Here is a 144,179-nt window from a genome sequence, read left to right as displayed (position 1 = left end):
GGTGTTGTGCTCACTTGCTCTTCAGAAATTGTGAAATATCAGAGCATATGTCAACCTGCAAGAGCCCAGACAATTTTGTCACATGGATTTCTATAAAAGTCAGGAGACCTGTGTTACGGTCCTCACCAGTGCTGCCAGCTGGCTGGGTGACCTGAGCGTTAGCTCCCTCATCTGTAAAGTAAGAGCACTTGCATGTGTTGAGAAAAGACCCAGCAAACCTGGCGTAGGGGTTATGTCATCAACCAGAGTCTACTGGGCAGTAAATCTACTCAGTAGGGGTGTCTGCAAAAGGGTTTCACTATCAGATCAGTTTGCTAAGCCTGTGTATGCCAGTTGCTCTCTGGTGTGACTTCTCAGTGTCTCTAACATTCTAATGTGCTTGGTGGTGGGAGTATTGAAAGGGAGTAACTGTGAGGAGAGTTATGTGTATTGTTCCCCAAACTTATTATAAATATATGTTATGTACAATATAAATGTAAAAATGTAGAGAACGCCTTTTTTATTGCAGATACTTATTCATATCACCTGGAGGCAGGCTTCCATGGAATACAGGTTAGGAAATTCTCATCAAGTACTCCACAAACATAATAAACAACTGTTAAAGTTGGTAACTTTAACATCTGGGTTTATAGATGAAATGTTTACAGAAAATAGGTTTACATTACAAAGAGCCAAAGATGAAATTACATGTGTGTATTGATGATAGCTATGAAAAATCGCATCTAATTATATCAAAGAGGAGAGAAAAATAAGAGGTGGATAGTGTTTGAGAACTGCATGATTGTTTTTCTATTTATTGAAGTAACCAGTTTGATCGATTAAGTTTTCAAATGAAGTGTTGGACTGGATCGGTTTTCAGACAGTGCTCCTGATGACTACGAACAAGGCCTTGGTTAAGGAGAGAGTGACCAGGGTTCTGGGGATCTACCCTCTGCTTTAACAAAGCAATTCGACTTTTATCTGAAAGTAGAGACACAGGTTCAGGGGTTAGGAAGCCTGAGTTCAAGTCCCGTCTCCCACAGCCACTGGCAATATGACCTTGGGCCATCTCTCCGACCTCCTGTATCTTCCTCTGTAAAATGGAAGAAATAAGAAAAGCTCTCTTTTAAGATTGTGGTCCAGATGAAAAGAGATAATCCAGGTAAAGTACAAAGCACGATACCAGCCACATAGTCATGTACTTAATAGATGTGAACTATTAACATTCTTCTAGGCTGGACATGGTGGCTCACACCTGTAATCCCAGCACTTTGAGAGGGTAAGATGGGAGGGATCCCTTGAAGCTAGGAGTTCAAGACCTGCCTAGGCAATAAATCAAGACCCTGTTTCCACAAAAATTTGTTTAAAAAATTATCTGAGTGTGGTGGCACACACCTACCTGCAGAGGCTGAGGTGCAAGGGATCTCTGGAGCCCAGGAGTTTGAGGCTGCAGTGAGTTATGATAGCACCCTGGCCTGGGTGGGTGACAGAGAGAGAGAGAGAGAGAGAGAGAGAGAGACACCCTGTCTCTTAAAAAAAAAAAAGTGCCTGTAAGTGTGTGAGCAAGGCGTTTCACAGCTGAAAGGGCTTGAGAAACACAGGACTTGAGCATGTGTATGTGTGTGTTTCTTTAAAGGTCTTTTTCATCTCCAAGAGTCTGAGTTCCTGCCATATGACAGGCACATCCTGTGACAGGCAATTGCCCCATCCCCACTGCCTCACTGTCACTTCTGCTTTGTTCTCCAAATGCAAAACACACAAACAAACAAAATCCCGTTATGCGATTACTTGCCTGCTCCTTTTTACTAATTTTGGTTCTTCCTTTAAATATGGGAACCAGCAGAAAAGTCATAGAGGTTTGCAGTATATCTTCATGGAGAGACACACTTAACTCTTGATTAACAGAGCAGGGAAACAGGCTAACTGGCTTGTGCTTTCAATGTAAACACTGAAATGTACAACAATTACTGTAAAGCATCTTCACACTAGTAAGTGCTTAGAAATGGAGGCCACTTTTTTTTTTTTTTAATGAGAATGTGCTTTTTCCTTTGCAAGACAGTTGGGTTCATAAATACAGTAAACCAGATTTTTAGTGCTGGACAGATGTGGTGGCTCATGTCTGTAATCCTAGCACTTTGGAAAGCTGAGGTGGGAGGATTGCTTGAGCCCAGGAGCTCAAGACAGCCTGGGCAATGACTGCTATTTTGGTTGTGAGTCTTCATTTCTACAAAAATAAAAATAAAATACTTAGCCAGGTATGGTGGCACACGCCTGTTGCCCCAGTTATTTGGGAGGCTGAGGTGGGAGGATTGCTTGAGCCTGGGAAGTTGAGACTGCAGTGAGCCACGATGGTACCACTGCACTCCAACCTGGGTGACAGAGTGAGACCCTGTCTCAAAAAACTTTTTTTTCCTTAGTGCAGAACAAATTGTATGTGACTCAACTGATGTGAACAAAAAATGCTTGTTTCTTGCCATGTGGGCAATTCTCCACCCCTCTCCACAACCCCAACTCTTCTCTCAGCAAGCCCTGTGTAAATCCTGCTCTGCACCCTGGGAGGCCGACGTCTAGGGACCACATTACTGGATTCTGGTTGGCCAATGGTAAGCACCAGCAGGAGGTTGAGGCTTGGAAAGAGATGGGTCTGGATATTTCTTCCTCCTGCGTCTGCCATGACTTGGAGTCATGACTGCATTGGGCAGTGGCTGCAACTCTCTGTGACTTCAGCCTCCATGAGATGGACCATCTTCATAGAGCTAACTCTTAACCAGATTCCAGTTACATCTTCTGGCCTGGGGGCCTGGGGGTAGTGATGGCTTCTCCACTTACTAGTCCCTGGATGCCTGGACAGCCCTGGCTGCTTCCTTTAGACCTGCCCACCCTTTGTTTGTTGTTGTTGTTGTTGTTGTTGTTGTTGTTGTTGTTGTTGTTGTTGTTTTGAGACAGAGTCTTGTTCTGTCACTAGGCTGGAGTGCAGTGGCACGATCTTGGCTCACAGCAACCTCTACCTCCTGGGTTCAAGCGATTCTCCTGACTCAGCCCCCCGAGTAGCTGAGATTACAGGTGCTTCTCACCACCCACAGCTGATTTTTTGTATTTTTAGTAGAGATGAGGACCATGTTAGCCAGGATGGTCTCAATCTCCTGACCTTGTGATCTACCCACCTCGGCCTCCCAAAGTGCTGGGATTACAGACATGAGCCACACTTCTGTAAAAAGTTACTTATTAAAGTCTCTTTAAAAAACCTAGCTGATGGCCAGGAGAGGTAGCTCATACCTATAATCCCAGCACTTTGGGAGGCTAAGGCAGACCGATCATTTGAGGTCAGGAGTTAGTAGACCAGCCCGTCTCTACTAAAAATACAAAAATTAGCCAGGTGAGGTGGCATATGCCTGTAATCCCAGCTACTCAGGAGGCTGAGACAGGAGAATTGCTTGAACCTGGGAGGCAGAGATTGCAGTGAGCTGGGATCACGCCACTGCACTCCAGCCTGGGTGACAGAGCGAGACTCCATCTCAAAGAAAACAACAACAAAATTGTCCTAGCCGATGATGCCAATTGCCTGGTATTCTAGAAAAGGCAAAATGATGAAAATGGTAAAATGATCAGTGATTGCCAGGGGGTTGAGGGAAGGGAGGAATGAATGGGTGGAGCACAGGGGATTTTTAGGGCAGTGAGATGATTCTGTATGATATTACATTGGTGGATACATGGCATGATATATTTGTCAAAACCCATAGAATGCATAACACAAAGAGTTTCCCCTAATATAAACTATGGACTTTGATTGAAAATGATGTATTAATATTGGTTCATTGACTGTAGCAAAAGTACTACTCTGTTTGATGGTGGTGGAGGCTATGTGTAGTGGGGCAGGGGATATATGGGAACTCTCTGTACTTTCCACTCAGTTTTGCTGTGCACCTCAAAATGCTCTAAAAAACAGTCCTTTTTAAAGTTAGTTTTTAAAAAAATCCCAGCTAAGTGTGCTTTTCCATAATTGAGGTATACCTGTTGGACACATGCTAAGCAACAATGACATCATAGCGATAAAGGAGAAGACCGGCATGTAGCTAGCAAAAGCAAGAATGGATACGGAGAAAATGGGTCTAGCTAGCAAAGACAAGACAGCAGTTTACTGTGTCAGATAGTTTTAGATTTGGGTGTGAGATACAGAGACCCAAATTAAGGTAGCTTAAACTGGAGTGGCATGTTTCATGCTCACATAAAATCCTCTATACTTGCTGGATGTGGTGGCTCACGCCTGTAATCCCAGCACTTTGGGAGGCTGAGGTGGGTTGAATACCTGAGGTCTGGAGTTTGAGAGCAGCCTGGCTAACATGGTGAAACCCTGTCTCTACTAAAAACACACAAAAAATTAGCTGGGTGTAGTGGCGCATGCCTGTAATCCCAGATACTTGGGAATCTGAGGCAGGAGAATCACTTGAGCCTGGCAGGCAGAGATTGCAGTGAGCATAGATCACACCATTGCATTCCCTTCTGGGCAACAGAGCGAGAGTCCATCTCAAAAAAAAAAAAAAAATCCTCTATACTCTCATCTATAAAGTGGAAATGATTATTGTACTGCCTTATTTGGTCATTGTGAGGATTAAATGAGCTAATATATGAAAACTTCTTAGTATGGTGCCTAGCATATTATACATTTAACTTTTATTGCCATTATCATTATCATCCTTTCTCCTTACCTCCCACATTCACCTTGTACCACTCGCTTTTTTGATTCTGTTATGCAGAAAATGAGTGTTTAGCGTTATGCTAATCCAGCTTTTGATCTATTAAAATGTTTATACATCACTCTTTTGGTAGCTGGTTTTGGAGGATAGAATCACTGGGAAACCAGCGAGAGATTATAGCAAGAAGCAGGTGGTAAAGCAGCAATTTAGGATTCAGATCACTGAAGTGTCTCCCATGGGTGAACACTAAGAGAGTTGTTTTGCAGGATCTAGTATTTCCTTAAAATTGTTTTACAATGTCGATTGTTTTAAATGAAGAGAGCATTTAGCTTCTCTCAAGCTTAAACATGCCTACATCTTTCAGCATGGTGATAACGCAACCAATATATAGATGGCTGGAGCCTGGGGCGACTCATTGCTCTCGGTAAGTGCCAACCTGAAGGGATAACATTGCCAAGATCCTTTTAGGACAGGATTCTATGGAATGAGTGACACCATGTCAGTTTTAGCAAGGACCAGTCACTCTCCCAGTGCCATGGAACAACCGAAACCACCTCTGGGGAGCAGAAACAATGAAGCAACTGAACTTAAGCCTGAAATGACTAAGAAAATCTAGAACAAAATTTTATTTTCTGTGGGGTTGCAGTGCCTCACTGGAAGGCCATGGCGGGTAGATCAGTTGAGGTTAGGAGTTCACGACCAGCCTGGTCAACAAGGTGAAACGCATCTCTACTAAAAATACAAAAATTAGCTGGACATGGTGGTGGGCGCCTATAAACCCAGCTACTTGGGAGACTGAGGCAGAAGAATTGCTTGAACCAGGGAGCTGGAGGTTACAGTGAGCTGAGATCGTGCCATTGTACTCCAGCTTGGGCAACAGAGAGATTCCGTCTTAAAAAGGAAAAGAAATATTTTCTGCCACACAGCAGAACCAGGGCTCAATCAGAGACTAAGTTGATGTATGGAAAAAATAAAGAAAGGCTCGCCATGGCCAGGGTGCCATGGCTTATGCCTGTAATGCCAGCACTTTGGGCAGCTGAGGGGGAGGATCCCTTGAGCCCAGGAGTTCAAGACCAGCATGGGCAGCAGAGCAAGGCCCTGTCTCAAAAATAATAAATAAATAAATAAATAAATAAATAAGGCTCACTTGAGGCTTGTGGACTACTGTGGCTGTGAGAATATATACTTACCATGGTGTTAGGGATTTTAGGAATAATCATAATACAAGCTGAAACTTGCTCAACTCTGCTGTGTGCCAAGCACTACGCTAAGTGCTTTCCATAAGGGATTCCATCTAATCCTTACTACAATCCTGGCAGGCAAGCACCATGACTCACTATCGAGCAGGGAAATGAGGCTCACAGAAACAAAGTGATGGCCCAAGTGCAAGCAGGTGGCGGATAAGGAGCTGGTTTCACTTTAGCCATACTTTCCCCTAAGTCCATCACTTTGAACATATTTTGCCTTCTATTGTAGTTAATTTTAACATGCTGTACTTTTAGTGCCTTTAGAATATTGACAAGAGCAGAAGGATGTCTAACTCATCTTTTAAAAATGTTTATTGAGGGCCAGGCACAGTGTCTCATGCCTGTAATTCCAGCACTTTGGGAGGCCATGGTGGGCGGATCTTTGTTGGAGACCAGCCTGGCCAATGTGGTGAAACCCCGACTCTATTAAAAATACAAAAAATAGTCAGGGCCAGGCACAGTGTCCCCAGAGATGTCCCTAGAACCGCACAGCCTAGAAAGAGTACATCTCTAGCACTTAACCTTAACCCGGGGGTCCAGGTGCACCTTGTGTGCTTTTGCTGCTCATTGGCCAGCTTTGCATAGTGCTCCTCTGATTCTGGGAGATGCCTGCCAGTTCCCATCCACTGTGTGCTCTGTCTGTGGCAGGTGTTTCAGTTTCCCGTTGCACAGCAGCTCTTGGAAGAATTTCACGAGGCTTCTTGCTTCTTCCCTAGAATTTCATCATCTTGGAAGAATCTGTAGCAGCTGGAGGTGCCCACATCTCACTCAGTTCTCTCTCATCGCTTTTGGTCTTTGGCTGCCTTCTCAATTCACATCAAGTTCTCCTCCATGTGATTCCAGGTCCCTTCCATGGCTTTCGAGGCCTTCACCCATCGTTCTTGAAGCAGGCCAGGTAGTTGCTGATGATGCTCTGTTGCCAGATCTCCTGTGCTCTCTTGGGTGACTCGGGTGGCTGGCTGAGTTCCTGGCACTTGCTGAGTCCAGGCTTGCTCTCAGGACTTGTACTTGACTTTCTCAGACCAGTCACTCCACCTGCCACCAGCATGCAGGCCAGCTCACTCTCCAAGAACCCGGGCTGCTCCTCCAGCAGCTGCCTCCACTTCTTCTACAGGCAGATGAAAGTGGCTCACCTGGGCGCGTGGGCTTCTCAGAGGCTTCCTTTCCCTCTTCCTGTGCTGGCTTGTTAGAGGCCTGGCGGTGGCTTACTTCTTATGGATGTTCAGCACCCTCTCCTCCCACAGGATCTGCTGCTGCTCCTCCTGGGGCAGGTTCCTGAGAAAATAAAGCAGCTCCACCTCATAATCTTTCGTTTTCTGGTCGCACAGCTAGTGACAGACCTTCTTCTTCCTGGAGAGCAGCTTCCACTGCTGGCGGCACAGCATCGTGCGCTCCTGCTGGGCGTCCTTCATATTGGCCATGAGCTCTGCGTAGCACAGTGAGTAGCTGTTTGGAGGTGGGTTGGTGGGTCGCCCATCACATTTGTCCATGAGCTGGTGTTCGGCCTTGACGAGGCTGGACTTGGTGGGGCCCTCCTCAGTGATGATCAGCTCAGGGCGCTCCTGGATATAGGTCTGCATGATCTCCTTGTACTACTTCCTCTGCTCCGGGAGCCCCGTGAATCCATTTCAGCCTTTTTTTTTTTTTTCTCTGAGAGCTGAGACCACGACTTCCCCAGAAAATCCTTCACCTCCTTTGTGGATTTTTAACATATTGGTGGCATTGAGGGCCACACTTTAAGATACACCTTCTTGGCCAGGCACAGTGGCTCATGCATGTAAGCTCAGCACTTTGGGAGGCCGAAGTGGGTGGATCGCTTGGGCCCAGGATTCGAGACCAGCCTGAGCAACATGGTGAAATCCTGTTTCTACACAAAATGTTTACAAATAAGCTAGGCGTGGTGGTGTGTGCCTGTAGTCCCAGCTACTTGGGAGGCTGAGGTGGGAGGACTGCTTGAGCCTGGGAGGTTGAGGCTGGAGTGAGCTGTGATTCCACAATTATACTCCAGCCTGGATGACAGAATGAGACCCTGTCTAAAAACAAAACCCCCAAAACACACATACACGAAACTCCTTCTTCTAATGGGTGTTCCACAGCTCCTGGGGGGGGAGCTGGGCTTCTTGGGGATGTCTGGGTTCTCGGCATTCTCAGTTAAGTTGGGATTATCCTTCCTAAGTTGGGCCAGGTTTCACTCAAACTCTGTTTTTCCATCGGAAAGTCCTGAATATATTTCATTTTTGTCTTCTCAAGAAGCTCCTTGTATTTCTTGTTCAGAGTCTTGGTGAAGTCCAGGTTACTTATCTCAGGATGGAGTTTTGAGCCCTTGGCCTGCTTCTCCACGAAGAAGTGGAAAGAAGGGATCAGGGATTTTTGGAGGAAGTCAGAGTGTTTTTTGAGGTTTTTTTTGTTTTGTTTTGTTTTTGTTTTTTAAACTTTTTAAAGCATTTTTAACATGTTCCTGGCGTTGTGGATCAATTCTGTCAAAGTGCACAGCTTCCTCACCTTGTTAGAAATTTTCGCCCATTTAGGCCAGGCACAGTGGCTTATGCCTGTAATCTCAGTACTTTGGAAGGCTAAGGTGGGAGGATTGCTTAAGGCTGGGAGTTTGAGACCAGCGTGGCCAGCATCCATTTCTGACCCCATCTCTACAAAAAATTTTTTTAAAAATTACCCAGGCGTGGTGACCCACACCTGTGGGCCCAGCTAAAGAATCTGAGGCAGGAAGATTGCAGGAGCCCAGGAATTTGAGGCTACAGTCAGCTATGATCATATCAGTGCACTCCAGCCTGGATCACAGAATGAGATCCTATCTAGAAAACAGAACAAAGGGCCAGCCGAAGTGGCCCATACCTGTAATCCCAGCACTTTGGAAGGCCAAGGCGGGTAGATCACCTGAGGTCAGGAGTTCGAGACTAGCCTGACCAACATAAACCCCAACTCTACTAAAATTACAAAATTAGCCGAGTGTGGTGGCACATGCCTCTAATCCCAGCTACTCAGGAGCTGAGGCAGGAGAATTGCTTGAACCCGGGGTGGAGGTTGCAGTGAGCTGAGATTGCACCATTGGACTCCAACCTGGGGAACAAGAGCAAAACTCTGTCTCAAAAACAAAAAAGAAAGAAAACAAAACAAAGCCAAAAGAAGAAGAAGAAGAAGAAGAAAAGGAACTCTTTACCCATTGAACTTGTCATGTCTGCAGAAATCTTTAAAAGCTACTTTGCCCCAGTTCATATGTGATTAGGTGGTTTTGTATTTGTAAGTGTTATTGGTTGGAAGGTTATTCTTCATGCATTCCAGGAAAGTCAGCATGTCTTCCAAAGGCAGGCATTTCCAGGTCAGTGGGGCATGGGCTTCTCTGTTTATCCTCCAGCTGTTCAGCCACCTCCTTGGTTGTGCTGGCAGGCAACCCAGGGTCAAAGTCACTTCACCCTTTAGAAGACATACCAGTCCCCACTCAGCAGGCTGAGAGATGAGGGGCTTTCTATCCCTCACCACCTCCCAAAGAGGAGGGAGGGATGCAAGTCCAAACTCTCAGAAAGACCCCTGCTCCCAGCTCCTGGGTTATAATACTCAGTGAATGTTTGTAGAATGAATAAATCACTTAATGTTTTTATGTACTTATTGTAATTTTTTTTTTTTTTTTGGAGATGGAGCCTCCCTCTGTCACCCAGGCTGAAGTACAATGGCAAGATCTCAGCTTACTGCAACCTCCACCTTCCAGGTTCAAGCGATTCTCCTGCCTCAGCCTCTTGGGTAGCTGCGACTACAGGTACCTACCACCTATGACTGGCTGATTTTTTTTTTTTTTTTGGTGTTTTTAGTAGAGATGGGGTTTCGCTATGTTGGCCAGGCTGGTCTCAAACTTCTGACCGCAAATGACCCATCCGCCTTGTAGTGCTGGGATTACAGGTGTGAACCACAATGCCCAGCCTGTTGTCTATCTTTACATATTTTATGAAATGTTACTTTTGCCTTTTAAAATTGGATTAGTTGTCTTTTTATTATTGAATTGTTTATATGTCCTAGATGTAAGTCCTTAGTCACGGGTATGTTTTGCAAATATTTTCTCTGAGTGTAGCTTGCCTACACTCAGTGAATTTTCTTTTTTCTTTTCTTTTCTTTGCATACCCAGACTATAAACTTTTTAGGGCTGATCAAGTGGAGTGGTGGGAATGGAGAAGGAACAAAGAAATCTGTAGATGGTTGTGATCCATTAGTTGTAAACACCACTGCATTTGGATCAGCCTTGAATTTATTTAGACCCATGGTCTCCAAACCCTCAGTAAAAAATGTTGAGTGCTTGCTCCTCATACATGCATGCTCATTTGTTTAGAAATCATATATGGACTACTCCACTCATTATAAACTTTAAAAATATGTGGACTTTATTTTCTTTGCTGTTTGTTTGTTTTTTAAGACAGGATCTCTGTTGCCCAGGCTGGAGTGCAGTGGCATGATCACAGCTCGCTGCAGCCTTGAACTCCTGGGCTCAGGTGATTCCCCCACCTCAGCCTCCCAAGTAGCTGGGGCTATAGGCATGAGCTGTCATGCCTGGCTAATTTTTGTATTTTTCACATAGACAGGACTTCACCACATTGCCCAGGCTGGTCTCGAACTCCTGGGCTCAAGTGATCCTCCCACCTCAGCCTCCCAAAGCACTGGGATTACAGGCTTGAGCCCACACACCTGACCTGGAATTTATTTTTTTAAATGAAATCTTAAAAGAATAAAATAAAGGTAAAAATATTTAAAACTTATGCAAATCAAAATCACATTGAGATACCATCTCATGGCAGTTAGAATGGCGATCATTAAAATATCTGGAGACAACAGATGCTAGAGAGGATGTGGAGAAATAGGAACACTTTTATACTGTTAGTGGGAGTGTAAATTAGTTAAAGCATTGTGGAAGACAGTGTGGTGATTCCTCAAGGATCTAGAAATAGGAATTCCGTTTGACCTGGCAATCCCATTACTGGGTGTATATCCAAGGATTATAAATCATTCTAGTATAAAGACACATACACACATATGTTCACTGCTGCACTGTTTACAATGGCAAAGACCAGGAAACAACCCAAATGCCCATCAATGATAGACTGGACAAAGAAAATGTGGCACATATACACCATGAAATATTATGCAGCCATAAAAAGGATGAGTTCATATCCTTTGCATGGATGAATCTGGAAACCATCATTCTCAGCAAACTGACATAAGAACAGAAAACCAAACACCAAATGTTCTCCCTCATAGGCGGTTGTTGAACAATGAGAATACACAGGCACAGGGAGGGGAACATCACACACCGGGGTCTGTTGGGGGGTACAGGGCTAGGAGAGGGACAGCGAGGGTGGGGGGGTTGGGGAGGGATAACATTGGGAGAAATGCTTGATGTAGGTGACAGGAGGATGGATGCAGCAAACTACCATGGCATGTGTGTACCTGTGCAACAATCCTGCAAGATCGGCACATGTACCCCAGAACTTAAAGTACAATTAAGAAAACACTTATTTATTTTAATTTATTGTTAAGGCTGCAAAAGTTATTTCTTCTCTGTAGCTTGTGTGGAATTCATCCTTTGCGTGAGAGAAGAATCAGCTTTGTGATTTTCTAGTGATCTTGTGCTTACATTCCTGATTCATCTTCAGTCAGCAGATTTGCTGCAGGAATCTTCAGAGGTTCATTTCTCTTTATATGCAAGTTAGTTTATTGAAATTGCAGGATATAATCTGTAAATCCACACACATGGGAACACAGTAAAGTATGACAAAAGCATATATCTTAGCTGGGTTGCCCCCAAAGTGCAGCCAGATGTAAAGTCTCTTTTGCAGGTAGTTCATTTGGGAAGATGGTAGCAAGGAATAAAAATGCAGGTTGAGGGGATGAAACAGAGAAAGGGAAGAACAGTACAACAATCTGTTCTGAAGTTGCCCCTCCATGACCCCAGCTAAGGGGGATTAGTGCTCCATCTCGCTGGGATATTTTGGGGAGCCTTACAGAGTTTATTTCAGAAATATGTGTCTGTAGGACAAAAAAAAAAAAAAGCATTTAGCCATCAACTCCTGCATCCCATTGGTCAAGAATGGTATCACAGGCATAAATAATCCTGCTCTTCTGGTTTACTCAAAGGGGATTCCCAAGTCCCAGAGCAGGAAGAGGGAGATGTACAGTGAGAGCCATGTTAATGCCAGCAGGATGCTAGTCCCACAGCAGTGGCTGGAGCTGACTCCCTGCACTTAGTGGGCCAAGAAAATTTTGGAGAGGTGCTCCAGAAGTGTCCGACACAGCAGATGAACAACAGCAGCAACAAAAACAACAAAAAAGGTGCATTTTCAATTCCTTAAGCATTGTGGAACTCTCTCCAAGTGCCTCCTAGACCACACATGCTATATGGTAATTTGGATACAGAGCAAGGGGAAAGCTTTGTTTATGTATTATTTTCCATTTTTAACTTCTTTTTACTAATATAAATAAAAGTTATAATGACTTATTGCCTTATTCCAGTGGAAATTCTTCCATACTCACTGGGGATTTAGATGACCAAGAAAAATGTAATAGTGGAAGTAAATTGCTGCTGTTGAAAAAAAATCTAAGCAGTGCAATCCAAAGTCAAAACATTAAGATTTTTCAGTGTTTGTTAATGATGTTTTAAAGCCTAATATTTGGAATGATTTATGTCTTTGCATTACCTTATTAGCGTGGATGACAGGGTATTGGCGGGATAGAATCTAAACATTTATCGTATACAGGAAATAATAGCTGCGATTCAAAAACGGTTGAAAAGGGCAAAACAATCTAGATCTTGTAAGTCTGGGCATGAAGCCAGACCATCAGAGGGCAATTTTCTTGGATTGTTTTGGTCCCTGAAGAAGCCCTTTTATTAAGTTATGCTTTGGCATGATGTTCATGGATTGCATTGCAGGAACCGATAAGAAACAGACAAACAGCTGAAGCGAATTCACTGTTAAATTTTCTTTAGGGATGTTTTTGGAGTTATATACATTACATTGGCCAATACCCCTTGTCTTTCTCCTAAGGATGGTACACTGGTATGTAATTAGTTAAAATACATTTTAATCTTTTTTTGGAGACAGAGTCTTGTTCTATTCCCCAGGCCGGAGTACAGTGGCACAATATCAGCTCACTGCAATTTCCACCTCCCGGGTTCAAGCGATTCTCATGCTTCAACCTCCCAAGTAGCTGGGATTACAGGTGCCTGCCACCACACCTGGCTCATTTTTGTATTTTTAGCAGAGACAGGATTTCACCATGTTGGCCAGGCTGGTCTTGAACTCCTGACCTCAGGTGATCCACCCACCTTGGCCTCCCAAAGTGCTGGGATTACCGGCGTGAGCCACCTTGCCTGGCCTTAATCTTATATTGAATGGGCAAAGTTACTCTTGAAAATAATTGTGTTTTCCATTGTGCTTTGCCCACCAGGAAGTTTGCTGTTTAGCTTGCTGCCTATTTTTAATAAATGTGGAAGACTGAAGAGCGTGCCTTTCAGTGTACTGACACTTCATTGGCTTTATCTTATTATTGGATCCTTATTTTCCCTACCCCATTATATTTTTAAGTGAAAAAGAACATCTGATGAAATCGTATGCATTCTTTCAAAGCAGCTTCAAGTCTGTTTTGTAGCTAAACTAGCCGTAATTTAAAAAATAAAAATACCATTTTGATGTCCTGAAATCCATATGAATAACATAAATCTAATTGGTTATGACATATTTAAAAAATTTAAAGTCACTGGAAAATCTAGAGCCTACTAACATTTACATACAGTGATATTTTCTCTTTCCTCTCAAATGCTTTTTTAACATGTTGGAGCCAATTAAATAGCATTCCTTGATTCCTTTCCCAGTTCAAAACAATTGGTAAATAAGATATGAGAGGCAAACAAATGGAGATGAAAATGTCATCTCTGTTTCTGATAAAAAGGACTGGAAACATGACTTCAGAACTGGGATCCAAAGGGCTTGGTAACACTCCACTGCCATCAATAGATCTTCCCACCAGGGGCCGGTATAGATGGATTTCAGGTCTTCCCAACAGGGCAGAGCCTACCTGGGCAGCTGACCACCCCGCAAAGGGCAGGCCTCAGTTCATCCTGCCTTTGGATTGCCAGATTCCAAAGAACACATCCCATAGGGGCTGAGCTGTGCTGCTCATTCCTTCTCCCATAGACAGCAATTAGAGAAGTTCCTCATTTCCTGGGGTTGGGAGGAAAGAGGATCTGAGGCAGGAATGATAAAGAATGATTGCCGTTAGTATGGTGGGCAGGATAGGTGTTGGCTGGACTGTTGTGTGCATTGTAAACTCTTTAGCGCCCCTGAATGGCAGGCCTGTCACTTAACAACCAAAATCACCTCCGCATATTTCCAAATGTACCTCAGTGCCCCCATAGGGTTGAGAACCTTGCTTTAGAGGAAGTTTCCACGTGGGAAGAGAAGATCTATGTCATATATATTTAAGCACTTGGATATAAAAGTCTGATCCCACTCCCGGTTTCTAGGTAATGGCATAGACTCCACCCCTTCTAAGAATGGCTGTTCTAAAGTCCTTCATGCACAGGATGTGCCTACGTCCTATACACACACAGTACACCCTTTGAAGAAAGTAACCTGTATTACAGTGGCTCTAAAAAAATGAGGGGGAAGGCAGTGACAGAGATGAAAGTTCCTTGCTAGCACTAATGTCTTTATTGTTCATTTACTGTGAGCTTTGCATTTTTAAACAAATTCCTTAGAACAAGAGTGATACATCTGGGCATAGTGGCTCACGTCTATAATCCCTGCTCTTTGGAGGCCAAGGTGGGAGGATCACTTGAGGCCAGGAAGTCAAGACCAGCCTGGCCAACATAGGGAAACCCCATCTCTCCAAAAATAAAAAAATAAAAAAATAAAAAAATAAAATAATTAGCCAGACATGGTGGTGCATGCCTGTAGTCCCAGCTACTTAGGAGGCCAAGGCATGAGAATTGCTTGAACCCAGGAGACAGAGGTTGCCATGAGCCAAGAGCCTGCCATTGCACTCTAGCCTGGGTAACGAACTGCCATTGCACTCTAGCCTGGGTAACGAAGCAGACTCTGTCTCCAAAAAAAAAAAAAAAAAAAAAAAGAGTCATGCAAGGTGGCATTCTGGTCCTGCCTTGCATCCCCAACTAGAAAGGTCAGGGTGTCATGTAAAGAAGACAGCCTCCAGATTCACTTCAGTGGCTTCTAGCCCTTATGATACGTACTCCTTAACTGTGATCTCAGGGACTATCACATGGGAGCTGCAGTAGTCTGAATCTTGACAAAGTTCACAACAGCTAAAGCAGAGGAAAAGGGCAGGTGTAGAAAATGTCAAGGGGATACTTGGACGGCAGGGGGTGAGGGACCCTCTAGACCAGGCATCCCCAAACTTTTTACACAGGGGGCCAGCTCACTGTCCCTCAGACCGTTGGAGGGCCGCCACATACTGTGCTCCTCTCACTGACCACCAGTGAAAGAGGTGCCCCTTCCTGAAGTGCAGTGGGGGGCCAGATAAATGGCTTCAGGGGGCCGCATGCAGCCCATGGGCCATAGTTTGGGGACGCCTGCTCTAGACAGACAAAAAATAAAGACAATAGCTGCCCCGTTGAGTTCACAATTTAAGTCACAGAGGGACTAAAAGGTTAACCTTTCCAACCCTCATTTTCACTCTAAATCCATCACTCCTAGAGATCAAAGAATCACTGGAAGGCAATGGGACTGCTTGGCTGGGGAAATGTACCATGCCACCTCCAATTCCCTTATGTCCTTGAGATAACCTTGAGGTATTTCCAATCTTAAAAGTAATCTCTGGCCATGTTTGCTGTGGATGAGTTAAGGAAAACAGATTCATTGAGTGAAATATAACAACCAAAGTTACTGTTTATAATCGCCTTAGGGCTTTGGAGAGGGTAACATTTCTGTTATCACGTTGCAAATACAAAGTGACTTACAAATGTAGCTGAAATCCCTGCTCATCACCTGCTGTTTGTTTCCCACTGACCATCTGCATTAGATCCACCTGTTGGAGGGAGCTCTTGTTTAAAACCTGTGTCCCACCGGATACCTAACTAACTAGAATCTCTAGGAGTGAATCCCTGAAACTTTTCATTCTCATAGTTCCCTCAGGTGACCTGTGTGCAAGTTGAAGATTGAGAGCCACTGTGATACAGTTAACTTTCTTCAAAGGGTGTACTGTGTGTGGATGGGACATAGGCATACCCTCTGCATGAAGGATTTGAGAACAGCCATTATTGGAAGGGGTGGAGTCTATGCTATGACCTAGAAAGTGGGGGTGGGATCAGGCTTTTATATCCAAGAGCTCAAAGGACATGCTGGCAAGTGCTGTCATTTCCACCAGGGGACAGATTCCTAAGCCCACACAGGAGCAATCCCTTTAAGGAGGGATTGGCCTCATGGGAGATGTCTGCAGAGATGTCTGTGAAGACTGGGCTCAAAGATTATAGAGTGAGCTGGGTGCAGTGGCTCACGCCTATAATCCCAGCACTTTGGGAAACTGAGGCAGGAGAATCACTTGGGCTAGGAGTTCAAGACCAGCCTGGGCAACATAGGAAAATTTTGTCTCTAAAAAATTTAAAAATTAGGCCAGGTGCATGCCTGTAATCCCAGCACTTTGGGAGGTCGAGGCGGGTGGATCACGAGGTCAGGAGATCAAGACCATCCTGGCCAAAGTGGCAAAGCCACTTTGTCTCTACTAAAAAAAACAAAAATTAGCTGGCCATGGTGGCACATGCCTGTAATCCTAGCTACTCAGCGGGCTGAGGCAGGAGAATCCCCGGAGGTGGAGTTTGCAGTGAGCTGAGATCACACCACTGCACCCTAGCCTGGTGACAGAGCAAGCTCCATCTCAAAAAAAAAAAAAAAAAAAAATTAGCCACATGTAGCAGTGCCTGTCTGTAGTCCTAGCTACTCAAGAACTGAGATAGGGGAGGATTGCTTAAGCCCAGAAATTTGAGGCTGTAGGGAGGTATGATTATGCCCCTGCACTCCAGCCTGGGTGACAGAGTGAGACCCTGTCTCTAAAAAAAGATTGTGGAGTATAATGAAGAGCTCTTTGGGTCAAGACTGCCATGAAAGGAAAGGAACAGTTATGATCCCCCTTTCTTCGAAGGGCCTGCTGTCTAGAGCAGGGAATTGGGCAAGCAAGCACCCACTCGCACAGCCAGCAGTCCTGCCTCACAGGCAAGCACAGGGCTAGTATTTACGTAAGTAATTACAGAGGTGTGGCTATGTGGGTAGTCAACATAGTTAAATACTTTTGTAGTGGTTAAAAACTTTTGCAATACTTTTGTAATGCTTGGTCAATAACCATTGCCTCAATCCTTCCTTTCTTAAGTGACTCCTCTACCCTGGCTACTCACATGTCTCCCTCCTCTCCATATCCCACGATTCAGTGACGAAGGGTTAATGCCAGGCACAACGGAGGTTCCGGGACCCCATGCCAGCACTTTGCCTGGCTTACCTTCTGATTGCTTGGTGCCTGCACTATACTGATAGTGAAATATTTTGGATCACACCTGTAGTGGGTGACTAATTTCTGTCAATGACACTGAGTAGTAGTTTAGAACATTAGAGCCCTGGTAAACCCTGGACTGGGGGATCAGGACCCTTCCTGGGGGAAGCCTAGCAGACATCCTTCCTGGATTCTGAGGTCCTCTCAGGATTCCTGACATATCTAGTTATGGAGAACGCCCTGAGAGACAAATAACAGACTTGCTTCTAATCCTAATATGTGTGTCTGTGAGCTTGTTCTAATTCAATTTCAAAAATAAAGACATAAAATTTCTACTCACCCAGGGATCATGAGGCCATTCATACTGGTTAAATAAGCTTAAGAAATTATTATTTTTATTAAATTACTGTGTATGCCGCACAAAGGTTTTGTTGCTGAAAACAGGTCATCAGGAACTGTTGTTTTCCTGGCCATTTGAAGTCCGGACCACTAGGGCAGAAATTCTTTTATTTTTATTTTTTTCTGTTTTGTTCTCTGATACTACAAGCATCTAGAATGCTACTTGGTGCATAGTAGGTGTTCCATAAATGTTAGTTAACCAAAGTACAATTTCAAAGGATTCCAGGTTTGTTGTTTAATTTTAGCAGAGGCAAGAAGAAATTAGCAAGTGATATCAAATTTGGCCAAGTGTGGTGGCTCAGACCTATAATCCCAACACTTTGGGAAGCTGAGGTGGGTGAATTATTTGAGCTCAGGAGTTCGAGACCAGCCTGGGGAACATGGCAAAACCCCTTCTCTACAAACAAACAAAAAACAACAACAAAAAATTGACTGGACCTGGTGGCACATGCCTATAGTCCCAGCCACTTGCGAGGCTGAGGCAGGAGGATTGCTTGAGCCCGGGAAGTGAGATAGCACCACCGCACTCCAGCATGGGCAACAGTCTCAAAAAAAAAAAAAAAAAAAAAAAAAATTATTTTCTACTTAGAAGCATCCAGAATCCCTGCCTCTTATAATGATGGAAACCTCTTTTGGAACTTAAAAATTTGTGGTTTCAATTTACAACCTCTGCTATTGGAACAAAGTGCAATTTACTAATTTATTAGGCAGTAGTACTCTAGAGATTTAACAAAAAATTACCGCGTCCATATTATTCCAGGTTGGCAACTGAGCTCTGTGAGAGTGTCTTGTTAAAGACTCACTAAGATGATAGGCTCTGAGCACACCTCATCTAGAGCCAGGGAATGATCTCAAGGGATATAGGTAGGGCAAAGGCCTTTAGACTTGATCTCCTGTTGTCAGATTTCTTCCTGGGATTTAACTTGTTTTTGCATTTTGTGTTTGCTTTTCTGAGCCTCATTAGACTGCTCCTTAAACATTCTCTTCCAGCTGTCTATTTTTTCTCTTTTCTCTTTGAGCCCACCCTAACCAAACCCTCAAAGTAAAACACAGAGAGCTGTCAGGCAGTTTGAATCCAGTAGACTTCAGTTGAATTAATCCACATTAATTCAAAACAAACAAAAAGCATCTCTTTCAGTGGTGATTGACCTTCACTTTAGTAAATGCTAATTGTAATATTAATAGTTGTAATTTCTTGAGCACCTACTATGTGCCAGCCAGGTGCTTTACATACATAAACTTCCATGTTGATAACAACAGGGAAACTGCAGGGAGACTGAAGTTTATAGAGATCATCTTGCTCAGTGGAATGAAACACAATCAGAAATTGTTACATAAAGGGGCCTCCATTATATTCAGTGCAAAATAACAAGTTTCACAGCAGTACATTATAGTTAACTTCATTTTAGAAAATCTCATTAATTGGAAGTGTATATATAACACATATAGATGTACTCACATAATATATTTGTGTAAATGTATGAGAAACATGTCTGAAAGGCAATATCACCTCAGGAAGTTACCCACTTTCTCTGAGCCTTGTTTTTTTTTTTTCACACTCTCCCTCCCCACCCTCCACCTCCCCTCCTTGGGTTTTACATCTGTAGCGCAGGAGTATTAAAAGTATCCACCACAAAGAAAAGATAAAAGCACAGTGCCTGACACAGAAATGAGTACTTGATTTATTTTTTGCTATTATTATCATTATTATTATGAAGAGAAATTCATTAATCAGTCAACAGTGATTACCTCTAGGGAGTGATGCTGGAGGGTGGGGGGGTGACCGTTTATATAGTCTACATTATAGACATCTCGGCTCTTCCATGCATTTACAACCAACAGACACTACTTCTATTACATGTTATAAAAGGTGTTTTATTTAAAAATACCTCTTGAGGCCGGGCGCGGTGGCTCAAGCCTGTAATCCCAGCACTTTGGGAGGCCGAGATGGGTGGATCACAAGGTCGAGAGATCGAGACCAACCTGGTCAACATGGTGAAACCCCGTCTCTGCTAAAAATACAAAAAATTAGCTGGGCATGGTGGCGCGTGCCTATAATCCCAGCTATTCAGGAGGCTGAGGCAGGAGAATTGCCTGAACCCAGGAGGCGGAGGTTGCGGTGAGCCAAGATCGCGCCATTGCACTCCAGCCTGGGTAACAAGAGCGAAACTCCGTCTCAAAAACAAACAAACAAACAAACAAACAAAAAACCTCTTGAGGCCAGGGTGGTGAGTCACACCTGTAATCCCAGCACAGTGGGAGGCTGAGGTGAGAGAATCACTTGAGCCCAGGAGTTCAAGACCAGCCTGGGGAATACAGCAAGATCCTGGGTCTATTTAAAAATAAAAATAAAAATACCTTTTGAGGCTGGGCATGGTGGCTCATGCCTGTAGTTCCAGTACTTTGGGAGACTGAGACAGGAGGATTGAGTGAGCTCAGGAGTTTGCTACTAGACTGGACAACATAGCAAGACCCCGTCTCTACTAAAAATTTAAAAAGTGAAAATAAAAACCCTCTCATGGGAGGCCAAGGTGGGTGGATCACCAGAGGTCAGGAGTTCGAGACTAGCCTGACCAACATAGTGAAACCCCATCTCTATTAGCCAAGTGTGGTGGCACATGACTGTAATCCCAGCTACCTGGGAGGCTGAGGCAGGAAAATCGCTTGAACCTGGGAGGCAGAGGTTGCAGTGAGCCAAGATGGCACCAATGCACTCCAGCCTGGGCGACAGAGCAAGAGGGAAAAAGAAAGTCCATCTCAACAAAACAAAACACCTTTTTGTATCAAAATTTATTTCCCCAAATGCCTTTATTTTCTCCTGCAAGCAACCATTAAAGTAATAACGAACTCCTAAAAAATCTGAAACATCTATTCCAGTGCTTGTATTCCATAGCTTATTTTTGGCCGCAGAGCAAGCAGCGTGAAGAACCCGGTGTTATTAACAGCGTTTTATTTGGACGCTCTGACTCCATTTCCCTCAGCACATCGGCAGAGCAGACCTCCTGCCTGGGCCTTGTCAACGCCAAGGGTATTTTGGACGGTTGTGTCTATCCTGAAAGCTTCCAGCCTGGCTTTGAACTTGACTTGGCAGCGGATGAAAACCTCCGCGAGCATCCCCAGACAACCCCGCCGCGCGCCAGAGCGCTGCTCCCGCATCCTCCTGCCAGCAGAAGCCCCTGCGGTGCGCCCCGCAGCCACCAGCTGGAGCCAAAAGACAGCGCGCAGGTGCGGAGCCCGCGGGGAGCCGGGGCTGGGGCGTGCGTTCGCTCGGCCTGATCCGCCGCCTTCCCTAGGCAGCGGCGGGAGGGGGAAGTCACAGACAGGCGTCCCTTCCGAAGCTGGGCGGGAGTTACAGCCCGCTTTTCTAGGCCTGTCTCTTTATTCCATTATCAAAGATTGCTTTAGGGGTTTGATTAAAACAAACTGAAGCTTTGTCAAAGGAGAGGAGTCCAAATGTTGAGAAGACTGGAAACCAGCCATTCCTCCATTCATTGGGAGATATTTACAGACCCCCTGTCAGGGGTCAGTCCGGGGATGCCACTTTGAGTAAGAGAAACCCTACCTTGAGAGGGCCTCATTCTAGTCAATAATGATACAGTAAGGGAGGGTTGGAATGGAACCATTTTGTTCTGCTTTTGGCTGAAGCACAGAGACAGATGTCACATGTCAGTGCGATGTGTCAGATCCTCATTCAAGGCTTGCAAAAGGGTTGGCTTTGGCATGCTGAGCCCTTCACCCCCAGTGAGGGTATGAAAGGGGCAGAGAGAGGAACATTACAGGAAATGACAGTATTTGGAAGGAGTTGATGATGAGTTGATCCTCTCCCCACCTTCCCCCCAACAGTGAGAAGGGGGTCAGGGGACGAAGGGGGGGTGCCTGCCTGTCATGTTAAATCTAGCAAAAGGGGCTATAAAGGAATCACTCACAGGTGCTGGAGACACAGTGGACTCCTGGCTGAATAATCTAAAAGTTGCAGGCCGAACACAGTGGCTGCAACCCCAGCACTTTGAGAGACTGAGGCTGGAGAATTGCTTGAGGCCAGGAGTTGGAGACCAGCCTGAGCAACACTGTGAAGCAACACAGTGAACAAATAAATACATATACATTTTTTTTTGAGACAGAGTTTTGCTCTTGCTGCCTAGGTTGGAGTGCAATGGTGTGATCTCAGCTCACTGGAACCTCTACCTCTCAGGTTCAAGCAATTCTCCTGCCTCAGCCTCCTCAGTAGCTGGGATGACAGGTGCATGCCACCACACCCAGCTAATTTTTGTATTTTTAGTAGAGACCAGGTTTTATCATATTGGTCAAGCTAGTCTCAAACTCCTGACCTCAAGTGATCCACCCACCTCAGCCTCCCAAAGTGCTGGGGTTACAGGCATGAGCCACCACATCCAGCAAAAAAATTAAAATTAGTCAGGCATGGTGGTAACATGCCTGTAGTCCTAGCTACTCTGGAGGCTGAGGCAGGAGGATTGCTTAACCCCAAGAGCTTAATCCCTGTGGTTGTACAGTGAGCTAAATCCTGCCACTGACAGAGTTAAACTTTCTCTAAAGAAATAAAATATGTGTACCAGGGCTGGCTAAGTTTTCCCACTAAGGAACAAAGAGACACTGCCATATTGGGGTCATCCTGTCCCCATGGTTTGTGGGGACAGGTGTTCCCAGGAGACCAGATGTGGATGACCTGCCAAAGAGAACTGAGGTGGAGCTGTTAGGTCTTGTCCATGGAGATCTTCTAGCGGGGTGAGGAGAAGTCAACAGAAAGAAGATGAAATAGATACTCTGGGTTCTAAAGGAAATTTTTAAGCCACGAGGTGGAATAGAGACATTTGCCTGAATTCAGTGAATTACAGGTGAGATCTTTCCAATGCCCCGTGAAAGAAACAGCCAGCCTGAAACATCAGCCATGTCCAACAAGTGCCAGCATCTACCATGGCAATGTGGGTCAACTCAACACTTTCCTGGCTCCGCTAAATACTCCCTAGTCTACACCCCACTTTGCCTCCACTAGATCTGATCCTTCATGGGCAGGGTGACCACAGGCCCCAGTTTGCCTGAGATACTTTTTTTTTTTTTTTTTTTTTGAGACAGAGTCTCTCTCTGTCGCCTACACTGGAGTGCAGTGGCGTGATCTTGGCTCACTGCAACCTCTGCCTCCTGGGTGCAAGGGATTCTCCTGACTCAGCCTCTCAAGTAGCTGGGACTACAGGTGTGTGCCACCATGCCTGGCTAATTTTTTTTTTTATTTGTATTTTTGTAGAGATGGGATTTCACCATGTTGGCCAGAGTGGTCTTGAACCCCTGGCCTCAAGTGATCCACCTGCCTCAGTCTCCCAAAGTGCTGGGATTATAGGTCTGAGCCACCTGAGGTAATTATTAATAGCACTCCCTTTTAGTCTCAAGAGAGTCCCATTCTGGATGATAAATTACATGTTCATCCTCCACATAGAAGGCTAGAAGTAGCTAGTTAGCTAGGTGTAATGGGTTGAAATGTATTCTCCCAAAATGATATGTTGAAATCCTAATGTATATACTTCAGAATGCAACCTTATTTGAAATAAGGTCTTTATAGGGTCTTTATAGAGACTAAGCAATTGAAAAGAAGTCTTTAGGGTGCACCCTAACCCAATATCACGTCAAGAAGGAGAAATTTGGACACAGAGACATGCACACAGGGAAGATACCAGGTGTAGATGAAGACAGAGTTTTGGGTAATGCATGCACAAACCAAGGAACACCAAAGATTGCCAGCACACTCCATAAGTTAAGGAAAAGGCAGGGAACAGAAGCTTCCTCACAGCCCTCAGAAGAACACAAGCCTGCTGCCCCCTTGATCTTGGACTTCAAACCTCTAGAATGGTGAGACAATACATTTCTGTTGCTGAAGCCACCCAGATTGTGGTGCTTTGTGACAGCAGCCCTAGCAAATGAATACACCAGGAAACAAGCAGCTGGCCTTGCCCTTTGTCCCTTCCCAAATGTCCCATCTGCAGCTGGCTCCAACTGGGGGCTGAGGGAAATATTTTACCTGTAAATGTCTTTTTAAAAATGATTTGAACTTTCATTTTAGATTCAAGGGGGTACATGTGCAGGTTTGTTACATGGGTACATTGCATGATGCTGAGACTTGGGTTACAACTGATTCCATCACCCGAGGGGTGAGCATAGCACTCAGTAGTTAGTTTTTCAGCTCTTGCCTTCCTCCCTCCCCCTCTAACAGTCCCCAGTATCTGTTGTTCCTGTCTTTATGTCCGTAAATGCCCAGTTTAGCGGCCACTTATAAGTGAGAACATGTGTTGTTTGGTGTTCTGTTCCTGCGTTAATTCGCTTAGGATAATGGCCTCGAGCTGCATCCATGTTGCGGCAAAGGATATGATTTTATCCTTTTTTATAGCTGCATTTTAATTTCTTTTGTTTTCTTTCCTTTTTTTTTTTTTCTTTAAGAAATTGTTTTGCTCTTATCACCCAGGCTGGAGTGCAGTGGCACAATCTTGGCTCACTGCAACCTCCAACTCCTGGGTTCAAGTGACTCTTTTGCGTCAGCCTCCTGAGTAGCTGGGACTGCAGGCACCTGCCACCACACCCAGCTTTTGTATTTTTAGTAGAGACTGGTTTTCACCATGTTGACCAGACTGGTCTCAAACTCCCGACCTCAGGTCATCTACTCACCTCGATCTTACAAAGTTTTGGGATTACAGGTGTGAGCCACTATGCCCAGCCTGCATTTTAATTTCAGAAAACTAAACTATTTGTTACTGAACCTCAAATGTATGTAGTGATTTAAAGTGACAGCAGGATTCTTTTTTTTCCTTTTTCTTTTCTGAGTCAGAGTCTTGCTCTGTTGCCAGGCTGCAATGCAGTGGTGCAATCGCAGCTCACCGCAACCTCCTCCTCCTGGGTTCAAGTGATTCTCCTGCCTCAGCCTCCCGAGTAACTGGGACTACAGGCTCACGCCATCGCACCTGGCTAATTTTTGTATTTTTAGTACAGACCGGGTGTCACCATATTGGCCAAGCTGGTCTCGAACTCCTGACCTCATGATCCGCCCGCCTCGGCCTTCCAAAGTGCTGGGATTACAAACGTGAGCCACTGCGCCCAGCCGATGTTTTGTTTTCTAAGAGTGATCAGGGGACATCTGTCAGGAGTCAGTGGTTCTCCACACATCCAGCATCCAGTGAGACAAGCCACGACCCTGAAGGAGGGGACGTCGGCAGAGAAATGGTGGGCAGGCTCAGGCTGGGGCTGCTGCTTCTGGCACTGCTCCTATGCATGAAGATTCATTCAAATCATACAACTGTTTTAACGTTTTCAAATAACTCCTTTCAGAATACTTCAGTGGCCACAAAGCCAGCTAATGCCACCACCAAGGTGGTTTGCAGTGCCTTAGAGTCCGCAGGCAGTCTTCTCCCGGTCCTGCTCTCCCTTGCCCATCTCTAATGTTAAGAGACCCAGGCCAAGAAACATCTGTATGTCCCCATCTTCTAAACCCATTTCAAATGGCATCTAGAAGTGACAAAGAGAAAACAAGTCTACATCAAATCTACTAATCCCGCACCTTCTTTTATTGACGTAAAAACTGTTGAGAGGCCAGAAGTGGTGGCTCATGCCTGTAATCCTAACATTTTGGGAGGCCAAGGTAGGCAGATCACCTGAGGTCAGGAGTTCGAGACCAGCCTGGCCAACATGGTGAAACCCTGTCTCTACTAAAAATACAAAAATTTAGCCGGGCATGGTGGTGCATGCCACCAAGGCAGGAGAATCACTTGAACCCAGGAGGCAGAGGTTCAGTGACCCAAGATTGTGCCACTGCACTCCAACCTGGGTGACAGAGTGAGACCCCATCTCAAAAATAAAAAAAAAAAAACACACCAACACAACAACAATGAAACCCTAAATTTGATCAGCTTGAAGAATGTGTGAAGGGTTTGACAAGACGATGAATGCCAATAGTATATCTGCTGGAGTTTCATGTACCAGATGAAGTCAGGCAGCATTCAAAATTAGTTAAGACATGATTTCCATGTTGGCTGGTCACAGTGGCTCACACCTGTAATTCCAGCACTTTGGGAGGCCGAGGTAGGTGGATCACCTGAGGTCAGGAGTTCGAGACCAGCCTGACTAACATGGTGAAACCTTGTCTCTACTAAAAATACAAAAATTAGCTGATGTGTTGGCATGCGCCTGTAATCCCAGCTACTCGAGAGGCTTAGGAAGGAGAATCTCTTGAACCCAAGAGGCAGAGGTTGCCATGTACAGAGATCGTACCATTGCACTCCAGCCTCGGCAATAAGAGCAAAACTGCGTCTCAAAAAAAAAAAAAAGACATGATTTCCTTGGACATGGCTTAACAAATATGGACACTAAAACTGCCTTAAAAATAAGAATTGAGGGCTGGGTTTGGTGGCTCACGCCTGTAATCCACGCACTTTGCAGGCCAAGGCAGGCAGATTACCTGAGGTCGGGAGTTCAAGATCAGCCTGACTGACATGGTGAAACCCCGTCTTTTTTTAAAAAAAATTACAAATTAAAAAAAAATAAGAATTGAGGTCAGGCGTGGTGGCTCACACCTGTAATCCCAGCACTTTGGGAGGCTGGGGCAGGTGGATTACTCGAGGTCAGGAGTTCAAGAGCAGCCTGACCAACTTGGTAAAACCCCATCCCTACTAAAAAATATGAAATTAGCTGGGCATGGTGGTGTTCACCTGTAATCTCAGCTACTTGGGAGGCAGAGGTAGGAGAATCACTTGAACCCAGGAGACAGAGGTTGCAAAGGTTGTGGGGAGCTGGGATAGTGCCCTTGCACTCCCGCCTGTGCAACAAGAGAGAAACTCTGCCTCAAAAAGAAGAAGAAGAAAAAAAAAAAAGAATTGAGGCCAGGCATGGTGCCTCATGCCTGTAATCCCAAGTCTGAACCCTATTGTAAACTATAAACTTTAGTTAATAATAAGGTAGCAATATTGGTTCCTCAGTTAAAACAAATGTAATTGGAGAAGCAATGGGGTTGGGAGGAAGAGTACAAGAGAACCATCTGTATTATCTTCTCAGTTTTCTGTAAACCTGAAACTTCTCTAAAAAATATAAAGTCTGTTTATTCATTTATTTTTTTTGAGACAGAGTCTCACTTTTTTGCCCAGGCTGGAGTGCAGTGGCACGATCTCAGCTCCCTGCAACCTTTGCACCCCCCTCCAGGGTTCAAGTGATTAGCCAGGTGTGGTGGCATGCACCTGTAGTACCAGCTACTCGGGAGGCTGAGGCAGGAGAATTGCTTGAGCCCAGGAGGCGGAGGTTTGCCGTGAGCCAAGATCACGTCACTGCACTCCAGCCTGGGTGACAAAGCAAGACTCTGTCTCAAAAAAAAAAAAAAATTTGGCTTTGAAAACAAAATGGCTGTGTGACTTTCAGCAAGTCACTTCATCTCTCTGGACTTCAGTTTATTTATGAAGTGAAAGGTTTGGATAAGACAAAATTTAAGAAACTCTTATCTCTAAAGCTTCCTGATTTCATGGCAACCTGACTGAAACGAGATAAGAGGAAGGGATTCCCTCATGGAAGAGATGAGAACTCTCTGTTGATAATAGCCTTTATAGTCTTGGCCCAGTGGCTCCTGGTAGCTGTAGTCCCAGCTACTCAGGAGGCTGAGGCAGGAGAATTGCTTGAATCCGGAGGCGGAGGTTGCAGTGAGTCAAGATTGCGTCACTGCACTTCAGCCTGGCACCTGGTGACAGAGTGAGACTCTGTCTCAAAAAAAAAAAAAAAAGAAGAAGAAGAAGAAGAGTGAGATGCCGTCTCAAAAAAAAAAAAAAAAAAAAAAATTAGCCAGGCATGGAGGTGAATGCCTGTAGTCCCAGCTACTGAGAAGGCTGAGGTAGGAGAATCACTTGAGTAGCTGGAATTACAGTTGCCTGCCACCATGCCTGGCCAAGTTTTGTAGTTTTAGTAGAGATGGGTTTTCACCATGTTGGCCAGGCTGGTCTCGAACTCCTGACCTCAGGTGATCCAGCCACCTCAGCCTCTGAAGGTGCTAGGATTACAGGCACTACACTTAGCCTAATAACTCTTTAATTCAAGGTATGGCTTTCCTTCTGGCAGCATGGTCTTTTAATTTCCTGTATAGGACTCTTCGCAGCACCCTAAATTGGACTGAGTATCTGTTTTCCACCTGTGGAATACTTATATGATTAGTTGTTCTTAAAATGGGGTTGACTAACTCAATTTTTAAATAATGAAGAGGAGGGGCCTGTAATCCCAGCATGAGGTGGAAGGATCACTTGAACCCAGGAGTGTGAGGCTGCAATAAGCTATGATTGCACCATTGCACTCAAGCCTGGGCAACAGAGTAAGACCCTAACTCTAAAAAGCGAAATAAAATAAATAAAAATGCCTGTAGTCCCAGCACTTTGAGAGGCCAAGGAGGGCAGATCATTTGAGGCCAGGACCAGCCTGACCAACATGGTGAAACCCCGTCTCTACTAAAAGTACAAAAATTATCTGAGCCAGGTGGTGTCCATCTGTAATCCCAGCTACTTGGGAGGCCGAGGCACAAAAATCACTTGAACCCAGAAGGTACAGCTTTCGGTGAGCTGAGATCTTGCCACTACACTCCAGCCTGGGTGATTGAGTGAGACTCCGTCTTAAAGAAAGGGAAGAAAGAATGATGAATGTTCCCTCTAAAGAGAATGTCCTAATTGAGTCTTGCTTCCCTTTTCCTGAATGCTGAAACTCTTCCTTTAAAAGATGGAACTGACATTCTGCCCCTTGCAGATTTTGGGGAGCACCTGTAGTGACTTCCATTGCTAATGAAAAAACTCTGGCTCTTTAATTGACTTGGCCCGATGCAGAAATGGTCTGTGGATAAGGCCCAGATGCTGTCACTTTTAGATGCCACTAGGTTGGTAATTAGGCCAGTGGGAACCTATGCAATGGGTCACACTCATTTCATTCTTTGGAGTCAGAACAATGATCACCTTAGACAAATGCAAAGGTAATAAAACAAAGGCCTGAGAGATGAGATTTCAGGGTCCCCATGCTGAATGACTCATTCAAAATGATTTCAGTGATTTAAGTAGAAACGGTCATCATCCTTAAGAAGATTATGACTTAAACTCACATCTCGAACTGTAATATATCCCTTCTCTGTGCCTCAGTTTTTTGGGTTTTTTTTTGAGACGGAGTTTCACTCTTGTTACCCAGGCTGGAGTGCCTCCTGGGTTCAAGCAATTCTCCTGCCTCAGCCTCCCGAGTAGCTGGGATTACATGCGCGCGCCCCCACGCCCAGCTAATTTTTTTATTTTTAGTAGAGTTGGGGGTTTCACCTTGTTGACCAGGATGGTCTTGATCTCTTGACCTCATGATCCACCCGCCTCGGCCTCCCAAAGTGCCGGGATTATAGGCATGAGCCACCGCTCCCGGCCTCCTCAGTTATTTAATAAGTAAAATGAGAATGGTCTTCAGGGACTCATTCAGCTGTGATGCCATAACATTCTAACTTTCTTAGGCAATAGCCACATAGCAAATAGATGAGTCAGTCTCATCACTTGCCCTTGTTTTTCTCCATCCACATCCCCAGGGCTCTGGGATTCCTGACCTTCCTACAGGATGAGTGGATGGGTCCATGTGTCTCAGCACGTGATCCCAAGTTTCCATTCCCATAACTTCAATCTAGGCAAAGTTCCAAAGGAGGAGCGCACTCACAGGACTTTGCACACTACTCCAGTGACTTCAGCAGAAAATAATTCCTCAGCTAAAACATCAGATAAGGGGTGGTAACCTTACCCGTATTTTACAGATGAGAAACTAAGCCCCTGAATTGTTGATCAAATGTCCTAAGTCACTATGTTCCAGAAATAATGACTAGTCTTTAGAGAATTTTAACGCAGTGCTAGGCTGTGTTATCTTTTGTTTTTGTTATTGTTTTTATGATGGAGTCTCTGCTGGGTGCTGTGACTCACAGTTGTAATCCTAGCACTTTGGGAGGCTGAGGCAGGTGGATTACTTGAGGTCAGGAGTTCGAGACCAGCCTGGCCAACATGGGGGAACCCCGTCTCTACTAAAAACATGAAAATTAGCTGGGCTTGGTGGCGGGCACCTGTAATCCTAGCTACACAGGAGGCTGAGGCAGGAGAATTGCTTAAACCTGGAAGGTGGAGGTTGCAGTGAGCCGAGATCGAGCCACTGCACTCCAGCCTGGGCAATAGAGTAAGACTTAGCCTCAAAAAAAAAAAAAAAAAAAAAAAGATGGAGTCTCATTCTATCACCCAGGTTAGAGTGCAGTGGTGTGGTGTGATGTTGGCTCACTGCAACCTCAGCCTCCCAGGTTCGAGCGATCTCCTGAGGTGGCTAGGACTATAGGCATGTCCCACCATGCCTGGCTACTAATTTTTGTGTTTTTAGTAGAGACGAGGTTTCACCATGTTGGACAGGCTGGTCTCAAACTCTTGACCTCAAGTGACCCACCCACCTGGGCCTCCCAAAGTGCTGGGATTACAGGCGTGAGCCAACGAGCCTAGTCTATGCTAGGCTGTCATAAGAGCTTGATGTGAACACATTCTTTTACTCCTCACAATAATCCTATGAGGCAGATAACAATATTTTCTCCCTTTATAGTAAATGGAGGCACAGAGAAGGTAAGCACCTTGCACAGTTCAAGCTGCTGTGTAGAAAAGCTGGTATAAGGCTGGGCACGGAGGCTCTGACTGTCATCCCAGCACTCTGGGAGGCCAAGGCAGGTGGATTACTTGAGGCCAGGAGATCAAGACAAGCCTGGCCAACATAGCAAAATCCGGTCTCTACTGAAAATTAGCCAGACATGGTGGTGCGTGCCTGTAGTCCCAGTTACTCCGGAGGCTGGGGTTGAGAATTGCCTGAATTAGAGAGGCAGAGGTTGCAGCCAGCTGAGACAGCGTCACTGAACTCCTGCCAAGAGACAAGAGCAGGACTGTGCCTCAAAAAAAAAAAAAAAAAAAAAAAAAAAAGAAAAAGAAAAGAAAAGAAAAAAGAAAGAAAGAAAGAAAGAAAAGCTGGTATAAAAATCAGTCATGTTAACTATGTAGACCATATTTGGGATAACTATCAACCTTTTTATTGCTTTACTTAATCTAATTTTTAAAAAATGCTGGCATGGCTGGAATTATAATTTTATTTACTCCTCATTCTACAGGATGTTAGGTGTTATCAGTGGTGGGGTGATAAATGTCTAACAGTCAACTCTCTAGGGGACACGAAATACTGATTTGTAGTGTTTGCCAATTTCTGTGGTGTAACTATTTCCACTGTGGCCAATTTTAAGCCAGCGACATGACGTCAGTGAACATAGAGTTGAGTAGCTCTCTATTATGTGACATTTCCATTCTACAGATACACTACCCATAAATAGCTTCAGGAACATACCACAGCAAAATAACTAGGAAATGATGAGTTTTTGGTATTTATTGCCTGTATTTATTTATTTATTTTAGAGACAGATCTCCCTATGTTGCCCATGCTGGTCTTGAACTCCTGGCTCAAGCAATCCTCCCAACCTTGGCCTTCCAAAGTGCTGAGATTACAGGCGTGAGCCACTGCTCCTGGCTGCATTTATTTTTATTATTTATTATTTTATTTTATTATTAGTATTTTTTTGAGACGGAGTCTTGCTTCTTCACCCAGGCTGGAGTGCAGCGATGTGATCTCAGCTCACTGCAACCTCTGCCTCACAGGGTCAAGCAATTTTCTTGCCTCAGCCTCCTGAGTAGCTAGAATTACAGGTATGTGCCACACATTTGGCTAATTTGTGTATTTTTAGTAGAGATGGGGTTTCATCATGTCAGCCAGGCTGGTCTCGAACGCCTGACCTCAGGTGATTCGCCTGCCTCAGCCTCCCAAAGTTCTGGGATTACAGGTGTGAGCCACCGTGCTGGCCTATTTATTGATTTATTATTTTTTTGAGATGGAATTTCACTCTTGTTGCCCAGGCTAGAGTGCAGTGGCATGATTTCAACTCACTGCAACCTCTGCCTCCCAAATTCAAGCAGTTCTCCTGTCTCAGCCTCCCAAGTAGCTGGAATTACATGTGCTGGCCCCCATGCCCAGCTAATTTTGTACTTTTAGTAGAGATGGGGTTTCGCTATGTTGGCCAGGCTAATCTTGAATTCCTGACCTCAGGTGATCTGCCCTCCTTGGCCTCCCAAAGTGCTGGGCATGAGTCATTGTACCCAGCCTATTTTAATTTTTTTGGAGACAGAGTCTTGCTCTGTTGTCTCTTCCTTCCCCTTCTCCTTCCTCTTCCCCTCCCCTCCCCATCCCTTCCCTTCGCTTTTGTTTCTATTTTTTAATTAAAGACAGGGTCTCACTATGTTGCTCTGGCTGGTCTTGAACTCTTGAGTGGAAGCAATCTTCCCATCTCAGTCTCCCAAATCCTGCTAGGCTTATAGTTGTGAGCCACCACATCTGGCCTTCTCTATGTAAGTTTTTAGGAGGGAGGGGACGCAATTCAACCCCTAACACTCCCATAAAGTCAGTTCACCACAGCCATAGTGAGCCGGTGCTGCTGCTTTTTGTCTTTTAAAATAATCAATAGACACAGAAAAATGAGCTAAAAATATCAGTTGGATCACTCTCCTGGCTTCCCACCACACTGAGAGTAAAATCCAAGCTAGGACCACCATGCCAATTTCCAATCTGCTCCCTTCCTCCTTCTTCATCCACATCTGTTCCAAGTCCCCGCTTTACTAATCTGTGCCAGCCACACCGACTGTCTTTCCCTGCTCAGAGAATTACGAGCTCCTTCTTCCACACTGGGTCTCTGCTGTTTCTTCGGCATGGAATGTGCTGCCACCAGATGTCCGCCTCGATCTCTTTCTCATTTCCACGAAGTCTTCCCACTCAGGGCCACCTCACCCCAAGTAGAAGAGTCCTCTTCTGTTCCTTCTCTTGTTCCGCTTTCTTTATAACGTTCAGTACTACATGTGATTATGCCTCTGATTTATTTGTTTATTTTTTTGAGACAGGGCCTCACTTTGTTACCCAGGCTGGAGTGCAGTGGCACAATCATGGCTCACTGAAGCCTCTGACCTGTGGCCTTAGGTGATCCTCCTGCCTCAGCCTCCTAAGAAGCTGGGACTACAGGCATGAGCACCACACCTGGCTAATTATTGTTTTTTTTTGGAGATAGAGTCTTGCTCTGTCACCAGGCTGGAGTGCAGTGGCACGATCTTGGCTCACTGCAACCTCCACCTTCCGGGTTCAAGCGATTCTCCTGCCTCAGCCTCCTGAGTAGCTGGGATTACAGGTTTGCGCCACCATGCCCAGCTAATTTTTGTATTTGTAGTAGAGATGAGGTTTCACATGTTGGCCAGGCTGGTTTTGAACTCCTGACCTCATGATCCGCCAGCCTTGGCCTCCCAAAGTGCTGGGATTACAGGTGTGAGCCACCTGGCCAATGTTTCTTAATTTGCTTATTAGAGTGTATGTCTCCCCCACCAGACTGTAGGCCCCATGCAGGAAGGATTTTTTTTTTTTTTTTTTATTCTAAAGACTTAAAGGTATTTGTATTTACCTTTTCAGTTAATTATATTGTGGCCAGGCACAGTGGCTCACGCCTGGTGGCTCCCATGTTGGGAGGCTGAGGCAGGCAGATCACTTGAGGCCAGGAGTTCCAGACCAGCCTGGCCAACATGGTGAAACCCCATCCCTACTAAAAATACAAAAATTAACCAGCTGTGGTGGCACATATCTATAACCCCAGCTACTCAGTGGGCTGAGACAGGAGAATCCCTTAAACCTGGGAGGCAGAGGTTACAGTGAGCTGAGATCACGCCACTGCACTCCAGCCTGGGTGACAGAGTGAGACTCTGTTTAAAAAAAAAAAAAAAAAAAAAGTAAATTATATTTTGAACAGACAACCCATTAACATGTTTGAAAAGTCAGTTTGTCCCTAGGGGTACATTATAGAATAACTAAAATAGGCCAGGCTCAGTGGCTCACGCCTGTAATCCCAGAACTTTGGGAGGACCAGGTGGGTGGGTCACTTGAGGTCAGCAGTTCGAGACCAGTCTGGCCAACATGGTGAATCCTCATTTTTACTGAAAATACAAAAAAAAAAAAAAAATTAGCCAGACGTGGTGGTGCATGCCTGTAATCTCAGCTACTTGGGAGGCTGAGGCAGGAAAATTGCTTGGACCGGGAGGTGGAGGTTGCAGTAAGCTGAGGTCATGCCAGTGCACTCCAGCCTGGGCGACAGAATGAGACTCAGTCTCCAAAAAAATACAACTAAATACGTAGATAAAAGAAAAACAGAAAACTCAAAGTGTTATAAAAGTTATCTGGAGAAGCCTCATTTCCATTTGTACCACCAGACAGCCAGTTTTTCCTACCCCCAGAGGAAAAGTTTCCCAGTATTTCTTTATGCAAATACTACACACATATGCTTATATATGTATAAGCATATGTGTTATTATTATTTTGTCATCTTACATTCCAAATATTATTATGTACACAGTCTGAAATCTGATTTTTTTTTTTTTAAACAGAGTCTTAATCTGTCACCCAGGCAGTGGTGCAATCTCAGCTCATTGCAACCTCCGCCTCCTGGGTTTCAGGGATTCTCCTGCCTCAGCTTCACGAGTAGCTGGCAGGCACCACCGCGTCTGGCTAATTTTTGTAATTTTAGTAGAGACAGGGTTTTGCCATGTTAGCCAGGCCGATCTTGAACTCCTGGCCTCACGTGATCTGCCTACCCAAAGTGCTGAGACTACAGGTGTGAGCAATGGTGCCCAGCCATGAACCTTGATTTTTTGTTTCTTGAAAATATTTCCTGATCATCGTTCCTTATCAGTTTACAGATAACTTTCTTCTTCTTCTTTTTTTTTTTTTTTTGGTATTCCTTTTTGGGGATGCATCCTAGTTAATCAGTTTCCCATTGACAGACACTTCTTGCTTCCCACTGTAAACTAAAAATAAAATCCTGGGCGGGTGTGCTGGTTCACGCCTATAATCCCAGCACTATGGGAGGCTGAGGCAGGTGGATCACAAGGTCAAGAGATTGAGACCATCCTGGCCAACATGGTGAAACGCTAACTCTACTAAAAATACACAAATCAGCTGGGTGTGGTGGTGACTGCCTGTAGTCCCAGCTTCTCGGGAGGCTGAGGCCGGGGAATCACTTGAATCTGAGAGGTGGAGGTTGCAGTGAGCCGAGACTGCGTCACTGCACTCCAGCCTGGTGACAGAGTAAGACTGTCTCCAAAGGAAAAAGAAAATATCCTAGCCTGGGCATGGTGGCTGACACCTCCCAACACTTTGAGAGACTAAAGTAGGCGGATCGCTTGAACCCAGGAATTCAAGGCTGAAATGAGCTGTGATCCTGCCATTGCACTGCAGCCTGGGCAGTTGTGCTCGACTCTGTCTCAAAATCAAATACACAAAAAAAGCTAAGCCCCAACCCCAACTGACTAAACAGATCCTTCCTGGACAAAGAGACCCTAGGAAAATCTCAAAAACTGAGTTCCTGCCCTGGACCAGATGGCAAGTCAGTCATGCCTGGTTATACCTCCTCCCTTATGTGGTTTAGAAACAACAAATGACCAACATTAATGTTAAAGTAGAGATCTTAAGACTAACAGAACAGACTCTTTGTGAGAGCAAATAAGATAGCAAAGTAGAAACAGGACCTAAGGTCATACCAGGCAAGGGTTAAATAACTAACTGCAAGGTTTTCCTTTCTCTGTCAGCTAAACCAGCACAGACCTGGACATAAACACAATTACAGCAATTATAACTCTCTGCCAGATACAGGCTAACTGACCTCTTGTTCCACAAGCCTAACTCTAGTTTTGATTAGACAAGAGACTAATTTCTGTGACTTTCTCCTGTTAAGAGACAACCATGCGTTGGTTCTGGCTGGTTTTACAGAGGCCAAGAACTTGAATATCTTTCTCGTCCCTGCTTCACCTTTTGATGTGGAGGGCCTAATTATAATGCTTATTTTATTTATTTATTTATTTTTGAGACAGGGTCTCACTCTCTATCACCCAGATCGAAGTGCAGTGGTGCCAGCTTGGCTCACTGCAACCTTACCTCCTGGGTTCATATGATTCTCCTACCTCAGCTTTCCAAGTAGCTGGGATACAGGTGCGTGCCACCATGCTCTAATTTTGTATTTTTAATAGAGCTATGGCTTCACCATGTTGGCCAGGCTGGTCTCGAACTCCTGACCTCAGGTGATCCGCCTGCCTCGACCTCCCAAAGTGCTGGAATTACAGGCACTTTGGGAGGCCGAGGCAGGCGGATCACCTGAGGTCAGGAGTTGCACCCTGCCTGATTATAATACATTTAAATGTTAAGTCACCACCCCTAAATCAGCACAGGTCATATGTAACATACAGATTTGTTCACTATGTGTGTGTTATGACCATCTTCATACATATTCATAGCTCCATCCATAAGTTAAATATGTTTACTTGGCCAACCTTTCAACATAAATTCTTGTTGCATACTTCCCTCTCTCAAAGTGCTTACTTTTTTTTTTTTTTTTTTTTTTTGCCTGAAGCTGCGCTTTCCGCCTTCAGGTTATATTCTCCTTCTTAAGAATAAAGCTCTCCTTTCTAAATTTATAAATCGTATGATTTTTAAGTTAACACCGTCTTTTGCTATTACCAAAAATGTAGGACAGGAATTTTTATTTCACGCTGACTCTTCCAGAGTCTTGAAGTATTCCTACAGAGTAGATTGTTAATAAACTATTACACAAAAAAGTGAATGAACGAATGAATAGGTGGATGAATGGCGAATGGACCAGCAATGAATGAACGGAGAGAAACTGCAAGGCAGCTCGCGGGTACGCGGTGCTGCGGAGTGTGACCACGAGGTGGCGCCGCCAGCGGCGGGCGGGCCTGGACAGACAGGCCGCGCCGCTCTTGCCGTGGGCGCCGACGGCAGCGCCGGGACGGGCGTGGGGGGTAGGGCGAGTCATATGACCCGCTCGGCTTCCTGGCTCTGGCAGCTGCCGCCCGCCGGTGTCCGCCCGTGTCGTGCCGGGGCCCCGAGGAGCCGTTGGGGGGGTCCGGGCGGAGGCCCGCTCGTGTGGAAGTCGTCGACGCCGCCGCCGCTCGTCCGTCCTCCCGTCCGTCCTCACTCCCGGCCGCCATCATGCTGGCGCTCATCTCCCGCCTGCTGGACTGGTTCCGTTCGCTCTTCTGGAAGGAGGAGATGGAGCTGACGCTCGTGGGTCTGCAGTACTCCGGCAAGACCACCTTCGTCAATGTCATCGCGGTGAGCGCCTGCCCACTCACTCGCCCCGGGCTCCGCAGCCGGGAGTCCGGCCCGGCGCCTCCCGGAGGCCTGAGTTGGGGCTCCCTTCGGCGCGGTGGGACTGATGGCGGGGGGCGTGCGAAGCCGGGCCTGTCACCTCCCGAGAGTCAGGATTTGGAATTTCCCGCGTGTTGGCTGCGCGGGGTGTAGCACTGAGATCGGCAGCGGAAGGGTTAAGTCTATGTAGACATTTTCCCAGGGCTGTGTCCTCAACGCCGCGGGGACTCGGAAAGGGTTAAATTGGGCTCGTCACTTTTTTTTTTTTTTTAAAGCTGTTGGGGTTTTCCTCGGGTTTGCTCAGTAGGGGCAGCCAAAGAGTTAACTCCAGTCTGTCACTTGCCCAAAGGGTGGGATTTGGCAAGTCCGTCAGCCCTATGAGAAAGCCTAAGAATTAAGAGCCTCTTTTAAGTTGCCACTTTGGACCAATAGACCCATTGTGAAAGCGGGAGACCAGTGTGGGCGCCTTCCTGAATTCTGTGGGCAGCTCGCCCCATCTAATTATTTGTTTTCACTCGTCTCCCGGGCACCGAGACCGAGCTGATTGCTGAGCTCCAGCTAGCCCGCAATACATAGTATTGATTAAGCTAAGAGTTAATTGTCTTAAGCAAGTAGTTAAAATGGATCTTGCTATCCAAATGTCACATATTGTGCTATACGGGGAAAAAAAAAAAATGGATCTGCAGTGAGCATAAAGTTAACTACCCTGCGAAAGGAGGGGTTGGTCTTTCGATTGTGGTGTTCTCTTGAAGAGAAAGGAAGGTACTGGGTAGAAACATAGTTTAGCAGGCGCAGGGAATGGGTGTCTGGAAGGAAAATTGCACTGAGGACTTATATAGAATGTGGTGTTTATTCAGCAGTGATTGAGTAGAAAAATAATTATTCTTGTTTGGTTGATTGAGAAAGAAATAGGAGTGAAAGATTTCTCCTTGATCTTTAGAGCCCAGAGTTGCTGTGACTCAGTTTTAGCTGATAGGCGCTCATACACGCCAGGGGAGTTTTATAACTTTTGTAAAGAGAGGTGGCAGCAGTTCGTACACCTTTTTGATGACTGTTGAAATCCTTAACAGACTAGCTGTCCGACTGGTTAGGTTATACAAGAATGACTCAAGCACAGCTTTCATGTTTAAGAAAATAGGTAACTTGTGATTCTTAGTCTTTGCAGTAATAAAGCAACAGGAGTAAGTCTTGGAGAAAAAGAGATTAGCAGAAAACCCCCAATGTCCTTTGAAGAGTGATTTGTATAAGGAATATTTACCTGCTTGTTGTCTGACTCCTTTTGTATTATTATTATTATTATTATTATTTTTCCCTGGTAGAGATGAGATCTTCCTATGTTGCCCAGGCCAGCCTTGAACTCCTGGGCTCAAGCAGTCCTCCTGCCTCCACCTCCCAAAGTGCTGGGATTACAGGCATGAGCCACTGTGCGTGGCCTAATACCTCTAAGATTAATGAGGAAAAATGAACTTTGGGTTACATATTTATATTATAATTTTTTTCTTTTCTTTTTTTGAAGACAGGGTCTTGTGCTTTCGCTCAGATGGGAGTGCAGTGGTGTAGTCATAGTTCACTGCAGCCTCCAACTCCTGGGTTCATGTGTGGTCCTCCCTGCCTCAGCCTCCCAAGTAGCTGAAACTACAGGCACGTGCCACCACCATGACTGGCTATTTATTTATTTTTATTATTATTTTTTAAAAATAGAGATGGGGTGTCACCATGTTGGACAGGCTGGTCTCGAACTCCTGACCTCAGGTGATCCACTCTTCTCAGACTCCCAAAGTGCTGGGATTACAGGCATGAGCCACCGTGCCCAGCCTATTTATTTTTAATTTTTTTTTAATAGAGATGGGTTCTTGTTATGTTGCCAGGGCTGGTTTTGAGCTACTGTCCTCAAGCAGTCTTCTTGCCTTGGCCTCCCAGCCTTCTGGGATTATAAGCTTGAGCCATCACAACTGTCTAAAACTTTTTTATAATATGGAAAAGATGAGACATAAGCTTGAGTGAAGTTGTGCTCAGTTAACTGTAAATTTTCTCATCCCCTTGAGATGAGAATCGGAGTCATCTTGTAAATCCTGTTACTTTGACAACATTGTTATTGAGGTTTAGTTATGTGTGGGAAATCTAAAAAGTTGAGCAAATCTTTGAGAAACTTCTTGCTGATTTTCTTTTTTCTGTTTTCAGTAGACAGTGTAGCTTAATGAACATGACCTTTGAAGTCAGACAACCCTGGATTTGGAATCTGGCTCTGCTACTTAGCAGCCTTATATTCTCTTTGAGTCCTTACTTTCCCATCTATTAAAGGGAAGTAATGATATGTTTCTAACAGAGTTGCTCTCGGGATTAAATGACATGAAAGATGTTAAGTGACTAGCACTCATACCTGCCCAAAGAAGGGGACAGGTAAATGGTAACTGTTGTTATTATTTGTAATTGGGTGTACCCATTTAATGCAGGAACAGTGGCTTGAAAAATATTGAGAAGGGACTCAGCTGGAATCATTTTTCACTTTGAATCACTGTATCTATCCAAATGTGGGCTGCAGTAGTGGATTTATGGATTGTGGAAAGTAATCACATCAGGTGTTTCCGCCTGCCCCCCCATTAGATCATTATACTTAACAACAACAAAACTTTTGCAAAGCTGTTGAACTCAAAAGTGAACCAGTAGCTCCACTATTATCTTTTTTTTTTTCTTTTTTGAGACAGAGTCCCAATTTGTTGCCGAGGCTGGAGTGCAGTGGTGTGATCTTGGCTCTCTGTGACCTCTGCCTCCTGGGTTCAAGCTATTCTGGTGCCTCAGCCTCCCGAGTATTCGGGACTACAGGTGCCTGCCACCATGCCCAGTTAATTTTTGTGTTTTTAGTAGAGACGGAGTTTCACTGTTTTGTCCAGGTTGGTCCCGAACTCCTGGTTTCAAGTGGTCCGCCCATCTTGGTCTCCCAAAGTGTTGGGATTACTGGTGGGAGCTACTGCTCCAGGCCCTCTATTATCTTATCATTAGACTATTCTTTTTAAAATTTTAGTGGTGTGAGTAGCTTCTGTTAAGAAAAATAAGTCACCAAAAAATGATGTAATGGACGTGTTAATTAGCTTGATTTAGTCATTCGACACTGTAAACATGTATCAGAACATCTCATTGTACTCCATAAATATATACAGTTATGATGCCGGGCATGGTGGCTCGTGCCCGTAACCTCAGCACTTTGGGAGACCGAGGCGGGTGGATCACCTGAGGTCAGGAGTTTTAGATCAGCCTGGCCAACATGGAGAAATCCCATCTCTATAAATTAAATACAAAATTAGCTGGGTGTGGTGGCATATGCCTTTAATCCCAGCTACTTGGGAGGCTGAGGCAGGAGAATCACTTGAACTCGGGACATGGAGGTTACTGTGAGCTGAGATCATGCCATTGCACTCCAGCATGGGCAACAAGAGCAAAACTCTGTCTCAAAATATATATATATATATATATATATACACACACACACATACAGATACACACAATTACGATTTGTCAATTAAAAGTAATACTAATTGAAAAAATAAAAAAAAAAAACTAGGCATAATTGGCTGTGGCTTTTAAGATGCTGAAAAGAGGACCTCAGTAAATTTCATACCTTTTTTTTTTTTTGAGACGGAGTATTGCTCTGTTGCCCAGGCTGTATTGCAGTGGCACCATCTCCGCTCACTGCAACCTCTGCCTCCTGGATTCAAGCAACTCTCCTACCTCAGCTTCCTGAGTAGGTGGAACTGCAGGCGCCCCCAACATGCCTGGCTAATTTTTGTATATATTTAGTAGAGATAGGGTTTTACCATGTTGGCCAGGCTGGTCCCTAACTCTTGACCTCATTATCCACCTGCCTTGGCCTCCCAAAGTACTGGGATTACAGGCATGAGCCACTGCGCCTGGCCATACTTTTTTTTTTAAAACCTCAAGACTAACCTAACCCCTGATTGTTGCAGAATATTTTGAGGGTGTAGTAATTAAAATGAAAGTTGGTGTTTAAAGATGATTTTACAGATTTTTAGGTAGAAACAATGTGTCCAAAATAGTAAGTTTAGCCTTTTAAAACATCAGCTGTACTTTTTTGTATTGCATGTGAAATGTTTGCTTTATAGAATCAGAAATAATTATGTATTGAGTACTATGGGTCACCCTAGGAAGTTGACCTTTATTCAGATTTAAGAAGCAGCTTATCAGGTATGAAAAGCTTCAGCTGAAACTATTTTTCTTTTTGTAAAAATCAACTTTTTGTAAACATTGAAATGTCATTACATGTGCCATAAGCATTAAGGAAGATTTAATAGATGTCATTTAACTTACTCAAAAGATTTGTGAAGTTGAATTACTATTATACGTAGGGTTTGGTGCAATTCTAAAAGATAATGCGGCTTAGTTACAGAATGCTCAGACTTAAATGCTTTTCCTTAGGATTTTAAAACTGAAATGAAAAAAAAAAAAACAAATGATACGTCATTTTATCTAATTTTATGTAGAGACGCTCGATATACAATTTTCTCTTTTGTTTTATACATTATAGAAAAGAAACTCCTCTAGTCTTTAGTTTTCTGGTTAGTGTCAGGGAATGAAGTATTTTCCATTGCTAACTGTCTGGCAGTTATTGCACAATAAGTCATGTGCCTATAAGTGTAATATATATTGAGTAATCTTTATTTTTAACTGGGGCTCTTAGATATGTTACAGTATAGTTATTAAAAAAATCTAATAGGATTTATGAAAATAACAGAATAAATCTTATGGACACTACGTGTTTTTTAAATGGAAGTATAAAAATTTGTCCACACTTTCACACATTGTTGATACCTGAAAGGTTAATTCAGGGAAAGGTTTATTACTGCTGAGAATTAGGAAAAGAAGATATTTGGGAAGACTGTGGAATTATGAACCTAGAATCATTTTTTAAAGAGTCTGTAGAAACTTAATTAAGTAGTCTAATTTTACCCCCGTTTTTTAGATGTGGCTAGCAGATCCAGCAAGGTTAAATTGAATTCCTAAGGCAACAAAGCTAATGAGTAGCGTAGATAGAGTTAGAATCCAGGGCCAGTGTTCTTTCTACTTTTCCCATCTTTTTAGATGCAGCTGAGGCTAAATCATAGAACTGTGAATTGGAAGATCTTAATCCATTATACATCTTTTTTGTATTTAATATTCTCCTGGAGAGCATTTTAAATCCAGGCATCTTAAGTATATTGACTAACATTTGAGGACTGCCTTATATGAACATGAACTAGGAGAAGGAATGATAATCTATGGAAGGGAAGGTTGGAATATTATGTTTGGATATTTAAATAACTGGCTAACAGGCGTTATCGTGTTGTTGAACTACCTTTAATATTTTTAAAAAGCAGAGGGCTGGGTGCGATGGCTCATGCCTGTAATCTCAGCACTTTCGGAGGCCGAAGTGGGTGGATCATGAGGTCAGGAGTTTGAGACCTGCCTAACCAATGTGGTGAAACCCATCTCTACTAAAAGTACAAAAATTAGCCTGGTGTTACTCGGGAGACTGAGGCAGGAGAATTGCTGGAACCTGGGAGGCAGAGGTTGTGGTGAGCTGAAATCACACCACTGCATTCCATCCTGGGTGACAGAGTAAAAACTTGTCTAAAAATAAAATGGCAGAAATAATATAATTTTGTGTTTGATTGTATTGCTTATTATTTAATTACTTTGGAGTAAGAATGGCAAAAACCATTTTTAAAGAAAATGGGCTGTGGTTCAAGTCTAGATGTTTTACATATATGAAACTTTACCAGAGAAGCTAGTCTTCCAATAACGTGGTCTTCAAGTATAGATTCCAAGTTGTAGAAAATGAGGCATCTTACAAAGGAACATCTCTGCATTCCATAAAATTCTCTACCCTTCATCATCTCTCCAGTTACTATTTTTTCCTTGTAGACCAAGAATCTTGAGAGCCAAATGTTCTCATTAAGAAGCTGTTAGAGTGCAATAATGCATTCTAAATGACTGTCTTAGAAGAGATTTCACAACTTAATGGATTTTTTTAAGTTTTTCAAAGATACAGTAAGTGGGTGGTTACTGAACATGGATACAAAATACATTGAACCTATAAAAAAGTTACTTTATATTTATTATAAAGTAACTTTTTACTTTATATTTACTTTATATTTATTAAAAGATTTTTTGCTGAAAATTTTTTTTTGTTATTAAAACAATACAGGCTCATTATCAAAGGTGTGAAAATAATAGTGTAAAGTAGAAGAAGCCACTTACTCCTACTATCCAACATTAACTACTGTCATTAAAAGCATTTTCTTTTTACCTTTTTAGAATGTGTATATCCCGACGTCTTTTAAAAAGTTCTGAGCTGGGTGTGGTGGCTCGTGCCTGTAATCTCAGCACTTTGGGAGGCTGAGGCGGGCGGAACACCCGAGGTCAGGAGTTCAAGACCAGCCTGGCCAACACGGTGAAACCCTGACTTATTAAAAAAAAAAAGAAATAAAAAGTTCTGAGATAATATTACTTATAATGCTTTATTTTCTGCTTTGTTTCCTTTTGTTACAGTATATGCATTTTTCTATCTAAAACCATTTTTCATGTCTTCATAGTTTATTTCATTGTGGTATATCTTGTGGCTATACCATAACATATTTGGTAATTCCCTCATTGGACATTTGAGTGATTTCTTGTGTTTTCCTCTTGTACTCAATTTGATCTGCATTTCCTAAGGATGCGTTCCAGGGTTGGTATTTCTGGGTCAAAAATGCATTTTATGTCATATGGCCGAATTGCTTTCCAGAAAGTGTACACTCCCACTGAGAAGGTCTGAACAGATTTTTTTTTTTTTTTTTTTTTTTTTTTTTACGACGGAGCCTCACTTTTGTTGTCCAGGCTGTAGTACAGTGGTGTGATCTTGGCGCACTGCAACCTCCACCTCCCAGGTTCAAGCGATTCTCCTGCCTCAGCTTCCTGAGTAGCTGGGATTGCAGGTGTGTGCCACCACACCCAGCTTATTCTGAAGAGGTTTCATGTATAAAGTTGGACTTCAGTTAAACACTTTGTCCTCTGATATTTTTAGGACAAACATAGTTTTGTTGATGAAGTAAAGCAGTATTTTTAAATTATCCTTTAGATAATGCTCTGTTTATGTTTAATATATTTTAAGAAGTTCCTTTTTATATTTTAGCCACTGCCAAGACTGATACTGTAGAGAGCATGATTCTTCCTGGGACAAGTTCCTGCTCTTTTGCCTATGCTGGAGTGCAGTGGCATGATCATGGCTTATTGCAGCCTCCACCTCCTGGGCTCTAGCTCAAGAGAGCTTCCTATCTTAGCCTCCCAAGTAGCAGGGACCACAGGCATGTGTCATTATGCCTGGCTAATTTTTTTAAAAAAGATTGTTGTGGGCTAATGCCCTTTTTGGCATTAGCCCACCTGCACCCAGGTGATAAAAAATAAAAAATAATAAAAATAATAAAAAGATTGTTGTGGCTGGGTGTGGTGGCTCACGCCTGTAATCTCAGCATTTAGGGAGGCAGAGGGAGGAGGCTTGCCTGAGGCCAGAAGTTGAAGATCAGCCTGGGCAACATAGTGAGGCCACATTCTCTCTCTCTGTCTCTGTCTCTCTTTTGTTTTTTGAGATGGAGTCTTGGTCTGTCACCCAGGCTGGAGTGCAGTGGCACGATCTTGGCTCACTGCAACTTCTGCCTCCTGGGTTCAAGTGTTTCTCCTGCCTCATCCTCCCATGTAGCTGGGACTACAGGCACATGCCACCATGCCCAGCTAATTTTTGTATTTTTAGTAGACGCAGGGTTTTGCCCTGTTGGCAAGGCTTGTCTCAAACTCCTGACATCAGGTGATCCACCTGCCTCAGCTTCCCAAAGTACTGGGATTATAGGTGTTAACCACTGCACCTGGCCAAGGCCACATTGTCTTTAAAAAAAAAATTTGTGTGTGTTTGTGTGTGTGTGTGTGTGTGTGTGTGTGTTTTAGAGACTGGGTCTCACTCTGTTGCCCAGGCTGGCCCTGGAACTCCTGAGTTCAAGAGATCCTCCTGCCTCTGCCTCCCAAAGTGCTGAGATGACAGGTATGAGCCACCATGCCTGTCCTTTAAAACATAATTCTTTTTTGTTGAGCTTCCCAGGCAAGCCATGTAAATATAAATACAGCAATACAGCTTATCCCCTTTAGCTATCATGCTACTAGTTTGTTTTAAAAGTATTGGTAGATTAAATATTCTATAACTCTGTTATGTTTCAGTATAATCCTTACCTCATCTTAGACTTACTATTGTAGGATGCTGCATGGCTATGTATTTTTTTTTTTTTTTTTTTTTTTTTTGAGATGGAGTCTGCCTAGGCTGAAGGGTAGTGGCGTGATCTCGGCTCACTGTACCTCTGTCTCCTGGGTTCAAGTGATTCTCCTGTCTCACTTTCTCCCCAATAGCTGGGATTATAGGTGTGTGCCACCGCACCTGGCTATTTTTTTGTATTTTGGGTAGAGACGGGGTTTCTCTTTGTTGGCCAGGCAGGTCTTGAACTCCTGACCTCAAGTGATCTGCCTGCCTCGGCCCAGGCATGAGCCACTATACCTGGCCTATGAACCTATATTCTTATTTCAGTATGCAAAATGTAGCATAATGTTAAGAATGAGGTTGCTTAAGAGCTAGGTTAGACACATTGTTAGGCCTGCTTTAAAGCTCGTTTTGTCCAGAGAATGTATTAATGCCAATACATGGACTTCATCATTTGTAAGTAGTTTTTATCAGAGAAAAATCTAGAACAATAAAGGAAACCTACATTTCTCTCCTTCGTAATTTAGCTATTTCGTTCCTAGCTTTTGGCTTTCTTATTTTGATCTTATTTTAAAAAATAAAAAATAAAAAATTTATTTTAAAAAGAATGATCTATGTTTGTTGTTTAAAAAATAGAACATACAGATATATGTCAGAAAAAAAGCTCCATTTTTATAACATTAAAATGTAATCATTATTATTATTTTTGTTTTTGAGATGGTGTCTCACTCTGTTGCCCAGGCTGGAATGCAGTGGTATGATCTTGGCTCACTGCAACCTCTGCCTCCCGGGTTCAAGCAATTCTCCTGCCTCAGCCTCCCAAGTAGCTGGGACTACAGGCACCCACTACCATGGCCTGCTAATTTTTTTGCATTTTTAGTAGAGATGGGGTTTCACCCTGTTGGCCAGGCTAGTCTCAAACTGCTGACCTTAGGTGATCCACCCACCTCAGCCCCCTAAAGTGCTGGGATTACAAGCTTGAGCCACCATGCCCAGCCCCTCTCATTATTTTTAACCATCAGAAATTATCTTGTTCCTTTGTTTCTAATAGTCTTTGTCCCTTTTCACAGAGGCAAGGCTTCATTTTTTATAGTGCTGTACCCCAGTGCTAAGAACAGTCCTTGTCACATGACAAGCTCTTTAAATACTGAGTAAGTGAATGAATGAATAACAGTGGCAATGTATATCTATGTATGCTTAGACTGTGTGCAGGTCATTGTAATAGATAACTTATAAATGTACCACACAGGGTCATTTATGGTAGGGTAGGTGCCATGTATAGAATAGGAATTTTCTTTTTTTTTTTTTTTTTTTTTTTTTTTTGAGACAGAGTCTCGCTTTGTCGCCAGGCTGGAGTGCAATGGTGCAGTCTTGGCTCACTGCAGCCTCCGCTTCCTGGGTTCGAGGGAGTCTCCTGCCTCAGTCTCCCGAGTAGCTGGGATCACAGGCATGCACCACCACGCCCAACTAATGTTTGTATTTTTAGTAGAGACGGGGTTGCACCATGTTGGCCAGGATGGTCTTGATCTCCTGACCTCGTGATCCGCCCACCTCGGCCTCCCATAGTGCTGGGATTACAGGCGTGAGCCACCATGCCTGGCCTGCATAGGAATATTAATAAGTGCCTTAAGATTGGTACAAAATGCTGTTGAATTCTCCCCCCACCCCACCACCCCATTAAGTCATTGGGAGAATTTTATTTAGTAAGACTACTGATTTTTGGTTGGATAGTGGCAGGAATGGCTTTTGAGTTGGGTTGCAAGAGTAGAGGAATTTCATTTATTCAACAAATATGTCAAACAGTGTTTTGGGTAGCATGAATATGATGGGGAGCAAAGCAGACAATGTTCTTGCCTTTGCGAAACTTCCGGTATCGTGGGGAAAAAAAGATGTTCAGGCAGGAACAGTGGGAAAAGCAAAATCATAGCTGAGGGAAATAAATTTTTTTTTTTTTTGAGATGGAGTCTCTGACTCTGTCGTCTAGGCTGGAGTGCAGTGGTGCAATCTCGGCTCACTACAATCTTTACCTCCTGGGTTCAGGCAATTCTCCTGCTTCAGCCTCCCGAGTAGCTGAGACTACAGGTGCACACCACCACGTCTGGCTAATTTTCAACATGTTGGCCAGGATGGTGTTCATCTCTTGACCCACCCATCTTGGCCTCACAGAGTGCTCGGATTACAGGCATCAGCCTCTGTTCCAGGCTGAAAGAAATTTTTTTGTTGGATTAGGCATAACCTTAGTGAAGGAAAAATAAGCAAAGGCTAGAAAGTAGATTGAATCATCCCACAGGGCCTTGATTGAGTATGACATTAGTGATGGAGAGCCACTGAAGATTTTTATTCAAGGCAATGAGATAAGATCTGTGTTTCCAACGGATTAATTTAGCAGCAATATGGAGACCATCCACAAAGAAATTGGTTACAAGGTTATTACAGAGGTCTCGTTAAGAGACAGTGAGGGAGATAGTTGGGGAGGAAGGGAAAGTTACACATTATTATGGAAGTAGGATGAGTACAAATTAGCAATTAAGTCAGATGTACAGAACAAAGGGGAATTTGCAAAGACCGTTTTAAGGATTTGAATGGTGGGGAATATGGTTGTACCATCAGCAAATAGCATTATAGGGTGGAGAAGGGAGAATGGGATTAGAAGAAAAAGGGATGATTTGAGTATAAATTGTATTATAAGCTGGGTGCGGTGGCTCATGCCAGTAACCCCAGCATTTTGAGAGGCTGAGAAGGGTGTGGATCGTTTGAGCTCAGGAGTTCAAGACTACCTTGGGCAACATAGTGAAATGCTCGTCTCTACAAAAAATAAAAATAAATAAAAATTAGCTAGTTGTGCTGCTGCTGCATGCCTGTGGTCTTGGCTACTGGGGAGGCTGAGGTAGTGAGAGGATGGCTTGAGCCCAGGAGGCTGGAGTGAGCCATGAGGGTGCCATTGCCCTCCTGCCTGGGTGACAGTGAGGCCAGGTCTCCCTGCCATGCACACCTTCCCCCTGGAAAAAAGTATTACATAATTAATGACATAAAGGGATTGTTGGTTGGAAATGACAGGATATGACTGCTATATTGAAGTTGATTAGCACAAAAACTGAGAGCTAAAATTTCATCCAACCGTAATTTTGTCTTCAGGAGTAGTAAGAGATAAAGGAAGTAATTGAGATCCAATCCTAGTTTCTCTTCAAAAGAGTGAGTTGTAGGGTCTTTTATTTCTGCTGATTGGTGTCACTTACTGTACCCTGCTGTTGACTTGTTTTGCCAATGTTTTGTACACAAGGACTACTCAGAATTGCTGTTGGGCTATCTTGATTTATTCCTGGTACTTATGTACATTAATCTGTGGCCAGAATGCAGGCTGTCCAGAAGAGGTCTTCAGTAGCTGGGATGAAGGCTGTGTATTCAGAGTGGCTCATCTTATTCATTTGCAGGCTGGGAAGCCTTTGGTGCCTAATTTGAAGAGTAATTTTTCTATTTATGGAAAGTGCCTGGCTTAGGTTTTTATAGTGACTTCCTACTGAAGAGAAAATTTTCTGGGTGTAATTTGTGTGCCTAAACCTAAAGGATATTTGATTTCTTGAGATTTAAGTTGGGATTTTTCTTAGGTGCTAGGTAAACATGTAAAATAGTGTTAATCATTTTTCTTCTACTCCGATTACATTACTGATCATTTTACTGTGTAGTTGAAAAGACAAAGTGAGATCCTTGGTCCTCATATCCCAGTTAGGTTCTTTGATATCTGCTTAGAGACTCGTTTAGAGCAGTCTAATAATGGATTTATAGTGCTCAAAAATAGCAGTTCATTTTGGAACATGTCAGCATTACCATAAAACAAGTTAGGAAATGGCTGTTCTACCTTTACTATGTTATTCTTTTTACTGAGATGAGTCTCACTCTGTCTCCCAGGCTGGAGTGCAGTGTTGGGATCTCAGGCGATCCTTGTGCTTCCACCTCTGAGAGTAGCTGGGACTCCAGGCTTGTGCCACCATGCCTGGCTAATCTTTGTATTTTTGGTGGAGACAGGGTTTCACCATCTTGGCCAGGCTGATCTCAAACTCAGGTGATCTGCCCACCTCAGTCTCCCAAAGTGCTGGGATTACAGGCATGATGCACCTTGTCGGGCCTACTACGTTATTCTTTAGGCTAGTTAACACAAATTTCGTTCCTAGACATCCTGTTTTATGTAATCATTCTTTTGTCCCTATTTGGAACACAGAGGGAGCATTCAATAAAAAATTAGAATGAAACACTCTTTTTTTTTTTTTTGAGACAGTCTTACTCTTGCCCAGACTGGAGTACACTGGTGCAGACTTGGCACACTGCAGCCTCTGCCTTCTGGATTCAAGTGATTCTCTACCTCAGCCTCCCTAAGTCCTGGGATTACAGTGTGAACCACTGCGCCTGGCTCACTTAATTATTATTATTATATGTATATTTTTGAGATGGGGTCTCGCTCTGTCACCCAGGCTGGAGTACATGGCATGATCTTGGCTCACTGCAACCTCTGCTTGTGGCTTCAAGTGAACTTGATTATTTTATAAAATGTCTTTACATAAGGCATTGTATTATTATTTTGTCTCTCTCGTTAAGTAGACATTAATTGATTTATATAAGATAAAGAAAGATTAAGTGACACAGTTAATTGTCAGTTGGGTCTGAATTCAATTCTAACTCAGCCTGAAGTCCTTTTCTATAAAATAGGTGAGTTATGAGGAATCTGGGTTCCATTTTTACAAAGCCTTTAGGATCTTGCTCTGTCTCCTGATAAATCTAATCTTCCGCCTCCTGTAACTGAAATTATTGGAAAATGGGCATGACCTTGTGATGTTCCATGTACATCTTTTGCTTTCTTTGGCTCTTTGTGCCAAAAATCTACTCTACTGGCTGTTTAGTGCTACCCTATTTTATCTTTCCTAGGAACACTTATAAATTTTAGTATTTATTCTGGCAAGATTTGGAAAGGAGGTTTAAATTAGCTAGTGAAAATCATAGCAAAATGGCTGTGGGCAGAAGTATAGAGGAAGTAGGCCTTTGAAGTAAATGTTAGACTGTGATAATGATGGAGAATCAGATGCCCAAGATACCAAGCAATTTTCTTTGCCTACAGTATCTGTTTTTGTCTGCTGGTACTCCTTTGCCCCTAGATGGCATTGTCTTACTCATTGTTAAGGTTCCAGGTCTGTAAAACTTTGACCTAACTCTTCTTCTCACAGCATTTGATCAAAATTATATTTATTTGTGCAAATTACCTGTTCATTGGTCTCTACCTTCAAACTGCATCCTCCCTTTCAATATTTGTGGCCTTTAAATGTAGCAGTGTGCCTGCTGCTCTGTAATTGTTGACTTAAATAAAGCAGTATAGAATAATGTTTAAGTGTGTGGGATCAGGCAGGCCTAAATTTAAATTCTGGATATGACACAATTCTGAGATGGCCTCAAAGCTTCAGTTTCCTCATTGGTGATTTGGGCATGAAAATAGTGCCCCATGAGCTTATGATGAGGTAAGACAATCAGCGCAATGCCTGGCATAGAGTAAGTACTCCTTAGATGGGAGTTTGATGTGATATTCACGGTTTAGGGCAGGATCATGTGTTTTACTAGATGCTAGATGAAGTGGACCCCCTCACCTCTCAGGTAAACACGGATTAGGAATTCAATTTCAGAAGGCAATGAAAGGTTCCTGATTTCAGAGTAGAAGTATACTGGGCACAAGGGACCAGTTTTTAATCCTCTTTATTCTTTGTTTTTTTTTTTTTTTTTTTTTTTTTTGAGACAGAGTCTCGCTCTGTCACCAGGCTGGAGTGCAGTGGCTTGATCTCAGGTCAGTGCAACCTCTGCCTTCCGGGTTCAAGTGATCCTCTTGCCTCAGCCTCCCAAGTAGCTGGAACTACAGGCACCCGCTACCATGCCCAGCTAATTTTTTTGTATTTTTAGTAGAGACAGGGGTTTCACCATGTTGGCCAGTATGGTCTCTTATCTCTTTACCTCATGATTGGCCTGCCTTGGTTTCCCAAAGTGCTAGCATTACAGGCATGAGCCACTGAGCCTAGCTTTTTTTTTTTTTTTTTTTTTTTTTTTGAGATAGAGTCTTACCATGTCACCTAGGGTTGGGTGCGGTGAGGTGATCTTGGCTCACTGCAACCTCTGCCTCCTGGGTTCAAGTGATTCTCCTGCCTCAGCCTCCCAAGTAGCTGGGATTACAGGCATGTGCCACCGTGTCCAGCTAATTTTTGTATTTTTAGTAGAGACAGGGTTTTACCATGTTGGTCAGCCTGGTCTCCAACTCCTGACTTCAAATGATCTGCCTGCCTTGGCCTCCCAAAGTGCTGGGATTGTAGGTATGAGCTACTGCGCCTGGCCCCCTTTTTTAATTTTTAAAAACTTTTTATTTTTTGTGGAGACAGGGTCTCACTATATTGTCCAGGCTGTTTTAAACTCTTGGCCTCAAGTGATCCTTCCACCTCAGCCTCCCAAAGTGCCAGGATTACAGGCATGAGCCGCTATGCCCAGCCTGGCTTCTGATTCTGGTTCTTCTTTTTTAATCTTCTTTATTTGCTTATTTTTATTTTTTAATCGTTTCTGATTCTCGAAGGTTTTCTGTCATTCTGAGAAACGCTAATTTTTTTTTTTTTTTTTTTTTTTTTTTTTTTTTTTTTTTTTTTGCCGTAATCCATTCTAAATGTGCTAGGATGTTAGGGGCAACTTGCTGAAAATTTTACTAGTCCACTTTGGTTTTTCTTCTGCTGATAAATTTGGTTGTAGTTAATAGTTTTGGCTTAATGAAAGATATATTGATTGCTCTAAGCTATTGTTGTTTTTAACTATTCAGAGTAGAAGACTAACAGAGTTATCTATTTACAACCTCTCAATTTAGCGTGCTGTTTGTATTTTGTTGTTCAGCAGTCTAACATTGGCCTCAGGCTTTTGTACAAATATTTCTCTTGTTCATTTGCAAATAAATAACTGCCGAATGCCTAAGGCATTATACTAAAGTGGAAAAGAACTTTTAGGGCTTTTAAGTTCAAACTTAGGTTCAAATTCCAATTTTGCCACTGTTTAGCTGTGTGTATGTGACCTTGTGACCTTGACAAGTTTTCTTTTCTGTAATATGAGACCAGAGTAAAATGAGTAATGTTGAGTGATTATCATTATTTTTGAATACTGTAAGCCAATTACATACATCCTAGCTAATAAGAAGGATGTATTCTTGAGGCAGTCATCACATGTCATTGAAAAACATTCTTGCCACTCCAACTTGCTGTGCTTACTGCACCTGCCAAACTCCCCACCCTGATGATAGTAAGTGGGATTTTAGGCAGCTACTGCATAAGTAATGATTTTAATATCTAGAAGGCACTGTAGTTTGGAACCTGAGAAGGGTACAGTGACTCAGTATTTCATGACTGTTCATCATTTAAGAGCTGAGTTTCAGTGGGAAACAATGTTGAAAGCACTGACTGGGCTAATGGAGTAGCTTGACAATGCTTACTGTTTCTTCAGGAATACCCAGAGAGAACTGCAGGGTGAAAGAGCCATTGAAGGAATGCATTCAGCCCATGGCATTCTCTGCAGCCACACCACTGTACTGCCAGATCACCTGAAAAGGGTGGAAACAGATGTCTCTACTGATACAGAAGCAAACAAATAGTGAAAATGCTCCATACACTGTAGTTTAAAATGTTTTTGGGGAATTATTAATAATATTTTAAAAAGTAAAGTGTTACTGAATTTTTTACAGTGGAGGGGAATACAAAACAATCCATATGATACTATTAGTTGGGGAGATGAAGTTGTAAAATTGTGAGGCAGAAAAATGTTGAAAGTTGGCATTAAACCAAAGGACTAAGAAGTTAAAATCTTGGCTTTAATGTATCCAGTGACAGGTGCCATGGTTTGCTTCCTCCGGAATCTAACAGGCAAAACAGTATTTGTAAACGTTTTTTCGCTTCTACTGTGCCTAAACTAGTAGTCTTTAAAGGGAGGATTGCCTGTTTATCTTCTTTTTTTTTTTTTTTTTGAGATGGAGTTTCACTCTTGTTACCCAGGCTGGAGTGCAATGGCGTGATCTCGGCTCACTGCAACCTCCGCCTCCCGGGTTCAAGCAATTCTCCTGCCTCAGTCTCCTGAGTAGCTGGAATGACATGCACGCGCCACCATGCTCAGCTAATTTTTTGTATTTTTAGTAGAGACGGGGTTTCACCATGTTGACCAGGATGGTCTCGATCTCTTGACCTCGTGATCCACCCACCTCAGCCTGCCAAAGTGCTGGGATTACAGTCTTGAGCCACCGCACCCGGTGTGTTTATCTTCTTACATACCTGTGGAACAGAATGTTAGGGGCTTCATTTATCTTCCAGGTAGAAAAGAACTGATAAGGGATTATTCAGATGCTGTCACCTGGCATTATATGCTATAATCATTGGTCACATTTATGCTTTCTTATTCTAATGCAAAGATTCTGAATGTTATTAGGAGCCGTGGAGAGTGTTTCTGGGTAACTTTTCAGTAACATATTTGACATTTGTTTAGTTGCAGACCTAAATGACCACCAGTGGATGCTACAGTTTCAGTAAACAGTGAAGTTTTATTTCTCTCGAAGTAGGATGAGGCAGACCCAGAATATTTAGAGTGCTTTCATCAGCTGTATTTCTTAATGGCCCAGAAAAACTCCTGTATAACTTCCCTTAGAGAAATGGAGCTGAACGGAAAGCAGAAGTAGTTAATGGATGATATTGTACCTGGGATTTCTGAATGAGTCACTTCAATTCCTGCAGGGGCTCTTGTCTCAAAATAGGGCAGTATACAGTGCAAGACTTGCAGGGCTTCTAGGTGTTTCTGTTATATTCTTTCAGAGGTAGCAGTTGTCAGGATAGCTTTTCGCTACACAAGATGTAGTTTGTATTCCTCACTTTGGGGAGCATGTGTGGCAGGGTTTAAATATAATGCTCTCCTGTTTGTTTAGTTCATCAGGAATGAAGCTTTTTCATATGGTTTGGCTGTGTCCCCTCCCAAATCTCATCTTGAATTGTAGCTCTCATAATTCCCACATGTTGTGGGAGGGACCTGGTGGGAGATAATTGAATCATGGGACATTTTTTTTTCCCCATACTGTTCTTGTGGTAGTCTCAGGATGTCTGAAAGAAACTCCTTTCGCTTGGCTCTCATTTCTCTCTGGCCCACCACCATGTGAGAAGTTCCTTTGTTCTTCCTTCGTCTTCCTCCATGATTGTGGGGCCTCCCCAGCCATGTGGAACTGTCAGTCAATTAAACCTCTTTCCTTTATAAATTACCCAGTCTCAGGTATGTCTTTATTAGCAGCATGACAGACTGAGAACAGACTAACATAGCTTCTTGGGGTTTTTTTTTTTTTTTTTTTTTTGGCAAAATTTCGGCACATTAGTCTTTAATTCTCTAGTAAATGTTGGAGCAGGTTTCCAGATTGCTAAAACTGAACTATGGGTACAGTCCTTAGGGAAAATATACCCTGACAGCTGTATGTATGCAGCCATATGTGTGGAGCTGTGATTTAATGTGATGTGAAAATTCTAGGAATAATCATGGTTCCTGGGGCTCAAAGAAACAATGATGGGCTCCCACCAATAACATTCTGGTGGGGTGCTGGTTCACACCTGTAAGAAACACATTCACATATCCAAACCCAAAGAATAGCCTCAAGAGACATGAAGAATCGTGGAAGGGAGACTTTTAATGGCAGTCTGGCAAGATCTGGTGTCTGATAGGGAGGTACACTGGAGGCAGTTACCGCAGGTAATTTATCTCCAGCTTGCAAATCCCTCCCCAAGTTCCTCATTGATTGAGTACTATGGGATTACAATGTTCCCGGACATTGCCTAAGTTGTATTATCCCCTTATAAGGTTATACCCTGTCCCCTTCCCCGCTTAAGTTTCAATTTACCAATAACAAAACTTTCTCCCCTTTTAGGGGCTGACCCCTCCCCTACCTTCTGTTTGCTTATGGTGACCTTCTAGGTGCATGAGCTGTGTGGTTTGTTACATCTGCAGGCTGGCTGCCAGGGCTTCGATTTATTACGCCTTGAAAATGGACTATTTAAAATGTTTTCTCACACATTTTCTTCCTTTTCTATTTACTTCCTTTGGTCTCATTTTCGTCTAAACCCTTTTGGTCCTCAGACACCCCTTTGAGGGTGTTCCGAGTATAATTGATGAATCTCTGTTGATTAAGATAGATGTAGTTAATCCAATTCACATTCTTATTAATAGTTGACTACCAGAAGAGTGGTGACTCAAACCCAGCAGCTATTTGATTTCAGGTCTTAAATTTATTAGACACCCCCCTAGGGACTCCTATTGAGAGGAGTATTAAAATCTCTAATTATAATTGTGGATTTCTTTCAGTTCCTACAATTTTTGCTTTATGAATTTTGAAGTTTTGTTAGGTATATACTTATTTAGGATGTTACATCATCTTGGCGAATTCATCCTTTTATTATGTAATGTCCCTCTTTATCCTTGGTATATTTTTTTGAAGTCTGCTTTTTCTTCTGATATTATTCTGATATTAATTACTTCAGCTTTCTGTTGATAAGAGGTTGCATGGTGTTTGTCTTTATATCTTTTTACTTCTAACTTATCTCTACCTAAGTTGTATTATACTTAAAGTGGGTTTCTCTTCTTTTTCTTCTTTTTCCTTTCTCTGTTGCCAGGCTGGAACAGTGATGTATATGATCATGGCTCACTGCTACCTCCAGCTCCTGAACTCAAGCAATCCTCTCACCTTAGCCTTTTGAGTAGCTTGGGACCAAGGGCACATGCCACCACATCTAGCTAATTTTTAAATTTTTTGCAGAGATGGGGTCTTGATAGGTTGCACAGGCTGTTCCCAAACTCAAGTGATCCTCCTTCTTAGGCCTCTGAAAGTGCTGCAATTATAGGCATGAGCCATCATGCCTGGGAAAAAGTCTGGGTTTATTGAAGACAACATATAGTTTGGTCTTTTTTTAAAAAAAGTACATTTTGACAGTTTCTGTCTTTTCATTGGTGTGTTTAGACCATTGCCTTTTAATGTAATTATTGTATATTTTAAATATCAATAATTAGTTTAAACATAGTATTTAGTTCAAATAGTCATTTAAATTTAAATTGTTTTCTGTTTAAGACCATTGTTTTTGTTCTTATTTTCCCTTTCCTGATTTCGGGGAGTATTTTTGTATTATTAATTTTCATTTTTCTGTTGGAGATTTGACTGTTCTTTTTGTGTGGCTTCTGTAGTGGTTCTTCTAGAGTTTATAGTTTGCATTTCCCAGTCCACTTAGAATTAATATATGTCACTTAATGTAGAATGTAGAAACCTTAGTAACATATAGGCCTCTTTACCTTCTCCCCTTTATATTGTAGTCATCATCTGAATTACATTGATAAGGTTTGGCTATGTCCCCACCCAAATCTCATCTTTGAAGTTCCACAATTCCCATGTATCATGGGAGGAACCCATTGGGAGGTGATTAAATTATAGGGGTGGGTCTTTCCTGTACTATTTTCCTGATAGTGAATGAATCTCATGAGATCTGATGGTTTTAAGAATGGGAGTTTCCCTGCACAAGCTCTCTTTGCCTGCTACCATCCATGTAAGATGTGACTTGCTCCTGCTTGCCTTCCACCATTATTGTGAGGCCTCCCCACACACGTGGAACTGTTAGTCCATTAAATCGCTTTCTTTTGTAAATTGTCCAGTCTTGGATATGTCTTTATCAGCAGTGTGAAAATGGACTGGTATGTACATCTACATAAATTGAAAACCACACCAATGTTAAATTTTTCCTTTTCTTTTGTTTCCTTTCAGCCATCAAACATTTTAAAGAATTTAAGGGGAGAAGAGTTTATTATATTTAGCCAAGTATTTACCATTTCTGTTGCTTTCTCTTCGTTTTTGAAGTCCCATCTTCAAAAATGATAGTTTCTCTTATGCCTTTAACATTTCTTTTAGAGCACATCTGCTTTTGATTCTTTTAGTTTTCCTTCATCTGAAATGTCTTTATAGTTTAATTTCTTTTTTTATTATTAGTTTTATTTATTTTTAAAATTATACTTCAAGTTCTGGGATACATGTGCAGAATGTGCATGTTTGCTACATAGGTATACACGTGCCATGGTGGTTTGCTGCATCCATCACTCCGTCATCTACATTAGGTATTTCTCCTAATGCTATCCCTCCCCTGTCCCCTAGGCCCCTGCTATCCATCCCCTAGGCCCTTACCCCCTGACAGGCCCATGTGTGTTGTTCCCCTCCCTGTGTCCGTGTGTTCTCATTGTTCAGCACCCACTTATGAGGGAGAACATGTGGTGTTTGGTTTTCTGTTCTTGTATTTCACCTTAATTCCTAAAAGATATTTTTGTTGGGTATAGAATTTCAGACGGATAGTCGTTTTTCTTCCTGTAGTTCAGAAAAGGCTTTGTTTCTCATGGGAAATTTGTAATCATTTAAATTGTTACTCTCTGATGTCATGCATCATTTCTCTTTGACTGCTTTCAAGATATTTTCTTGTCTTTGGTTATAGCAGTTTAATTGTGATATATTTGGATGTGGATTTCTTTCTGCTTACTCTGCTTAGTGTTTGTTATACTTCTTGACTGTAATTTGGTCTTTGGAAGTTTTGGAAATTTTCAGTCATTTTTTTTCAAGTATTCATTCCTGAATTACTGTATTCCTTATTCCAGGATTTTGATATGACTGTTAGTCCTTTTTATGTTGTCCCACAGATCCTGTTCATTCTCAATTTTGTTCCTCTAAAAAAGTATTTTATTGTGGTATAATTTTTTTTTTTTGAGACAGGGTCTCACTTTGTTGCCCGGGCTGGAATGCAGTGGCACAATCTTGGTTCACTGCAACCTCTGCCTTCTGGGTTCACATGATTCTCCTGTCTCAGCCTTCTGAGTAATTAGGATTACAGAGGCATGTCACCATGCCCGTGAAATTTTTTTTTTTTTTTTTTTTTTTTTTTGGTAGAGGTGGGTTTTCACCACGTCGGCCAGACTGGTCTTGAACTTCTGACCTCAAGTGATCCACTCACCTCAGCCTCCCAAAGTGCTGGGATTACAAGCATGAGCCACCACCCTTGACACAAGGTACTATCCTTTCATTTCACCCTGCAGAATTCCCTTTATCTATCTTACAGGTCAGGTCTAGTAATAACTTCCTCAGCTTTTGTTTTTCTGGGAATGTCTTAATTTTTCTCTAACATTTGAAGGACAATTTAGCTGAAAATAGGATTCTTGGTTAACAGTTTTTGTTTTTTTGTTTAGCACTTTGAATATATTAGCCTATTGCCTTCTGACTTCTAAAGCTTCTGATAAGAAATCTGTTATTACTCTTACTGTTGATTATTTATATTTGATGAGTTGCTCTTGCTGCTTTCAAGATTATGTCTGTGTTTGTCTTGTAATAGCTTGTTTATAATTTGTCTTGGTATAGGTCTCTTTAAGTTCGTCCTACTTAGAGTTTGATGAGCTACTTGGATGTTTATGTTCATGTCTTTCACCAAATTTGGGAAGTTTTGGATCATTATTTCTTCAAATTGTGTCTCTGCCTCCTATTATCTGTCTTCTTTTAGGACTTCCACAATGTGCATGTTGGTTTTCTCGATGGTATCTCATAGGTCCCTTGGTCTTTGTTCACTTTTCTTCATTCTTTTTTTCTTTCTCTGACTCAGACTGAATAATTCCAATTGTCCTATCCTCAAGTTTGTTGATTGTTTTTTCCCCCTGCCTAGTCAAGTTAGCCTTTGTGTTCCTCTAGTGAATTTTTCATTTCAGTTATTGTACTCTTCAACTCTAAACACTTTCTTTTTTGGCTTTTCCTTGAGTATTCTACCTCTTTATTGGTATTTCTATTTTGTTTGTACATAGTTTTCTTGCTATTTTTCTCTTTTTTTAGTTCTTTGAGTACCTTTAAGATAATTGTTTTTTTGTGGGTGTTTTTTTTGTTTTTGAGACAGGGTCTTGATCTGTCACCTAGGCTGGAGTGCAGCGGCAAGATATCAGCTCACTGCAACCTCTGCCTCCTGGGTTCAAGTGATTCTCATACGTCAGCACCCCAAGTAGCTGAGGCTACAGGTGCACACCACCATGCCCATCTAATTTTTGTATTTTTAGTAGAGATGGAGTTTCACTACATTAGGCTGGTTTCAAACTCCTGGGCTCAAGTGATCTGCCTGCCTCGGCCTCTCAATCTCAGTACCTGTAATCTCATAAAGTGCTGAGATTACAGGTGTCAGCCACTGTTCTTGGCCTAAGATAATTGTTTACTGGTCTTTCTCAGAGTCAGTTTCTGTTGGTTAATTTTTTTCCTTCGAATGGACCATACTTCCCTGTCTCTTATGCTTTGTGATTTTTTTTATTGTTGAAAACTGAATCTAATAATGTGGTAACCCTGGAAATCAGACTCCCCCTTTCCCCAGAGTTTACTGCCATTTTTTTTTTTTTTAAACGGAGTTTCGCTCTTGTTGCTCAGGCTGGAGTGCCAATGGCGTGATCTTCGCTCACCGCAGCCTCTGCCTCCAGGTTCAAGTGATTCTCCTCCCTCAGCCTCCCAAGTAGCTGGGATTACGGGCACACACCGCCATGCCCAGTGAATTTTTGCATTTTCAGTAAAGATGGGATTTTTCCATTTTGGCCAGGCTGGTCTTGAACTGATCTCAAGTAATCCACCTGCCTCTCTCCCAAAGTGCTAGGATTACAGGCATGAGCCACCATGTCCAGCCTCAAATGGGATTTCAGGCATGCGCCACTGTGCCCGGCTAATTTTTGTAGTTTTAATAGAGATGGGGTTTCACCATGTTGGCCCTGCTGGTCTTGAACTCCTGACCTCAAGTGATCCCTGTCCCCGCCCCCATCCCCAGCCTCCCAAAATGCTGGGATTACAGGCATCGGCCAGTCACTGTACCCAGCCATGATTCTTCATATGTTTAGTTATTTTGGATACTTTCGGATTCTTTTATTCTTCATTTTTCAGTTGTTTTGGATACTTTGAGTATTGTGAGACTCTAGGTTTTGTTTAAATCCTGTGGAGGATATTGATTTGTTTGTTTTGTTACAGCAGGCAGTTAACTCAAGAGTTGAGGTCACAAGATCCAACTCACCTTCTATGGGGTTTGGTTCTAGTATGAGGTAGTTTGCACAGCCTTGCTAGTTCTGTTTGGGTCATTTCTGTCTATGTGCCACCCAGGGGGTCAACTAGGAAATTAGATGGTGTTCTACCTTACAGTTTAGTTCTCAAAGCCTTTGATTTGCTGTTTGGGATCAGATCGATATGTCACAGCTTAGGGATGAGCCCAGGAGTTTGTATACAATGTTATGGGATGTATTACTCTAGTTCCTTCCCTTCTGAATTTTCTTGATGGTGTCTCATTTCCCATCTCCTGCTTTCTATTGTCTGCTCAGAAAGCTTGAAGCTCCTGTGCCTTTCCCTCAGTTCAGTCTGTCTCAGGGTCCATGAAGTAGGAAAGGGAATTGCAAAAAACAAAACAAAAAAACGAACAAACAAAAAAACCCCAAAAACCAAAGCAACACAAATTGTTTCTTCCATACAGCTTTACTCCCTCCCCTCCCCAAAGCACTTTTTAGACCACAGTTTCTTTTCAGAAAGGATTTGCTTCTCTGTAAGTATAGCTGGTCCATAGCTGCCTTTAGTGTGCACAGCTTCCAGGCTTGGTTTTGTCTGGGTGCAATGGCAAGAGAGAGAGGGTGAGAGTAATGGATTTCTTCCACTCTGTACTGTATTCCTCACACCCCCAACTCTCTTGTCCCCCCCATACACACACACACACACACACACACACACACACACACCCGTCAAACCAGAAAGAAAAGTCTCTTGTCCCCCCCATACACGCACGCGCACACACACACACACCAGTCACACCAGAAAGAAAAGTCTTCTTTTGGAGCTTTATCTCTTCATGCCTGGTACACATTTCTGGCAATTGGGCTGCCTTTGTATCCAGACTGAGAGATTGGGAGAAAAGAAACAAAAGTAGGAAACAGCACCAGATTGATTGTGCTTCAAGTTCTATTTCCATTCTCAAATTTTTCTGCTACCGTTTACTTTTTAGAGTCCTCAGATAGCTTTTGGGGCATACATTCTTTTTTATTCATTTTTAAAAATTATATTGTTCATTTTTATATTTATTTATTTGTATTTTTAGTAGAGATGGGGTTTTACCAGGTTGCCCAGGCTGGTCTCAAACTCCTGACCTTGTGGTCCACCCACCCTGGCCTCCTGAAGTCCTGGGATTACAGGCATGAGCTACTGCGTCCAGCCTTTTTTTTTTTTTTTTTTTTTTGAGATGGAGTCTTGCTCTGTTGCCCTGGCTGCAGTGCAGTGGTGCTATATCAGCTCACTGCAACCTCTGCCTCCTGGGTTCAAGTGAATCTTCTGCCTTAGCCTCCTAAATAGCTGGGATCACAGGCGCTCACCACCCCGCCACCACACCCAGCTCATTTCTGTAGTTTTAGTAGAGATGGGGTTTCGGTATGTTGGCCAGGCTGTTCTCGAACTCTTGACCTCGGGTAATCTTTCCATCTCAGCCTCCCAAAGTGCTGGGATTATAGGTGTGAGCCACTGCAACTGGCCTAGGGCATCCATTCTGTCCAGCATTTTGTATTCAGTGGAAGGAACAGGTAATGTCACATCTTATGGACTCTGTGTGGTGATGATGGTAGCAAACATTGAATGTTTTCCCTTTACCAAGCATTGTTCAAAATGCTGTATGTGTTTTAATTCGTTTAACTTTTAAACAGTACTGTGAGGTAGAAACTGTGGTTATCTCCGTTTTATATTTGGGCAAAGTAAGGCGTTACAAAGTTAAGGAACATTGATAAGAGGCAAGAGGTAATGTCAGAGTTGTTACCTGATGTGACTGTCTCCAGAGTTCCAGTTATAACCACCAGAATAACACTGCCTGTATATCATTGTGTTTTTAACATTTATTACCTGAAAAAAGTGAACAGGGCCTCTTACGGGAATTCTAGAGCCACTGGAACTCTTTATGTTACACTGAAATGGTTATTTATCAGCTATGCGATTACTATTTTAACATTACTATTTTAGCATGGGCTTTATAAATGACATTTAAAATTTTCTTTTATTAGTCCTTTGGTTCTGTCTTACTTTAATAGGTCTTAATAAATAGTAGGCTTTTAAAATTTTAATGAATATGAAATTCATTCTGTTGTTTATAGGTTGCACATTTGTAGTGTATACTGAAGCCTTCCTCCATAAGGGATTTTTTTTTTTTTTTTTAAACTGAAGGACACAGCCGGGCACGGTGGCTCATGCCTGCAATACTAGTACTTTGGCATGCCAAGGCTGAAGGATCACTTGAACCCAGGAGTCTGAGACCAGCCTGGGCAACATGGCAAAACCCACACCTACAGGCACACACCACCATGCCTGGCTCATTTTTGTATTTTGTACAAAAATATTTGTGGTGGTGCGTGCCTGTAGTTCCAGTCACTTGGGAGGCTGAGAAGGGAGGATCACCTGAGCCTGGGAAGTTGCAGCTGCAGTGAGCCATGATCACATCAGTGTACTGTAGCCTGGGTGACAGAGTGACCCTGTCTCAAAAAAAAAAAAAAAAAAAGACCAAAGGACTTTTCTTACATACATATCTTACTATCTTGGGTAGCTCTAGAAATTCTCCCCTTTTAAGTTCAGTAATAGAAACCTAGAAATAGATTTAGAAGGAAACTTTTTTCTTTTTACAGTTTTTTTTTTTTTTTTTGAACAGCCAGCATTTGTACCCGTAGAAGGGCATACAGTGACAAGTCTTTTTCTCATTTTAGTTCCTTAAGTACCCAGTTTTCCCAGAAAGAGGAAAAGAAACTTCTAAATAAAGTTATTTTCTTAATTTTAAAAAGTTTCTATGGTAAAAATGCAAACCTTCAAAAAGAAGTACAAATGTTTATAGACCAACCAGGACAATAGTATCAAGGCCTGAAAATGTGACCGGTATACTAATAACCCCAACACTCATGCTCCCTACTTTAGAATCCCACACAGCCTGCATGTGAACGGTAAAAAAGGCAGGTGTTTATTAAGGATTGTGATGGACCTTTGATTTTCACGGAAACTATATCCAGATAGCTTTAGCGATTCACATGTTGATGAATAGTGTTATTTGCTTGAGCTCTAGCCTTAAGATTTCTTTTAGTGTCCGTTTTTATATTGCTGTTGGCTCATCAATGTTTCTGAATATTTATCTGAGTGAAAATGATGGGTGGTTGACAGGGGATACTTACTAGCAAACTAATCACAGACAAGCAAGTTGAACTTTTATTCAACAGTTTTTTGGATATAGATTTAGTAGCACCATTATTAGAATGCTATTAGTGAAAGGTATAGTGATCATACAAAATAATCTTTAGAGATCTTTTAAAACGACTGTTTTTCAGAAATAGAGGTTAGCAAGAATGAGTTTTCAGGCTCCTAATTGAAATTGTGGTTTGGAGAACATTTTAATCCTCAAGAGTTGTCTTTGTAAAGGAGGTTGCTGCAAAGTAGCTCCATTGGTATTAGCAGGCAGTAGAATTAATTAGTTGTTTCAAGTGAGTTAGAATTGGAACAACAGCATGTAATTATTAGTTGGAGAGTTCCTATGTCATTATGCTTTACAGAAAGATATCCAGATGTGATATGACCAGTTGATCTCCTGTAATAAAAACAATTTTAAAAATTATCTAGAGAATTTTTATTCCCTATATTCGATTTTCACAGCATAATGCTAAAGAAAATATAGAGTTTTTCGCTGAGTTTTAATGTTCCCATTCAAAAAGAACTATTTAAAAATCCATGTTGCTACTATTTGGGTTGTTACATATCCTGACAGGATAAATGAAACTTGCCACTAGGTTTTTTTTTTTTTTTTTTTTTTTTTTTGAGATAGAGTCTTGCTCTGTCCCCCAGGGTAGAGTGCAGTGGCACGATGTCAGCTCACTGCAACCTCTGCCTCCCAGGCTTAAACCATCTTCCCAGCTCAGCCTCCCAAGTAGCTGGGACCACAGGCACGCCCTACCACACCTGGCAAATTTTTGTATTTTTTTGTAGAGACAGGGTCTTGCTTTGTTGCCCAGGCTGGTCTCAAGCTGTCCACCCACTTAAAGTGCTGGGATTACAGGCATGAGCCACTGCATTTGCCTTTACCACTAGTTACCCTGAAAAAAATAAACTCTTCAGCACCTGTTCCGTAAGGCAAATCTGAGTGCTTTCCAAATTACCATAAACTCTACAACATCAAAAAAAAGAGACAAAACAAAAAAACTTCAGCAATATTAACACTAAAACTTGGAATCTTGCCTTCAGGTGTGGTCCTCAGTCCCAAGTATATCAAGAGCCTGACATCAGAGAGGCAATGTTTGAGTGGTTAGCAAAAACAGTATAGCAGTTAATAGTTAAATATTTCATCTTAAGGGTTTGAGTGGATCTGTTTGCCTCATAGATGAGGCAGCTGTTTGGGAGTAGGAAAGAAAAAAAGGAGTGAAGCGGGCAGTAAACACTTGAAGGTTTGAGTTAATATAGGCACTTAGGAGAAACAGCAGTAAGGAGAAAGGAAATAACACCTTTGCATTCTGATTAAGAGAGTTTAGAGTTCTTTGTGTCTATAACATAATCAAAGTGACACAGCTAGGACTGAAATTTAGATTTCTTGACTCATTTTCAAATAGCACAGTAGGTAGGCACTCTACAGAAACATTCCTTGCTGTGTTCTGATTTAAGTTGGTCCTCAGTCACCTCGTACAACCTCCTCTGTTTTGCATAGCATATATTTATTATGTGATGTTTGTACGTTTGTTTCTTAGTTTCTCTACTTTTCTTTTTCTCTGTTGTTGAATTACTGCTGACTGATGACTAAGGGAGTACATAGAGGCAGAGACAAAGTAGCTTTAAGACTGTAAGACCACAGGAAAAAGTGAACAGCAGTAGGTGTTTATAAATCAGTATAGCATAGATTTGTTATCTATGTATGCTGTTAAGGTACAGAAAAGGCAGCTGCATGAATAGTTTGGTCATCACTGGATCATTTGTGAAGCAGTCTTTTACAATTGGGCTGTCTACCTTAGAACAACTAGAGCCAGAATTCATAAATGGATAGTATGAGAGGTATAACCACCTCATCTATGCAGATGCCATAGATGAAAGAGAATGTCATTCACTGAGCTCAGGTTGGAGCCATTGTCAGTCCATTTGGATTAGTAGACTAGATGAAACACTGGCATCCAGGCCACAGTCTACACAGGGTGCCTGTTCTTAGCAAGAATCTGAGGTTGCCTTTATCTTTCTGGCTGGTGTTTTGGAAGAGTTAGATTTGTTTGAGTCTGTATTGTTGTACATTATGTCAGTTTTGAAACGATAATCTTGGAATGTTATGACTTTGCAGAAGGTTTTATTTGATTTATTCCAGAGAAGTAATTTCTGAGTTTGTTTTATCTGGGATGTTGGCCCATGGGGAGAATTTGGGCCATCAGGGAAAGGAGGCTTTAACTGATTATATTCCTAAGGAATTTGAAGTATTAGTTTCAAATTTTTGCATGCTACTTAATTCACTATCCTAATTACAGAAGAGCACCTTCTCCCGAAACAAACAAACAATAAACCCACTGGAGTTTTGAGAAACTTTATTCTTTTGTAATAAGACCTAACTGCCCAAATGAATCTTTTATTTTTATTATAGATTTCAGAGGAACTTGGGCAGGCTTGTTACATGGGTATACTGTGTGATGCTGAGGTTTGGGCTTCTACTGATCTTGTCACCCAAATAGTGAGCATACTGCCCAATAGATAGTTTCCCAGTCCTTGCCCTCTCCCCACTTTTGGGAGTCTCCCATGTTTGTCGGATCTATCTTTATGTCTGTGTGTACTCAGTGTTTAGCTCCTCCTTTTTTTTGGAGACCAAGTCTTGCTTTGTCACCCAGGCTAGAGTGCAGTGGCATGATTTCACCTCATGCAACCTCTGTTTTCTGCTTCCCTGGTTGAAACAATTCTCCTGCCTCAGCCTGCAAAGTAGCTGGGACTACAGGTGCTTGGCACCACACCCACCTAATTTTCTGTAGTTTTAGTAGAGACGAGGTTTCACTATGTTGGCCAGGCTGGTCTCGAACTTCTGATCTCAGGCGATCTGCCCACCTCAGCCTCCCAAAGTGCTGAGATTACAAGCGTGAGCCACTGCGCCCAGCATATCTTTTAACATGTACTTTTTAACTAAAATCTTTTGGGAAGGAATTATGTCAGTGGTTGGAAGTAAATTCAAATTTGCACATAAAACATCAAATTAATTGACTTGGGAAACTAAGGAAAAATTGAGCAAAGTGTTCTTAAATTGGGAGAAAATGAACATTATATATATGATCCTAGAAATGTTTACTGTAGTGAATAATTATGAACATGTTTTCTTTCTTTCTTTTTTTTTTTGGCCGCAGGTCACTCTATATGAACATATTTTCTAATGCCTTAAAAAGAGAGTGCTGCGGGGCATGGAGCTCATGCCTGTAATCCCAGCACTTTGGGAGGCCAAGGTGGGTGGATCATATGAGGTCAGGAGTTCAAGACCAGCTTGGCCAACATGGTGAAACCCTGTCACTACTAAAAATACAAAAAAATTAGCTGGGCATGGTGCCACACACCTGTAATCCCAGCTACTCGGGAGGCTGAGACAGGAGAATCTCTTGAACCCAGGAGGCAGAGGTTGTAGTGAGCTGAGGTGGCGCCATCGCACTCCACCTGGGGGACAAGAGCAAAACTCCATCTTGGGTGGCAGTGGCGGAGGGTAGAGGGGAAGAAAGTGCTATAAAGGGGGTATCATATTTGAATACAGTGTGTGTGTTTACAACGACTACTGTAAAGAGGAGGAAGATAAAGAATAGAATATTATTACACTTGTCCCTTGGTATATGCAGGAGATTGGTTCCAGGACCACCTCCGTATACCAAAATCTCTACGTATTCAAGTCCTGTAGTTGACCTTGCACATATGAAAAGTTGCTTCCCACCCCCTCCCCCCCATTATATTAGGTTTTTGAATCCCATGAATACTGTATTTTTGATTTGGATTTGATTGAAAAAAATTCCACGTGTAAGTGGACCCATAAGCATTTCAAACCCATGTAGTTCAAGGGTTAACTTTAGTTATAACTCTTCTACTTTTTCGTGAACAAATTGTCAGAATTCCTTATGATTGATTCTGTTCATAAATTTGCTATTATTTATTATTGTAGTAGGTGATAAGTGGTAGTAGCATGACTAATTTATCTTCTGTTTCCGGATACACTTGATACAATAAAGAATAAGGGTGGTATTTGATTTCTATTTAAAATTTGTTTTATTTGTAAATAATTTAAAATTTATAGAAAAGTTGCAGAAATAAATGCATTGCAAACAGCACTCATACCCTTTTCCAAGATCAAACTGTGTTTAACATTTTACCTCATTAGCTTTCTGATATGTATTTGTATCACCTATAACATTTAGTTTTCTGAAATATTGGAGGATGAGTCCCTTTTTTTCCTAAGTATGTGGTTTCTAAGATTAGGGATTTTTTTTTTTATGAAGATAGTTACCAACGTTAGTACATTTAAAAGTGGATGCATCGTAGATTTTATCTATTCCGTTTCTGTCAATTGACCCAATGATAGTATCATTTGTAGCCATTTTTGCCCTTAGTGCAAGATCCAGTCTAGGATCATGTACCACTTTTAGTTGTCGTGTCTCTTTAGCCTCCTTTAATCTGAAACATTTCTACAGCTCTTCTTTTTCTGGCATTGACATTTTTGAAAAATTCGCAAACAACTCTTCTTTTAAACAGAGTGTTCCTCATTTTGGGTTTGTCTGATGATTACATTCTGTTGTATATATATATATTCTCAGCTGGAATACTACATAGAGGATATTGTGTCCTTCTAATGGTATCATGTCTGTAGGCACATGATGTTAATCTGAGCATCATTGAGATACTAATTTTGATCACATAAAGTGTTGCTTGATTTCTCCATTGTATAGTTACTAGTTTTTCCCATCTTGCAACTAAATAATTGGTTTGTGGGAATATACTTTCAGATTGTGAAACATCTTGCTCTTCATCAAAATTTTCCCCTAGATGAGTATCTGATTACCTTTCATTTTAAGTACTTTGCCAGAAAAAAAAAAAAAAAATTGATTGCATTTCTTTTTCTTACTAATGTAAATTGAAATATAAATTCTATTTACTACAGAAATATAGAAAGCATAATACTACTACTAATTTGAAAAATGAATATTGGTAATTATAGTGATTTTTATGTATGAATTAAAAGTTCTTAGGAAAATGACTAATTTGGGTATTTATTTGGTATTATCTTCTCACTTGCCCAGTGTGTGAATTTTGGAATTAAACAGTTGAGTCCTAGTGTGTTTTGTTTTAAAAAGAAGGAAAAGACCACTCTGCTTAACATGTGAAAAATAGTTTCTTCTGTACTGTACCAATAGAAAAAAGTTAGTTTGAGGCTTTGTCATGCTTCTTATTTCATTCTGTCTTTACAGAGTGGCTTGATAACCATACCCTTAAGATTCGTAGAGAAAAAGACCATGAGATATTTGTGAAAGTAGTTTCTATTTGTCTTTTCAAGTTTGTTGTGTTGGATTAGACTGCTGCTATAGATGGACAGGTCATGCAAACAGAAGCCTCATTTTCCATGTTGTTGTTAATAGCTTGCTTTCTGTATTTCTTCATTTAAAAGAGCAGTTTTAAAATCTAACCTAATCCATTTAGTACTACTCTACTTTGAAAGCGCTGAAACATATGAAGAGGATTTCACTGTGTTCTTTCTGGTGTCTGATACCACTGTTTACAAGCAGTCAGTGCATAGCACAACTCTGGGACATTAATCTGTTTACAGAGAATAGTTGTACTTGCCCCTCACCCATTTCTGTTGTCTTAAGAGAGATATATAAAATAAATATTTTTTGGTAACGCTCTGTCGCCCAGGTTGGAGTGCAGTGATGTGATCTCGGCTCACTGCAGCCTCTGCCTCCTGGATTCAAGTGATTGTCTCAGCCTCTAGAGTAGCTGGAACTATAAGCACATGCCACTATGCCTGGCTAATTTTTTATATTTTGGTAGAGATGGGGTTTCATCACATTGTCCAGGCTAGTCTCGAACTCTTGAGTTCAGGCAATCCACCTGCCTTGGCCTACCAAAGTGCTGGGATTACAGGCGTGAGCCAACATGCCCAGCCATCCTTTCACTATTAGAGGTTCACTGCCTCATGTCTTCAGCCTTCCTGCTGTTAACTTTGGTTCCTCTCTTTACGTTCTTCAACATTTTCCATTTGTCTCATTTCTGAGATCTCTAGTAGAAAATTTAGGTAAGCTCTGCAAAGTGAAGTTGACACTGATAGAACTTTCTGGGACAAGGTCTGCCTTAGCCTTTGGTATGCTAATGAATTTGGGGAAAGCCACATTTTTCTGCTGTTGTAGCATTCATCTCCTTGCTTCCCTGTATTTAAAATGAACGGCCTGTGAATTTAACATAAAACCATAAATGTTAGGGCTGGAAGTTACTTTGGAAATACTCTTCCAATTTCCTTTTTCTTGATAAGGAAGCTGACTCCCAAGGTCAGATGACTTGGATCTGGTTAGTAAGTAGCATAATTGATAATAAGATTCCCTGACTTTGAGAATAGTCTTCTTTTTGCCATCTTATTTTGCTCAACCAAATTCCAGGTACACTGCCTTGCAAGCATTGTGACAGCGGCAGCTCCATCTGCCATCACAAAATCACAGTGAGTGCCACGTGTAATTATGGCATGTAAGAAGGCAGGCATGAAAGCATACAGTAGTCCTACTTATCTATGATTTGCTTTCCAGTTTAAGTTACCTATGCTCAACCTCTGAAAATATTAAATGGAAAATTCCAGAACTAAACGATTCATAAGTTTTTAAATTGAACACAGTTCTAGGTAGTGTTTTGAAATCTTGCCCTATCACATGTGGAGTGTGAATCATCCCTTTGTCCAGCATAAATCCCCACTGTATACTTGACCCTCCACTTAGTTACCTGGTAGCTGTCTAGTTTTTCAGATCGACTGTTGAGGTATTGCAATGCTTGTGTCCAAGTAACCCTCATTTTATTTAATAATGACTCCAAAGCACAAGAGTACTGTGCCTAATTTATAAATGAAGCTTTATCAGTTGGGCACCGTGACTCATGCCTGTAATCCCAGCGCTTTGGGAGGCCAAGGTAGGTGGATCATGAGGTCAGGAGTTTGAGACCAGCCTGGCCAAAATAATGAAACCCTGTCTCTACCAAAAATACAGAAAATTAGCTGGGTGTGGTTGTGCACACCTGTACTTCCAGTTACTCGAGAGGCTGACGCTGTAGAATCACTGGAAACTGGGAGGTGGAGTTTGCAGTGAGCCAAGATCATGCCATTGTACTCCAGCCCAGGAGACAGTGCGAGATTCTATCTCAAAAAACAATAAAACAAATAAATTAAGCTTTATCATAGGTATGTATGTATTGGAAAAAAACATAGTGTACATAGGGTTAGGTTCTATCTGTGATGTCAGGCATCCACTGGGGTTCTTGGAACGTATCCCCCAAGAATAAGGAAGGACTACTTGTATTTCTCTACTGTTCCCTCAAAGTCAGATTAACTCTTAACTATCCAGATTAACTCTTAACTATCCAGATCTTAAGAACAATGTGACTTAATCTGGCATTGCCTTGTTTTTCTCATCTGAGAAATGAGAATAGTGCAACTTATTTCACTGGGTTGTTTTAACGATTAAGTAAACTATGTTGATTAATATTTATTAAGTGCTTGGTATTTTTTTAAATTTTTCACCTGTCACGATGGAATTTCAAAGTGCTTAGTATTGTATGTGTTTGTTCAATTTGTTAAAATAAGTAGAATGATACACAACTAAGTATTTTCTAAGCATCTGTTTCTCAAGCCTGTAGTCTTAATTAAGCAGCTTATTGATAGCACGGACATAAATTCTCAGCTGTCTAGTGCACAAATGCCAACTGAGTGGTTATAGTTGTTCAACACTAGCTTCGAAAAGTGATGATTAGGCTTGGACACTAGGCAAGAAGTAGAAAATGCTTCCATGTCCATAAAGTAATTATTGCACAAAACTCATGCATCAAAGTTAAGCGCTTTTTGGCAGAAGAGTTCCAGCATTTTCCTCCTTCATGGCCTGTTAACTTTTTTGTTTTCTTTTAGAGACAGGCTGTCACTCTATTGTCCAGGCTGGAGTACAGTGGCACAGTCTTGGCTTACTGCAACCTCCACCTCCCAGGCTCCAGTGATTCTCCCACCCCAGCCTCCTGAGTAGCTGGGACTACAGGCGCAATCACCACACCCAGCTAATTTTTGTATTTTTTGTAGAGATAAGGTTTTGCCATGTCACCCAGGCTAGTCTTGAACTCTTGGGCCCCAGCAACCTGCCTGTCTTGGCCTCCCAAAGTGCTGGAATTACAAGCTTGAGCCACTGTGCTGGGCCCTAATAACTCTTACTTTTTTAAACAAATATTTGTTGAATATCTTGCTGTACTCAAGTTATTTTGGAGTAAGAACTCAAGGACTGGAATAGCTAATGTTTGGTTTTTGCATGTTAGCCATAGCAGCTGAATTATAGGAAAGTTGTTAGTGTTGGCCAAGGTAAAGAAAAGAGATAAATGAACCCCTGAGAAAACTCATGGATACCTCAGTATACTGCAGCCCCCTACATTATTTTATCATGGAGTGGTGCTGTAATTGATGTTCATAATCAGAAAATTTTAACCCCAGAAGGGACCTTGAGGGTTATCTTAATTTAGTTTTTTTGTTTTGCAGTAGATAAAGTGACCCTGAAACACTGAGAACACATTAAATCATTTTCTATAGATTGTGTGTGAGAAGTTAGCCAAGTGTGTATTGCCTTTCAGAAAGCTTTCTATGCAAGCTAGTTATAAAGGTTGGTACCTAAAAAGTACTATTTCCTGCCTCTTCATTATTTAAAACACCTGTTTCCTAATGATATGTAATAAATGAGCATTATCTCACATAGATCTCTCCTCAGAGATTAATTAAAGCCTATCATAATAAATATAATTGCAATGAAAATATTTAAGAAAAATACAATCACAATTTAGCCCTGTGACCTTGGGACTCTACTACCTGTTCTATAACGTAATAATAATTGTCCTTATATCATGACTAGTTTTTAACAATGTTGTAAAATACACAAAACAATGTATCATCTTAATCATTTATAAGTGTGCAGTTCAGTAGTGTTAAGTACATTCACACTGTGTAACTATTATCACTGTCTATTTCTAGAAAGTTTTTATCTTTACAAACTGAAATTCCATACCCATTAAACAATTTCTCATTCTCCCCTCTTCCCAGCCACTCTCAGCTACTATTCTATTAATACCGTCTGTCTTTATGAATCTGACTACTTTAGGTACCTCATGTAAGTGAAATACAGCGTATGTGTGTGTGTCACACACTACTGGCTCATTTCACTTAGCAAAATGTCTTCATTTCTTTTGGGTGTATATTTAGAAGTTAAATTGCTGGATCATATGCTAATTCTATTTTTAGGTTTTGAGGAACTGCCATACCATTTTCTATAGCAGCTATACCATACCTTCCTGCTAGCAGTATACCAGCAGTATGTAAGAGTTCCTATTTCTCTACATCCTTTCCAGTGCTTGCTTTGTGTTTTTTTTTGCTTTTTCTTTTAATAGTAGCCATTCTACTGGATGTTAGGTGGTATCTCTTTGTGCATTTCCCTAATGATTAGTGAGTTGAACATCTTTTCATGAGGTTATTGACCATTTATCTTCTATCATGACTTAGTTTTGATATAACTAGTTTTTTTTTTTTTTTTTTTTTTTTTTTTTGAGACTGAGTTTCGCTCTTGTTACCCAGGCTGGAGTGCAATGGCGCGATCTCGGCTCACCGCAACCTCCGCCTCCTGGGTTCAGGCAATTCTCCTGTCTCAGCCTCCTGAGTAGCTGGGATTACAGGCCCGCGCCACCATGCCCAGCTAATTTTTTTTTGTATTTTTCGTAGAGACGGGGTTTCACAATGTTGACCAGGATGGTCTCGATCTCTTGACCTTGTGATCCACCCGCCTCAGCCTCCCAAAGTGCTGGGATTACAGGCTTGAGCCACCGCGCCCGGCCTTGATATAACTAGTTTTGATATAATGACTAAATTTTCAAATATAATCACATATGTGAAAGTCCTGAGAATTATGTGTAATATAAGTGAAATTAATGATTATGGTTGTATTAACTTTTTTTTTTCTAAAATTAATCAAAACTCCACTGAACAGTTAAGAAAAGGCAGAATCCGAGTTCTGTAGAGGAATTTATTTTTACACTTGGAATTCATTGTGCTCAGGACTTAAGACAATTTTGGAATACATGTGTATGTGACTAGCATAAGGTCATAGCAAACAATTGCCCAGTGTTAAGGCCTTAAAAATAGTCCTGTTTGTTTAACTGGTCCCTGTTGAGGTATTTGTTAATCCTGACTTGTTAACCTAAAAATTTAAAAGTAAAGTCAACTGAGAAATTAACTGAGAAATTTGCTAATGTGAATAAAATATAAATACTTAAAATCAGTAATAATTGTGACTCATTAAGATGTACTTCACAAGAGCAGTCAAAATAGAGAATATGGCAAGAAATACACAAGACTTATGGCAATCATGATACTTTACTGAAGAATATAGAAGATTGGAATGATGAAGTGGACAAACCCATCTGCCCAAATGAAAAGACTTGATAGTGGTTAAATACTGAGTTGACAAAGGGCGATTTTTCTCAAATTAATACATTTAGTGTAATTCCAGTTAATGTTTTAGCAAAATTACTAATGTCGAAGTTTATTTGGAATGTGGGTGATGAATAAAGATAATACCAAAAAATCCCAAATTTTTCATCAGCTATATAGAATAATACCTAGTATAAATTATAGTAATAAACCTAGTGTTTATTCAGGAATAAACAGTGTAATGAAAAAGAATAAAGGACCCAGATATATAACTGTCTGTCTATGGTGTTTGACGTATCACTTATTATTATTTATTTATTTGGAGATAGAGTCTCATTCTGTTGTGCAGGCTAGAGTGCAGTGGCACAGTCTTGGCTCATTGCAGTCTCTACCTCTTGGGTTCAAGTGATTCTCCTGTCACAGCCTCCCAAGTAGCTGGGATTACTGGTGCAGCCCACCATGCCTGGCTAATTTTTTTGTATTTTTAGTAGAGACGGGGTTTTAGCATATTGGCTAGGCTAGTCTTGAACTCCTGACCTCAAGTGATTCACCCGCCTTAGCCCCGAAAAGTAGTGGGATTACAGGTGTGAGCCATCACACCTGGCCTGACATACCATTTTTAATTAGTTGGGAAAAGACAGTTTTTTTTGGTTTGGTTTGTTTTTTTTTTTTTTTGAGAGGGAGTCCCAACTCTTCTGTCCAGGCTAGAGTGCCACTGGCACATTCTTGGCTCACTGCAACCTGTGCTTTCTGGTTTCAAGTGATTCTCTTGCCTCAGCCTCCCGAGTAGCTGGGATTATAGGCTCCCGCCATCATGCCTGGCTGATTTTTGTATTTTAGTAGAGAGACAAGGTTTTACCATGTTGACCAGGCTGGTCTTGAACTCCTGACCCCAGGTGATCTGCCCACCTTGGCCTCCCAAAGTCCTGGGATTACAGGCGTGATCCACTAAGACTGACCAAAGATTCTTTAATTAATGTTGCGATGATTGTTGGTTATCTGTTTGGAAAAAGAGACTTTACTATAGTACTGTATATAGTCATATTCCAGTTGGAAACATGTTGTAAAATTTTTGTTTTTGTTTTTGTTGTAAAGACAGGGTTTCACCATATTGGTCAGGCTGGTCGTGAACTCCCGACCTCAGGTGATCCACCCGCCTTGGCCTCCAAAGTGCTTGGATTACCGGTGTGAGCCAGTACGCCGGGCCCTAAATTTGAAAAAGTCACATAGTATTAGAAGAATACTATTGAAGATTAGAAACCAAATCTTCTAATGACATTGAGATTAGAAACAAAAAGAGAACAAAATTGATTGTATAAAATGGAGAACTTGTGTGTGACAAAATATTTTATAAGCCTTATTGAAAGACAGACTTGGAAACGCTATTTAGCAGTGAATTTTAATAGTTACTGTCATAATAATTTTAATGCTGAAAGTTTTATTTCTGATTTTCATCTACTTTGTGTATGAAAACGTACATCTAGACAAACATTCATAAATTTTCTCATGTATTTGTAACATACAAATTGTTTTTAGCTTAAGGAAATATGTAAAAAATTAGTTTCAAAAATATGTTTTTTAAATGGGAGAATATATCTTTGCCAGAACAAAATAATGCATCTTTTCAAGAATTATGGCCATAAGGAACATATTCTTAAAGTAGATTGTTAGCAACAGTAAAAAAGTATTTACTAAAATGGGTACAAATGTACCCATGTTGATACTGGAAGTTTATGCAGTGTCATTATAGATGTTGATTAGTCTAACTTCAAATATTCTATTTTGTTCAGTCAGGTCAGTTCAGTGAAGATATGATACCCACAGTGGGCTTCAACATGAGGAAGGTAACTAAAGGTAACGTCACAATAAAGGTACGTCATTTTATTGCCACATGAAATTAAATTGTTAGTGTAGACACCTAGGACTTTTTCTGTTTATTTCTTGGTATTTACTGAAAATTTGCAGTTCTTCAATAATGAATGTGCATATTTCAAAAGTATGTTTTTTTAAAATTTATTTTTATTTTTTTTGAGACAAGAGTTTCGCTCTATCACCCAGGCTGGAGTGCAGTGGTACAATTGGCCACTCACGGCAACCTCCGCCTCCCGGGTTCAAGTGATTCTCCTGCCTCAGCTTCCCAAATAGCTAAGATTATAGGCTTGTGTCACCATGTCCAGCTAATTTTTTGTATTTTTAGTAGAGACAGGGTTTCACCATGTCTGTTAGGCTAGTCTCAACTCCTGACCTCAAATGGTCCGCCTGCCACCGCCTCCCCAAGTGCTGGGATTACAGGCTTCAGCCACTATGCTTGACCAAGAATAGATTTTTAATCTATTTTTTTCTCAAAAATTAAACATTTTTAATCCGTTTCTCCAATAATTAAAAAATGTTTAAGAGTTATACTCATAAAAAACTTAGCCCACTTATGTGTTGGCAGAAGTAATATTTGAAATTTAGATGCTCCTAGAGAAAAAAGATCCCATCTTTAAGAGTATTTGGAATTGGAATGTGCTATTACATTATTTCATGAATAATATTTTATATTGAAAGATATACTGTATTTAAACTTTTGCTAGTTAAGTATTATATTTGTGATAGCACATTCTGTAGCCTGATTTTCCCTTTCCGCTTTTTATTTTTGGAGATGGAGTTTTGCTCTTGTTGCCCAGGCTGAGATGACCCAATCTCAGCTCACTGCAACTTCTGCCTCCCAGGTCTAGCAATTCACTTGACTCAGCCTTCCAAATCGCTGGGATTATAGTCATGTGCCATCATGCCTAGCTAATTTTGTATTTCTAGTTCAATTTGTTGGCCAGACTGGTCTTGAACTCCTGACCTTGTGATCACCCATCTCAGCCTCCCAAAGTGCTGGTATTGTAAGTGTGAGCCACTGCACCCGGCCATTTTCCCTTTCTTTACTATTAAGCCCTAAAATTGAAACTATAAAATAGGAAAAAGTTAACTAGCTGTTTAACACAATTTTCTTTTTAAAATGAATTTGACAAGTTTAAATCATGGACTTGTTTTCTTTCTTTCTTTCTTTCTTTTTTTAAATCGACAGGGTCTTGCTGTGTTACCCATGTTGGAGTATAGTGGCAAAATTATAGCTCATTGCCGCTGGGACTACAGGTGCATGCCATTGTACCTAGCTAATTAAAAAAAATTTTTTTTTTAGAGATAGCGCCTCACTGTTACTCAGACTGGTTTTGAGCTCCTGCCTTTAGCAATCCTTCCTTATCAGCCTTCCAAGTAGCTGGAATTACAGGCATGAGCCACCACATCCACCTAAATCATGGACTGTTGAACTGCGTATTAGGGGCAGTATTTTAGCTTTTTGGTTTGGTTTGGTTTGTTTCAGTAGTTCATGGAAGTTTATTTTCATGACCTGAGCCTTAATGTTCATTTTGCCCGATTGTTGTGGTTCACAGAAGCTGTTCACTAATATCTCTGTGGCTCATCTAATGAAGTTGCAGATTTAGTTATGTGCATGTTTCTTTATGCTTGTTACCAGTTCTGTAGTTAAATTGGAAGCCTCTTAAAGATAAATACCATGACTTGAGACTTTGGTGTAGCCCAGTGTCTAGTGTGATGCCCTATGGAGTAGACAATAATAAAATGATTATGGATGGTGGCTTTCATATGGATAAAATACTTTTATCTTATTTTTTTGAGACGGAGTTTCACTTTTGTTGCCCAGGCTGAATGGCGAGATCTCAACTCACTGTGACCTCCAACTCCTGGATTCAAGTGATTCTTCTGTCTCAGCCTCCTGAGTAGCTGAGATTACAGGTGGCCGCCACCATGCCTGGCTAATGTTTTGTATTTTTAGTAGACGTGGAGTTTCACCATGTTGGCCAGGCTGGTCTCAAACTCCTGACCCCAAGTGATGCATCCTCCTTGTACTCCCAAAGTGCTAGTATTACAGGCGTGAGCCACCACACCTGGCCAAAATAATTTTATGCAAGAAGAACACCTATGTGGAAATGTTGGTTACTTATTTACAGGATAATTTTAAACGTTAGGCATTAATGTAGAACAAATTAGACAATCAGGCTTTAATAGATTCTGAATTGTTGTTTTCTGTCTTGGCATTCAAATCTGGATGATGCATGGTTCTGAGCTTTTTTAAAAGTGTTGTCATAAGCACATATTTTCAATATTAGAAGTGTATTAGTTAATGGGCACTTTTGGACATAAACCAACTCTATTTGCTTAAGCAAAATTTTAGATGTAAATGTATTAAATAGGGACTTCAAGTTTAGAAGTGGCCCCAAGAATTCCCAGATTAATAGCTTGTTTGAGGTCAAGTTTTCAGGAGCACTTTGTCTCTAACGTTGTAGAAATAAGTATATCTTTCTGGTCTTTCTCTTTTTCTGCTACTTCCTCTTTCAAGCATTTATTTCAAATATATTTATTAAGAATTACCTTGTCTTGATTTAAAGATCTGGGACATAGGAGGACAACCCCGATTTCGAAGCATGTGGGAGCGGTATTGCAGAGGAGTCAATGCTATTGTGTAAGTGGTTTTTTTGTTTGTTTTTAAATCAATTTAGGCACCAAACAAGAAAGTTTATTTTAATATTTCCAGAGGCTCAATTTTTATATCAGGCAATACAGATCTTTCTTAGCAAATATCCTAGTGTAATTCCATTAACATGTGATTTAAAAAATAGTAATGATAGAATGAGAGCTTTATTTGTGTTTTTTGTTTATGGAGCTAAGAGCTAAGGAGTATACATGTTTTATTATCATGTATTAGTCTCTAAAAACAGTCTAGTTAAAAAGTGTTAAAGGGTGCTGAACCTTTCTTTAGGATGTAGTTTATTTTGGTTAACAATTTCGATAATGTAAATTTTATGAAAATTAAAAGTCAGTAATACCAGTTGTCTTATCAAAGCATATGGAGAAGGTATGTTGAGATCACTTCATTTTTTTAAGTTACATGATAGATGCTGCAGATCGTGAAAAGATAGAAGCTTCCCGAAATGAGCTACATAATCTTCTAGATAAGCCACAGTTACAAGGAATTCCAGTAAGTATGGAATACTTGTTACTTTATATTGTAATTATATGATATTAATTATGATAATTATACAATGATACTATGTTTGAAATCAGTAAAATGTCTTTCTTTAAAAAATCTGGCAGGGCGCGGTGGCTCACGCCTGTAATCCCAGCACTTTGGGAGGCCGAGGTGGGTGGATCACGAGGTCAAGAGATCGAGACCATCCTGGTCAACATGGTGAAACCCCATCTCTACTAAAAATACAAAAAATTAGCTGGGCACGGTGGCGCTTGCCTGTAATCCCAGCTGCTCAGGAGGCTGAGGCAGCAGAATTGCCTGAACCCAGGAGGCGGAGGTTGCGGTGAGCCGAGATCGCGCCATTGCACTCCAGCCTGGGTGACAAGAGTGAAACTCGGTCTCAAAAAAAAAAATCTGGAAGACTTGTTTATGTGTATGTGCCGTATACTGGGCATTGTGCTAAATATGAATCTTGTAACCAGGTATCTCCTAAACTACTCTGCAGCAGTAGCAGTGGTTAGGCCTGGAGATACAGTGATGAATAGAAATCACTAGAAATGTACTCCTTGCTGTCATGGACCTTATGGTTTAGTGGGAATGGTAGATTCTCTGAAAATACTTGAATAATGCAGCTCTAAGTGCTAGGAAGAAAGATGCAAGGGTCTATGAGAGTTGTAATTTAGAGGGGAGATTGGATCTAGTTCGAGGGAAGAAGGAAGGATTCTGAAGAGTCATGCTTGAGCTGAGATCTGAGGGATACATAGGAATATGAGGTATCTGACAGTTGGAGGGAAAGAGTTCCAGGCAAAGGCCTTTGGGTGGGAGGAAGTGGGAAACTTAGAGGAGGCCAGTCTCTAGAATATATTTAGGAATTTATATTTGGATTAGGAATGCTCAACCAGTAAGTATATAATGCAAATCCAAAAAATTTCCAAAATTTGAAACACTTCTGGTCCCAGGTATTTTGGATAAGGGATACTAACCATGTATTAAGAATAGTAGAATACATAGTGTAGACTCAGAATATCTTAAATAGAAGTTGGCAGTCACAGAGTGAATTAAGGGCACCTACCTTGTAGGAGTTAAGCGAATACCAATATGAGCAATGAAATGAATGAGATAAGCCACCAGTTACACAAATATGCCTTAATATTGTGGAATGTGTTAACATCTTAATTTTATGTCTTCACATATCAAGATGATAAACTTCTGTGAATTTTTTACATGAAAGTGTGCTCTTAATATCTTTTCTTTTTAAAGGTGCTAGTGCTTGGAAACAAGAGAGATCTTCCTAATGCCTTGGATGAGAAACAGCTAATTGAAAAAATGTATGTCTTGAGTATGCTATTTTAATAATTTCATTCTAAATTACCTTATTTTGCCCAGTTGATATGTTATTCCTAGTGATCATAGCCTTTTTTTTTTAATGTAGATAAACTTGGCCTATCAGAGAAGCGAATCCTAATATTTTAGGATTGCTAAAATGATTTCTTTAGTGTGGTAATAAAACTAATGGGTAAAATTGAATGAAGTGATAAGGATGACAGCTGTTCTAAGCACAAACTTACCGTCTTAATTATTCTTATAGGAATCTGTCTGCTATTCAGGATAGAGAAATTTGCTGCTATTCAATTTCTTGCAAAGAAAAGGATAATATAGGTAAGAAATGACTGGTAATTTTGGAAGAAATGGGTATCATTGGAAGGAATGTCTATTTTTTTTTTACAACTTATTATCTCAATTTCTCATTAAGTGACTTTCTTTACAGGGTACTGTTGCTTTTGCCTGAGAAAAGAGAATAGATATTATACCTTTTGACAACAAATACAGTGAATCTTCACTTAACATCATTGATAGCTTCTTGGAAATTGCAAAGAGAGAGAGAGAGAGAGAGAGAGAGAGAGAGAGAGAGAGAGAGAGAGAGTGTGTGTGTGTGTGTGTGTGTGTGTGTATTTTTAATTTATTTTTGAGACAGAGTTACTCCTTCACGTAGGCTGGAGTGCAGTGGTGATTTCCTCCGCCTCCTGGGTTAAAGCAGTTCTCATACCTAAACCTCCTCCGTAGCTGGGACTGCAAATAAGCACCACCACGCCTGGCTAATTTTTGTATTTTCAGTAGAGACGGGGTTTCACCATGTTGCTCCGGCTGGTCTTGAACTCCTGACCTCAGGTGATCCATCTGCCTTGGCCTCCCAAAGTTTTGGGATTATAGCTGTGAACCCAGCCTATATGTTATTAAACTCTTGAGTAGCAAAAAGTTTTTTTAAAAGCGGAAATTGCACTTTTAATTGAAATGACATTCAGCAGGCCCTCATTTCCTTCAGTGTTGTGTTGTTACAACGTTCATGAGAAAAAAAATAGTTTTATTATACACCATTTCACTTAAAGTGGCAGTTTCCAATAATCTATCAATGATGTTAAGTGTGGACTTAATGTATAACATCCTGAATCTTCTTTTTTGCTCTTTAAAAATGAAAATGCAATAAAGTCATGAGGCTAAGATTATATTATACCAATTTATTGTATTAATTTTTGTAGAGCTAGTATCCAGCCGTGCTTTATAGCAGTATGGCATTTTTGAAATAAGACTTTATAAAAATTAGTCTACAAGCACTACAATTTTTCAGTTATTGAACCAGTATATTACTGTGGTATATTAGCACTCTATTGGAATTATGAGCCCAAAATACACCCATCTACTCAATGCCCATATTAATTTCTTAGAACTGACATAACAAAGTACCACAAACGAGGTGGCTTAGAACAGCAGAAACTTAAGTCACTTAAAATTCTGGAGTCTGTAAGTCCAGATCAAGTTGTCTGCAGTGTAGTGTTCTCTGGAGGCTGAAGAAGATCCCCCCTTACCCCTCTCTAGCTTGTGGTGCTTGCCAGCCATCTTTGGCATTCCTTCACTTATAGATGTGCCACTCCAGTCTCTGCCTCATGTTCAAGCTTCTCCCCTGTGGTTGTCTCTGTGTGAGTGTATTATCTTTTCCTAAGGACAGGAGCCACAGGATTAGGGCCTACCCTAATCCAGTATGATCGTATCTTAACTAACGATTGCAGAGACTGTATTTCCAATAAAAGTCACACTCTGAGGTTCTGGATGGACATGACTTTTTAGGGTATACTAAATAATCTATCTAATACAGTATCTTTACAGAATAAGTATGTATGGCTCAACTTTATTTTCTTAACTAATTTGGTGGGAGATTATTTGATAAGTGAATGTATTGGAATAAAATATAATAAATAGTACCAAAATACTATATTTACAAAGGTTACTCTGATTTTTTTTCTTTAGTTTTTGTATTAATTCCAGCCTATCCTCCTGTAACTCGCCTTCCACCTTACCTGAAAAACATGGCTTTATTTATTTTTATTTTCTTGAGATGGAGTCTCACTCTGTTGCCGTGGCTGGCTGGATTGCAGTGGGGCGATCTCAGCTCACAGCAGCCTCCATTTCCTGAGTTCAAATGATTCTTGTGCCTCAGCCTCCTGAGTAGCTGGGATTGCAGGCACCCACTACCACACCAAGCTAATTTTTGAATTTTTAGTAGAGACAGGGTTTCACCATGTTGGCCAGGCTGGTCTTGAACTCCTAACCTCAGGTGATTCGCCTGCCTTGGCCTCCCAAAGTGTTTGGATTACAGACGAGAGCTACTGTGCCCAGCCATAAGCATGCTTTAATGAGCCCAAAGTGTGAACAGTTGTTCTGACTGATTCTGGGCTTCCTTTAAAGGCCACCCAGGGCGGTCTCAGCCCTAGTAACAGCTGATAGACACAAATTTTTCTTGATAAAGGGATAGAATAATTGACTTGTTACATCGAAGCATAATTCACTTGTTTATTTGAGAACAGACACATCAAGCATTTGTGGTTACTTAGACTTGATTTAAAAGTTTTTTCTCTGTGCCGGGGGAAACTCTTTAAAATTTAAGATATGCTTCATGAAAGCATTTATTTCTACATCAGTGGTTCTCAATTGGGAGCTTTTCCCCTCAGGAGACATTTGACAGTGTCTGGAGGCATTTTTGGTTATCATAACTAGGAGGGTGATGCTGGCATCTAGTGGGTGGATACCAGAGATGTAGCTAAACATACTATTGCCTCCACAGCAAAGAATTATCCAGCATAATGTCAGTAGTGGCAATGTTGAGTGACCTTGTTCTACATGAACCATAATTTTTAGTACATTTTGCTATTTTGGAAATCCATTACTCCCTATAATTTTTGTTTTACCATTGTTACAAACTAGTTGGATACTTTCCTGGGGAAAAAAAAATCTCTTGGGCTCATTTATAGAGTGCAGTAGAGCTGTGAGGACTTCTTTCATTATTTGAGGCTGATCTTTATAGTTTGCTAAATAGCTCAGTAGTAATTTTAGAACCCCTGGCTAACTTAAAATGTTATTAAGCCTAAGGAAACTAATCCAGTCTAATAAGATTCAAAATAAGTATTTTGTAAATCAGAATGCCTTCCTTCATCTGAGTACCTTATTCCTGTTGTCTTTTTGTCTATTTGTAAAGATCCATTTGTCTTTAGGATATGACCTGTCAATATCCACAGAGGCTTTGTGTAATTTTTTAGTGAATTTCTTAAATATTTAAACTTTTGGTCATTTCACTTCAGATTTTCACTTTCACTTTCAGACCTTTCTCCCATTCAGTTCAAATGAGTGTGGCTTTGCTCTTATTGTGTACTGTTGTCCCTGTCTTAAGGTGTAGAGGTGGTTCTTTAGTAGTTGGGTTAAATCATTGTTTCTACAATGGTGAACAGTTCATAGCTCAGCCCTTTGTTCTTGCATTAGTGCATGCTAGCTGGGAAACTGGTAGTGAATTTACCCTCATCTTTCAGGCTTAGAGAATAGAGTGGTGCTTCTAATAGACTCCCATGTACCCTTTTGGATAAGTGAGGACTAGAATTATCCAGCCCCAGATGTCAAAAGGGCAATGTGTGAACCCTGCACTAGCATTGGCAGTGACAGCCTCCTCTCCCTTCCCTTGCTTTAGTCACATTGTCACTCAAAATCCATCCTGAGCTCCACAGTGTTTCATGCTTTTTAAAATTCTTTTGCTTTTGCTGTTTTTACCTGGAATTTTGTTGGGTGGTTCCCCAGCCCCACTTAATTACTGTCTTATGCTTAAAGCACCTTGAGGGCAGACAGGGTTTCTCCCATTTTCTTTTTTGCCTTCCTGGCAATTTGCACACAACACCTGATTGATTGTATGGACAATGCGTAAAACATGGCATCAGCTGTCCCGTACACAACTTAATATTTAAATCAGAAAACTCTTCAGTCTCTCAAATTCCTCCTATTATCCTCTTTAAGTTCAGGTAATAGAGTATGGTAGTATAGATGTAGAAAAGCAGAAGAGGGCAGGCACAGTATGTGCCTTGAATTAGCTGCCTTTTAAATATTGTCTCTGATGTTTAGTTTTTTAACTTTAATGTCTTCACTTTTCCCCTCTATTTTTAGATATCACACTTCAGTGGCTTATTCAGCATTCAAAATCTAGAAGAAGCTGAAGCATCTCCTGAAGTCTTCCAGTCCTTCTTGGCTATAATCCTAGAATTATTGTCCGTTCCTCTGAAGTAATTCCCAGAATACGGTCCTTCCTAAACCCAAGAAATTGCCTTTTTCAGAGTTTATTTCTCATGTGCACTGCTGAAGATGAGTATCCCTAATCCTTCATAAAGAATCAGCTAGAGTTGTCATGATAAAGTCAGCACACACAAAAAGGCTTCTTACACATACCTGTCTTAAACCATGTGTAGAGCTTTTTTTTTTTTTTAAAAAAAAAAAAAAACCCACACACTTTGACCATCTCAAATCAAGAAAATTGCACATTTCTGTTGTGGTCTTTCTGGGCCAGATTTTTATATTGGTTTTCAGTAAATATTTATCTATAATATTTCATTATAGAGTCCAGTAGCTTAATACAGACACTGACTTGATACAGCATGAAGTTTCTAGTGCCACACACAGTATTTAGAAAACCTTTAAGTCTGAATGACTCGTGGGATATATGTAAACGTAATGTTTACTTTATCTCACAAATGCATGTGAAATGTATAATTACATCTTAGAAATCCAAAATGGTCTGCAGAGGGTGAGGAGAGGCACCAGATCAATGTTGGTTCTTTATACTGGTGAGATTCTACCTGATCAACATTGAAGATACTCTGCTTTCTGAGAACACTTTTCATCAGATGGCAGTTGGCATATGGGAGGAACTAAAAGCACGCTGTTTTGTATCTGTCCAGATCATTATTTCTATCTTTTTTCTTTCTGGTTCAGCATACTTTTTTATGGGGTTCAGAATTGAAGATTTTCTCAAAAGCTTTCATGAATTTAGAGCATTCCACCCAGTATAATAAAACCTGTTAAGAATGTCAGACTTTGTTGAAACATTTGTTTGTTTTATCTCCAGTCATTAAATCAGCGCTGCTGCATGACACTCTAACTCCTGACTTTTTATATCCAGTCCTAAAGTTGACTTTCAGCACAAAAGATACTTATAAACAACAAATTTTATTTTTCTCTTATTAATGTAAGGTTTGGCACTCTTGACTGGTGCCATTAGACATCTTGATTATTGTGACAACTCTAGACCTGCCTGCTTTGTCTAATGTAATCATGCTTGACGTCTACAGGTTGTTTAATAATCAGTCACACAGAGAACTGAGGAACTGATGCTGTTTGTTTGCTTCTATGATACAGAGATGTCTAAAAACTTCAAATGAACATGTTTTGTAGTTTAGTGACTTCCATATACATAAAGGGACATATTAATACTGGTTCATTTGTAAATTATTATTCATATACACCAGTGTAGTAGATAAAACTCTATGGTACACCTGCTTATATGTTGCCTCACACTGTGTGTGATTTTGTTTCTTTTGTTAAGCAGCACTTATGTAGACTGTATTTCCAAATGTGTTGAGCACTCAAGAGTGTAGTCAACAGTAAGTTCTTTTAATGAATACCAGTTTTAATTTATAGACTGCCATGGCCTTAAAAATATTCTGTACAATATACTGCACTGTGTTGCACAGACACTACTTGCTTTTCTCCATTCATATTTTTATGAGTAGAATCTGGGCTTTTAAAGTTCTCTTCTCATTCTTTCAAGCATGTTGCATACTTCCCTCATGGGATAGATGGTTCTGTAAATGAAAGGTTATTTAAACTTGTTACTGTTGTTTAACACCATTAATTGGCAGTGCGAACCATTACAAAGAATGTGGCAACTTGCTTGTGCCTAAAAGGAGGAATTGGGACTAGAATGTGTGACTCTGTGGGGACTGCATAGGTTTGTTAATTGACCTATAGCTAAACCTTAATGTGTTTGTGTGTCTATACATTGCTTTCAGCATTTCGAGACATCCAGACGCCATTACCAACATTTTCCTGTGCATTAACCTCTGCATGTGAAAACTTTTAACAGTTACTGAACTATGTAAATATGTGAATTTTTTAATTTAGGTGGATGCATTTTTTTGTCTGTTTACTGCCCTTCTCAGCTTTATTCAATAAACTTGCATTTTGAGGGTTGTATTGGCAATTTTAACTTAAAATGTGCATCATGATGGAAGGTGCAGACTTTTTTGGAAGTGGATAGAAAGTAAGTTTCCAAGAGGAGGGTCTATAGACCATGTGTCAGAAATCAGCTCAGCTCTCAAAGAATTGGGTCTGCGGGCTACTTAAAGGAGAAATAAACTTTTAAAATATCCACAGAATTGATACTGTGATTTTTTTGGGAGGTGGGTAGGGGAAATGCTACTTGTCAACTGTCACAATACGCTACATTTAGGACTTCAAGTGGCAAGCACTAGTAAAACATTTTATGATCCAGTTTCAAGACCCTGCTAAGCAAATGAAGTTGCAAGACATGCCTATTTACTGACTTCGGTTCATAATGAAAATATTCTGAGTAACAAACATGCTGGTTTTCCCACAAAGGCACATTTTTAGCAGAAAGCTAAAAATGGCCCATTTCGGTAGTGTGGTATCATCTGCCCATAATATAAGCCAGTACTTACCAAAGCTGTTGGAGAAATAATTTTGTATATTTTTATTTATTTAGAAAAGTTCAATTAGCATTTTCTCCATATCCATACCATAATTCTGTATAGCCAACTCTTATTGGATAATTCGATCTATAATTTAGCATTTCTTTCCCTAGAACTTCATGTTTATTTATTTATTTATTTTTACAGAATTAGTGGATCCATGTAGTCAAGCAGTCAGTTTCATTCACTTCTCACCATTCTCCTACCAAAGGAGGAATGCCTGATAGTTGGGGATGAGGATGGGAGAGCACTGAGGATATACATTTAGCTTATTTCTAAATGTATACCTGCTTTAAAAAATTGAGACTTTTAAAGTTGGTCTCTTTGGCATGTGCTGTGTCCCGTGCTGTACATGGTTTCAGAGACCCGTAAGAGGGAACGGTGGGGGATAAAGAAAAACACAGACACAAAGAAAGAAAGCTGGGTCAGGTGGTCTGGGAGGTGAAGGATGTCAGTCTCTCCAGCCCCAACCTGTTTCAGTGTACTTTGTTCACAAAGCACATAGCAGAGGGAGGGTGTAGTTACTTAGAACAGCCTGTGATTATTATTCTCATACTTCAGTTAACATACTTCAGCTAACAACTATCTTGCAGCAAGTTCAGCGAAAGCTGGTTATCTCTCTATGCCTGTCTGCTCTACCTCAAGACATACACATCCTATTACGGTTTCACTTCTCTGGAGTTCGCCCGAAGTTCACAGCAGCCTTGCTGCTTATCCCCCCAGAGGAGGTGGGCTACTCTGGCTCTCTACAGGTCTCTCATTCTGTGAAGTAAATTGGGTGTTTGAGGAACTAATTGCTTTGCTGCTTCTCTCCATGTAGGATTGAGTTATACCGATATCCCATTGATTCGGTAATTCCATCTGCTTCAAGGGTCTGGTGGGTTCAGAACTGGAATGGAAGCTTAAATATAATGTAGCAGTCATTATGCTATAACACTGAGTTGGCCAAATGATTTACTTTTAAGAATGTGCCACAGAGGGGAAAGCACAATGTTTGATGTTTAAAATGTTTTCATTATACAAACTTTCAAGGTTATACCCTCAACTATGTGCATAGCAGTGAAGAAAAGGAAGACAGTGAAGCCTTACAGACTTCCCTTAAGTTTGCTGCTCTGCAAGTATGCAGCCTGCTGCAGGTGCTTCCTGTTGGTTAGTAAATATCGTCCACACATTTGCTGTTTAAAATTCAGCTGTTAATAAAAACGTATACTTTTGTCATTGCCGCCTCTTGGGTGTTCTTAGGGAAACCAGAGCTGGTCATTGTCATGCTAGATGGACTGCAATGGGACGTTTTTAAAAATCTAAGGCACAGCAGTAGTCATTCATTATTCCATTCTATTAACCAGCCCTCTCTTCAGTAAGATAATTCTATCTTGAAATCCCAAGACATCTGGCACTTAGCTAATGCAGATTTCCCAACAGGAATCAAGCGCGGGGGAAAAGATACCTTAGCCTCGTTTTACTGGGGCTTACAGTAGGGATGTAGGAAAGGAGTTGTTACCGTAAGACGCTAATACAGCTTAATTCTGTGAAGAGTACTGGGTTGGCATTTGGGAGAATGGGTTCTTTCCTTTGCCGTTAACTGATTGTGTGACCGGTGAGTTGCAGAACCCCCTAGTGGCTCCTTAAGTTTTCCCATCTGTAAAATGAAGAGGAGAGGATTTCTAACCATAACTTCTGCCACTGACAGGCTAATTTTAGCAGCCTAGAGATTTGATTTGTGGTTTAAAAGAGAAGAGAGAGAAAATTGCCTGTTTGTCCTAGTGAAATATGTTATATTACATGTTCCTTCAATGAAAGGTAATCCAAAAATACAGAAATTATTTATGTGTTTTAACTTTAAATTTTAGCACAAGGGCTGGAGATTGCAGACATTTTACGGAATGATACAGTAATTTATTTTGTTTGAAGGAAATTCTATAAATATACAGGCTTATATTTTGAAAGGCATTTACAAATGTTAGAGCATTTTCCCCAAACTGCAGAAAATATTTGGCATGCACTCTGGAAAAGTATATACCTACTACCAATTTGAGGGTAAGTGGTTTAGAGCTAAGTTTTAACCCCTTATGACTGCTGTGTTGCCAGGTTTCAGTGTTGTACAATTGTGTATCACACGATGTGCTATCTTGTGTCTGTGGCTTTAGAGAATATATCATTTCTATCTACCAGTACTCAATACATGAATTAGCTAACTCTTCCATTTGTATGTTTTATTCTGTAAGAAATACTCAAATTGCTGTGTTTTTTGTTGTTGTTGTTGTTATTGTTTGTCATACTATTAGCTAATTTATGAAAGCACTAGTCCTCTCATGATTCAAAGAAGGGTTAAGGATTTATAGAATTCCTACATTCTCTGGAAGCATCAATATCCTAAAGGCTAGAGCATGGTAGGGGCATGTACATGATGAATATTTTTGATGGATAGTTGATACATTTGTTTCAATTTGTTTCAGTGGTTTAGTATTAGAGCTGCTAGAAGGAGAATCTCACTGTCTTTTCTTCTTTCTTTTTCTTCTTCTTCTTCTTCTTCTTCTTCTTCTTCTTCTTCTTCTTCTTCTTCTTCCTCTTCTTCTTCTTCTTCTTCTTCTTCTTCTTCTTCTTCTTCTTCTTCTTCTTCTTCTTCTTCTTCTTCCTCTTCCTCTTCCTCTTCCTCTTCTTCTTCCTCTTCTTCTTCTTCTTCTTCTTCTTCTTCTTCTTCTTCTTCTTCTTCTTCTTCTTTTTTATAATGGAATCTCACTCTCACCAGGCTGGAGTGCAGTGGTGCGATCTTGGCTTACTGCAACCTTCGCCTCCCGGGTTCAAGCAATTCTCTTACCTCAGGTTCCCTAGTAGCTAGGACTACAGGTACACGCCACCATGCCCAGCTAGTTTTTGTGTTTTTGGTAGAGACGAGGTTTCTTTGACCAGGCTGGTCTTGAACTCCTGACCTCAAGTGAACCCAAAGGTTAGGATTATAGACATGAGCCACCACTCCCAGCCTATTTTTTTTTCTAAGTTCAATATTTTCTTGAATAAGTTAATTTTAAGTGCTAAGTCATATCTTTCAAAAATTAAAAATACGTAAAAAAAGACATTGTCTTCATCTCACCCATGTCTGAGTAACCACCCCTCCTTATGCTTTGCCTTTACAGGTAACTCTTGTGTCCATTTCTGACTTAACACATTTTTAATATTTTCTTTACACAAAAATTTAAAAAGCAAACAAACATACATACATTTCTTAAAAAATCACTTTCTTACAGAAGAGGTAGCATACTGATTTGAACATGGCCTTTTTTCTACGTACTGTGTTCTGGTGATCTTTCCATATCGTCCTTCTTTTACAGCACCATGGTTCCAACTTCATTGTTCTGTGTGTGTGGTTTTCATTGTGCCACTATCCCATAGTATATTTAACTGGTCCCTATTAATACATATTTGAATTGTTTATAAACTTTTTCTTTTTTTTTTTTTTTGAGACAGAGTCTCGCTCTGTCCCCCAGGCTGGAGTGCAGGGCTGGGATCTCAGCTAACTGCAACCTCCGCCTCCTGGGTTCAAGCAATTCTCCTAAGTAGCTGGGATTACAGGCCTGTGCCCCCACGCCTGGCTAATTTTTGTATTTTTAGTATAGACAGGGTTTCACCATGTTGGTCAGGTGGGTATTGAACTCCTGATCTTGTGATTTGCCCACCTCAGCCTCCCAAAATGCTGGGATTACAGATTTGAGCTCCCATGCCCCAGCCTTTTGCTCTGATTTTTATTTATGTATTTATTTATTTACAGATGGAGTTTCACTTTATTGCCCAGTCCAGAGGGTAGTGGTGTGATCCTAGCCCCTTTCAGTGTCAACCTCCTGGGCTCAAGTGATCCTCCCACCTCAGCCTCCTTGAGTAGCTGGGACTACAGAAATACAACACTGGCTAGTTTTTTTGTTTTGTTTTCTGTAGACACTGGGTCTGGCTTGGTTGCCCAGGCTGGTTTCAAACTTCTGGTTTCAAGCAATCTTGCTTCAGGCTCCCAAAATGTTGAAATTACAGGTGTGAACCACTGAGCCCAGCCTCTTTGCTTATATAAATGGTACTGTAATGAATCATTTTGTGCATGTGTAGCAGTTCATAGAAGCATATCTGAGTTAACAAGTAAATGTGATTGTACTGGTGCTAATGTTATTATGGGAGGCCTTTTTTTGTTTGTTTTTTTTTGAGTTTCTGCACTAGGCCCTAGCAGACCAAACCAAAATAGTTACATATAATAAATGCCACACAATTAAAAATGGAAACTTTTTTTACAGACCAGTTTTTCCTGGAAACAGACGATCCCAGTCTGCCTGAATCAGAATAATAAGGAAGTCCCTTCTGCTTTAACCCTTTGAAAGAAAGTAACCTGATGTCAACCAATCAGTTATTTTTTATTGTTTTGTGGTTCCTTGCTCTCAACTTATAAAACACACTATTCCCATTGGGGCTTTAATTCTATTTTGTAGAATGGAGGCTGCCCCATTCATAAATTATGAATAAATGCCAGATCTATAACTAAGTTTGTTACAGTTTTTTTCTGACACTAAACATTGCCAAATGGCCTTTCACAGGGGAAGTACTAGTTTGTTTTTCTTTTTTTTTCTTTTTACCAATCTCTGTCCCCTATGCCTTTTTAAAAAAAGATGAAATCTCACTGTTACCCAGGTAATTGCACTGGCTATTCATAGGCATGATCATAGCACATGTAGCTTCAAACTAGTGGGCTGAAAGGATCTTCCTGCCTCAGCCTCTCGAGTCGTTGGGCCTATAGGCGTGTGTCACTGTGCCTAGCTCCCTGTATCTTGCTAACAGAGCATGTTGACAAACTTGGATTTCTGCCCATCAAATAGGTTTGAACTGCAATTATATACTTTTTTTTTTTAGGCCTTCAGTTTTGCAGAACCCCTACTTTTGATTTTTTTTTTTTTCCGAGATGCAATCTCACTCTGTCACCCAGAATGGAGTGCAGTGGCACTATCTCAGCTCAGTGTAACCTCCACCTCCTGGGTTCAAGCGATTCTCGTGCCTCAGCCTCCTGAGTAACTGGGGTTACAGGCATCCACCACCACACCCAGCTAATGGTTGCATTTTTAGTAGAGATGAGGTTTCACTGTTTTGGCCAGGCTGGTCTCGAACTTCTGAGCTTAAGTGATCTGCCCGCCTTGACATCCCAAAGTCCTGGGATTACAGGCATGAGCTACCGCACCCAGCCAGATGCTAGTTTTAAAAGGTTCAGAATTGAAAAGTAGTAACAGTAGGGTTTACTATGTAGCACGGTTTTAAGTACTTTATATAATGTTAGTGTATATATATACATATGATGTAATTCATGAATGTGATAAATATTGTCCTCATCACTCACCCATTTTATGTATGAGAAAACAAGTCCAGAAAAGTAACTTCCCAAAGTCACTCTTAGGACAGAGCTATGATTTGAACGTCTGACTTCTGAAGGTGAGTTCTTAGTTGTTACCTCTTTGGCATTCCCCAGAGGCAAGCCATTTTACATTGAAAAGTGTCTCCTTTCCTTTTTGATCAGTTCCTGATACTCTGTGAGTTTACAGAAAAACCTGTCACAAATCAAAGTGTTTCTTAAAAGAGTTGATTTTTGGCCAGGCGTGGTGGCTTATGCCAGTAATCCCAGCACTTTGGGAGGCTGAGGCAGGTGGATCACAAGGTCAGGAATGCGAGACCAGCCTGGCCAAAATGGTGAAACCCCATCTCTACTAAAAATACAAAAATTAGCTGGGTGTGGTGAGAGGCACCTGTAATCCCAGCCACTCAGAAGGCTGAGGCAAGAGAATCGTTTGAACCGGGGAGGCAGAGGTTGCAGTGAGCCGAGATCACGCCACTGCATTCCAGCTTGGGCAACAGGGCAAGACTCTGTCTCAGAGAGGGGGGAAAAAAGTTGATTTTTAAGGCTGGAATTTTCTGATTAGATATGGGTGTTGTCCCAATCGTTTCAGCTATATTTAACTTAAGGGGAGTCCTAATCTAAAGGATTAGCACAAAATAACCTATTTCTTTCATTTCAGTTTCATTCCAGAAGGAAACACTTTCTGAACCTAGCCCCTAATTCCTAGGCTATGCCTTGCAGGGCACTAATGTCAAAAGAGCAGAGGGACCCGTCTTTGCTCAAGGACTAGCTATTTGAATTGCAAATTTCCCTAAAGCGTAGTAATTCTTTTCCTTCCTAGAGCCAACAGGCTCTGACAATGGAGTCCCCAGCCTGATTTCTTTCATGGTTTGTGGAATAAGCCTTACAATGTTTTCTATGAAGATTAAATGAGCACACATGTCAGAGGGTTTTGAAAACCATTAGTTTTACCATGAGGAGCATCTTTCAGGAGTTGGATGGTTTTCTCTGGAAATTAAAAGATTTACTTTTTATAAGAGTTTTTCTCTAACATCAAGACAGGAGCTGTCCTCAATGTGGCCTCTAGTTAACCAGATCAAATTTAAGTCAAAATTTGTAATAAAGTAGCTCCGGAAGGAAACATACAACATGCGACTTAATATTCACATTTAGTTTGTGAGTTTCAGGAAGGCAGAAGTTTAGGATCAAGGGCGGGAGCTGGGCTGCCAGCACAGTCCCTAGGCATCCTTCACTGAGGGGGAAAAAGCAGAAGCCGTGTGGTCAGTCTTAAGACCCTGGCTTAAGCTGTCTTTGTAATCTTTTTGCTGGTTGAGCTGCTTGGAGCGTCTCAATGTTGGGAAAGAACAAGGCTCGGCCAACAGAGAGGACCTTCCTATGTGCCAGCTACCATGTCCTGTAATCAAGTGTTTTTTAGTTGCCCTTACACCTCTATATTTCAAAAAGTCCTCTGACCCTGAAAATGTGATGAGAGTGCCACCTGACAACTTACCTTTTTATGCACTCACTTGGTCACTCAGCCAATATCTGATTCGGTGGTCTAGTAAGGTCTTGCTTCCCAAGCTTTCCAGAAACGCGGATGAAACAGGCATAGGGTCTAAACTTAGGGAGGGCAAACCTTACAGCCAATTCTAAACGCAGCAAGCAAAATAAATAAATGCCTAAACCGCTGAATCTTTATGTGAAAGCCATAGCCCTTTAGAGCTAACATTTACAACCGTCTTAGTTATCATAGGAAGTAGATACAGAGGGGTAAAGTGATTTAACTAGGAATCTACCCCACACCTGAAAGGTTAGGTCATTAATTGCGTGTGCAAGGGAGAGATGGTGGAATGGGAGGGACAGAAGATATGTTTAGATATATCTGGTAAATAATTTGGTGGTGGTGGCAGCCTTGAGTCCTACTCACAACCTTACCTACTCTTTTTTAAAAAATCGCATTTCCGAGACAAAAGGAATATAACATAAGTCAGTATTTCCTGAAACTGCCAGTTTCTAAGAACTGCCCAAGAGTACTTACGCGCATATTCCCAAGATCAGTTGAGTTCGATAGGTAGGGATCTGGGCATATGCGTTTTACAAGCAACATGAGCGATTCTTACAAATTGTGTGTTGAAATCAAAAGAGCAGAATTCATGCTACTGTTTTGTGTACTCCTTGAGCTAAAAGGGAGTATCCTACCCCATCCATAAACACACACCTAAGTTATAAAACTTCTGCCCTCAATTTGCAAAAATAGCTCCTTTTACGCAGAAACGTTCCTTTCCTTCTTTTCCTTATCTATCTTTTAACTGTCATCACTACTAACCTAGACCTGAGTGGCTTTTTCCAGTCAGCTCCGCCGGACACACGCTCTGCCCAGAAAGGGACCTGACCTACCCAAGGCCAGGCGGTCTGGGGCCAAGTCTGAGTCCGGCTGCCGTGCCGCGCTCCCATTGGCTGCAAGTTCCCTCGCCTGAGCCGGAGCGGCTTCTGCTCGCCACGCCAACCCCTGCGGGCTCCGGACCGCCCAGGGGGCGGGGCTTGGGCGGCGGGGCGGGGCCCGGGTGAGGGGCGGGGCCTCGCGGCGTCGTGGACGTCCCGGCGGCCTACCGCGCGGGAGGGAGTCCCGGGCCGCGCCCCGGGAGGCCGCGCCCAGGCCGGGCCAATCTCGGGCCACTGGGCCGGCGAACGCGGGTCCTGGCTGGCCCGCCCGAGAGCCTGGGGGTTGGGGACAATGGGCTAGTTCCTGGTGCGTCACGGGGGAGTTCCTTAAAGGGGAAGTGAGCCGGGCTTCGAGGCGAGCGCCGGGTGAGGTAGTCGACGGGGAACGGGGGAGGCCCCCGCGCTTTAAAATAATGCCCGCGGCGCCCGCGCGACCATGCAATGGCGAGCGCTCGTCCTGGGGCTGGTGCTCCTCCGGCTTGGCCTCCATGGAGTACTGTGGCTCGTCTTCGGGCTGGGGCCCAGCATGGGCTTCTACCAGCGCTTCCCGCTCAGCTTCGGCTTCCAGCGTCTGAGGAGCCCCGACGGCCCTGTGTCGCCTGCCTCGGGCCCCGTGGGCCGGCCCGGGGGGCTGTCGGGGCCGTCGTGGCTGCAGCCGCCGGGAACCGGGGCGGCGCGGGGCCCGCGGCAGTCTTCGCGGCGTCCGGAGCCGGGAGTGTGCGGCCCGGCCCACTGGGGCTACGTGCTGGGCGGCCGGGGCCGCGGCCCGGACGAGTACGAGAAGCGCTACAGCGGCGCCTTCCCGCCGCAGCTGCGGGCCCAGATGCGCGACCTGGCACGGGGCATGTTCGTCTTCGGCTACGACAACTACATGGCGCACGCCTTCCCCCAGGACGAGCTCAACCCCATCCACTGCCGCGGCCGTGGGCCTGACCGCGGGGACCCGTGAGTAGCCCCCGCCGCCTGGGGCCGCGCGCCCACGCGCTTCCTTCCGCCCTCCGCGCCGGGGTTCGGCCCTCTGTCCTCCGGGTCCCTCGAGGGCGCCGGGGCCGTTAGGGTCCCGGGCAGCGCTTCCGCGCCGTGCCCCGCCTGAGTCCCGTGAGGATCCCCGAGCTTGAGGGTGCGGGGTGGGCTGGTAGCCTTCCTCTCTCGATGCTTCCAGAATCTCCGAACTTCGGAACCGCTGTCCAGTTCAGTGTCTTACACACGAGGAAACTGAGGCCCAGAGACCAGAAGGGACAGTGGCAGTGCCAAGGGCTGGTTGGAGGGCTTTCAACTTCCATCTCGAGCCCCTCCTCCGGATGAACAGAAACTCTAAATGAAATCTCCGTGCTCCCCGTGTAAACGCAGCTTTAGAACAAGGCTTAACCCCCGCCCCACCTCCATCAGATTTCCACACGCAGGTCTTTTCTGTGTAAAAATCCGGGAGTTGATCCCGAGAAGGGACTTCGCTTCAAAGGCGTCCGTTGAGTTTGAGGCAGAACGGGGTTACAGCCTGTCTGCTTCCCAGGGGCTGCTTCTTAGGCTCAGGGTTGGTAGGTGGCGGGGAGGCATGCTCTGTGGCCCACATTTGAGGTCCAGATACTTGGGGTGAAATTCATTGTATGTTGAATTCGCTGTCAGCGTCGTTGCGCTGTACGATCTGTCCTATAAATTCCCCCGTTCTGCTGGCGTGGTTGTCAGGGGAGGTCAGACAGTCCTCACAGTCCACCAGCCTTGTTTGCAAAGGCTCAGGTCCAGGGGTCGCTGCTGTTGACATCAAAGTCCAAGAGGGCAGCACACCCAGCTAAAGACCTCTTACCTGGAGGGAAGGAATGTGCATTGCCATAGACCCTGTTAGTCCAGATAAGTGATTCCCCTCTCCTAAATGGGAGTTGGTTTGCTCAGTGTCTTGGCACTGTCTGGGGCAAGCATTTTTCTTTACCTGGAGGAAAGCAGTGGAATCCAGTCCTTAGGTTCTGATAAAGAAGACTATAGACTAAACGGACTTGAGTTTTTAAAGTGGTTTGGTCACCTAAAAATTTATGTTTTAAATTGCAGTTTGAGAGTGTGATTTCTACTGAAGCAAGGGAACATCCCAGGCTAAATTCAAAGGACTGAGCCTTTTGAAAATTGTAGGAAACGGATGAGTTTTTCTTGCTGAACCATAGCATTTATACGTATCGGTGTAGTTTCTATCTCAATTTTTTTGAGAAAAAAAAAAATTTTGAAAAATATTTGGCCTTTCCAGATTTTAAGAAATGTATGAATTATTTGGCTCACTTAACTGGTGGAGACTTTATATTTATAAATGTATTTTCTATCTCACTTTTTTTGGGGAGGGGAATAAACCTCATTAAATTGTGGTCTTTTTTTTTTTTTTTGTCAGGCTACATCGTGCTTTGTTGTTTTTTCTTTTTAAATCGACATCATTACATTTTGAAAAAGATCATAAAATCCCACCAGTTATTTTAAATTTATGTTTGCCACTAGCTCCTGCCCATATGCCTACACATTTTTTGCTTAGTTGCAATCATAGTATGTGTACATAGTTTGGATCTTAATTTGTGCTTTTCCACTAGTACACTTGGTATAAGAAGGGAGAGAGCACTTTCAGTCAGTGCCTTTATTCTTGCTTACAGGCTGTTTCTCAGATTACCTTTTACCTGGTAGACTGAAGTTGAAAACAGTTTAACAGGGAATTGTGGTAACACTCTCATTTGAGAATATGATGTTTTGGAGAGTGAGTTGATGACATTTTAATGTTTTTCTTAATGAACCTTAAGAGTGCACCTGGAGAACCTTAAGACTCCCTTCGCGGCAGAGTGAGGCAGTGGTTGATTTTTACTTGCTGGAGTTTGTGGTATCATGTGTGCCATTGGCCTTTATTTCAGGATGAACTGCTGATGAGTGTCTTGGTTTGGTTATGCATTGGTTAGGTTATGTGTAAGTTAAGGTCAGGTTTGAGGCTGATGTGTTATTGGAAAGAAGGTGTTTGGGGAGGTTGGGATGGCATTAGGGACGGCTTTTGCCCTGAGTTGGGTGGGGCTGTTGGGTGGTAAACCTTTGTTGTCTTTGAGGAGGCCAAAGACGCTTTGAGTAGACTCCTTACACTTGCCACTTACAAAGAGTAGAAAAGTTAATTTTTTGTACTCTCCTTCCTTTAACTCCTCTCAGGCTTTGCTATTTTTCAAATATTAAAAAAAAATTTAATTTTAGTACAGAGTAGGTATATATATTTATAGAGTACATGAGATATTTTGGCACAGACTTGCAATTCGTCATAATCACATCATGGAAAATTGGGTATCCAACCCCTCAAGCATTTTTCCTTTGTGTTGTAAACAATCCAGTTATACTGAGTTATTTTTAAATGTACATTTAAATTATTGTTGACTGTAGTCCTCCTGTTGTGCTATCAAATACTAGGTCTTGAGGAAAGTTTAGAACCAGAGTGTGTCATGCTGGCTTTGAAACAGGATAGTACTTCACGTCCCCAAACTAATCTATAATAAAAATCATATTTTTTGTGTGTTTGTTTAATGGACAAAGTCTTGTTCTATCACCCAGGCTGTAGTGCAGTGGCATAGTCATAGCTCATTGCAGGCTTGAAATCCTGGGCTCAAGCAGCCCTTCCACCTCAGCTTCCAAAATAGGTGGGACTAGAGGTGTTGTCCCACCATGCTTGGCTAATTAAAAAAAAAAAAAATTCTGTAGAAATGCGGTTTCACTTTGTTGTCTAGGTTGGTCTCGAACCCCTGGCCTCAAACAGTCTTCCTGCCTTGGCTTCCCAAGGTGCTGGGATTATAGGTGTGAGCCACTAAGCCCAGCCAAAAATCTTTCAGATTTAAAAAAATCGAATGTATTCTAATGATTCATTTAACGAGAGTGAATTTGCCATTAGACTATTATATAAAAAGTATACATACAAAATATTGGTGCAAAACACTCTTAACCTTTTCTCTGTATTCATATGTACTCCAAGCTTATCTTTTGTTGTTGTTGTTTTTTAAAGATGGGGTTTCACCATGATGGCCAGGCTGGTCTTGAACTCCTGACCTTAGGTGATCCACCCACCTCGGCCTCCCAAAGTGCTAGGATTACACGTGTGAGCCACGGCACCTGGCCACTCCAAGCTTATCTTGCATCAAGTACACGTGACGTGTTCTTGGGGAGGTGTTTGGTAGGGAGTTAACATGAAGTAAATAAAACCTGAGTACTCTAAAAATAGCAAATCTTTCTAACTTCAGATAACTATGCAAAGTCCATTTTTCTCACATCCTCAGTTTGGGTTGGAGGTTCCAAATTTAAAGTTTCTTTGAGTAAATGTGGATATTATATTTTTGTAATCCTGTGAATGGTAAACTATAGTTTGGACTTTGCACACATGACCATTCTCAATTTCTTCTCTACTGTATTGCTATTAAAACAACAAGGCAAATCTCAAGCCAAACAAACACCTGCCCCGCAAATGCTTAGGTACTACTAGCTCAAGATGGCCTCCTCTACATTCCTCTTTCTTTGAACAGTCCTGCCCTCTTTCAGAGTCAGACTCGTGTTGTTTCCATGATACCATCTAACTGTTTGAAGATGATTCTCTTTGATTTACTCAATTCTCCTTTTGATTCCTTTTCTTTGAGCTGTGATTCCACATTTTAACCTTGTTTGAGAATTGAGTGCTGTTGTGTATTCACCTTCGTTTCCCTTTGTCTTATCTCTCCAGATTATCCATCCCTTGAACACAGGGACTGTTTCTTGTATTATCTCTGTGCCTACACCACGCCAGGTAGATTTCTGAACAGCTGTTACATGTTAAGTCTACGTGGGAATTTTTTAAAAACGTATGTTTGATTTTGTGAGCTGCATAATAAAAATTTTCTATCAAAGGCCATGGTTTTCTCCATCTTTTCTCTTTTGAGGCGAACTTTAAGAATTCACAGGGCGGTGAATGCCATGAGCATTTGTACCTGGTGAAGTAAGTGGAGCATTTAGTTGTGCAGTTCAGCCAGCTGGTTACAGGGAAAGGTATTGAGATTCTTGGCTTGATGCACTTATAGTTATCAGGTTAGGCTGGATGTTGACAAGAATGTCTACAAAGAACAAATCCAGAATCTTACCTGCATAATGGGTTGGCATATATGGAGTCATAATAATTTTGTGCTGTTAGGCCAGGAGAGTTTTACGGTGTTTATTTTTTTTTTTTTCCTTCATCCTCACTCCCACTTCCCCCTTATTTTGGCACATTTTGAAAGAGGATGTAGGAATTATTTGGTAAGAAAGAATTGAAAGTGTGCTAATGAATACCCCAGATCTTGGAGTGGATTTGTCTGACTAGAGTGGAGAGAAGGAACCCCATGTTTACTGCAAATACTTTTTTTTTCTCTCCTGTGGCAACTCATTAATTTTTATTGACTGCTTGGGCATGGTAAAAGAAATATTTTAAGACTGGGTCTCTTTTAGTTATAGATTAAAAGGCAAAGCACAATAAAACATAGAAAGGAGTTCAGTGCTCACAGTGAGTACCTTCCTTCCATGGGCCTGTGCAGGTGGAGAGAGTGACACATGCCACAGTTCTCGGTGTGACTCAGGAGTGGGGAGTTACATGTGTTTCTCCTGATTGCCATCTAGCTTGGATGCTATGTGATGAGGGAGCTATTTTCTGATGAGGTGGGCTGTTAAAGCCCACTCTGTTTCTAAGCGCAGAGCAACATAGTTAAATATTTACACACAGCAGAACATTCTTGAGTTGGCATAATTTGGTGTGAGGACCTCCTTGTCTCCTTGGAGCTCTTCCTGCAACCCTGGCATTTTTTGTGTTCTTCTTGGCTGTCACTTGCCTTTGAGAGGCATATTTGAATCCATAGCTCTCACCTTGAGGGGACCTTTTGCTATCGTCTAAGTTTATTTTCAAAGACTCAACCGATAGAAGAAACAGGTGTAATTTTCCAGCCAAGCAGTTTACTCACTTCGCAGCTTATAGGAAATGAGATAGCTATAGCCCCCATATAGACCTTGTTTCAAAAAACTGTATCTAAGATTTTACTATAAATTGTTTGCCTTAGATTAGGTGGCATAACAGCATAAAACAAGGCAACTGGAAGGTTCAAATAAAATCAGACATTGGAGTTGTTATGTTCTTTTACATAAGCCCCATTTCTCTTCAGCTGAGGCACAGGCCTTTCAGAGAACACAGCAAGCCATCACAACATGGGAGGTGCTGTGCACCAGAGGCTTCTCTCACTGGGAAGTGAGATAAGGACCATTAGGTGACCCGAAGAGCAGTTAAAGTGCTCTGGGATACGATGCAAGACTGCAGATATTAATGAATCTTGCTGGAAATAAAACTGGAGCTTTTTTGCTTTGGTTGCTAATAAAATCTTTAAACAGTTGTCTTATGTCTTCTCTTACTATCATTTTTTCCAAGCATCTGCACTTATTTTCTGGGTTTGTGGGAATGGGTCAAAGGAATAAATGAAGCCCCCAGAATTTCTCAAACTGTCCTTTATTGCTTTCGCTAGTTCTTCATCCCTCCTCTCCCAGATGTATTAGTTTTTTTTTTTTTTTTTTTTTTTTTAAGTGTTATAAAGAGATAGCACAGTCCCTGAGGAGCTTCACCGTCATTGCCATCCTGACGTTGGTTTCTTGAGGTTGTTTCAGAATGGAAAATTGGTGTTGATTTTGGGGGTGAGAGGTGTGTGGCAGAAACATTTATGTAGCTCCAGTTATGAAGGAAGAAAGGCCTCAATTCCTGCTTTGGTTCATGTTAAATGATATCTCAGAATTAATGGAAATAACGGAGACCCTTTGGATGAGACGTTAATGAAGAAATGGTATAAAGAATTCATACCCCCAATCATAGGGCAGATGAGTAATATTGACACTGTAAATGAACATGTTTACTTCTTTTTTGTGTATGATAGGCTGTGGTGTCTAATTTCTGTATTAAAGTATTACAGGTGGGTCGTATGACAAGGGCTCTTCTTCCTAATAATGGTGAAATCAGAGCTTTTTAAAGTTGGACAGGACTAAAGAGATTGTCTCTGGTGGTAAACCTGAATCTCAGAGAGAGGAGATGACTCACAGCCTCCTGACTTCCCATGAGCATTCTTTCCACTCTAGTACAAGCGTGTCTCTGCAATTTTGTGACTCGATTCTACTTATGGACACCATAGAAAGTGTTGCTTCTGGGATAGAAAGACCTTTGCCATACTAATTCACCCGTAACTAGTTCCTGAATAAATAAGAGTTGCTGGCAATTATAGTTTCTGATGGGTGTTTAGTTTTATTGTCTTCTCTTTTAAAATAAAGTCTTTTTGTTTAATTTTAATTTTCTTTTTCAGTTCAAATCTGAACATCAATGATGTGCTAGGGAACTACTCATTGACTCTTGTTGATGCATTGGATACACTTGCAGTAAGTGTTCACCTTTTTTAAAAAAATTGAGATGTTTTGGAGTTGATTATCCCTAGTTCCCTCCAGCAATAGGAATTCCAAGGACCCTGATAAGTCAAAATGTATTGTCAGCTTTGATAACTGTTACTTACTTTAATGACCTTAATGGGGAGAACAGGAAAAGTGTTGAAGGTTAAATGACTGGAGATGTGATTCCATTAAAAAAAGGAGAAGAAATGTATGATTGATTTTAGGGAACCTGTTTTTTTTTCTTTTTTACCAGTTTGTGTCTTCCCTAAAAGAACCTATAGCGAATCTCATTAATATTGATAATTACTCTAGTTGCTATTACAGGAGTAAAAGAGAGAAGATCTTAGGGTCGGCAGGTACCCTAAAATACCATCTAGCTACTTGCTCTCCCAAGGGCAAGCTGGAGCCCTAGTGCCAGTCCTTATGTGGGGCTCTCTAAAAATCCTTCTCTTTTATTTGCTACTTCCTATTTTGTGGACACTCCATGCCTGAGCTGCCGAAATGGGTGCTGACATTATCTCCTCATCCTGTGGTTTTGCTCATTGAGTCTGGAGAACTGGAGACCCTTGAGCAGATACCCAGAAGCACCTTGAAGGGAGTGTGGCACTTGGTGCACAGTGCCATGTCTGTGTGCTTCATCTGCTTCACCTTTTGCCATAAAAGTTTCCAGGTGACTGTATTCCAGCATAGTGTTTTAAAATCTTCTTAGTAAAGGTGATTTTACATCCTCTTTGCCTTCCTTCATTGTCCAGCAAGCCTTTACCATGAGAAAATTCTCATTGCGGTCTAGCCCAAATCTTGTGCTTGGTAATTTAGTCTTGTTTCTTTTAACATGCTGTAGAAGAGTTTAAAGCTGTCTGTTAGGAGTTAGAATTAGGGCTGCATGTAGTGGCTTACGCCTGTAATCACAACACTTAGGGCAGTGGAGGCAGGAGGATCACCTGAGGTCAGGAGTTTTAGACCAGCCTGGCCAACGTGGTAAAACCTCTTTGCTACTAAAAATATAAAAATTAGCTGGGCATGGTGGCGGACACCTGTAATCCTAGCCACTGGAGAAGCTGACGCAGGAGAATCACTTGAACCCAGATGGCGGAGGTTACAGTGAGCTGAGATTGCACCACTGCACTCCAGCCTGGGAGACAGAGTGAGACTTCATCTCTCACACACATACACACAAAGGAATTGGGTAATGTGCTAGCCAGGTTTGCATTATGATTGTATAGTCTCTTGCTAGTAGTAGAATTACCACAATTTGGAAGGAGCTTGAGAGATCATTCTACATCATTTTATAAATAAGTAATAGAAATAGGACTAGGCCCGTGGTCTAATAGGAAATATGGGGTACTGATTTAGTATAATTTAAATTGCAAAGCATGTTTCCCAATGTCTCCTTCTGAAGTTATTGCTGTTGTGTTTCAGTCATTTACCATCAGTGATCAAAATGTGCCCAGACAAGTATGTTCGACCTTAGAACTAATTTGTTGATGATACCAGAGGCTGACTCAGCCTACAAGTGTTGCTTAAAGGAAACGTCCTAAGAGTTATGTATAGCTCATGATGAAAGCTTACTTCTTTTTTTTTTTTTGAGATGGAATCTCACTCTGTCGCGCCAGGCTGGGCTGCAGTGGCGTGATCTCAGCTCACTGCAACCTCCGCCTCCTGGGTTCAAGTGATTCTCCTGCCTCAGCCTCCTGAATAGCTGGCTTTTTTTTTTTTTTTTTTTTTTTTTTTGCCCTATTTTGTCTTTTTATCCCCCTACCATGCTTGCTATTCTGTTGTTTGCCATACTTTCCCTCACAGTTAATGGTGTCTGGTGCTTAGTAGCAGTGCAGTTGTTTGTTCAAAAAAATGAATTCGAAACAGATTCTAAAGGCATTTATTCCCTGAAAGAACAGTTATGTTTCCAAATGAACTTGAGAAATTCTGTATGTCTGGACCCACTATGAGAGAGCCATAGTGCCCATAAGCATTTTAAAGACTGAGAAATTTTACAGTCGAACAGACAAACCCGTTAAGCTCTCTGTCCCATTCAGCCTTTTTCAAACGTGAGTGAGTGATTTCAGAACATGGTTACTTGGGGTTCTGTAGCTATCTGACCATAATGGTAAACTACAATAAGTAGGAGTTGTTGACTTCCTTCACCATCCTCGCTTGAGTTGAGCTCATGTCAGCACCTGCAGCTTCACCAGATATTGTTGCTGGTAAACATCTGTAAGGAAACAGACCCATCTCTGTGGTTTTCATTGTAGAATATCCGGCCTTTAGTGCTACAGGGTTATTTTTCAGGTGTTACTTCTGTTGAGGTTTTCCTTTTCTTTTGCTAATATTTAAACAGGTTTTAACAGATGTGGTATGGAAACACTGTGAGTATAGCAGTCCCCTGACTATTGGATGCAACTTGCAGCATTATTGCATCATTTTCTAAAAAGAAAGAACTGAAACCTAGAAATGTCTGTACTTACTCTGTAGGTCACAGCAAAATAACGATGAGATGGAAAAAAGTGTAGTAGACCAATAAATATTAGGAAATAAGACATACTTGAAAATAGTAGTGTCTGATGAAGAAACACTAGTGTCTCAGTTAATTTAGAAAGTTTATTTTGCCAAGGTTAAAGACACACCCTTGACACAGCCTCAGGAGGTCCTGATGACATCGCCCAGGGTAGTTGGGCACAGCTTGGTTTTAAACATTTCAGGAGACATGAGACATCAATCAATATGTGTAAGATGTACATTGGTTTGGTCTAGAAAAATGGGACAACTTGAAGTGGTGGGAGTGGGGTGAGGGGGTACTTCCAGGTCATAAGTAGATAAAAGACAGATGATTACATTTCTTTTTTGTTGAGACAGAGTCTTGCTCTGTTGCCCAGGCTGGAGTGCAGTGGTGCAATCTCGGCTTACTGTAACCTCTGCCTTCCCATGGGCTCAAGCAGTTCTTGTGCCTCAGCCTCTGAAGTAGCTGGAATTACAAGTGTGTGCCACTATGCCTGGCTAATTTTTGTATTTTTAGTAGAGTTGGAGTTTCACCATGTTGGCTAGGCTTGTCTTAAACTCCTGGCCTCAAGTGATCTGATTGCCTCGGTCTCCCTAAGTACTGATCTTACAGAAGTCAGCCACCCTGCATAGCTGGTTGCATTTCTTTTGACTGTCTGATTAGCCTTCCACTGAATACACAATTTACCTGTGACAAAGCTAAAGGAATAGTCACTTATGCCCTTGTCTGGCTAAGTGAGTCTGCATTTTTACATAAATAATAGGGCAGAGGAAACAATTAGATACGCATTTTTCTCAGGTGAGCAGACTGAGTTCTGTCCCTTGTTGGCACCTGTGAAGATAATGATCAATTTACATTGCCAGGGTGAAATTTAGCAGAATTGTTTTGGGGTGAAGATCTTGAGGCCCACAGGACTGTCTTTGTAGATGAATTGTGAGGGACATACATAGCTTTTTTATCATTGTAGCTGTCTTATTTAGGAATAAAAGGGGAGGCAGGTTTATCTGTTACAGCTCCCAGCTTGACTTTTCTCTTTGGCTTAGTGATTTTGGGTTCCCAGAAATTTATTTTTCTTTAACAGTATGTTCTTATATTGACATTATGGTCCCAGGGTTGTCACAAAATTTTGAGTGGAATGAAATCAGTTCCATTCAGGTTAATCTATAAAGTTTGATGCCCAACTGTGCTTCACATAGGAGAGAGTAGCTTAGTGTGACATCATTATCTACGCATCCAAAATAGGAAGCATAATTCTAGATCAGTTTTTAAAAATTTTTTGTTTTAATATATTTTATTGCATTTTAGGTTTTGGGGTACATGTGAAGAAAATGCAAGCTTGTTGCATAGGTACATACATGGCAATGTGGTTTGCTGCCTTCCTCCCCATCACCTATATCTGGCATCTCCCCATGTTATTCTTCCCCAACTCCCCACCCTCCGCTGTCCCTCCCCTACTTCCTCCCCATAAACCCCAGTATGTGATGCTCCCCTCCCTGTGTCCTTGTGTTCTTGTTGTTCAACACCTGCCTATGAGTCAGAACATGCAGTGTTTGATTTTCTGTTCTTGTGTCAGTTTGCTGAGAATGATGGTTCCCAGGTTCATCCATGTCCCCACAAAGGACACGAACTCATCGTTTTTTAAATTATTTTAATTTTTTAATTTTTTAATTGCATTTTAGCTTTTGGGGTATATGTGAAGAACATGCAAGATTGTTGCATAGGTACACACATGGCAGTGTGATTTTCTGCCTTCCTCCCCATTACCTGTATCTAGCATTTCTCCCCATGCTGTCTCTCCCCAACTCCCCAACCCCTTCTGTCCATCCCCTTTTTCCTCCAGACAGACCCCAGTGTGTGATGCTCCCCTCCCTGTGTCCATGTGTTCTCATTGTTCAACACCCACTATGAGTGAGAACATGTAGTGTTTGATTTTCTGTTCTTGTGTCAGTCTGCTGAGAATGATGGTTTCCAGGTTCATCCATGTCCCTACAAAGGACACGAACGCATCGTTTTTTATGGCTGCATAGTATTCCATGGTATATATGTGCCACATTTTCCCTGTCCAGTCTGTCGTAGATGGGCATTTGGGTTGGTTCCAAGTCTTTGCTATTGTAAACAGTGCTGCAATGAACATTCGTTTGTGTGTGTCATTAATAGAACTAGATCAATTTTTAAAAAGGACATAGAGCTTATTATTTGTATGTTTTGTTCTTGTGCTCCAAAAGACATTAACTACTATTTCTCAAAATGTTTAGACATCTGGATAACAAGCGACAAGTTCAATTTTCCAGATGTTTTGGTCTCCTAAGAGCCAAGCACCCAAGTTGCTGATTTATTTGAGGAGCAGAGAGAAAGATGTATTTTTGTTTCTTCAGTTTTCTGATTTATTTGTATATCTGCCAGAAGTTTTAGAAACCACAATGCCTGGCGTGTTATATAAGATCATAGTGAATTTTGCTGGAGAGAGTCAGAAAGATGAGGAATGCCAATGATTTTACAAGGAATTATTTTCACAGTTTTGTCATTTGTCTTGAGTTGGAGGAAATGGGCCTTCCCTGTGCCACGAATATATTCTAAGAAATAACTGTGCTTTTCTACCTCATGTTTCTACTCCTGTGGTAGCAAAACCACATACAGACATTTAGATGAAGGGACTGGGCTGCTGTGATGATATAGCCTCAGTTTCATTTCAAGTTGCTGTAATGACCTGTGTTCCTCTTTTTAAAGATAATGGGAAATTCATCCGAGTTCCAGAAAGCAGTCAAGTTAGTGATCAACACAGTTTCATTTGACAAAGATTCTACCGTCCAAGTTTTTGAGGCCACGATAAGGTAAAATAATTAATATTCATAAAATGAGTTGAAGACTTCTTTTTATGTGTTTAAGGAGAAAAATTTCCATGAGGGTCTCCTAGCCCCAAGATCCAGGCAGGGAGTCCTTAAGGGCTTTATGGGTACAGTGTGCATTCTTGATATTCATATCATATTTATCAAAATTGGAACAATTGTTTCAAAGTAATCACATTCTGGACTGAAGGGAAAGACACATTTATATTTTGTTTTGTTTTTATAGATTAAACTTTTCTTCTTTTTTTTTTCTGAAATGGAGTCTCTGCCACCCAGGCTGGAGGGCAGTGGCACAATCTTGGCTCATTGCAATCTCCACCTCCCAGGTACAAGGGATTCTCATGCCTCAGCCTCCCTAGTAGCTGGAATTACAGGCACCTACCACCACACCTGGCTAATTCTTGTATTTTTAGTAGAGACAGGGTTTCACCATGTTGGCCAGCTGGTCTCAAACTCCTGATCGTAAGTGATCCGTCTGCCTCGGCCTCCCAAAATTCTGGGATTACAGGCGTGAGCCCCCATACCTTGGCACATTTGTTTTAATGGGGGTGTAAAATAGGTGTCTGTCTTGTACAGAATTTCATGGTTTCTCTTTATAGTCTGATCTCATTTATGTCTTTCATGATGTCCTCGGAAAACCCCTACCTATTTCTGAAGGAAATGAGAGTTCCCAATCTCACTACCCACGGAAAATCACTGCTTACCATTTTAGTATGTTATCCTTGTTAAATCTATCTCTTCTATTTCTCTCTCCCTCTCTCCCTCTTTCTCTCTCTTTGTTAAGTGCATTGGGATCATGCTCTATACATAGTATGTTGTATATTGATTTCTTTGCTTTAAGTTGTTGTGATTATTTTCCTGTTTAAATTTTTTAAAAATTGTATTACTGCATAACATTCCAGTTAACAGTTGTAATACTTATTTAAAATTAGAATTGTCAAAACCTTTGTTCTAACATATGTCACAGTCTACTTCAGATCATTAGAATGGGACTCTACAAGGGTCTACAAGGGTATACTCTATGGGTCTACAAGGATATAGGTGTAAGCTGTTAGCCTGCTCCCTCTCAGGAGGTCATTCTCTCCTCCTCCTCCTCACCTTGCTGCTTTACTAGATGTTAAGGTGTTAGGGAAGTTCAACAGTTGCTTGGCAGCCAAAACTACAAAAATTACTTAGTAATTGTTGTCTTGCCTTTCTCTGTTTTTTTTTTTTTTTAATTTAAATTAATTTTTTTATTTTTAGAGGAGGGTCTTACTCTGTTGCCCAGGCTGGAGTGCAGTGGTGCTATTACAATTCACTACAGCCTTGAACTCCTGGCTCAAACGATCCTCCCACCTCAGCCTCTGAAGTAGCTGGGACTAGAGGCAAATGCCACCATGCTCAGCTTCTGTTTTTTATGAGTGTTTTCCCCAAGTGAAATAAATCAAGAGTAATTTAGTAATACTAATAGGCAATATTGTGAGAACAATTAGTACACTCCCTCTTTTTTTCCTTTTTTTTCTTTTTTTTAAAGAGAGAGGGTCCTGCTCTGTTACCCAGGCTGAAGTGTAGTGGCATAATCATAGCAGCCTTCAACTTCTAGGCTCAAGAGATCCTTCCACCTCAGCCTCCCAAGTATCTGGGACTACTGGTGTGTGCCATCACACCTGGCTAATTCGATTTGTTTATTTATTTATTTATTTATTTTGAGATGGAGTTTTGCTGTTATTATTCAGGCTTGAGTGCACTGGCGTGATCTCAGCTCACCACAACCTCTGCCTCCCAGGTTCAAGCTATTCTTCTGCCTCAACCTCCCAAGTAGCTATAGGCATGCACCACCATGCCTGGCTAATTCTTTGTATTTTTAGTAGAGATGGGGTTTCTCCGTGTTGGTCAGGTTGATCTTAAACTCCCGACCTCAGGTGATCCACTCGCCTCAGCCTCCTAAAGTGCTGAGATTACAGGTGTGAGCCACCACACCTGGCCTTATTTTATTTTTATTTTTATTTTTAATAGAGACAGGGTGTTGCTTTGTTGCCCAAGCTGGTCTTGAGCTCCTGGCCTTAAGCGATCCATCTCCCTTGGCAAAGTGCTAGGACTATAGGCATGAGCCATTGCACCCAGCCAACTCCCTTTTCTTAATGCTCTAAGATTTAATTTACCAAAATTGTTAATATTTTAAACAGTATTGTTTTTGGTAGCCTCGGATAAATGATTCCCTTTCTTTTAGTAATATAGTTAACAAAAATCCGTCATGTTTTATTAGAGCTAGAAAGTAATTTAAGAGGCCATTAAGTCAGGTCTCTCTGACGTCAGGTGGTTCTGAGTCTATGTGGATATGAAGGTACTTCTGTCTTTGTGAATTGTATTATGAGCATTTATGAGCAACATGATTGTATTATGTTTTTGTTCTTCCTGTCATCAGGGTTCTGGGAAGCCTCCTTTCTGCTCACAGAATAATAACTGACTCCAAGCAGCCCTTTGGTGACATGACAATTAAGGATTATGATAATGAGTTGTTATACATGGCCCATGACCTGGCTGTGCGGCTCCTCCCTGCTTTTGAAAACACCAAGACAGGAATTCCATATCCTCGGGTGGGTAGACTGGTTTGACCCTTTGTGTTTGACAATTGACTGTCTTCCTGAATTAAAATTCTTTGTTTATTAATTTATTTGGGAGAAGGAGTGGGATGGAGATAGAGGAGAAAAGCAGTGTCTTTAGGAGAATTTGGCCTTAAATATGATGTAAATATTTTGAAATTAATTCAGCATTTACTGAGCATCCACTGTATAAAAGGCAAACAGTGATATATCTGACTTATTCCTTCCCCTTAAGGAATTGATGTTCGGTGAAGTTCAGTATTCTTAAGTTCATTTACATGTGTGATTTATATTCCCTGCTACAAAGTAGTGTGGGGAGTTTGTCTTCATCTCTGACTTGGGTCTGTTTCCCCAGAGATTCTCACATGGTATTGCGGGAGCTCAGTGAGTGTTCTTTTGAATGCTTCACATGGATCTTTCAAATAGAGCCTGCACAGACCAGCAGGTTAGCTGCTGATTTAAATGCCAGGATCTGGAATTAGATTTTATCTTTGTGACATCTGATTTGCCAGACCCAGAACTCTGAGAACTGAGTCAGCCTTTTAGGTAACTGGCTGAGAATTGCCAGAGCACAGAGCCTTCATGATGAAACTGGCTGTCATATTCTGGCAGTGCCTCCTTTCTCTTCCAATTGGAGGTTTGTTTAGGTGCTGAGCAGGAGTGAGTTCATAATGGCTCACTTAAAATTTAGAAGCAATTCTATAGTTTGCCTTGGTATCTAACCCGAAAGCCTGGTGTCTGTGTTACCATGAAGAAAACTTGCTGCAAAGAGACGTTTTAGTGAAGTGTTACAGCCTTTCCCTGAAGACTTGCTCCTATTAATAAAACAAGGCTCTGCTGTTCTTATTGTCTTGTTTGTGTCTTTTAAATTTAATTCCCACATTCACCTCATATGTATCTTGGAAGGCAGAGGGCTGACTCACTGGTAAGCTTGGTTTATTAGCTGAGTGTAGTCTTTGAGATCTGGCTTTTCAGCCCTGTGGGTTCCTTCCTTGAGTTTTGTCATAGTCTTTATCTCTTCCCATCCCCAGGTAAATCTAAAGACAGGAGTTCCTCCTGACAGCAATAATGAGACGTGCACAGCGGGAGCTGGTTCCCTCCTGGTGGAATTCGGGATTCTGAGCCGACTGCTGGGGGACTCCACATTTGAGTGGGTGGCCAGACGAGCAGTGAAAGCCCTTTGGAACCTCCGGAGCAATGATACAGGATTGCTGGGTGTGGCACCTTTGCTCGCCATTGGGACTGCACACCGCTTGGTCCCCTTTCCTTTTACTTTCTCTGGGCTCTGCCCCTTTTTCAGTCTTTAACTCAGTTCACTATACAGGAAGAATTGTGTCAGCTGAATCTAATTTCTTTATGTGACCCTTTGCAGAGAGTGTAGCTGGATAGTCTGATGGAAAAGAATAAAGCTTTTGTGTTTGAGGCTTCACTTCTGATTTGGATCCCCTGGCATATTCCGCTTGAAAATTATTGTTGATGGAAATGCCATAAAAAGAACTGCCTCTGAGGCAGATTTTATTGCTTCAATATAAGATTCTAAATATAGGAATATAGAGTTACTCTGGAGCAGCTTTTTTCCTTTTAAAAATCTAGGCACGTGGTAGTAGATTGAAAGTCCAGATTAAACCTGTATTAGGTGGGGTTTTTCCTCCCTTGAGAATGTTTGGTCAAGGTGTTACTTAAAAATCATTATGGAAAATTTCAGAGTACAGTAGAGAGAAAGTATAATGAATAATAACCCCTGTGTACTCATCATTTAATAGTTATCAATATTTTGCTAACTCAAAGTGTTATTTATTTATTATTTTGAGATAGGATCTCGCTGTGTCACCCAGGCTGGAGTTCAGTGGTGTGATCTTAGCTCACTGTAGCCTCCACCTGCTAGGCTCAATGATCCTCCCGCTTCAGCCTTCCAAGTAGTTGAGATGACCGGCCTGTGCCACCATGCTCATGCTTGCTTTATGTAGAGGCAGGGTCTCATGATGTTGCCTGGACTAGTCTCAAACTCCTGAGCTCAAGCAAGAAGTGCTGGAATTACATGAGTAAGCCACTGTGCATGGCCTAGGTGTTATTTTAAAGTGGGTTTTTACCTGTTTAAGTTCTGAAATTTATGTATTTGTTGTATTTAACAACAGCAATAGAAATAAAGCAGTCACTCACATTTTCAACCTGTCACCAAATAGTTGACTGGTGTCACTCCAGATTGTCAACTGTTTAGGTTTCCATAGATCCTTTCAGCCTGGCACGTGCAACTTTTATATATTTTTTATTATAATGTAAACAAATATTTTTATTCTGTCTGACATTTGGCAGAGCACTTGTTTCCAAGTTGTTGCCTTGTTTTCATAGTTACCATGCTTTTTGTTGTTTTGTTTTATTATTAAAAAAATTATATTTTCTCTTCTTTTTTTTTTTTTGTTTTTGTTTTTTGAGACAGGGTCTCCCTCTGTCACCCAGGCTGGATGGCAGTGGCACAGTCTCGGCTCACTGCAACCTCTGCCTCCCAGGCTTAAGTGATCCCCCATGCTCAAGGGAACCCCCATCTCATCCTCCTGAGTATCTGGGACTACAGATACCCACCACCACGCCCAGCTAATTTTTTATCCTTTTGTTAGAGACAGAGTTTCACCAAGTTGTCCAGGCTGGTCTCGAGTTCCTGAGCTCAAGCGATCCACCTGCCTTGGCCTTGCAAAGTGCTGGGATTATAAGTGTAAGCCATCATGCCTGGCCACTTTTTCTTTTTAAAATAATTTTTTTTTTTTTTTAAATAAATTCCCAGGAATGGCAGTACTGGGTTAAAGTCTGTGAACACTCTTGGGTTTTGAAATGCTTCATCAATCTGGAAGAGCAAAATGACAAACCTATTTTTATTTTGCATTAAATGTTTATCCCCATGTTTGTGTCAGTAAGCACTATATATTTAGAAATATGTTTAGGCTAAGCTACTGATAGGACTGATAAAAATGTTCGGGCCAAGCATCTACTGTTTCTCCTGCATGCCAAGGACAGAGGTGCTGAGGGTCAGTGTGATTGGAGTAGGAGGCCTGTCCCCATCCATGTCGTCCCTGATGAGACAGTTGGGACCTCAAATGCCTTGTTTGTTTTCACAGGCAACGTCGTGAACATTCAGACGGGCCATTGGGTTGGAAAGCAAAGTGGCCTGGGTGCCGGGCTGGACTCCTTCTTTGAATACCTCTTGAAATCTTACATTCTCTTTGGAGAAAAAGAAGACCTAGAAATGTTTAATGCTGCATATCAGAGTATTCAGAACTACTTAAGAAGAGGGTATGTCTCCCTAACGTCTTCTCTGTTGCCTTGTAAAGCAAACAGAATGCATTCTGAAGTGTTTGTATTTTTTTAATATACAATCACAGGGTCTGTTTATCTCTACCCTCACCTTACCACCTCTCCTAGTTTGTTAGTCATCTGGGGGCAAAGAGCTGTGTTAGCTTTCAAACTCTTGAGCTCAAGCAGTAAGTGCTGGAATCTGTCACTGTTTAGCATAGCACTGAACCTCATGGCTTAAAATAACAAGCATCTCATGAAGTTTCTTTGGGACAGTAATCCAGCGGCAGCTGAGCCCATCCCTCTGGCCCAGGATCTGTTCTGAGGTTGTTGTCAAGCTGTTGGCCAGGGCCACAGCCATGCCACAGCTTGAATGGGGCTGGGAGATCCCCTTCCAGGCTTACTTGTATAGTGACTGGCTGGCTTCAGTTCCTCATTGGCTGTTGGCTGAAGGGCTCAGTTCTTTGCTAAGGGGCCTCTTTGTAGGTAGCTCATGGCCACTGGCTTCCCCCAGAGTGAGTGATCTGAGACAAAGAGAGAGGCCAAAATGGCAGCCCACAGTGCTTTCATGACTCATCTGGGAATGATATACCAATACTTCTGCCAGATCATTAGTCACCCAGACCAACCCTGATATAGTGTGGCAGGGGGCTACGCAAGGATGTGACTTGCAGGAATAGAGGTTATCAGGGGCCATCTGGAGACTGGCTACTACTGTAGGAGCTGACACATCCTAGTATTTAACTGTGGCTTTAATTGCAGATAGATCTACAATGCAAGACTGTTATTTATAGGACAATGTTTTGGTTTTATTACTTTCCAAAGAATTGTTAGAATTGGTCTTTATACTTGATGATAGGACAGTTAACCACATTTTTTTTTTCGCCAAGTTTGTTTAAAATAATGTTATTCACCATTTTCTGTTGTGCATACAGGATGATCGGAGAGAGAGAGTCATTTGAAGCTACAGTGGCTTCTACTCTAGTGTTACTCTCTCTTCCCCAGATCTTTTTTTTTTTTTTTTTTTTTTTTTGAGATGGAGTCTTGCTCTGTCACCCAGGCTGGAGTACAGTGGTGCGATCTCGGCTCACTGCAGCTTCTGCCTCCCAGGTTCAAGCGATTCTCCTGCCTCAGCCTCCTGACTAGCTGGGGTTACAGGCACGTGCCACCACACCTGGCTAATTTTTGTATTTTTAGTAGAGATGGGGTTTCACCGTGTTGGTCAGGCTAATCTTGAACTCCTGACCTCATGATCTGTCCACCTTGGCCTCCCAAAGTGTTGGGATTACAGGCGTGAGCCACCACGACTGGCCCCAGATCTTTCTTTGTATGTATTTCTGTGTTAAGTGGCCAGTTTCAGTACAAGTTATAGCTACCGAGCTTCCTGCTTGGTGGGATTTTCTTGGGCCCTTTTCTGCATTGCTGATGTAGGAACCACTTGTGTGTGCTGTGTTTAAGGGACCTTTTGGGTAGAATTTATTTTTGCTTTTCAAAGCCAGAAACTAAATTGAGCAGTAATCCCCAGGGGTCTTGCTCTGATGCATTTCTCCAGGCCCATGCTGTAGGACATTACTAAAGAAGAGACTATGTACCAGAAGAACCAAGCTTTTCTGCTCAGGTGAAATCCAGCATAGGCCCACACTATATACTGAATTCTCTGATGTGGCAGGGTTCTTAAACCCAAAGCTCAAAGTGCTTTCTGCAGAATACTGTGAAATCCTGACATATTACAGTGCCTGCATTAGGAACTTTGATCCTGTGGTAAATATTATCTTCTGCTAGAGTCTAGTGTTGATAGTTAAAGGCAGTCTGTCTCCAAAGGTTTAAGGAATGAGTTAGGAGAAAAAGTTAATCTTGATTTCATCTAAATGAAACTACCAGTGGCTGCCAGAGAGCTAGAGATCCATCAGTGAGCTTTCTTTTCACCAGTGAATGTGCTGCTTCGGTTTGCAGGCGGGAAGCCTGCAATGAAGGAGAAGGAGACCCCCCACTCTATGTCAACGTGAATATGTTCAGTGGGCAGCTGATGAACACCTGGATTGACTCTCTGCAGGCCTTTTTCCCTGGACTGCAGGTATTTTGCAATCAGATTTCCTAAGAATAACCAATCACTAGAAAGAGTTTCTCCCTCCCCTTCTTTCTTTTTTAATACCCAGAGCATTCTCTGTTTCCTTTGGATTTGGGAAGTCACTGACACTATCTGTTTTCATCTTTCTGTTTGTGAAATTAGTCTCCAGAATATTGAATAGAGCCATTCTACACTAGTGCAAAACCATGCTTGAGAAGTGACTGTGTGTGATTTTTGTTTTTGTTTGTTTTGAGACAGTCTTGCTCTGTTGCTCAAACTGGAGTGCAGTGACGTGATCTTGGCTCATTGCAACCTTTGCCTCCTGTGTTCAAGCAATTCTCCTGCCCCAGCCTCCAGAGTAGCTGGGATTACAGGTGCTCGCCACCACGCCTGGCTAATTTTTTGTACTTTTGGTAGAGATGGAGTTTCACTATGTTGTCCAGGCTGGTCTCAGACTCCTGGCTTTAGGTGATCTGCCTGCCTCGGCCTCCTGAAGTGCTGGATTTAAAGCCATGAGACACTGCTCCTGGCTGTGTGTGATTTTTGTATAATCCACTGCTCAGTTGTTTATTCCTTGTTTGTTAGTACATGTAACTTCTTCTTCTGTGCAGTTCACATCGATTTGGCATTACTGGCCAGATAGGGTATTTACTTGTCTGGGTTGTCGCTTTTGGGTTGGTTTTGTCTTCAACTATATGTATAGGTCAAGTAAGAACTTGAGGTAGAGGAGAGCCCAGGCAGGCCCTTTGTGCCTTGTCTTGTCACTCTAGCAACTGTATCTCAGCCTGATGACCTGTGTCCTCTCCTTAGGTGCTCATAGGAGATGTGGAAGATGCCATCTGCCTTCATGCCTTCTACTATGCCATATGGAAACGATATGGTGCCCTCCCTGAGAGGTATAACTGGCAGCTGCAGGCCCCTGACGTTCTCTTCTACCCACTGAGACCAGAGTTAGTGGAATCCACATATCTCCTCTACCAGGTACTAGAGTTGTTTCTTTATCTTTTCTTTCACTGCCTCCCTTGACCCCAGCAGTTGGTTCTTAATGAACATTTGCTAAGTGATTTAGAGTTACATTGTTTTAGAGTGACTCCGATCGAGTTACCCCCATCTGTATTCTTGTTAGTGTTCAGTGTCATTCATGACTTCACAGGACAGAGAAGGTATTGTTTTTAACCTCATATTCTACAAAGCTGAAACATGTTTTTACCATAGGATTTGTGGCTCATATCTTTAAATATTCATGAGGAAGATTTTGTACTAAGGTGTTTTCTAAACTTATTTGACCAAAACACCCGTTTTTGGGATGCAATTCTGCACCACTGTACTGTGGAACCCCAATCTGTGTAACAATTACTCAGACAAAAAGAAAATTCATTTTCTTTGTTGTAAAGGCAGTCATCTGGGATTCATCTGGATGCCTGTTTTTGTTTAATGTTATATATATATATATATATATATATATATATATATGTAGTGTTCATCCGTTGTGAAATTACTTCAGTAGCAGAGGGAATGTGACTTAAGCTGTTAAATGTCTTCCTCCTGACAGTTGAAGCCAGATATTTATACTTCTGTACATGCCATACATATATACACACTGAGAGTCCTCCATTCACATGCACAGCAGCATAAGTGGTTAACTTACCAAGAAGCTGGCCTTAGTGAAATTTGGTGGGCCTGTAACAGACAACCACTGTGGGCCAGCTGTAGCAAGCAGAGCCTGAGTTTTAGAAACTCTGGTGGAGGAGCTAACACTAAGGTTTGGATTTATTTATTCAATGATATTTTATACCAAATCTTTGCCATTTGCTTCAGATAAAAAACAGGGAAAGAAATCCTATGAAACTGGTAATAGTCCTCATGCCTAAAGAGGGACCTTTAGTAAAACCATGAATTTTAGGTAACTTCTCAAAAAAGGGAAAAGATGATGGCCGCCTCTTTGGCCTCTCTGAGCCCGGTAGAGCAAGACTGTACATAGAGGATGGCTTCCCAGCTATTGGCTGATTTCTCCTCTTCAGCTTAGTCCTGTGGCCTGTGAGCTGACTCCTCTTTGTTTCTGTCACTAATTCTTTCCTAATTTCAGCTTCTGCTTCACATTGACAGAGATGTCTTGTACTCCACAGCTTTACCCTCCGAAGCCATACCTTGTGCACTTTTAATCCAGAGACCACTACCCTTGTTTTCTTTGTTGCTGCATGCTGGCACTAGGCATGAGTTAAAGATCCCCAACTTTTGAACTGTTAGTTGGATAAAGGCTCCTCTTCCCAGAGAAGTTTTTTCCCTAGTAAAACCATCTAAGAGTGTGTGGGAAGAGTAGGCAACTGAGGACTGATTTCTAGGGTGACTAGAGAGAAAAGGGTGGTGGCTTCCTTTCCCCTGTGAAAGTCTTGTTGTTCTCATCAGCCTTTCCTCATGGTGCCATAACTGGAATGGTGGCAAGGTCCTGTTTCCTGTGCCTGTGTCTTAAGTTTTTGGAGAGTTCTGAGGCAAGATAGAAATTTGATTTGTTCTCAGATATGGTACTGCCAGGGTGGGCATTGTTTTATTTCTAATCATGATGAGAACCAAAGTAGAGTATTGTTCTTCTACCGTGGAGCAGGTGGTCTTACCCTGGCTAAAATTAAACAAATCACAGGTATGCTTTGATGTGAACTGTCAGAATACCTTAGTCCTCTGACTTGTGACCCGCAAGATCAGATGACCTGGGCCCTGTTTCTTCCTTTGGCTGGCGACTCGTCTCGTCTGTGGGGAAGCCCCGCAGTCACCATGAAGCTTGTTGATGGCATGTCTTCCAAGCCCATGCTGGATCACATTCTCTCGTGTTCTCTCTAGGCAACCAAGAATCCCTTCTACCTCCATGTAGGAATGGATATTCTGCAGAGTCTGGAAAAGTACACAAAAGTCAAGTCAGTTTTCTAAGTTCCTTCCTTTTTCTGTCAGCCACTTTTGATTTATTTCAAATTGTTTTGGGGAAATATCCTAGTTTGCATTTTAATTTACAAACAGGTCATTAATGTTACATTTTTAGGGAAATGCTTACCTTTTGGTGTAGTAGAACCTTTCAATTATAGTGGGAACTGTCCTTTTTTTTCCGTGATGTTCTAGCACATTATGGGTATTCATTCTAACTTCTTTCTCCTAGTTATACAATAACACATACACTAACATGTTTAGGGAGTACAGAAAATATAAAGCGGTAGAATATTATCACTGTAATCTCCACATACAGAGAAAACTGTAGTCAGTATTGAAGTTTATATAGTTAAAATCTTTTAAATATATATATATATATATATATTTTTTTTTTTTTTTTTTTTTTTTTTTTTTGAGGAGGAGTTTCACTCTTGTTACCCAGGCTGGAGTGCAATGGCACGATCTCGGCTCACCGCAACCTCTGCCTCCTGGGTTCAGGCAATTCTCCTGCCTCAGCCTCCTGAGTAGCTGGGATTACAGGCACGTGCCACCATGCCCAGCTAATTTTTGTATTTTTAGTAGAGACAGGGTTTCACCATGTTGACCAGGATGGTCTTGATCTCTTGACCTCGTGATCCACCCGTCTTGGCCTCCCAAAGTGCTGTTAAATATATTTTTATATACGATGTGTGTATATATGTATATATAAGAAACATACTCTATATTTCAATTTTGTGACATGCTCTTTTTTATACACTATAATTTTTTTTAAAAAAATACTATCTTAGGATACTCAAATAGTAAGTAAATTCTACAAATATTAGGACTAGCAATTTGAATTAGTCCTTTTAAATTTGTTGCCAGTCACTTTTTTGGTGCCTTGTCATGCTTCTGGCCAACACCCTTCACTGTTTCCTGCCACCACCCCCACAGCCTGTAATTCACCTGATAATTTAGCAGCCAAAGCACTTGCTAAGTGAATTTGCAAACAACCCAGGTTATAAAAAAGGAGAGCTCTTCAGTGTAAACATAGTTTCATATGGTGCTGGATGACTAGTTGATTATTCTGTTAAGAGAATGTTTCTGCTTCTGAAGTGAATCAGCAGGTGGGAAGGAGAGGCAGAACTGACTGGACGATTGTTTTGTAGGTGTGGGTATGCCACGCTGCATCACGTCATCGACAAGTCCACAGAGGACCGGATGGAGAGCTTCTTTCTCAGTGAAACCTGTAAATACTTGTATCTGGTATGTGTGTTGCAAGATGAACCCAGGAGTATTTAGTACTGCTTCGAGCGAGCGTTCGCACAGTCTTCTATCTGACGGATCCTGGCCAGAGCTACGTGCTGCACGTTGTGTATTCCCGGGGATATAAATGCTGTCAGAACAAAAGGATATTACTGTCTTCTTTCATGGTTTCCAACCTGGTCGAAAAGCCATTTGTCAAGTAAACGAAGAATTGAGCTTATGAGTACAAACTGTGGGAAATGCTGGTAGTGAATGATACAGAACCAGTGTTAGTGCGGTGGTTGGAGAAGACGTCTCTGAGGAAGAGAGCTGTGTTCATAATGCCTTCTTACTTCTCTTGATGTTTGTGATCTTGGCCAAGACCCGCAACCTAGCCTTGTCTCTGTCCATACACGCATCCTCAGGCACATTGTGTGTGTGTGTGTGTCCGTGTGTCCTGAAAAAAACCTTTGGTATTACCTAATATTCATGTGTTCATTCTTTCCCTCACAAGACTACAGCCTACACAGAAGTCAGGTGACTTGCCTGAAGTATGGGGGTGGCTGTGGCAGAGCCGAAGTGTGAACCGTGGTCCTCACTCCCTGTGTGGTGCTCTTTCCACCTCACCGCTCAGCCTCATGGATATAGCCACTCTCGTGCCCCCTACCACTTTCCACATTATGGCTACATATAAACAGAGGGCAGGATTTCCTGGTTATAAGGTAGTGTGGCAACTGAGACTTCTACAGAGGGTCAGAGATAGAAGCAGCTGTGATAAATTTCATTTATCTAGTTCCGAGTTTCATAGGCCTGGGGCTACCTGAGTCCTTATCACCCTAGGGCCTTTGCTGAGATTACAGCCGTGTTGAGTCAGAATCTTTACAACAAGCGGCCTCAGAAATCTGTCGTTTTGACAAGTGCCTCCAGTGGTTTCGCATGAGCCAGGTATTGGAGCTGCTGGTCTGATCCATTAAGACGATACTCTTCTGTGTCTGGTGTCTTTTCACAGACGACTACAGAGGTGTGTCCACCAGCAGCTCATGTGGTCTGTCCAGTGGGAAGACAGCCGTCCTGCTGTCGTTTCCTGCACGTGCAGTGGTTCTTGCTGTCGGTGCAGGTCGCTCAGTTCTGCTGAATCAGGCTGGCCAGAGCCTAGTTGCATATTTCCATCCAGCAGCCAGTGGCGTCAGAAGGATGTTAATGAGGCAAGTTTTAGAGTAAAGGAAGGTGACCGTGTAGGACGTGTTACGTGAAAGAACACAGAGTCTAGGGAAATGCTGGGGTATGCCCCATTCTTCTCCTGTTACTGTGCAAACATTGACAAGCTGCACTGAATCTCATTTTTCCTTGTCTTGAAATAGTTTAGGTGACCAATAAAGTTGCTAAGAATTTCTAGGTGTTCATTCATTTAGCATTCACAGAACACTTGGCTTCTCCTGCACTGATGCTTCCCATACTGGGTTAGATGTTCTTTCTAGATGCTCTTGCGTTCCATGTCACATGCACTGTTGAGGGAAAGGACTGTGCCTTGTGCCACTGCATCTTCAGAGCACAGCCCATGTTATGCAAGAAATGAGCTGAATGTTGGCAGATGTGTTGGACTCTGTGCTAGGTATGGTGATGGATAAAACTTGCTTCCTCCCTGCCATCATTTACAGTTCAGGGTCTAGGTGTGTGTGATGTTGGGGGTAGTTCTAAAATTCCAGCAGGAGAACTCTTAAGTAGCACATAGGAATCATCCAGGGAGATCTTAGAGACTACCTGTGCTTGGGTCTTAGCCTTGGAATTTCTGAGTCTCTGCGTCTGGGCAGGATATGTGTAGGGAAGAGGTGGGTCTAGTTATGAATTTAGATGAAGCAGGTGATTCTGCCTTGCAGCCTGGGCTGGGCCCCACACTTGTCAGTCAATTCCTTTTCACCCAGTTATTACTGAGAAGCATGAGGCCCAAGCGGATTCTACCCGCTCAGTAGCTGGGACACTCCCCCATGATTCAGTTCCAAGTGTGCTACAGTAATTGGTTGTATCTTTTTCTCCCTTTTGCCTAGCTGTTTGATGAAGACAATCCGGTACACAAATCTGGAACCAGATACATGTTCACAACAGAGGGACACATTATATCCGTGGACGAACATCTTCGGGAATTGCCATGGAAGGAATTCTTCTCTGAAGAGGGAGGGCAGGACCAAGAGGGGAAGTCTGTGCACAGGCTGAAACCTCACGAGTTAAAAGTCATCAACTCCAGCTCCAACGTGAGTTGCTTCTTTGAGGGGGGAATTGTATATAGAGGAAGAGAATATACTATTAATTCCTTAGTTGTTCAAACTTCCTGACAGAAAATTGATGTGTATGCAGATTGGGAGGTTTGAAAACACCTCCTAAAGAAACCGTTTACATAGATATTGTCAGGGTGTAGAGAAATCACAGGAGCAGCAGTGGCATCATCACTGCTGGCTACAGGCACCAATGGAGAGAATGGCCGCAGCATCCTGGAAGTGGGAAGTCTTGTGGGAGGAGTGGCCACCTAGCAGGAGCCACTGCTCAGATCTGACTTTCGTGGCCTTGCCTGGAGGGAGCTAACAGAGTCAACATGTGATTCCTCCCTGCTCCCCCGACTGCCTTCTGGAGAATCTTCTTGGCTTCCCGGGGCAGAAGCTGGAGGCCGATGGAGACAGTTGATATGATCCGTCCGTGGATCTGGAGGGGCAAATGGAAGACATTCAGCAAAATCACCTACCAGCAGGAGAAGAGAAAAAAGAAGTCATAGTCAGGACGGTCCTAATGAAGATGCTCTTGGAAGTGCAGCAAACACCCAGAAGCATTTAAAGTAGGGTTTTACTCCATACCTAAATTGTCTTGAGAAGCAGCAGGAGAGATTTGGAAATGGAAGTCCTTGCATCCCTAGTGAAAGCATCAGGTAGTTGTGTTGATTTGAATCAGATAGGATGGTTTGGAAGTGAGGACAGGGAAATGTGGATCAGCTGAAATTTCAAATCTTGTTATCCTCAGGGCCTCAGCGGTCAGGTGTTCAGCTGCCTCCCCACAGACGGGTTGCCTTGGCGTTAGGGGCACCCTCTTGTCATAGACTATGCTTCAGTTCTTTTCCATTAACGCTCCAGTGAAGGTCTTCACCATCAGTCTGTGAAGTAAATCGATAGGCCAGAGTGTAGATAACCACCCTTGCCCCGATTTTCATCAGGCCATGGAGCACTGATTGAGTGGGCGAAGCATCATCAGGAGGAATGGGAAGGAGACTGAGAGAGAGAAGAGTTCATGACAGCCAGCTCTTAACAGAACACATACCAGGGTTAACCTATGCACCACTCTAAACGCTTGTGTGGGTGGACCTGTTTACTTTTCACAACAGCCCTGTGGGGGTGGGTACTTTTAACATCTCCATTTTACAGATGAATGAAGGGAGGCACAGAGAAGTTTGGGTCCCACGGTGGAGCCAGGATTTGGACCCAGGCAGTGTCTTCTCTTTTAGGAAGGAGACATCTCTGACCTGCCGCATTCACTAATAGATCTGATCCCAGGGATTCAGGCCCTCAGAAGGGCTCCCAGTTCTGGATAGGGGCATGGCCTAGTAAGGAGTCTACTTCCATCTTAGGCGTTGTCTGTAGTGCTGTTGAAACACAGAGGGGAGGGAGTAATCTCCAGAGAAAATCAAGGTGGGATTCCAAGGAGGTCACTTGCTGGAGATCCTTGAAGGATGAGGGGGTATCCCCAGAGAGGATGTTCAGGCAGAAGCAGTAGCACCTGCAAAAACACAGAGAGGTGGCCTAGCGGGCAGTCAGGACCAATGGAAGGGCCTGCCAGTCTTGATCTTTACAGGGATGAGGAGCAGGGCGTAGTGAGTTCAAGTACAGGGCATGAGGAAAATGCTTCTTTGGAGATGAAGTGGATAATGACTGTATTTAGACAACTGCTTCCAGGGGTATCACAGTTGATTAGTTCTCAAGACGTGCATCTCCTTTGAGGACACAAAGGAGGAGGGGGGGGCTTGAAAAAAAATAGTAGTCTTAGCTTTTAGAGTTTAGTTGTGAATGAGAAAAACATAGCTCAGAAAAACAGTATTTTCAAATAGCAGAAAAGTTTTTTGAAATTCTGGGTGGACTTAGGATTCCAGGGATGTGGCTTTCAGTCCTGGCCACTAAGCAGTTGCTGTGATGCCTTTCATCCTCCCTGGATCTGCCATTTCTTTATCTATAAAGTGAGGATATTAGGTTATGTAAGTGGTCCTCACTTGAGGTTGATTTTGCTCCTCAAGGGACATTGGAACAGTGTCTCCAAACACTGTCCTACAGTGTGCAGGCAGCTCCCGCAACAGTTAAAGGTCAGTAGTTCCCAGGCTGAGAAACCCTGGATTAAGTCATCCAGTCACATTTTCTGAGAGATCAACTTGTGAGTTTTTAATCGAGAATTTAATTTTCCCTTGTTTGTGTCTTTCTAGTGCAATCGTGTACCTGATGAGAGGAGGTACTCCCTGCCCTTAAAGAGCATCTACATGCGACAGATTGACCAGATGGTTGGCTTGATTTGATCTCTCTGTGAGGCCTCATCTTGAACCAGACCTTAACAACCGAACCCAGACCATACCAAAGTCCAGTCTGAAATGGAAGGGGATAGAAGTCTCGCTGTCCATGATGGTGTAGGAATTTCTGTGCAGCGCCTCACCACATCTGGTTAATTCTTGCACACTTCACTGTTTCTTTCCTGTTCAATAAAATGCCCTGTTAAGGATATAATTTGAAGTGAGAAGGTACATGGAAATTGGCCTCTTATGACATGCTGATGTTATAAGCACAATAGATGGGGCATCTTTGGATTGATGTTCACAGCTTTATACTTTAGAACTTAAGTCTCTTCACTTTGCTGGCACCTACTATACTGGAGTATTGCTACTTCTTTTAAAAAATTTTTATTACTTATATTTATTTTTTTGACACAGGGTCTTGATACTTTTTTGAGACAGGGTTACCTGGGTTCAAGTGATCCTTCTGCCTCAGCCTCTCGTGTAGCTGGGATTACAGGTATGCACCACTGTACCTGGCTAGCTGCTTCTTTGTTAGAGGATTGGAAGTGAAATTTCTGCAAAAGGACCTGCGGTTCACTTGGTATCCCTACTTAATTGCATTGAAAATGTCATCCTTTCTGTTACTGGATAACTGGGCCCTGCCCCTGATACCCAACCATGATTTTGGATCACATGGGGGGAAAAAGTCATCTGCTTTTTCATGTATGCCCCAAGTAAGCTTCACAGTGTTACAAATTATTTGCTTAAGAATAATGTTCTTAACCAGAATTCTTAACAGGTAGTCTCTTAAGTTATTATGTCATGGTCTAAGAGGTTAACTGACAGATCTTATTACTGGATGATATTCTGCATTTTGAATATGAACTTACCTGAGGAACTCCCATAGTTCCAGAACCAGGTGCCTTTTAGGGAGAGAACAAGACCTAAGATCATCTGAGCTTCCATCTTTCTTATGTTTCCTAAGCAAGGATTCTCAGTTTTGACCGTATTTGGGTTAGAGTTCTGTTTTGTTTTTGTTTCCTGTGTCTAGTGCCAATTAGCTAAATCAGGGAGAAAGAAATGATCACACGACTTTTTAGTATCCTTGAGCCATTTCTCTGTGTAATACAGGCTATAGATTAGTGCCTTATATGGGTTTTGGTTTTGGCCACTGGATGTTGCAGCTACTGCTCTTTTCAAGAGGCCTGTTTAGCCGCCTGGTGGGACTGTGATGAATGGGGGTTGGAAATTGCTTGGCCATTCTTTGCCTTCAACCTGTATAAGTAAGCATGTAAAAGGAGGAATTTGTGTTAAAATGCCTTCTTTCTTTTTTTGTTATTTTCTTAGCCAGAACATCTCTATTTGAACCCACACTGATACACACCTGCTACTCCTACACAGTGGAGTAGGGTTGACCCCTAGTCTAGCTTCCATGAAGCGTGATGGGTGGAAATGCATTCTAGTAGAAAGAGTAGGAAATCCATAAAACTTCCAGCCTCGCCTACCACGGTTCTCACCTGTCACTGTTCGCCCACCTTTAAGGGTTTCATGTACATCTTTTCAAAGCTAAAAATAAACACTGACTAAGCTTATGTTGCATTTTTAGTCAAAAGGGAGAAATCCTATTCCTTTGTGAAAATTTTAAGTGTTACGGTTTTAAAAATAGATAGGTAGTTCAGTTCTTTGAGATTTTTGAAAAGAGGATTTTCAGTAATGTATCATCTCTGTCTTTTAAACATTACACTAGTTGTTTTAAAATAGAAAAAATAAAATGCTTCTATTTTACCTTTTTCATTTCAGAAGCATTATTCTGTTTATTAAGTGTCCCATCTAGTGCATAGAAAACTTTGAGAATAGTATATATATTTTAAATGTTTTCATTGACTCACAAAATGTTAAATGCACATACACGCATACACATGAGCATACCTGTTCCTTTATCCCTGGGCAAACAGAGGTGGGACTGTTAGTGGCCCATTTGGGAAAATAGAGCACCTCAGAGAAGGAGGTGAGTTCTTCACGCCTGTGATTTCTCTTTCGGCGCTCCCCTCCTGCTCTGGCTTCCATGGTGGCAGTGGTGGGTAAGCACTCCAGTGTTCTCTTATTGAGGTGCTTTGCCTGTTATTTGAGCAAGCTCAGGCATTCCTTCCTCCTCATGCTCCTGGAATAGGGAACAGGGATCTCATGCCTGCAGTGCACAGAGTGCCGCAGGTGCCTCTCCGGGGCCACAGGCTGCCAGGAAATGTGTTTTATGTTAAGTCACAAACCCTCTTGAGTTCTGGGTACTGGAGTTCATACCAGTGGGTGAGACTGAGAGTGAATAAGTTAGTGCATATTAATCTTGGTTTTGAGCTTCCAGACCTACCCACTCCAAAGTTTGATGCTATGTAGTCAGTGGTTTGTGGGACTGGATGCCAGAAGGCTGTCTTGTGCCCATTGTAAAAAGAAGGTTCATTGAGCCAGCTTCAAAGGTTACTTGTTTTCTTTTTGAAAATCAGAATATCAACAACTGTGATATATCCTGCAGGGCTGTTGCAGTTTCTTCTTCTCTGTGTTCTGAAATACTGGGTAGAGAGTGGCTGAGGAGGAGATTGCCAGAGAAGTTGCCTTGCTCAGTGCTTCACCCCACGAATGCCTCGAATCTGAGTGGACTTCATCCTGAGCCTGGCCCGTTTTCCTGTTCCCACATGTAGCTAGTGTCTGGTGTTAGCTTTGCTCAATGTGATGGAAGCCTTTTGCAGAATTGTTGTAGAAAGCTGTCTTATAGTTGGCTTGATGACACGTGATTCTCTCACAACAAACTTAGAAATCATCACAAGGCAGGCTTAGCTATTCTAGTTGATGTGACTGAGGAATCCCTTCTGGAAGAATAAATGGCAAGGAAGGGTTTTCTGGTACTCCAGTTGCACTGGCCATTGTGAAAAACCAGCTTCTGTTTTCAAATCTTCCCTTATTTTTGTTATTTTTATTTTTTTTCCAGCGCTTGGGCCAGAACTTATTCATTGTAACTGAATCCTGAATCCCCAGGTTCTGATGATGTCCTGGGCTTTTCTTGTCTTAGATCATGGAGTGTCCATGTGATACTTAAATAATTATCTATGTATTTAAAGAAAAATATACCAGGATAGTGTCTGTGCACATGACTGTTGGAGGGAAGTCTAGGAAGTACCTGGTTTGGTAAGTGCTGTTGTGCAATCTGAGGGCCTTACTTCCTCCCCATCTCCCTTCTTCCCACCAAAGGAAAATATTCCTCTTAATGATTTCTTAGTTCAGTTTACTGAATGACTGTCACCTGTAATTTCTCTTTGGATTGTGTAGACTCAACATGAGACATTCCTTTGTGCTTTCTGGAGGGCTCCAGAGGCCTCTCTCTTTGATAATTTTTTTTCGTCTGTTGACAAAAGCAACAATCTTTTTTCAAATTTAGTGCTGGTGAAAAGTTGGGGCTGAGTGATTACCTTAGCCACAGGGTGACTGAGCAGGGACTTTAGAAGGAAATCCTGAGCTTTTCTGTCCATTCCCAGACATCCTCCTATTCTAGTGCCTCTTCCCTGCAGGGCAGGGACCCCTTGGGAAAATGAGGAGGTGGGGCGGGCTGGGCTGTGTGTCCCAGGTTTCACAGGGCTCAGGGTTATGCTCCCACTTGAATCTGGTAAAAATGTCAAGAACCTGTGGAACTCCCTGATTCTATACCCTCCCTTCTTTCTGCGAGGCAGAGGAATAATATTTTTAAAGGTTATTTTGTTTTAGTTTTAAATAGCAAAACACAAGCTGCATTTTTATTTATTATGCATAAGAAAGGCAAATCTTTTTACGAAGTGTAGAGTTGGAAACTCTGGGAAAACTTACTGAAATACACAAATGCTTCTCTCTCTGTAATGTGCAATATGCTTTGCAACTGTAGATTATATTTTATGTTTAATCTGTAAATAAGAAATGTATTTAAATTAAAAGGGAGCTTTTTGTAAAAGGACCAAATGTTCTTTTATAAATGTAATAAGGAATACCTTGCTCTTTAAAATTTATTAGGATTTTTATGAATAATTTTTATTAAAATATTCTTTTTTTGAGTTGTTACTTTGTTTCTCTTTTACATACTCATGTAGACACATTCAAGACAAGGGAGAAGAACTTCTAAAAGAACTGCCCATCTAGTTGAATAAAACCTGTTTGCTTTTTATAGCTAAGCCTGAGTAATGCCTCTCCCATGGAATTCCACTACATTTTTGTGTCACACTCTTCTAATAAATGTGTTTCACCTATGGGTCAGAACTCCTTTTCATGACCTTTGTCCCAGTCCTGGCCTTCCACTCTGCACTAGCCTCCTTTCTCTTGGCCACTGTCATTCTCTATTTTTATTGTCAATTAGCTGAGTGTATCTGGGGTCTGAAACCAGTTCTCTGTGTTATCATAAGCAGGGCACTTCATTTCTCCTCACCACTGAGAGCAGTGGCACTTTACAGTCTATGTGGGTGCAGTGGCCCATGGGAAGCATGTGGGTGGAAGGTTCTGGAGGGCTAGCCTCCCTCCCTGTCTTGCCACTGGGGTCGATAATGGGATCTTGAGGAAGAGAACTGCTCTTGCTCTGTGACATCTCAGTGTCCCAGCTTTGGTCACAGGCAATTCTGATGGGCCTTTTTTTTTTTTTTTTTTTTGAAACAGGAGTCTCTCATTCAGGCTGGAGTGCAGTGGCATGATCGCGGCTCACTGTAACCTCTGCCTCCCAAGTTCAAGTGATTCTCCTGCCCCAGCCTTCTGGAATAGCTGGGACTACACGTGCACACCACCATACCTGGCTAATTTTTGTATTTTTGGTAGAGATGGGGTTTTACCATGTTGGCCAGGCTGGTCTCAAACTCCTGACCTCAGGTGATCTGTCTGCCTTGGCCTCCTGAAGTGCTGGGGTTACAGGCATGAGCCACCATGCTTGATGGGCCTTTTTAAAGGCCACAAAGCATGACAGTGCAAAGGAGAGATTCGAGGCTGGAAACAACTTGCTCACATTGAGCTCTACCATTGTGAGGGGTGGTGGAGTTGTGTTTGTGAAGTCTCATGGGTTTGTGATCTTGACAAAACCAAGCAACCCTAGTAGGCCATGAGACCAGGTCAAGAGCCACAGGTACTGACTCACCCCTGCGTTCCTGTTCCAGGCTGCCTCAGTAGTGGGAGCACCAGGCCGCTGCCATCTGTGGAGCAAGTGGAGCCCAGCAGTCCTGTGTGAATACTGCAGTCAGTGTCGGGTGGAGTATGGGGACTCTGGGCCATACTGTGGTGGGTACAATCTCAAATCTATCCCTAACTTAAGCTGTGTGCCTTGGGCAAGTTACAGACTTGCTGTCCTCAGTTTTCCTATCTAGTAAATGGGTTGTTGATAATAATAGTTCATACTCATAAGGTAGGTCTGAGGAGTGAGTGGATTAATATGGATAAGGTACTTAACGAGGTACCTAGCATGGTAGGCTCTGCGTGTTTCCTATAATTATGGTCCAGTTGGATTTGACATCCAGGATCAGACCTAGGGCTTAAACGGGGATGGTGGAGGAAGAGTAAGAACATGGACTGGCCATGGGGAGGCTGGGCTGGCTTCCTGGCTTTGTCCTGGATGTGTGGCTTAGGTCAAAGCACTCACCTTCACACAGTTTCCTCACTTTTAAAATCAGAGATTATAGCACATCAACTCTCGAGGTTCCTGTGATGGCAAAATGAATCAGCAGCTACACTTGTCAGCGTGTGAGGTGGCAGCTGCTAAAATGTTTACATGTTTTGCCCCTTTGTCCCTTAAACTTTTGTTTTTCTTCTTCAAGTTTAATCAAGGAAGTCTGCTAATGTCTCCGTAACTCAGAAATCCAGACCAGGAGGTGCAGAGTGGTTTGGGTCTGGGTGGTGTACCCGTGCTACGGTACTCCACTCAGTCTTTGTGCTTCAGTGTCTGGGGCAGTCTGCTAGTCGGTAGTCTGTAGAATGAAGAGTCTCTCCCCACTCTGGCTGTGTGTGTGTGTGTGTGTGTGTGTGTATGTGTCCTCATGTGCATGTGTGTATGGTTTAAAAGCCTTTTACATTCAAACCTCACCAAGTCCTGAGCAGTAAATTCTATTATTCCATTTCAGCTGAGGGCACTGTCAACACTGTCAAGTAAACAAGCTTGTTTCGGGTCACAGCTGAACCAAATGGAGCCAACAGCCCCAGGCTCTCTTTTAGATGCTGTCAATCTTTAACAAAATTCAGAAAATATGATTAAGTATATTAGATATATGATTAAGAGTTTATTAGAGCCCAAAGCTGGGAATAACCATGCAGGGAACACAGACAGCGGAGAAATGGGCTCAGTGCTCCCAAGTTAGAAGTTAAGGGTCCTGCTTACATAGGCGGAAGACAAAGATATTTAGTAGGATTAAAACATATTCTGGTACAAGGATGGTTTATGAGTTACAACAGTTAGATTTACACAGTTTCTTTTCTGTACAGCTTGTTTCTATTTTCCTTTCCAATTTAAGAGTGCATTTAACATTCCTTCTTAAGACAGAGTGATAGTCCAGAAGTCTTTGTGTGAGAAAGGTAAGAGCGAAGTTAATCTATTTTGAAGATCAACAGTGAAGAGGGAAGGAGTCTTCCCTGGTGCCCTTTACAACATTTTACAAAACAAGGTAGGTAAGGAAGAAGGGTCATCTATAGTCAGCAAAATAAAGGTTATAGCTACTTGAACTCAGGTCCCACAAACACATTTCCTTAAGGCTCGAAATATTTTAACGTTCCAACAGCTTAAATTTTGAATTACTTACTTTCATGGTGCCACTGTGGATGGTTTGGTTCTAGCTCCATGTGAAGAGAAAGGATATCCTTGTCTCCCTCCAGACAGAGTAGCTCAGCCTTTGGTCGGAGACCCGAGTGGCCCCTCCCCAGGGCTGGAGGGATGAGGTTGGGACTGGGTTGCCCACCTGCTTCTGGCTTCCAGGAAGCCCAGCACCAGGCCCTCTGCAGTTGCAGGGAATGAAGACCCCAGAAGGCACACTGTGAATGCCTTTTCTCCACAGTTCAGAATATTCTCTGTGCCTGTATTAGGGAGTGGGAAGAAGGTTTGGGGGTCTACATTGCCCCGTACCACAGAGAACTCTTTGAAGAGCTTAGTTCTCAAACATCCACGTTTCCAAGGTAGAGTCTCTTGTCATGGGGTGCTTTAAAGAAGCTCTCCTCCGTGGCTGGGTGCCGTTCAGTGATGGGCTGGTCAAATTCTTGAAGAAAATAACCTGATTTGAAAAGCTTAACGCCTGCTTAATAAGGCACCAAAAAGGAACGAGAGCCAGTTGCCATTGTTTGTTAGAAAATCCATCTGGACCACCCTAAATTGCTTTGGGGGTTAAATACTGACATTTTAAAATAAAACTTTAAGTTATCCTTTTAAATATATCCATTGAAATCTATAACCATTGCAATTTGTTACCCACCGTCATCTATCAAAGAATACATTCCAGTTTATTTATTGGGAATTTTAGATTGTTTCTTTTTCTGCTTGAATTGCTATTTACATTTTTTTCTCTCCCTAGAATTTTATACTGATTTAATATATTTCAATTCTATGAAATCCTGAACAATTTTTTCATGTTCATTGAGTTTCTAAGTATTAAAAAAAGTCTTTAGAATTGAGCTAACATTATAATTAGTTACATAAACAACATATGTATTTTGATAGTTATTAACAAAATAAAAATTTATTAGGAAGGTTTCATTTTGTTAAATGACAGAGGTTTTTTTCCCCACCTCTTTAATTGAATTGTGTGGCTGTGGATGAATACTGCTGTCAGAATGAGATGGATTTCAACATGAATTATATTCCTTTTTTTTTTTTTTTTTTTTGAGACAGGTTCTTCCTCTGTTGCCCAGGCTAGAGTACAGTGGAGCGATCATAGCTCACTACAGCCTTGTGCTCCTGGGCTCAAGCAATCCTCCTACCTCAGCCTCCCAAGTAGCTGAGACTACAGGTGCATATCACCATGCCCAGCTAATTTTTGTATTTTTTTGTAGGGACAGGGGCTCACTATGTTGCCCAGACTGGTTTCAAACTCCTGGGTTCAAGTGATCCTCCTGCCTCAGCCCTCCAAGTACTGGGATTACAGGCGTGAGCCCCTGCGCCTGACCCTTATTTTTTATTTTCTGGAGGTAACATATTCACACAAATAAGCAAAATGAAATAGAGTTTTTATTATAGATATTACATATAGAATCTATAGATAGATGTATTTTAATTACGCTTCTGAATAATGTCAATATATAATACTTTATCATAAAAACTTATTTTTAAGAATTCTTTGCTGATAAATTAATTAAGCCCTCTTTCGGTTTTGGGGTAAGCAAAGACTTTGAAAACACTGACTTGCAGAAAAGTAGTTACTCAGCTATTAGAGTCATTCATTTTTGCAGTTTCTGGAACGTATTCCAGAAAGGCCCTCCAAAACATATCAAGTGATTATCCATTGTACCCGTTATTTTATTTAGAGGAACTTACATAACCTGAAATATTCAGAAGGTGCTGGGAAATTTAAAAATACAGTTGACCCTTAAACACCACTTAGGGATGCCAACCCTTGCTCAGTGGAAAATTCGTGTGTGTTAGCTTTTGACTACTCAACTTAACCATTAATACCACTAATAGCCTACTGTTGACTGGAAGCTTTACCAATAATAAAACAGTCAACTAGAACACTTTTTGTATGTTATATGTGTTATATATTGTATTTATACAGTAAAGTAAGCTAGAGAAAAAGTGTTACTTTAAAAATCATAAGGAAGAGAAACAATATTTAGTATTCTTAAGTAGAAATGGATCATCACAAAGTTCTTCATCTTCATCTTCATGTTAAGTAAACTGAGGAGGAGGAGGAAGAGGAGGGATTGTTCCTGCTGCCTCAGGGATGGCAGAGATGGAAGGGGTTACACTGTGTGTGTGTGTGTGTGTGTGTGTGTGTGTGTGTGTGTGTTTGTATGTGCGCTCGCACATGCATGCATCTGTGTGTTTAGCAGAGTTCTCTCACTGTCGCCAAGGCTGTAGTAGAGTGGTGCCATCTTGGCTCGAGGTAACCTCTGCCTCCTGGGCTCAAGTGATCTTCCTGCCTTGGCCTCCAAAATTGCTGGAATTGCAGGCATGAGCCACCATGCCCGGCCTACCAGTATTTTAAACAGATATATGCAACACTTGAACTCACCACATTAGCAACAGGAGGTGGGTATAAAATTATTACAGTAGTCCAGCATGTACTACAGTTAATTTATGCAGTTATGATTTAATACTGCATCTTTACACTTAATTACATAAATGTACAGTGTGTTCGTGTTTTAATACATTTTAACTTTTTTTCTTAGAAGATTTAGTAATAGTAACCTAAATGTTTTAACTTTTTATCATAGATTCATGTGTGTTTCATGGTAATAAATGATAGACTAGTAGCTACGTATATTTTATGCATTTATTACACATCTTTTTCTTAATTTTTTTCAATATTTTTAGCCTACAAGATTTGTCTTTTTCAAATTGTCAAAACTCTCCAAAAAATTTCCAGTGTATTACTGAAAAAGATCTTTGTATTAAGTGGGGCCACACAGTTCAAACCCACGTTGTACAAGGGTCTACTGTACTACTAACTTCAACACATCTTTGAGAATCCCTTTTTTTTTTTTAAAGTGCCTTTATCTTGTCACCTCCTTTACCTGTGTTTGCATCAAAACCTCAGAGCTGTAGCTTTAGCTCAGGCATTCCCAAACTTTTTACACAGAGGGCCAGTTCACTGTCCCTCAGACCGTTGGAGGGCTGCCACATACTGTGCTCCTCTCACTGACCACCAATAAAAGAGGTGCCCCTTCCTGAAGTGCAGCGGGGGGCCGGATAAATGGCCTCGGGGGGCTGCATGCGGCCCTTGAGTTGTAGTTTGGGGACGCCTGCGTCTAGCTCATTCAATTTAGAGAATGAATCCATTGTATAACTTAATTGGCTAAGCAGTCCTTGTTTTCCAGCCAGTCAACGCTATCAGCCTTATTTGTTGAAGAGAAAAGTCTGGCTTCATTTCTCACTCTAATACTTGTATTGTAACTACATGTCCTGTGCTCTCATCTCATTTCTGAACTCCAAGATGGGGAGAAGCAGCAGGAAGCTTTCACGGTTTGCCACCTGAATGGAACGAGGCACTACAGCCTTGGTCTCCTGTGTCCCCATGGAACTCACCCTTCAGAGCCAAACTCTGATTGCCAAAGGTGGAGAAGGGAAGAGGAAAGATTGTCACGTGGAAAATATTTCATGTCAACTCTTTGGTGCCCCAGAGGTTTTGACACACTAGAGTTGTGCGCCCAGAGTGGTGGGATCCCGGGTTTGTGAGAGGCATGCCTTCTTTGTTAAAGCGGAAGAGGGGATTGGGAGTGAGAACTGGCAGGATGGTTTGGTCACAGGTCAGAACCCAAGCCGGTTGATTTTAAGGGAAAGTAAATACATGTGGATGTCGAGGATCTAGAGATTGGTTCCCTTAAATCCTGTGGTTCCCTGACATTAGAGTATCTCAGATTCACTTGGAATGTTTGTAAAAGCACAGTTTGCTGGGCTCCAGTCCAGGGTTTTTTGACTTGGGAGCTCAGAGTTACTGGGGTAGGGCCTGAGAATCTGCATTCCTAACAAGTTCCCAGGTGGGACTGATGCTGCTGATATGGGGACCACCCTCTGAGGCTCTGCTTAAACCTCTCCCTGCTGATGGACCCCTGGGAAAATCTTGAATACAAAGGCCACCATCCTCACTTTTCCATCTCTGGCAGGGGTAGATCCAGGAGTGGGTGCTTTAAGAAAAATAAGATGGCCTGGGTGCAGCAGCTCATGCCTGTAATCCTAGCACTTTGGGAGGCTGAGACAGGCGGATTGCCTGAGCTCAGGAGTTTGAGACCAGCCTGGCCAACGTGGTGAAACCCCATCTCTACTAAAATACAAAAAATTAGTCGGGTGTGGTGGTGTGTACCTGTAATTCCAGCTACCTGGGAGGCTGAGGCAGGAGAATCACTTGAGCTCAGGAGGCGGGGGTATAGTGAGCCGAGATGGTGCCACTACACTACAGCCTAGGCGATAGGGTGAGACTCCGTCTCAAAAAACAGAAAGGAAAAGTAATATGGAATTATGGGTGCAAAATTAGAAATGCAAAAGTGAACACATTTGGAATGAGAAAAACCACAGCAAACACAAATACTAGAAAGCTGATAAATACCACAATAACATAAAATTGATAAAAATAACAATGTTCTTATTAAAATGACCTGATGCTCCTCTTCCGTTTCTGCAGTTTTTGGCTGCATCTCTTTTGATGGCTCTGTGGAATATGTGCACATTTTCTGGCTTGCATTTGTAATTCCCTTCCCTGATACACACCCTCGACCCTTTGTTTACGGAACTCCAGCTTCCTGACAGCTAGAGCAAAGAGAGGAAGTTCTTGGCTAGGACAAGTCTACCACTTTAAGTTGTTCTGCACCACAGAGTTTATTGTAGGTACACTCCACCTTATTCCTGATTGCATTTTTTAAAAGCTGCTAAGATAGCAATAGCCAGCATTTATTGGGTTTTTATGTACCTAAAATGTAGCAAGCTTTTTCCATGCTTTATCTCAGTTAACACTTAGACTAGCCAATGAAAGAGATTCAATCATTACATCCGTTTTGCACGCAAGGAAGCTGAGGTTCAGAGTTCAGCATTAGCTGAAGGTCCCCCAGCTAGCAGGTGATAGAGCCAGGATTTGAACCCAGGCTGTCTGACTCCAGCACCCAGCTGTTACCCACTAGCTGTAATTGCACATCCTCCATAGAAGACAGTTTGGTTTCTTTCTTCCTTCCTTTTTTTCTTGTTTTAAAGGAGCATGCTCTCGCTGTCACCCAGGCTGGCATGTAGTGACACGATCATAGCTCGATGCAGCCTCGACCCCTGGGCTCAAGCAGTCCTCCCATCTTACCCTCCAGAGTGGCTGGAATTGCAGGCATGAGTCACTCTGCCTAGCCAGTTTCTTTTCTTGTATTGGCCCTCAGTAAATGAATTAATATTAAACAGTGGTTTAGAATTTAAAAGAGTTTGTAAAGCTCTTCAAATAAAATATTAAATAGTGGGCAAATTTATAAAAAGATTGCCCCCTTCACGCCCACACCAGTAGCTGTAGTTGAGGTAGAAATGCAAACCGCGATTCCTCTGTACTTGGCACATTCTGCCCCTAACCTCCTACCTCCTCACAACCAGGCCTGTTTTACAGAGACCCAGGGATTCCCTAGAAACCTGTGGGATAGCCATTCGCTTTGCTTTCATCACTACTAGGGCGATTTTCATTTTTTCAGGATTTTAATATGGTCAGTGGTCTATATTTAAAAAAAAAAATGGCCTCAGTCTTAACCACCAGTCTTGGTTACCCATCTTTCATCCATTGGAGGGTTTTTCAAAAACTTAAGTCATAGTTTGAATTACCAAAACAATTGCCTCAACGATGTTTAGCGTGATTTTTGGGAAAGGTGGTAAGAGGGGATACAGAAACGTGGGTCTGCCAGTCCTCAAGTTCCCAAAGGAAAATGACTCACCTTCAATTTACAGAGCAGTAGTAAAGCTGTCAAAAACACAGGAACTCAAGACAACTGCGTGCAAAGCAAAACTTTTGCACATCTTTGGTAAAAATGCATGACACTACGTGCTGCTAAGGATGTGAGTGATGGGTGTAAAGTTTATTCTCTGTAGGTTTATTGCCGAGTTAAAAACGAGGAAACTAAGGCCAGCACAAGAAAATTCGATACCAATTTATTCAGCTCCCGGACAAAGTTCTGTGGTCCCGGGGAGAGGGGCCAGGGAAGTCGCCTGACTTCTCTTAGGAGTGGGGTTTTATAAGGAGTGAAGGCATTTCCACTGGATTTGGAGAAACAGGATGTGAACGGGGTGAGCTGCTATTGGTAGGTAGGTGGGATTTCCGGTGAGCGGTTAAGTGCTGAGTGCAGAGGGGATTTCCAAGGGTGGGGTTAGGTGCTGAGTGCAGAGGGGATTTCCAAGGCGGAGCTAGATGATGGGCATATTCTGATAAGGTAATTTTCAAGCGGGGTGGGAGATGGGCGTGTTTGAACTCCCAGCGAGGCAGCCGGCCTTACAATGGGGACACAGCTATGCTGCTGGTGGGAATGCGGACTCTTGAAACCATTCCAGGGAAGAGCTTGGCTTTGCCCAGTGATATTGAATGTTCACGTGCACGGCCCCACTTGGGGCTGCCATGGGCTTGGGCAGTGGGGAGTGGGGGCGCTGGAAGTTCCACTCCTAAGCAAGTCATCTGGAGCAGGAGTTGGCACACTATGGGCCATGGCCCAAATCTAGCCTACCACTTGTCTTTGTTTTGTTTCGTTAAGTAAAGTTTCAGTGAAACATAGTCCTGCTCATTTGGTTTACTGTAGTCTATGGTTGCTTTTGGGCTACAACAGCAGAGTTGAACAGTTGGGAGAATGACTGATGCGTAGATCCCAAATAGTTACTATCTGGCTCCTTATTTAAAAAAAAAAAAATTGCTGACCTTTTGTCTAGAGGATCTCTTGCATGTGGGAACCAGGTGACACATTCAAGCGTGCTCATTACAGCATTGTTTGTGAAAGAAAAGAGAAGTTGGAAAACTACCATAATGTTCATTAAAAGCCATTCATGCATACGACAGAATATTTTAGGGCAGAAAAGTGAGTCACTGTAAGTCCATTTATATATAAATCAAAAGCAACCCAAACTAAGTTTATTGGTTAGAAGTATGAACATGGGTGGGAATCTATAAAGAAAAAACAAGGAAATGTTTCTCATAAAAGTTTGCATAGGGGTTATCCCTGGGGCAGATGTGATTGTGGGGAGTCACATAGGGGTCTTTTAAGGAAGGGACTGACAGTGTTTCCTCTTAGCTTGTATGGTAGTTGAATGGATACTTACTTTATTCTTTTATTTATTTATTTACTTACTAATTTTTGAGATATGATCTCACTCTATTGCCCACGCTGGTATGCAGTGGTGCAATTATGGCTCACTGCAGCCTTGGCCTCCTGAGCAGAAGTGATCCTCCTGCTTCAGCCTCCCAAGTAGCTGGGACGACAGGTGTGTACCACCATGTCCAGCTAATTTTTTATTTTTAGTTTTTGCGGAGACAGGGTCTGACCATGTTATTCAGGCTGGTCTTGATCCCCTGGGCTCAAGCGATCCATCTACCCTGGCCTCCCAAAGTGTTGGGATTACAGGTGTGAGCCACTGTGCCTGGCCTATTTTTATTCTTTATATGGTACGCATGTTTTATATGCTCCTTGGTATGTGTTGTGAACCAGATGGTTTTTCCCTCAAAAAATCCAGATGTTAAAATGTAACCCCCAATATGATGGCCTTAGGAGGTGGGGCTTTTGGGAGGTGATTAGATCATGACAGTGGAGCCCTCATGAATGGGATTGGTACCCTTATAAGAAGAGGCCAGAGGAGAGCTTGCCCACTGTCTTTCTGCCTATCCTTGATGATAAAGGGAAAGTTATCAGTCTGAAACCCACAAAAGGGCCCGCACCAGAACCCGGCCATTCTGGCACCTTGATCCCAAACTTCCATCCTCTAGAACCATGAGAAGTAAATTGCCATTGTTTAAACCATGCAGTCTATGGTAATTTGTGGTAGCCTCCCAAACTAAGACAGTGTGTATGTCGAATTTTATAATAAATGAATTTTAACATTGCATGTGACATTAGTTTCCCAAATTATGAAATAGAGGTCAGAGTTCAGTTTGTTCCAGTTCACTGTAAAAAAAAAAAAAAAAAAAAGGCCAAAAATTCACAAAATAGGGTAAAATAAAACAATGGGCATTATCCGGTGGAAGAGTCCACCAAGTATCTTGGGCTCCTCCAACTCTTTTTGTCCTGTTGGACCCGTGCTGGCGTTATTCTTTCTTTACTTTACGTGAGCACAAACTTAGATGAGGGGTTGCCAGTGGGTTAGCAGTCCATTTCTGAATGGGAGTTCAAGTGCAAAGTCTTTAAATATCATGGCCCTATTTTGAAAGTAGTGTGGGGCCCAGGGAGAGCCTTCTCCTGGGTCCTCTTAAGATTACTCAGGAAAGACAGATTAATTGGAGAAAAGGCACACACATTTTTTATTTATTTTTATGTTTGAGACGGAGTCTCACACTGTCACCCAGGCTGGAGTGTGGTAGTGCAATCTCAACTCATTGCAGTGTCTGCCTCCTGGGTTCAAGCAATTATCCTGCCTCAGCCTCCTAAGTAGCTGGAACTACAGTTGTGTGTCACCACACCTGGCTAATTTTTGTAATTTTAGTAGAGACAGGGTTTCACCATGTTGGCTACACTGGTCTGAAATGTCTTGATTTCAAGTGGTCTGCCCACCTCTGCCTCCCAAAGTGCTGGGATTACAGGTGTGAGTCACTGCACCCAGCCACACACAGATTTATTTAACTTGTATACACAGGAGCCTTCAGAAGGGAGACCCAAAGATACAGAGAAAATTGTCAAGTTGTATGCATAGGTTCCACAAGGTATGGACAGCTGTGTAGAAATATGATTGGACAAAAAAAGTGTGATCTAATGCTAATAGGCTGAGTGGAGAAACCCAGCAAGGCCTGTCTATCTAGATTCTTCTTGGCTTCTCTGTACATCATTGCTTTCCTTCTGGGTGTGGGACAGGACCCTCTCTGGAATGGGGGTCTTAGGACCTGCAAAGAAGGTAGGTCAGGTAGTTTTTAAAAACATCTTTTTTATTAATTTTTTTGTTTGTTTGTTTTAGAGACAGGGTCTCACTACGTTATCTAGGCTAATCTCAAACTCCTGGCCTCAAGCAATCCTCCCGTCTTGACCTCCCAAAACTCTGGGATTATAGGGTTAGCCACTGCAGCCAGCTGGATAATTTCCTTCTTTATTTCTTTTTTTAAAAAATATATATTTTAAAAGTTTATTTAGAGACAGGGTGCCACTGTGTTGCTCAGGGTAGTCTTGAACTCCTGGGATGGGCTTAAGTGATTCTCCTGCCTCAGCCTCCTAAAGTGCTGGGATTACAGGAATGAGCCACCACACCTGGCCCAGATACTTTCTTTAAGGCTGGTTTTTACGCAGAAAGGTGGAAGGAAAATTATAGTAATATTTTTAAGTTTTATGGCTGGCTTTGAGGAAAAGGGGTTCTGTGGTGGCCTTCCTTGGAGAAGAGGGATTCTAGTTTCTATGGCTAGCCTTGGCAAGGGCAGTGGAAGTGAGAGAAGGGAGGGCAAGAGATCAGAGGCAAAGTTTTCCTTCCAAGGCCTTCATTGTTGGGGTGTTGTTTTCTGAGCCGACAGTAGTGTTTGATGAAACACAGTGATGTGCACCACGCAATACCAGCGAGACTTGCTGGACCCCTGTGTCTCAAACACTGTGTCCTGTGCCCCTGCTCGGGCTCACCTGGGTGGTTTGAAGAGCACAGAGTAGGAAGGCTGCCAGCCAACAGGAAGATAAAACTTTTCCTGCCCCCTAGGGAAGGCTTCTAAATATAGGCTAAGATTTTAGGCATGCATTTTCGTAAGCCATCCACTCTGAAAATGGGCCATTTTCCACCAATGGGCATCAAAATATCCCATGGGAGGACTGCAGTTAACAATAATACATGGCTTCACATAACTGAACGGAAGCTACTGAGCTTTCCCAACACAAAGAAAAGGTAAATGTTTCAGATGATGGATATGCTGATTATCCCGATCTGATTACTATACATTATAAGCATCAAAACATCACTATATACCCCATGAATATGTACAATTATTGTCAATTTTAAAAGTCCTATATGCCATTTATGTTATTAAAAATGGTTGCAAATACTGTTCACTTCCACAAGAGACCACTATTGCTTCACTTTTTCTAACGGTGCCTTTAAAAAATGCAGTTTGAAAAACTCAGTGGTACAGAAAAAAAATAGTGTTGTATGTTTTAAAGACAGTGTGTGCACAAATGTAATTTCATGGTCTTTGAGATCTTGTTTCTAAATCTTGGCTTCTGCCACTAATTGAAACATGAGTAATAGTGATGATGACTACAATGATGACATTGCATATTTCTATAGGGTCTTAGTCCCGAGATCATAGATCTTTTTTTTTTTTTTGAGACCAATTTTTGCTCTGTTACCCAGGCTGGAGCGCAATGGCATGATCTCAGCTCACTGCAACCTTCGCCTCCTGGCGGAGGTTCAAATGATTCTCCTGCCTCAACCTCCCGAGTACCTGGGATTACAGGCATGTGCCACCATGCCCAGCTAATTTTGTATTTTTAGTAGAGATGGGGTTTCTCCATGTTAGTCAGGTTGGTCTCGAACTCTCGACCTCAGGTGATCTGCCTGCCTTGGCCTCCCAAAGAGCTGGGATTACAGGCGTGAGCCACCACGCCCAGCCTGATCATAGCTCTTTTTATAGCATGTATTACACAATTAACACAATTGGCCAGGCATGGTGGCTCACACCTATAATCCCTGCATTTCTGGAGGCCGAGGCAGGAGCATTGTTTGAGCCCAGGAGTTTGAGGCTGCAGTGAGCTGTGATTGTGCCACTGTACTTCAGCTTGGGAGACAGAGCAAGCCCCTGTCTCAAAACAAAACAAAATAAAACAACAAAACAAGAAAGACTCAGTACTGTGGTGTCTCAATATTCTCACTTTCCAGAGAATAAAACTGAGCTTGCAGGGAAATGCCACAAGTTGCATAGTTAGGCGGTGATATTTCAGCACCGAGGATGAGTAAGAAGAGGTAGACATGGCCACCTATTATTTGGGAAGAGCATCTTCCTCAGCGTTGAGTGGTTTAATTTTCATCCCATGAAGTTGCTTTCTGCTTGATATGAAATCAGGTTGAAGATACAGCTTGGGAAGATGCCCAGTGCTTCTCAGCATTCACAGAATGTTGCACAATTGGGAGTTTCCCAAGAGGAAAGCTTCGCAGCCTCTCCTCCCTGCAGCCTCTCATCACTCGCTTCTAATCTGGATATTGCTAGCTTCCGACCCCATGGAGCCTCGTCTTCTAGAGCCTCCTGCTAGTCCCTGCCCTGCCTGCAGTTTCCATTAACTTATTTGGCAGACAGAAGGCAGGATTTGGACTCAGTGTTGTTAGATTTGAATCTGGACTGGGCTCATTAGCTGGATGAATTAGTAAAACTCTCTGTGTCTTCATCTGTAAATGGGGCTAATTCTAGCTATTTCATAGGGTTTTGTGGGAGATTCAAGCCAGTATGTATATCAAGGGTCTGATGTGTAGTGGATAGGTCTTCTGAGCAAATCCTTCTTCCCTTTCTTCCTCCTTTGCCCTCTGATCAGCTGCCACTGTGGTCATTGTTCCCAGTTCTGACAGCACTTCACAGAATACTTGTTCTTGATCTGTAGGGTTCTGGCACAACCCTATGGTTCTTGGGGTAGGGTTGGCATGATTGCTAAACAATTGCTGGATGGCTTGGACAGAATCTGCATTGAACTGTCTCCCGGGGGTGGGGGGTAGAGGTTCTGAAGCCGGTGGTCAAAGGATCACAGTTTGAGAACCACAGCCTTGGGAGTTTCCTAGGGGAATCTGCACCAGAGGCTTACCTTCCGGGACAGATTTAATCACAATTTAATTTAATTTGCAAATCTAGCTCCTCTAGGTGGCTCCCTGCTGTGCCCTCCTAGGGATGCTGCCATTCAGTAGCTGCTGTATCACCTTGGGAATAACTATTAGGAAATGCTAGCTATCTTTGACAGCAGGAAGGCTGGGTTCCCCAACTATGGTTTCCGGAGCGACAGCAGCATTGGTGGCAACCCTTGGGCCACCACCCAACACAAATTCATGGGCCCACCCAACATTGAATGGGAAACTCCAAGGTGGGGCCCAGCAACCTTGCTGTAACAAGCACTCCAGGTGATCCCGCAGTCCATCGGCAGCCACCCTCCTAATCCCTACAGATCTTGGAAACTCTTTAGTCTCTTTCAACCTTAGGCTGGTAGGGGTAAGGGTGAGGGTGGGGTTGTTCTTCACTCTTCTGAGTGTGTAGATGGTGAACATTTATTAAGCACCTTCTAGGTGTGCTGATCACTGATCACTCATTCTTTCCTCTAACTTGCCCTGTCACTTAAACCATGTATTTATAGTTGAGAGAGAGATTGGTGTTTGATGAATCTGTGATCCTGCCTACATCTCATGTTGAGCTGTAATCCCTAGTGTTGCAGGAGGGGCCTGGTGGGAGGTGCAAGGATAGTTCTAGTGAGATCTGGTTGTTTTTGGGAGGCCGAGGCGGGCGGGCGGATCACAAGGTCAAGAGATCAAGACCATCCTGGTCAACATGGTGAAACCCCGTCTCTACTAAAAATACAAAAAAATTAGCTGGGCATGGTGGCGCGTGTCTGTAATCCCAGCTACTTGGGAGGCTGAGGCAGGAGAATTGCCTGAACCCAGGAGGCGGAGGTTGCGGTGAGCTGAGATCGTGCCATTGCACTCCAGCCTGGGTAACGAGAGTGAAACTCCGTCTCAAAAAAAAAAAAAAAAATGTGCAGCACCTCCCTCCTCTCTCACTCCTGCTCAGGTTATGTCAAGTGTTGACTTCCCCTTTGCCTTCCACCATGGTTGTAAGTTTCCTGAGGCCTCCCTAGAAGCTGAGCAGAGGCCACCATGCTTCCTGTACAGCCTGTGGAACTGTGAGCCAACTAAACTTCTTTTCTTTTTAAATACCCGGCCTCAGGTATTTATTTATAGCAGTGCCAGAATGACCTAATACAGTGTTTTTGATTCATTTTTTCTGTTATTCAACTTATTCATTCTTCTGGGTACTGGGGATCTAGTGATG

At 42.1% G+C, this 144,179-nt stretch overlaps 2 protein-coding genes across 3 annotated transcripts; both read left to right on the top strand.

Annotated features, from left to right (window-relative positions):
- Nucleotides 1-36,735: 36,735 nt before the first annotated feature.
- On the top strand, nt 36,736-86,723 carry ARL8B (ARF like GTPase 8B). Its single transcript, XM_003927122.4, is given in 9 exon segments — nt 36,736-36,839; nt 36,841-36,891; nt 36,893-37,054; nt 75,931-76,011; nt 78,583-78,656; nt 79,079-79,172; nt 80,424-80,491; nt 80,752-80,822; nt 84,642-86,723. Coding segments are annotated over 9 exon segments (735 nt in total). The 5' UTR covers nt 36,736-36,755; the 3' UTR covers nt 84,692-86,723.
- An 8,519-nt stretch (nt 86,724-95,242) lies between these two features.
- EDEM1 (ER degradation enhancing alpha-mannosidase like protein 1) lies at nt 95,243-128,442 on the top strand. 2 transcript variants are annotated; one of them, XM_003927168.4, is made up of 12 exons: nt 95,246-95,981; nt 102,356-102,428; nt 107,659-107,762; nt 110,182-110,353; nt 111,391-111,574; nt 113,470-113,644; nt 115,598-115,718; nt 116,523-116,693; nt 118,548-118,621; nt 119,777-119,873; nt 121,898-122,101; nt 124,303-128,442. In XM_003927168.4, exons 1-12 carry the CDS (start codon nt 95,473-95,475, stop codon nt 124,390-124,392), a joined length of 1,974 nt encoding a protein of 657 aa, XP_003927217.2. In that variant the 5' UTR covers nt 95,246-95,472; the 3' UTR covers nt 124,393-128,442. The 2 variants fall into 2 exon arrangements, with proteins under 2 accessions (XP_039334815.1, XP_003927217.2); XM_039478881.2 differs by lacking the exons at nt 118,548-118,621; nt 119,777-119,873 and having other exon boundaries at nt 95,243-95,981.
- Nucleotides 128,443-144,179: the final 15,737 nt, after the last annotated feature.

Source organism: Saimiri boliviensis, chromosome 8 (assembly GCF_048565385.1).
Source record: "Saimiri boliviensis isolate mSaiBol1 chromosome 8, mSaiBol1.pri, whole genome shotgun sequence".
In the NCBI taxonomy this organism is placed as follows: domain Eukaryota; kingdom Metazoa; phylum Chordata; class Mammalia; order Primates; family Cebidae; genus Saimiri; species Saimiri boliviensis.
This window is presented reverse-complemented; position numbering and strand designations above follow the sequence as displayed.

What these genes read in the sequence shown, in the direction of transcription:
- EDEM1 (XM_003927168.4), top strand. Translation starts at nt 95,473, where the DNA reads ATGCAATGGCGAGCGCTCGTCCTGGGGCTGGTGCTCCTCCGGCTTGGC. An exon ending in ATGCATTGGATACACTTGCA is followed by an intron (nt 102,429 to 107,658) that starts GTAAGTGTTCAC and finishes CTCTTTTTAAAG; the next exon opens with ATAATGGGAAATTCATCCGA. An exon ending in CAATGATACAGGATTGCTGG is followed by an intron (nt 111,575 to 113,469) that starts GTGTGGCACCTT and finishes TTGTTTTCACAG; the next exon opens with GCAACGTCGTGAACATTCAG.